We start from the raw sequence: 144,179 nt of genomic DNA on the forward strand, positions 1-144,179 counted from the left end.
CCTCATATACAGGCGTCCCAGATATAGCGGAAAGAAGATGAAACAGATTATCTACAGTGGTCGGCTGCCACTCAGAAGGGTGGGTCCCTCCAAGTGCATCTTCCCAAAACGCAGACTAGTCACTAATTCCGTGTACCCGAGGTGGTAGCCACGGATTGGAGCGGGGTGAGAAGTGTGTGACTGTCATGCCTTAACTATGGTATCCTCTTACTTCCTGGTTCCACGGAGCCTAGCCACACCCCTTTATGACACGGTCTCCTTATTTAATCCGACCGCACCAGCTGATCGACGCTGGATTATTGAACTACGTTCCGTACTCACGAACCGGCTACAACTTCGTTGTGAAAGCCTCTGTTACCGGACCGGACTGGAAGACTTCAAGTTCCCTCCACCTCTCCTCATCCACGACTAAAGCTGAACTCTCTTCTCTCATGATAACCGCCTCTGAGGAGATCTCGGGAACTAGTGTTCTATGTGCCGGAAGCTAAGTAAAACCTCTGTGATAAGCGTTACATCTCAAAGCCGTTATTTCCTGTCTCCAAAGTCCTTCGATAAAACAAACCAGTTACAGCTAACTTCAACTCATACTCTATATAAGTTAGCTGCATCTGTCTTGCTTCAGTTAAATGCTATGGAACAGCTATTGTAACTTCTTATCACCTAATTCATTAATACTACTAAGAGACTCTTTCTGATTCAGTGTCTGCTAATTACTACCGTTTACTACTTAAAGCTACAGTGCCTGTAATTGTGGACTTCAGTTATCGTTTACTACTTAAAGCTACAGTGCCTGTAATTGTGGACTTCAGTTATCGTTTACTACTTAAAGCTACAGTGCCTATAATTGTGGATTTCAGTTATCGTTTACTACTTAAAGCTACAGTGCCTGTAATTGTGGACTTCAGTTATCGTTTACTACTTAAAGCTACAGTGCCTGTAATTGTGGACTTCAGTTATCGTTTACTACTTAAAGCTACAGTGCCTGTAATTGTGGACTTTAGTTATCGTTTACTAATTAAAGCTACAGTACCTGTAATTTGGACTTAAAGTCACAATACCTTTTACTTTTTATAATAAATATTCAAACTATAAGAAATCTGCAGTTGTGTTCCTTCATAACAAATGTTTAGACGTGACAGAATAATCCAGCCCTTGTAATGGATCCAGCAGATTTCGATTCTACGATAACTACGCTGAATCAACGAGTCAATACACTAGCCCATGGGTTGCAAGACCTTCAAGTTACTAATGAAAGAATTCTCACTTATGTCAAAGACTTACAGACACATCCTCCTCATACTGTTCTGCACTCACTTAGCGATCCTGCTGTATGTAACCCTGAAAAATTCTATGGTGATCGTTCCCAATATAAGGAGTTTTTTTATTCCTGCAAATTATTGATTTCTTTAAAACCTAGATCTTATCCCACAGAAAGATCTAAGGTTTATTCAGTTATCTCATTTCTGAGAGGTGAACCTATGTCCTGGGCCCATTCCTTTTTGGACAATGATGACCCCATCTTAGATTCACTGGAGGAATTCCTTAAAGCCATGTCTCTTCTCTATGAAGATCCATACAAACAAAATACTGCTGAATTAACAATTAGAACCTTGCTACAAAACCATAGACCCGTTGAAGATTATATTGCTGAATTTAAAAGATGGGCAGTAGAAACGCAATGGAATGACATCGCATTGCGCAACCAGTTTCGAATCGGCTTATCTGAAGCTGTAAAAGATGAACTATCCAGAATAGAACTCCCTACTACTTTGAATGCTCTGATTCATCTATCGATCAGCATTGACAGAAGGCTTAGAGAAAGAAAGGCCGAAAAGGCTCTCTCAACTTCAACTGGGAAAAATTCATTTCATCCTCCAAAGCCTCCTGACAACCCATCCGAACCAATCGAACCTATGGAAATAGGGATAATAAGAAGTCCCCTCACTCCTGAAGAGAAAAATCGAAGACGTATATTAAACCTCTGCATGTATTGTGCCTCTCAAGTTCATTTAGTCTCTGATTGTCCTTTATTGAAACGGATAAAAGGCAGAAGGCAGTCTCATGCCTCTTCCATCCTAAGTGTACTTCCCTCTACAGCAAATACTCAAATGTCCCCTATCATTCTTGTATTACAGTGGGACAATAAAATAATTATAACCAAGGCTGTTATCGATTCCGGTGCAAATGGAGTATTCATCGACTCAGCCTTTGTAACAAAGAATAAAATTCCTTGTGTTCGTAAAAGAACTTCTGTGCCTGTTAAAGTGATTGACGGGTCCCTCATTTCATCGGGACCAATACTTCATGAATCCATCCCTCTAAAAGTAACCATCAATCATACTCATACTGAAAGTCTTATATTTGATGTTATCTCATCACCATTTTTTCCTATTATATTAGGGATCAACTGGTTAAGGAACCACAACCCTCAAATCTCATGGTTTCCCTTCTCTCTTGCCTTTAATTCCGATTATTGCAAGAAAACATGCTTGCAACGTATTCCAATTCTTCAGTCTACTAAAGAACCAGCTAAAACCTCATGTTGTTCTGACACCGAACTGGAGTTTCCTCCTCCTACAGTCATTGGAATCTTATCTTCTCTTATTGACGACATTAAACATCTCAGTGAAGATGCTCTTGAACTTCCTAAATCAATTAAATTATCCAAGAAAAACGGTCTCTACTATTTTAAAGACCGGATTTATGTACCTCCCTCTTTCAGAATTAAAGTACTTGAATTTATTCATGATTCTCCTCTGGCAGGTCATCCAGGTATAAAAAAGACCCTTGAATTGTCTAAGAGATACTATTGGTGGCCTCGTCAAGACCAAACTATTGAATCTTATGTCAAATCTTGTTCTATATGCCAAAGATCCAAACATGTCCATCATCAACCATTCGGTCAATTATTGAATTTACCGATTCCTGAACGGCCTTGGCAATCCATTTCTATGGACTTCTTGGTGGAACAACCTCCTCCCTCTTATGAAATCGGTGATCTTGTCTGGCTTTCCTCAAAGAACATCTCTACAAACCGTCCATCAAAGAAGTTAAGTTCCCTTTTTCTTGGTCCTTTTCCAATAATATCGGTTATCAACCGTAATGTTGTTAAATTGAAACTTCCACCTACTTTGAAACTACATCCTGTTTTTCATGTGTCCTTGCTAAAACCTCATCATCCTGACCCTTTCCATAGAAATGTCACTACTTCTCCTGATCCCATATTGGTCCAGGGTGAAGAAGAATATGAAATTCAAAGTATACTGGATTCAAGTATTCATCGTGGCTCTTTACAATACCTCATCAGATGGAAAGGATATGGAATTGATGAAGATACATGGGAAAACTCCTCTGTCGTTCATGCTGACAAATTGATTTCCAAATTTCACAAGCGTTACCCTTCTAAACCAAGTCAATAGCACCCAGAGGTTGCTCATTAAGGAGAGGGTACTGTCATGCCTTAACTATGGTATCCTCTTACTTCCTGGTTCCACGGAGCCTAGCCACACCCCTTTATGACACGGTCTCCTTATTTAATCCGACCGCACCAGCTGATCGACGCTGGATTATTGAACTACGTTCCGTACTCACGAACCGGCTACAACTTCGTTGTGAAAGCCTCTGTTACCGGACCGGACTGGAAGACTTCAAGTTCCCTCCACCTCTCCTCATCCACGACTAAAGCTGAACTCTCTTCTCTCATGATAACCGCCTCTGAGGAGATCTCGGGAACTAGTGTTCTATGTGCCGGAAGCTAAGTAAAACCTCTGTGATAAGCGTTACATCTCAAAGCCGTTATTTCCTGTCTCCAAAGTCCTTCGATAAAACAAACCAGTTACAGCTAACTTCAACTCATACTCTATATAAGTTAGCTGCATCTGTCTTGCTTCAGTTAAATGCTATGGAACAGCTATTGTAACTTCTTATCACCTAATTCATTAATACTACTAAGAGACTCTTTCTGATTCAGTGTCTGCTAATTACTACCGTTTACTACTTAAAGCTACAGTGCCTGTAATTGTGGACTTCAGTTATCGTTTACTACTTAAAGCTACAGTGCCTGTAATTGTGGACTTCAGTTATCGTTTACTACTTAAAGCTACAGTGCCTGTAATTGTGGACTTCAGTTATCGTTTACTACTTAAAGCTACAGTGCCTGTAATTGTGGACTTCAGTTATCGTTTACTACTTAAAGCTACAGTGCCTGTAATTGTGGACTTCAGTTATCGTTTACTACTTAAAGCTACAGTGCCTGTAATTGTGGACTTCAGTTATCGTTTACTACTTAAAGCTACAGTGCCTGTAATTGTGGACTTCAGTTATCGTTTACTACTTAAAGCTACAGTGCCTGTAATTGTGGACTTTAGTTATCGTTTACTAATTAAAGCTACAGTACCTGTAATTTGGACTTAAAGTCACAATACCTTTTACTTTTTATAATAAATATTCAAACTATAAGAAATCTGCAGTTGTGTTCCTTCATAACAAATGTTTAGACGTGACAGTGACCAATCACTTCTCTCACAAGAGAAATAGTAGAGGATAGTGTAAATAATACAGGAAGTATAGGAAAAGTAAAAAGTAAGGAGAAGTTTTAGAGACAGACACAGGAGTTTGAATGACTCCCAATTAAACAAACAAGACAACAATACAATTGAAATACAGTGCATGCATCACAGTTCAAATAAAATCAACAGTAATTCCTTTCCTTTACTCGTGTGACCAAAGTAAGTCACCTCCCTCAACCTCGTAGTGTCCCCGCTCGGAGAACGACTTTCGTAAGTCTCACTACCAGCGGCCACAGGAAACAGCAATCATCTCCGACCCGAATCCTGTATAACCTCCCTCGTTACAGCAGTCCACAAAGTGTGGCCACCTCTATCCTCACTCCCGTAGTGCCCCTATAAAACCCACTTATAGGTCTCACTACCACGTGGTGCGGGAGACAAGCAATGCCTGCCTGAATCCTCCTCTCCACAAATAGAAATAATCAGGAGAGCCCCCAACTCAGCGCTCAAAGCTGGAGGGTCCGCCGCTCTGCAACAGAGCTACGTGCACAATGAGGCTAGCTAGGCTATCAAAGTGACACAAGAAGGATCACAGTAAATTATGAGTCTACACAATCTCCACAGTTCCAACACACCTCTTTTTCCATACAGCCACAGCCACGAGGCTCCTAAAAGAGGTAAACAGGCAAAGAAGACCCCCAGGAAAACTTCCACAGGTCAACCCCCCTTTTTCCATACAGCCACAGCCACGTGGCTCCTAAAAGGAGTAAACAGGCAACAGGACTCCAGGCAAATCCCCCGGGTCCACCCCCCTTTATCCCAAAAGGGGCAACAGACAAACACAGGACCCCCAGGCAAACTACCACAGGTCCACCCCCCTTTTATCCCAAAAAGGGGAAACAAATAAACACTCAACCCGGGCACTTAACCAAAACAGGCCAATTCAAACACACCCAGGTAACAGATAGACTAAATGCAGGTAAACAAGTGAGTAACAAGACACCGGGCAAGATATTACCTGTCTTTGATGTCCTCCCGGGATGCAGTCACAGACACGTGGACGGGTCAATCAAAGGGGCCGGAACATACCGGTGGCTCTGCAGAAGTCTCTACCGTGTACTTGGAGGTGATCAGTCTCCCTTCCTTCCCCCCGGATTCCCCCGTCCAACAGCGTCTTCCTTAGGACGGCTCACCGGCCAGACATAGCCCGATGCCCCACGTTGGAGGGCGCCAAATTGATGTAGATTAATTTAGAAATAAACAAATATGTTTAAATGTCTATCTGTTCCTGTCCAAATCTGAGATGATTAAATTGCGTATACGACGAAGTAAGTTCACACTGACACATGGAGTTCAGGTTAAAAGCACTTCAGAAAATTTAATGGCATCTGGTTAGAAAACGAGTATGCAGATCCTTTTAAAGGCAAAATGACATCATCATTGAATATCAGATATTAACAAATAAACATCATTAATTGGATTAAATGTTAAGTGTCTGGGTTAGTGTCCACCTATCAATATTATTAATTGGCTCAGGGATTTGAGTGACTAGCTAGGTGTCCTCCCACCGGGAGGTGGTATTGTTCTGGACACGGGTGTGGACAGAAGGCTCAGGCGCCATCTTTCCCAGCATGAGGTTTACTCGGTGGAAAGGGGGGCTTGAGCGTCATTTTACACAGTCAGTGATGTCAGGTCTTGTGGTCAGGTGCAAGGTTCTCTTATGAATAGAACATTTCATTAGTACAGTGTTCTCATGGCCTTGGCTCTGGCCTTGGTTATACTTTGTTGCATGTTACAGGAGATTCAATAATTCCGCAGTCAGCTATGTCTTTATAGAAAATACAGTCTCTGTTCATTGTATTAAATGTGCTGGGAAACTCTGTCATGTAATGTAGTTTGAAATGGATCAAAATGGAGGATCTGTCAGGTAATGAGGACAAAATGGAGGGTCTGTCACAATGTGAGGTTAAAATGGAGTTAGTACAATAATTCAATACAAGTTCAATAAAGATTTTTTTAATAATTCTACATCATGGGCGTAGCTATTAATGGGAGGAGCTATATTGCTATATCAGGAATGTACTCCATGTGCTCTGGGCTCATACCTTTTGAACACAAGTTCAGTGTGAGGCCCGATCGGTATGTTAATAAAGACTTCTTACTTCCTGAAGACCTGCATCCATCTCTCTGTGTTTGGCTTCTGTTAGTTTACTCGGTAACAAATTCTCACACAGCCAAACAGGGTTATTCAATAAACTGTGAATTATCACACAAACAGAATTATTCAATTAACAGTGAATTCTCACACAACCAAACAGGGTTATTCAATAAACTGTGAATTATCATCCAAACAGGGTTATTCAATAAACTGTGAATTATCATCCAAACAGGGTTATTCAATAAACTGTGAATTATCATCCAAACAGGGTTATTCAATAAACAGTGAATTCTCACCCAAACAGAGTTATTCAATAAACCGTGAATTCTCACACAATCAAACAGGGTTATTCAATAAACTGTGAATTATCATCCAAACAGGGTTATTCAATTAACAGTGAATTCTCACCCACAAAGAGTTATTCGGTAAACAGTGAATTCTCACACAATCAAACAGGGTTATTCAAAAAACAATTAATTCTCACCCAAACAGGGTTATTCAATAAACAGTGAATTCTCACACAAACAGGGTTATTCAATAAACAGTGAATTCTCACACAAACAGGGTTATTCAATAAACAGTGAATTCTCACACAATTAAACCGGTTTATTCAATAAACTGTGAATTATCATCCAAACAGGGTTATGCAATAATACTAATTCAGATTGTTCTACTTCTACAGTATCCTGGTGTGGTGGAATCTCGGTAAAAATACATTTAGTAGGCCGAGATTGCCACGTAGTATGTGCACGTGCATATGCTGATGTGTCGGTCGGTTGGTGGCACGTGGCAACGATACAATCAGTAGTGTACGGAGCATGTGCAGGAATACAGGATATACGAGTATTCCCCTCCTCGATTGTACTGGGCAAGCCATGTGGTCAAACAGGAATTTAGTCTCTATTCTGTTGATTGGGTAAGAGTACGTGTAGGTTGAACTGATTATAGGAGGAGCTATATGTCTATATAAAGTGCCTACACTGTACAATCAGGGCTCAGATTTGAGCTGTTTTTGGTGACATTAGTCCCTCTGAGTCCCGGTCGGTGAATCGAATAAAGATCTCTTCCTTCCTGAAGAAACCTGTGTCCATCTCTCTGTGCTTGGCTTCCGTCAGTTTCTCCGGTATCATTTGGTGCATTGGCCGGGAATCTCCTCATTCAACGGTAGCTGAGAGCAGAGGCGTGAGACGGTCTATCTTTGCCCACGCTCCCTACGGCTGCACCCCTGAACCAGGGCCGGACTGGGGATACAAAGCAGCCCTGGAAAAAAAAAATCTATGCCAGCCCCATAAGTCATTGCGCCATATATTGCCGTATGTAATATGTAAGGCAATGTCTTGCCACCCCAGATGGTTGAGTATGTATATATATATATATATATATATATATATATATATACACACACACACACATTAAGCATTCTCACATGCAGTGTTTACATTGCTTCCTAGTGACACCTCTAGTGACAGTCACTCAGACAGTCACTAGAGGTGCTTCCTGTGTCAGTGCTGCACAGCGTGATTGCACAGTGTGCAGCACCTACTATTGATGTGGGATTATTTAAAAAAACCTTATTGCACTTGTATTCAATTATTGCACTAACTCCATTTTAACTTTATACTGTGACAATCCTCCATTTTGTCCTCCTAACCTGACTTCTTCAATCCTCCATTTTGTCCTCATAACCTAACTTGTTCATTTTAAAACTATCTTACATGACAGAATTTCCCAGCACATCTAATACAATAGAACAAAGACTGTATTTTCTATAAAGACATGATTAACACAGGAATTGCTGACTTTTCCTTAGATTTGCAACATAGTATAGTTTGAAGGCCATGAGAACACAGTAGTAATGAAATGTTCTATTCATAAGAGACCTTGCACCTGGCCACGAGGCCTGAGATCACCGACCGTGTAAAATGACGCTCAAGACCCCTTGTCCCCCACCCGTGTCCAGAACAATCCCACCTCTTGGTGGGTGGACACGGGACTAACCACTTAGTTGTGTGAACCAATTAATAATATTGATAGGAGGACACTAATCCCGACACTTAACAATTAATCCAATTAATGATGTTTATTTGCTGATATTCTAATAATCAATGATGACGTAAAATGTCTCTTAAAAGGACCTGCGCGTCCGCTTTTTAATCACTTGCCAATAAATTTTCTCGAAGTTATTTTAACCTGAACCTTGTGTGTCAGACTTAATTACTTCAGCGTATATACGCAATTTATTTTATTAATTTGGACAGGAACAGATAGACATTTAAACATTTTGGTTTACTGCTAAAAAGTACCATAACAACTTGGCGCCCAACGTGGGGCACCGGGCTATGTCTGGCCGGTGAGCCGTCCTAAGGAAGACGCTGTTGGACGGAGGAATCCAGGGGGAAGGAAAGGAGATTGATCACCTCCAGGTACACGGTAGAGACTTCTGCAGAGCCACCGGTATGTTCCGGCCCCTTTGATTGACCCGTCCACGTGTCTGTGACTGCTTCCCGGGAGGACATCAAAGACAGGTAATATCTTGCCCGGTGTCTCGTTACTCATTTGTTTACCTGCATTTTAGTCTATCTGTTGCCTGGGTGTGTTTGAATTGTGTTTGAATTGTTTGCCTGTTTCCCCATTTTGAGATAAAGGGGGGGTGGACCTGCAGGGGACTTGCCTGGGGTTCTGTCTTGCTTGTTTTCCCCTTTTTGGGATAAAGGGGGGTGGACCTGAGGGGATTTGCCTGGGTCTTCGGTTTGTCTGTTTATCTGTTTGTATTTTGCCCCTTTTGGGATTAAGGGGGGTGGACCTGTGGATGCGTTCCTGGGGGTCCTCTGTTACCTGTTTTACTCCTTTTAGGAACCACGGTGCTGTGGTTGTAGGGAAAAAGGGGGGTTGACCTGTGGATGCGTTCCTGGGGGTCTTCTTTGCCTGTTTACCTCTTTTAGGAGCCTCGTGGCTGTGGCTGTAGGGAAAAAGGGGATTGTTGGAACTGTGGATTTTGTGTAGACTCATAATTTCCTGTGATCCTTCTGGTGACACTCTGAGAGCTCAGCTAGCCTCATTGTGCACGTGGTAACCCACAGTTTCGAGTACTGGGGCTAGTGGAATTCCAAGTTTGGTAACCACTGTCCCGAGTACCGAGGCTGGGGGGATTCCAGTTTTGGTAAACCTCAGCTTCGGCTGGGGGGATTCCAGTTTTCTTTTGGTAACCACAGCCCTGAGCGCTGGGGCTGGTGGAATTCCAGTTTTTCTGTTTATTTGTGGTAGTGAGACTTATAAGTGGGTTTTATAGGGGCACTACGGGGTTGAGGGAGGTGACTTTGGAGTAAGCACATGAGTAAAGGAAAGGAATTACTGTTGATTTCATTTGAACTGTGATGCATACACTGTATTTCAACTGTATTGTTGTCTTGTTTGTTTAATGAGGAGTCTCATGTACTCCTGTGTCTGTCTCTAAGGATTTTTCCTTGCCTTTCATCTTTTCTACACTCTCTATATTATTATACTATCCACTCCCATTCCTCTTAAAAGAGAAGTGATTGGTCACACACTTCTCACCTCGCTCCAATCCGTGTCTACCACCCCGGGTAGGCGGATTCAGTGACTAGTCTACGTTTTGGGAAGACGCACCTGAGAAAGTCCCACGATTCTCGGGTGGCAGTCGAGCATTGTAGACGTTCCTGTTCAAATTTTCCTTCTCTCTCTCTATATCTAGGACGCTGGTATAGGGGTAAAGGGACTATGGGACAGGATTTAGATAAGCCCAGCAAGGGCTGGTTAGCATGTGATTTGGTAGAGAACAGAGAGGGTGAAGAGATGGTTAAAGGTGTTGAAAAGATTGCAAAAGTATGTAAAATTGCTGTACCGACATGTGGGAGATTGCAACCAGAAAGTTGGCGCAAGTTACTAGCAGAAATGAAAGGCAAGCTTACAGATAATGGTTTATTAAAGACTGCTGAAGCATGGTACAGAGTAGCGAAGGCTATTCAGTTAGAAGGTTGGGTTGAGGAAGAAGTAAATCACAAAGGTGTGAAATTGTTTGTGTATCATAAAAATTGTGTTGCTGGGGTTTTCCCTCAGCCAGCGCCCCAAAATGGCGCCCAGGGGATGTCCGTCCCCAAGGTTCAGTCAGCCATAGGTGATAGCCAGCTGACTATGTTCCCCACTCCCGATCCTCCCGAATCCCATCCCATCACCTCCCCTGTCTGCCCGGTCCTGAATTCTGATGGATCTTTCTTTACCCCTTCCCCTTCTCTAACGGTCCCATCATCCTCAGCCATCCCCACGCTCCCTTCCATGCCTAATCCTAACATCTCATCTGCCGCCTCCTCCCTGCAATCTCTCTCTATGGTTAATCCCCTTCCATCAGCACCCGCCCAGCTAACTACCCCTCCCTCCCATGCTACGACTCCTCTTTCTGCATCCATCCCTACTAATCCCGTCCTGTCTCCTCCGATAACCAGCTCCGCCCCAGTCCAATATCCTACCTCCTTAACCGTACCTGCACACCCTACTCTTTTGCCCTCCCCTGCCTGGCCCTACCCCTTCCCATATCCCATGGCCCTGCCCTACCCCGGTTACCCTCCCTTTCCCCAAGCCACTCCCCAGGTTCCGGTCATGCCCAGTCCGGCCCAGTCTGCCCCGGAAGTGCCCATATCAAATATGGCCGCCGCTTCTTCCCTTAATCCCACAGCAACCCCTTTCCCCGCCTCCAATATGGCGGCCCCCAGTTCGGCCCTGATGCCGGTAATTCCCGGTGATTACCTATCCCCAGGTTATGACTCACTGGCCACCCCTGCATCTGGGGCTCTTTCCCAACCACCGATCCTTTCACCTCACGCGGGACCTGCACCGCGTAGAAGAGTCAATATCATAGAATTCGATGATGACGAGGTGGACAGGGTGTCCCATGTCTCATCGGAGCTTGCTGCGGGAGCCCCAACTCATCGTTCTATCGATGATCCCTTCGGCCACAAGGGTCGGGGAGAACAGGCCCCTCCTAAATATGTAGCCTTTAACCCCACTCAAGCTAGTGCTCTGATGAAATCACTCCCTGACCCAGAAAAGCAGCCTATGCCCTTCTACCGAGGGATAGTTCAAATTCAAAAGACTTATTCAGCTGCATGGCGTGATCTATTGAGCATTTGTGCTATTAAAGCAGGGGATGCATATTGGCCAAGTATGGCCCGACACCTCAGTACAGATCTGCTCAACACTGATGTTGACTACCCCTCTGGAGTAACTTTTTGCACCCAATTAAGAGAATGGGCTAAGGACAAACTTGCAGATCAGGCTGCTGGCCTTACTGATGTTATTCAAGATAAAGGAGAATCAGTGGAAAGGTTTCATGCAAGACTGTATCAAATGTTTACAGATTTGGGGTTTGATCTTACTGACAAGATTCATTCACAAATGCTGTCAGGCGCGTTTGTCCAAGGTGTTAAAGACTCTATACGCAAGGGAATCATTGCTGCACGCCCTGAATATAAGGTTGTTCCCCTGGACACCCTACTTTTAGTTGCTAGAGGTTTGGAATCCGCTCAGACCCCAAGAAGATCCACTTCAGCTCCTCTCATGGTATCCCGCTCCACCCCAGTCCCAAAAGGTACTAGACCGGAGGAGGGGGGACATTGTTTTAATTGTGGAGCCAAGGGGCACTTTAGAAGTGACTGCCCAGAACCTAAAAAGGAGCCAAGGGAGCCCAGAAAGCCCTCCAAACCTGCCCCGGCTCCCAAAGCCACCAAACAGGTTCCGATAATTGAGGAACCAGATGATTAGGAAATTGGCAAGCCTGTGTCTGTAACCCCTGTAATGGCAGTGTCTACAGGGGATAAGGGGGGGCCACTTGCCACAGTGACTTTGCCCATTGAAGGCCACCCTACCACATTTCTAGTTGACACAGGTGCAGCCCGTAGTGTTCTGCGAGAACAAGACCTGCCAGACCCATCCTTTCTGTCAAATATTGATGTCTCTTGCGTTGGAGTAGATGGCCAACCAAGACATAGCCCTTTAACAACTCCATTACGAGTTGGCTCTAGCCTGCTTGCCCGCTTTGTGGTATCCTCCACATGTCCAATTAACCTATTAGGTGCTGATGTTCTCTCACGCCTGCAAGCATCCATCACCTTTACCCCGGATGGGCAGGTAGAAATGTCCACACCTCTATCTGAATCAGACACCTCAGCCTTGTGCTCCTTGCCTCTAATGCTGCATTTAGAAAAGCCCCGTGAGAAAGCAGCAGAATTAAGGTCCAATTTCCCAGAGGCATTAAAGATACAGGTGCCCGCCAAGTTATGGTCCTCAGGCCCAGAGGACATAGGTCACCTAAATGTTCCCCCTGTGGTGGTAAAGCTCATTCCAGGAGCTAAATTACCAAGAAAACCACAATATCCATTAAAACCAGCACAGGCCGCTGCCATTTCTACCCACATCAAGGCGCTCTTGGAGAAGGGTGCCCTGGTGAAATGTAAATCTGAATGCAACACCCCATTATTCCCTGTGAAAAAGAAAACTCCAAAAGGTGAGCCAGAGAAGTACAGGATGGTTCAGGATCTCCGTGCTGTTAATGAAGCTACAGTCCTGGACACTCCTCTTGTACCAAATCCCCATACTCTGCTCTCTGGAGTCCCACCATCTGCAAAAATTTTCACAGTCATTGACCTAGCAAATGCGTTTTTCAGTGTCCCACTGGACCCATCCTGCCAATACCTGTTTGCTTTGACCCATGAGATGCAACAGTATACCTGGACTGTCATGCCCCAAGGGGCACAAAATTCACCAAGTCAATTTGCAAAGGCCATGGCCACTATCCTTGACCCATGGCAAGCTGAGCACCCAGAAGTTGTTCTACTCCAGTATGTGGATGATTTGCTGCTCTGTGGAGATGATATACCCACTACTGAAAAGTGCTCAATTAGTCTGCTTTGTTATTTGGCAGAACAAGGATGCAAAGCTTCGCTCATCAAGCTACAGTTCTGCCAACCCTCAGTAATTTTCCTTGGACATTGCCTATCTCAAGGTACCAGACATCTTACCCGGGACCGGGTGAGAGCTGTACTGGATATTCCAACTCCAAGGACTTCGAAATCCCTCCATGCCTTCCTAGGCCTCATTTCCTACTGCAGAGCATGGATCCCAGAAGCCTCCCTGCTCATGCAGCCTCTCTATGACGCACTTAAGTCTGACCCTTTCTGTTTGCCTAATGAAGCTCTGGACAATTTCAATGCTCTCAAACGTGCCATTGCTTCTGCTCCTGCCTTGGGCCTACCTGACTACTCAAAACCTTTCAAATTATTTGTCTCTGAAAGACAAGGCCACGCAACAGGAGTTCTCACCCAAACTAATGACTTAAGAGGCCGCCAAAGGCCTATTGGATATTTCTCATGTCAACTGGACATTGTGGCCAGAGGGACTCCTTCCTGTCTCAGGGCTGTTTTTGCTGCAAGAGAGCTCATAGAAAGAACCTCAGACCTGGTCCTCGGCCACCCTCTGGTTGTTTTGGCCCCTCATGACATTTCTGCCATCATCAACCAAGTCCAGCTCAAGCACGTGTCTCCTGCTAGACACCTACGACTCCAGTGCCATCTTCTTCTACCTGACAACATTTCCATCCAAAGATGTCAAGTTCTTAACCCATCCACTCTTCTTCCACTCCCTGAGGGGGGTATCTATTATGGATTTATCACAGATGAAACCTACATTTACCTGCTTTGTGGATGTATCAAGAAAGTCATGCATCCACATTTGACATTTTATGAAGATGAGAAGCCTCTCTGTGAAGGCCCAGATTACGCCTTCTGTACCATGTGGTACAAACCAGACATTACCCCCGAACCTTGCTATGAAGATGAGCTTTACCACTGGACTGATGTGAAGCTCACTGCTCAAGATTTCTATTGTGACTCTGAAGGCAATAGCATGGTCCTGATCCAACTACCTCAACAACTTAACTACCTCTACCGTCATTGGGATACTGCTATCCCACATATTCCTGTTACCAAATTAAAGACAAGGTCATGGAATGATCTTGGGCCCATGGCAAAGCTATGGGCCACCATGGATGAAGAACAGCTACAGGAAAATGGTATTGTCAAATACCCAACAACTGACCTTCTGGAAGCATGGCCACGCCACTTCCTAGAAAAGGAATTTCAAGATCTGGTCATAGTGAATGATTATGACCCCGAAACACCTCATGACTGTTTTGAACAGATGAAAATGGAGACAGTACACCTACCAACTGTGCATGAGAATCCATTACAAGATCCAGATTTTACCCTGTTTGTGGACGGCTCAAGATATGCTGATGAAGAAGGAAGATATCATACAGGATATGCCGTAACCACAACAGACGAAGTTATCAAATCATCATCCTTACCGCCAGCAATGTCTGCGCAAGAAGCTGAATTACAGGCTCTGACTTCAGCATGCAAAATTTCCGAAGGAAAACGTGCCAACATCTATACAGATTCAAGATATGCTCTGGGTGTGGCACATGACTTCGGCCTAATTTGGAAGACAAGAGGATTTCTTACCACCGCCGGTACACCAGTCAAACATAGTACTGCAATCAAGGAGCTAATGGATGCCCTCCTACTCCCTGAAGAAGTGGCCGTTTTGAAGGTAAAGGCCCATGGGAAATTGGATACAGATGAAGCAAAGGGCAACCATTTGGCTGATCAGGCTGCTAAGCTAGCAGCCAGGGATCTGCAGGAAGTGGATGAAGAAGTGTCCGGACAAGAAGAAGAAGAAGAAGAAGTCCCTATTTTTGCTCTGCAAACTCTTCCTACTGATTTGCGAATTTTGCGAGAACAGCAAGCTGCAGTCACTCCTGAAGAAACCCAAAAATGGAAAAATAAAGGAGCTGTCCAAAAGGACGGAGTATATTACAACAACTTCAAATTTTGTCTTCCAAAAAATTTATATCCAGCAGTTGTCCAATGGGCACATGGGCCTGCACACCTGTCAAAGGAATTGATGGCCGCCCTCATACAGAAGTATTATGAAGCACCCAGAATCACAACATTGATCAGCAGCTTCTGTAAGGCCTGTGTTATTTGTGCAAAATGCAATCCAGGAAGACCAATCAAGGTGCCTGCAAAACACCTGGCAAAGCCCATGTACCCCTTCCAGCGAATTCAAATTGACCACATCCAAATGCCCAAGAGTGGGCCCCATGAATATGCACTAGTCATAGTGGACATGTTCTCAGGATGGCCAGAGGCCTACCCAGTGGCCAATATCACTGCGAAAACAACCGCAAGACGCCTACTTACAGAGATAGTATGTAGGTTTGGACTCCCAGAAGTCATTGAAAGTGATCAAGGCCCAACCTTCACAGCAACAGTGACTAAAGAAATTTGGACTGCTCTAGGGGTGACCCTAGCCTTCCACACCCCTTACCACCCACAAAGTAGTGGTAAAGTAGAGCGCATGAATGGCACTCTAAAAGCCAGAATGTTAAAAATGTCGCAAGAAACAAAGATGCCCTGGCCAGAAAGCCTGTCAATAGCTTTATTTAGTGTTAGGCACACACCTAGAGGGAAGCATTCACTGTCCCCATATGAAATTCTATTTGGGACAGCACCCAGACTAGGTTGTTATTATCCGCAGCAGTTACAGCTCCAATCAGATGTTTTAGTAGATTATGTAACTGAACTTGCAAGTGCCTTGAACAAAATACATGCCCAAGTTTTCTCTTCAATTCCAGATCCCGATTTGGACACAGGTACCCATAACCTGCTTCCCGGAGATTGGGTTCTGGTCAAGAAGTTTGTGCGGAAAAATACCCTGGAACCAAGATTTGACGGTCCATTCCAAGTTCTCCTGATTACCGCAACCTCCGTCAAACTGGCCGGCAGGCCAAATTGGATCCACGCTTCCCACTGCAAGAAATCTCCAGCCCCCGAGGAAGCAGATACCGCACAAGCATGTACCTCTGGTACACCTTCTCCCTAATCAGCCTTATAAAGGCCCAACAAGTAGCCATCACCAAAGATATTAGTGGGTATACCTTCTGGTATAATTCATCATGCACCCATGTGGCTACTTACACCTTTGACTATTGTGACATTGTAGAATGCCCGTTCCCCACATCACAAATCCAGAGTATTTACAGAGATATCCCTCATTCAAAAGACCCATATGTTTGTGTAGTTGACAAACAATGGGGGCACAATTGTAATCATTGGGGGGCGGCGGGATGGAATGCCGGGCCTGCCTGGGGTTACAAACCAAAAAGTGCCTTATCTAAAGTAGATGAACAAGGTAGATCCCTTCTCCAGAGAATGACTTTGAGAAAGCCTGGGGGAGGTACACCAATGAAATTAATCCTTAACATTGAGCATCCAAGCCCAACGGATGCAGACCAGTATGTGATGGGAATGTATTGGAAAAAGGGTTCCTACCGTAAATTAGGGCATTTTTTCCTAAAAGATATGTGCAACTCTTCCGAGTGGCAAGGGGCCACCCATATGGTCCCTAACCCATTAAAACCTCATATCCAGACCTTTCAAGACATGATGGCCATTGCTAACCCCACCTTTGAAGATACCATGGCCGCTGAAACAGGTTTTAATGATGTAAATTTATGGTTAGAATGGATGAAATATAATGCTAATAAGCATAATAAGACTGCATGCTATGTGTGTGGTGGTGCCCGGCCTCACCTGGGTACTGTACCTCTAATCCTGCCAGTAGATATAGAGGAATGTGTTTTAAGCCTTTTTGCCTATCACTATGATTTTAACAGGTCCATATGTAGTGCATGGACAAAGGAGTATCCTCTCCTAACCAAGGATGTCAAACCCCCAGACGGTATTACCGTGTATAAAGGTAATTACACTTGTTATGCTAATTATGATGGAATTGGTAGATTCTTGGGTAACTTCTCTAAGGGGTATTGTGCTACCTACAGGAGTGTCTCTATGAACTTTTTGCAGTTTCACACCAGGTCATTAGGAGATATCTACTGGTTGTGTGGGGATTTACAGCTGAGATCCAGAATGGACAAGGAGTGGTGGGGGGAGTGTACTTTGGCTAAAGCTATTATGCCTATACATATCATCTCTGACACACACCTCGTCACCCATGAGTCCAGGCACACTAAGGTTAAGCGTGACGCCCCAGTGAAAGGAAGTTTTGATCCTCATGTTTATATTGATGCTATTGGGGTGCCTAGGGGGGTGCCCAATGAATTTAAAGCAAGAGATGAAGTTGCTGCAGGATTTGAATCACTTTTTGCCATAGTTACCACAAACAAGAATTTAAATTGGATCAATTACATTTATTATAATCAACAGCGTTTTGTTAATTATACCAGAGACGCCCTCCAGGGGTTGGCCGAACAGTTGCAGGCCACATCCCAAATGGCTTTCCAGAATAGAATGGCCCTAGATATGATCTTAGCCGAAAAAGGAGGGGTTTGTAAAATTTTACCTGACACCTTGACCTGTTGTACCTACATCCCAGAAAACACAGGCCCTAATGGTAAAGTTACATTAGCCATAGAAAAATTAAATGACCTGTCTATAGAGTTAAAAAGGAATTCTGGGATACAAGATCCCTGGGAAAGATGGTTTGGTTGGATGACAGGATGGCAAAAGGCTTTAATGCATATTGGTATGGCTATACTAATTTTTCTTTTTATCTTTGCTCTTCTCTTTTGTTGTATCCTCCCATGTCTGAGAAAATCCCTCCTGAAGACTGTTGACCAAGCGGCACCCACTTTCACCCATCTCGAAGTTGATGACCAAGAGCTCCAAGACATCAACTCACCCTGTCTGCCGCTGCAAACAATCCCTTTTGTTGATAAAGTGCAGGAATTCTAGGAAGGGACTAACTTAGGGACAGCATCTGTCAGTGAATGGTAAAGGCCCCGTGTTGGAGAAGTGGTGGGTTAGCTGCCATGGGATACCCATGGGTGTGAAGTGTTTGAGAGCCATACTGACGGATGAGTTAGCCTATCAGGGTCAGAACTAGGGACAGCCTTGCACTTTGCATTAACACCTAGCTAGCGGCCACGGGGTTTCTGTGCCTTTGGGTTAACACGTCTTCCTGGTACTAACTTAATAAAGTTTTATCTCTTAGAATCTAACATTTCATAGGGGGGACTGATGTGGGATTATTTAAAAAAACCTTATTGCACTTGTATTCAATTATTGCACTAACTCCATTTTAACTTTATACTGTGACAATCCTCCATTTTGTCCTCCTAACCTGACTTCTTCAATCCTCCATTTTGTCCTCATAACCTAACTTGTTCATTTTAAAACTATCTTACATGACAGAATTTCCCAGCACATCTAATACAATAGAACAAAGACTGTATTTTCTATAAAGACATGATTAACACAGGAATTGCTGACTTTTCCTTAGATTTGCAACATAGTATAGTTTGAAGGCCATGAGAACACAGTAGTAATGAAATGTTCTATTCATAAGAGACCTTGCACCTGGCCACGAGGCCTGAGATCACCGACCGTGTAAAATGACGCTCAAGACCCCTTGCCCCCCACCCGTGTCCAGAACAATCCCACCTCTTGGTGGGTGGACACGGGACTAACCACTTAGTTGTGTGAACCAATTAATAATATTGATAGGAGGACACTAATCCCGACACTTAACAATTAATCCAATTAATGATGTTTATTTGCTGATATTCTAATAATCAATGATGACGTAAAATGTCTCTTAAAAGGACCTGCGCGTCCGCTTTTTAATCACTTGCCAATAAATTTTCTCGAAGTTATTTTAACCTGAACCTTGTGTGTCAGACTTAATTACTTCAGCGTATATACGCAATTTATTTTATTAATTTGGACAGGAACAGATAGACATTTAAACATTTTGGTTTACTGCTAAAAAGTACCATAACACTATCAGGGCCTTTGCAGCCAATCCTATGGCAGAGCATTGGATTGGCTCAGATCATCATGCTTGATGATGTCAGCCATAGAGGCAGGGCCAGTCGAGGGGAGACCAGCACGGCGCGGGGAGAAAAAAAAAAAGGTAAGTAAAAACACTTTTTAAATACACACAGATACACCATGACACAGACAATGACTTATTATTATTACTGTCTGTGTATCAGGGTTTATTATTATTACTGTCTGTGTATCAGGGTTTATTATTATTACTGTCTGTGTACCAGGATTGATTATTACTGGCTGTGTATCAGGATTGATTATTACTGTCTGTGTATCAGGATTGGTTATTACTGTCTGTGTATCAGGGTTTATTATTATTACTGTCTGTGTATCAGGATTGATTATTACTGTCTGTGTATCAGGGTTTATTATTACTGTCTGTGTATCAGGATTGATTATTACTGTCTGTGTATCAGGATTGGTTATTACTGTCTGTGTATCAGGATTGATTATTACTGTCTGTGTATCAGGGTTTATTATTATTACTGTCTGTGTATCAGGATTGATTATTACTGTTTGTGTATCAGGATTGGTTATTACTGTCTGTGTATCAGGATTGATTATTACTGTCTGTGTATCAGGGTTTATTATTATTACTGTCTGTGTATCAGGATTGATTATTATTACTGTCTGTGTATCAGGGTTTATTATTATTACTGTCTGTGTATCAGGATTGGTTATTACTGTCTGTGTATCAGGGTTGATTATTATTACTGTCTGTGTATCAGGGTTTATTATTATTACTGTCTGTGTATCAGGATTGGTTATTACTGTCTGTGTATCAGGGTTTATTATTATTACTGTCTGTGTATCAGGATTGATTATTACTGTCTGTGTATCAGGATTGATTATTATTACTGTCTGTGTATCAGGATTGATTATTACTGTCTGTGTATCAGGATTGGTTATTACTGTCTGTGTATCAGGGTTTATTATTATTACTGTCTGTGTATCAGGATTGATTATTACTGTCTGTGTATCAGGATTGATTATTATTACTGTCTGTGTATCAGGATTGATTATTACTGTCTGTGTATCGGGATTGATTATTATTACTGTCTGTGTATCAGGATTGATTATTACTGTCTGTGTATCAGGATTGATTATTACTGTCTGTGTACCAGGATTGATTATTACTGTCTGTGTATCAGGATTGATTATTACTGTCTGTGTATCAGGATTGTTTATTACTGTCTGTGTATCAGGATTGATTATTATTACTGTCTGTGTATCAGGATTGATTATTACTGTCTGTGTATCAGGATTGATTATTATTACTGTCTGTGTATCAGGATTGATTATTACTGTCTGTGTATCAGGATTGATTATTACTGTCTGTGTACCAGGATTGATTATTACTGTCTGTGTATCAGGATTGATTATTACTGTCTGTGTATCAGGATTGATTATTACTGTCTGTGTACCAGGATTGATTATTACTGTCTGTGTATCAGGATTGATTATTACTGTCTGTGTATCAGGATTGATTATTACTGCCTGTGCATTGCTTTCTGTATAGAATCCCAGGTTACATCCTATTGCCTGTGCAGCCATTCCAGGGCTGTCAATCACACAGTAACACATCACTCATGGAGGGCGGTGCCGAGGAGGGGGCGGAGTTAACGCGCCTGGCGGAGGGGCGGATCCAATGACAATGAAGGGGCGGGGCCGGGCCCGGGGGCGCGCACTCTGTGAGGGTGTCGCTGCGGCAGGTGACGCGCGCGGCTGGGGGAGGGGCCGCCATTTTGTCCGGAGTCTCCCGGCCGGGCCCTAGGGGAGGAGCCTGACAGAGAGACAGAGGATCCGGCAGGGCTGGGCGAACCGTGTGTTACCGAGCCGCCCTCCCTCCCGCCCTGTGACCGGGCCGAACCGTGTGTTACCGAGCCTGCCGCCCAGTGACCGAACCGTGTGTTACCGAACCAACCTCCCTCCCGGTGACCGAACCGCCCAGTGACCGGGCCGTACCGAACCGTGCGTTACCGAGCCTCCCGCCCAGTGACCGGGGCGCACCGTGTGTCCCGCTCATGGCGAAGAAGACGTACGACCTGCTGTTCAAACTGCTGCTGATCGGGGACTCCGGGGTGGGCAAGACCTGCGTCCTATTCCGCTTCTCGGACGATGCCTTCAACACCACCTTCATCTCCACCATCGGTAAGGGGCCCCTGGGGGCCACAGCTGTCTGACCTGGACCCCCTCACACTGTGTGACCCGCCTAGGCCACCCCCCATCCCCCCCCCCCCCCCGAGAGTATCCCCTGTCAGACCCCCTCCCCCCCGAGTATCCCCTGTCAGACCCCCTCCCCCCCGAGTATCCCCTGTCAGACCCCCTCCCCCCCGAGTATCCCCTGTCAGACCCCCTCCCCCCCGAGTATCCCCTGTCAGACCCCCTCCCCCCCGAGAGTATCCCCTGTCAGACCCCCTCCCCCCCGAGAGTATCCCCTGTCAGACCCCCTCCCCCCCGAGAGTATCCCCTGTCAGACCCCCTCCCCCCCGAGAGTATCCCCTGTCAGACCCCCTCCCCCCCGAGAGTATCCCCTGTCAGACCCCCTCCCCCCCGAGAGTATCCCCTGTCAGACCCCCTCCCCCCCGAGAGTATCCCCTGTCAGACCCCCTCCCCCCCGAGAGTATCCCCTGTCAGACCCCCTCCCCCCCCGAGAGTATCCCCTGTCAGACCCCCTCCCCCCCCGAGAGTATCCCCTGTCAGACCCCCTCCCCCCCGAGAGTATCCCCTGTCAGACCCCCTCCCCCCCGAGAGTATCCCCTGTCAGACCCCCTCCCCCCCGAGTATCCCCTGTCAGACCCCCTCCCCCCCGAGTATCCCCTGTCAGACCCCCTCCCCCCCGAGTATCCCCTGTCAGACCCCCTCCCCCCCGAGAGTATCCCCTGTCAGACCCCCTCCCCCCCGAGAGTATCCCCTGTCAGACCCCCTCCCCCCCGAGAGTATCCCCTGTCAGACCCCCTCCCCCCCGAGAGTATCCCCTGTCAGACCCCCTCCCCCCCGAGAGTATCCCCTGTCAGACCCCCTCCCCCCCGAGAGTATCCCCTGTCAGACCCCCTCCCCCCCGAGAGTATCCCCTGTCAGACCCCCTCCCCCCCGAGAGTATCCCCTGTCAGACCCCCTCCCCCCCGAGAGTATCCCCTGTCAGACCCCCTCCCCCCCGAGAGTATCCCCTGTCAGACCCCCTCCCCCCCGAGTATCCCCTGTCAGACCCCCTCCCCCCCGAGTATCCCCTGTCAGACCCCCTCCCCCCCGAGAGTATCCCCTGTCAGACCCCCTCCCCCCCGAGAGTATCCCCTGTCAGACCCCCTCCCCCCCGAGAGTATCCCCTGTCAGACCCCCTCCCCCCCGAGTATCCCCTGTCAGACCCCCTCCCCCCGAGTATCCCCTGTCAGACCCCCTCCCCCCCGAGTATCCCCTGTCAGACCCCCTCCCCCCCGAGTATCCCCTGTCAGACCCCCTCCCCCCCGAGTATCCCCTGTCAGACCCCCTCCCCCCCGAGTATCCCCTGTCAGACCCCCTCCCCCCCCGAGAGTATCCCCTGTCAGACCCCCTCCCCCCCGAGAATATCCCCTCTCAGAACCCCTCCCCCCGAGAGTATCCCCTGTCAGTCCCCCCCGAGAGTATCCCCTGTCAGACCCCCTCCCCCCTGAGAGTATCCCCTGTCAGACCCCCTCCCCCCCGAGAATATCCCCTCTCAGAACCCCTCCCCCCGAGAGTATCCCCTGTCAGTCCCCCCCGAGAGTATCCCCTGTCAGACCCCCCCGAGAGTATCCCCTGTCAGAACCCCTCCCCCCGAGAGTATCCCCTGTCAGAACCCCTCCCCCCGAGAGTATCCCCTGTCAGACCCCCTCCCCCCCGAGAGTATCCCCTGTCAGTCCCCCCCGAGAGTATCCCCTGTCAGACCCCCTCCCCCCCGAGAGTATCCCCTGTCAGACCCCCTCCCCCCCGAGAGTATCCCCTGTCAGACCCCCTCCCCCCCGAGAGTATCCCCTGTCAGACCCCCTCCCCCCCGAGAGTATCCCCTGTCAGACCCCCCCCCCCCGAGAGTATCCCCTGTCAGACCCCCTCCCCCCCGAGAGTATCACCTGTCAGACCCCCTCCCCCCGAGAGTATCCCCTGTCAGACCCCCTCCCCACCGAGAGTATCCCCTGTCAGACCCCCTCCCCACCGAGAGTATCCCCTCTCAGACCCCCTCCCCACCGAGAGTATCCCCTCTCAGACCCCCTCCCCACCGAGGGTATCCCCTCTCAGACCCCCTCCCCACCGAGAGTATCCCCTGTCAGACCCCCTCCCCCCGAGAGTATCCCCTGTCAGACCCCCTCCCCCCGAGAGTATCCCCTGTCAGACCCCCTCCCCCCGAGAGTATCCCCTGTCAGACCCCCTCCCCCCGAGAGTATCCCCTGTCAGACCCCCTCCCCCCGAGAGTATCCCCTGTCAGACCCCCTCCCCCCGAGAGTATCCCCTGTCAGACCCCCTCCTCCCCGAGTATCCCCTGTCAGACCCCCTCCCCCCCCGAGTATCCCCTGTCAGACCCCCTCCCCCCCGAGTATCCCCTGTCAGACCCCCTCCCCCCCGAGTATCCCCTGTCAGACCCCCTCCCCCCCGAGTATCCCCTGTCAGACCCCCTCCCCCCCGAGTATCCCCTGTCAGACCCCCTCCCCCCCGAGTATCCCCTGTCAGACCCCCTCCCCCCCGAGTATCCCCTGTCAGACCCCCTCCCCCCCGAGTATCCCCTGTCAGACCCCCTCCCCCCCGAGTATCCCCTGTCAGACCCCCTCCCCCCCGAGTATCCCCTGTCAGACCCCCTCCCCCCCGAGTATCCCCTGTCAGACCCCCTCCCCCCCGAGTATCCCCTGTCAGACCCCCGAGTATCCCCTGTCAGACCCCCTCCCCCCCCGAGTATCCCCTGTCAGACCCCCTCCCCCCCCCGAGTATCCCCTGTCAGACCCCCTCCCCCCCCCGAGTATCCCCTGTCAGACCCCCTCCCCCCCCCGAGTATCCCCTGTCAGACCCCCTCCCCCCCGAGTATCCCCTGTCAGACCCCCTCCCCCCCGAGTATCCCCTGTCAGACCCCCTCCCCCCCGAGTATCCCCTGTCAGACCCCCTCCCCCCCGAGTATCCCCTGTCAGACCCCCTCCCCCCGAGTATCCCCTGTCAGACCCCCACCCCCCGAGTATCCCCTGTCAGACCCCCTCCCCCCCGAGTATCCCCTGTCAGACCCCCTCCCCCCCGAGTATCCCCTGTCAGACCCCCTCCCCCCCGAGTATCCCCCTGTCAGACCCCCTCCCCCCCGAGTATCCCCCTGTCAGACCCCCTGTCAGACCCCCTCCCTCCCGAGTATCCCCCTGTCAGACCCCCTCCCCCCGAGTATCCCCCTGTCAGACCCCCTCCCCCCGAGTATCCCCCTGTCAGACCCCCTCCCCCCCGAGTATCCCCCTGTCAGACCCCCTCCCCCCCCGAGTATCCCCCTGTCAGACCCCCTCCCCCCCGAGTATCCCCCTGTCAGACCCCCTCGCCCCCCGAGTATCCCCCTGTCAGACCCCCTCGCCCCCCCGAGTATCCCCCTGTCAGACCCCCTCGCCCCCCCGAGTATCCCCCTGTCAGACCCCCTCGCCCCCCGAGTATCCCCCTGTCAGACCCCCTCGCCCCCCGAGTATCCCCCTGTCAGACCCCCTCGCCCCCCGAGTATCCCCCGTCAGACCGCCTCGCCCCCCGAGAGTATCCCCTGTCAGACCCCCTCGCCCCCCCGATTATCCCCTGTCAGACCGCCCCCCGTATCCCCAGTCAGGACCTTCACGATTATCCCCTTTCAGATCCCTCTCCCCCCCAGTATCCCCAGTCAGGACCCCCACGATTATCCCCTTTCAGACCCCCCCCCTAGTATCCCCTGTCAGACCCCCCCCTAGTATCCCCTGTCCCCGCGGGAGACGTTATGGGGGAAACCACTTCCTTGTGATCTCCCTGTATTTGCCTCTGTGAGGAGTTTGACCAGTATTCTCTTTTGTTTACTCACTTAAATTAGTGTCTGAATGTCTTTTTATTGTACTTATTGTGTTTAACACCCAATACTAAAGTGGAGTATTTAAAGATTTCTTGGCCTATAAATCTGATTATATGCCCCTTTTTTCAAGTGATGATGTACAAAGTGTTTATAGTTTGTGTTGGGATTGCTGTATTACTTCACTCACAGGCCTGGCTTTCTTGAGAGCAATGCTTAACAGTCATAGTAGTCTGTTTATGACTTTTCTGGTCTGCCACTGCCCTTAGGATCCAGTGTTAGAGAATTGATACCTACAAGGATTAATCCGCTCCCTACCACTGGGTTGAGAATATTAATGGCTGTCATTGTGATGAAGCCAAAGCATGACATATAAACATTTATATTTGCAAATGACAGACGTTTTGTTACTTTGTTTTAACCAGGACTCTGTATCAGGCTTAGTGGCACCTTTTATGATCGCTAGTACCGTACACTAGTCCTGCTGTGAGGCTATCGGGATTTCTTCAAACTGTGTGAGCTGCTCGGGGTGGTCCTTGCAATCTGGAGCTGTCCCAGCCCATTGTGTGTCATGAATGACTCAGTTTGATTGGATTTCATTGATTTCCTCCAGCATTCTAAGGCATGCCTGTTGCTTCCAACTTTCTCTTAATAGGGATAGTTTGCTTGTTTGTCTATATATTAATATAGTGCATAGACTGGGAAAACCTTGTGTTTTTTGTTCATTTTCTGATCATGTAAGGAACACTCTTAGATAAGCAGGGGATAGTGCTAAGAGGGTATGTTAATGATAAGGAAAGCTGTGTCCGACATCCATTTATTGTCTGTCGACATTTCAAATTCTGACCCCCAGATGTTTCTGAACTAATACTCCCTTGATTCTCTGGCCGCCTATTGCTTCCAAATAATTCTTTTAATTGCCCTGGGGGGGTCAGAGTTGAGATCAATTAACTAGTTCAGGTGTAGGCAACCTTCGTCACTCCAGATGTTGTGGACTACATCCCCCATAATGCTGGCAAAGCATCCTGGGAGGTGTAGTCCAAAACATCTGCAGTGCCGAAGGTTGCCTATGCCTGAACTAGAGTATCCCAGAAACACAATTTATTACTGTCTCATAGTTTTTTCTCCCTCTGTCTCCCTCTGTCTCCCTCGGATCATTCTATTTACTTATCTTATTTGAAGCTTTTCATGGGACTGTTTACAATTCCCACCACAAATCTGACTTGCAGTAAAGAGATAATTTAGGCACTATACCACAGAGTGCTGTGCTGTAGTGGTTATAGTGCCAGTAGTCTCTGGGTGCAATCTGCCAGTACACTGTCAAACAGTTTAGTAATTACATACGTAGTTACATAGCTGAAAATAGACTTGCGTTCATCAAGTGGTAATGGTTGAAATAAAATTTGAATTTTACTTGGATGGATATATGTATTAAGGCAATTTGCTTGGATTTGTGGGAGGGGCTGGTTTGCTACCTCTAGCCTACTTAAGGCACTCCCCTTACCTTGCTCATTACCATTCGAGGTCAGAGTTGAATGAGGATCCACTTCCGGGTTCTCTCAGATGCCATCTTGGTTTTCTTACCCACAAGTTTTTCTGCAGCAAGCTATGTCCAGGAATCCTCTTGCAGGCCTTTTCCGTCCGTCCAGCTTCTTACCCGGGTCTTCGTCGTAGATCGCGTCCCAGGGACTCCTAAACCGTAAGTCAGACCTACCTGTCACGCCAGGATCGGTTCCCACGGCGCACTCTACAGCACGGGTCCTCGCTTTACGGTTTCCTCTGCACAGTTGCATTTCAAAGCCTTTTTCGCGGCTTAATTTCTTACAAATTGTTCGGCTAAATTATGCGTATTTTTTTTTTTTTTTAAATTCTCTATTTAATTACAATTAAATCAGCCTACGTTACAGGCCTCATTTCTTTGTTGTTAACCATGACACATAAGGATTTAATTCCTTTTCATGCATACTCGGGTTGTATCACACGTACTGATCCAACCAATCATACGTTTCCTGCACAGTAATATACATATATATATATATATATATATATAAACTTACATGTTATGTTCCCCTTACACACCATTATTATATAACACATATGTTGTTGGTACATAGGCCACGGCCTCCCTCAGATATCTTATTAAAGCCATGCCAACATTTCTGAGTAACACATATCTATTGCATAGTATCAACATTTTATTTGCAATTATACGCAAGCAAATCTTAAAACATTGCTGCTACAGGCTATAAGTCTGTTTTCTTTCCAACAATCCACACTCATCATACTACTTTCTTTTACCCATTTCAGGCTGTCAAGCTTATATATATTTGCTCCAGGTTTTTCCTGTGAATTTGTCATACTACCAGGTACGTACACCTGCTCATATGGTATTTCTACCATACATTTCATTTCATCCCCCTAGGTTAGAGTGCTGGCAATAGGGTCACAGGCATCCCAATAGGTATTTACCCCTTCTTGGCAATCGCCATCAGTTAGTGGTCCCGCAAGGCCAACACCCCGCCTCAAACGTTTCAAACACCCATCGGGCCACACGTTAGCTAGCCGCCTCGCATGTTGCATAGAGAGGGCCTCACCTGTCACTCCCTTCCCCTGTTTTCTGTCTTAGTCACAGAGAGGCCTAAAACTCCTGCCACTACGACGAGTGGCCTCAATAACCCCTCGCGCCAACGCATAGATAGAGCCTCTCAAGCCGCTTGGCAATTAGCAGGGCCTTATCTGTCACCAAACAAGTATAATGTTTTCGCCATCCGGCCTAGCTAGCCTGCCAGTACAATTTGGTGGTTTCCTATACTAATTAATTGTTTTGTTTATAGTATGTCTCAGGAAGGGGTAGAGGATTTCTCCCTGCCTAGCACCCCGGCTAGAGCTGTCACTCCCACACAAGGAGGAGAGCTAGCCAGTCCAGCATCGATCAGATCCTGGACGATTCCACGTATAAACCACGGAATTGAGGAGACGACAAATCCGCAAAAGTGTCTGGAGCCTTCTCCCAGTACGGAACATGATCCAACTGGGGAAGGATTGATACAGTCATTTTGCAGACACTTTGCAGGTCTAAGAACACTGGCTTGTGCATGCTGCTCCTCCACAGCCCATACTACAAACACGTGTTTGTCCCAACACGGCGGATGAACATGCCTCCACGCAAGGAGCTAGTTCCTCTGGGGTTCCAGAGAAGTTGTCATGAGACAAACTGGGACGCCCAATCAAGTTTCTGGGCAAGTCCCAGATATGTAATAATTTTAATGTTGGGTCTTGTAATTACAGTGGATGTAGACTATTGCATCTCTGTTCAAAATGTTTTAGGGCACATGCAAAGACCATGTGTCCAAATAAAATGTATTCCAAGCCTTACCTAACGTCCATTAATATGCCAGTATTCACTGCATTTATGTCTCAGCACCCATCTAATAGACTTTCTTATCTCTGGTTTAACAGAAGGCTTCCATACAGGTATCCTACACTTACCAGTCGGAACTCTGGAATGCCCTAATCTACAATCCGCCCAACAAAACCCCACAGCGGTTGACACCCTCATTGCTCAAGAAGTGGCTGAAGGCTTCGTATTGGGGCCTTTCAAAACTTCCCCATTCACAGAATGGCGCACTAACCCCATTGGTATTGTCACAGGGAAATCTTCCCAAAAACAGAGACTCATCATTGACTTATCGGCACCCCACTCATCGGCCAACCCCAGTCTTAATTCCCTCATCCCCTCTGAGGAATTCTCCCTGCAATACACCACCATAGATCACGCTATTACCGCTATCATACAAGCAGGGGTTGGAGCCTGGCTCAGTAAGACCGACATTACCAACGCCTTTAAGTTACTACCAATCCACCCCACACTGTGGCACCTGCATGGCATCAAGTGGTCCGGGAACTACTATTTTTTTCTCCCGGTTAACCTTTATTATTATGCTGGTTACTATTGAACATAGCCAGATGCCCTACGGTATTACATTACCTGGACGATTTCCTACTGGTCGAGGAGAACACTCCCCCTCCTACTAGTCTCAAAGCTACCACTAAGCTATTTGAGCAACTTGGTGTACCTATCTCCCCTAAGAAAACAGAGGGGCCAGACACGGTTATCACTTTTCTGGGTATCCAATTAGACTCCGCCACAATGCAAGCGAGCCAACCACACGATAAGATAGTGAATATTCTCACTTACATAAACAGCTACCTTCAGCTCGGTACTTGCAACCGCAAAGAGCTACAGTCCCTGCTGGGATCACTAAATTTTGCTATGCGCATCATACCTCAAGGCCGCTCCTTGATATCACGACTATTGCATCTTTTTCCACTTTTCCTACATGACACGCACAGGTTGTCCTTAGATACCCAAGCTAGGGCAGATCTAAACATGTGGAAGAGATTTTTATCCACTTGGAATGGTAAAAGTATGTTCCTCCCTCAATTGACTGACTCATCTCCCACCATTTGGTCAGATGCGGCATCTACCACTGGTTTTGCAGCAATTTTTGGGAACGAATGGCTTTGGGGCAGCTGGCCTTCAGCAGTTCAGGATTTGGAAGGTTTTTCCACTACCTCAGCTCTTTTTGAGATCTATCCCATCGTGGCGGCTGCCGTAGCATGGGGTCATTTATGGGCAAACATGCCAGTTCGTTGCTACTCAGATAACCAGGCAACCTGTCACATCATCAACAAAGGTCGTTCCAAATCCCTTACGATCATGAGATTTCTGAGGAAACTCACTTGGTTGGCAGCTTGTCATAATTTTTTCCTATGTTGTTTCCATGTTCCAGGTGTATGTAACACAGCTGCTGACAATTTGTCTTGCTTTAAATTTCAGGCGTTTCATCAAGCACTCCCGTCAGCGGCGCCCACAGCCACCATCACTCCAACATTTCAACAACTCATACTGGACTAGAAACCATCATGCAGCATAGCAGGACATTGTCCCAATTGGCACTTTCAAACAATACACACAAAACATACAACAGAGCTTTCACACTATTCAAAAGATTCCTTCTGGAACATAACATCATGCAACCATTTGTTAGGACATCTTTTTTGGGGTTTGCTTCCTTTTGCCACCTTGAACTTAAAATGTCATGTAACACCATCAAACTCTATCTCACTGGCATTCAACACCACATGCTAATCTTACACCCAAATGACAACAGTTTCATGGCCTCTCACCAAATTAAGACCATACTCAGAGGTATTCAGAAATCAGAACCCACACATACAGCCCAGAGGCTACCCATAGATAACCATATCTTTAAAGCATTATCTAACCTGCTTGACTTAAAACCGTTTGACACCAATACAAACTCCATCATCAAAACAGCAATATACATAGCTTTCTATGGATTTCTAAGACCGAGAGAATTCACTACAACCTCCATGACCCAAACTACTCCTTTCCTCCTCTATTCCCACTTGACAAAACATATGGATCATTACATCCTGACTTTACCTCACTCCAAAACCAGTCAGCACATACCCGTAAACATTCTGTACTATCCCACGCACAACAGATGGTGTCCAGTCAGGGTTCTTGATGCCTACATACAGCATCATAACTTACTACCCTCACAACCATTACTACAGCTGCAAGGTTCAGTACTCACCACTACAACCTTCATGACCTACGTCAGGTCTTTGCTCACACAACTGGGCCTCAACGCAGCCAACTACTCAGGGCACTCCTTTCGTATAGGAGCCGCGTCCACAGCCTCCAGTGTAAACATCCCAACTCATGTTAGCAAAACACTGGGGCGCTGGAAGTCATCCGCTTACTCACGGTACATACCGCACCCAGTACAAGAATTTAAGGGATGCTTTCAAAAAACATGTCTGGTTGATAAAATGTATATGTATTGGTTGTCTGTAATAAATTTGTTTACTTCAATTTTGCCCCCTTCTTTCTCAGGCCTACCTCATCGTCGGTTCCGGCAAACCACAACCGACTTGCTCTTTTATTATCCTACATTTATCTATGGTATTTCACACTGTACCATCATAAGCACCTAACACAAGTATTAAGGCAATTTGCCTGGATTTGTGGGAGGGGCTGGTTTGCTACCTCTAGCCTACTTAAGGCACTCACTCCCCTTACCTTGCTCATTACCATTCGAGGTCAGCGTTGAATGACCCTCCCCCCACGACACATTTTAACATTTATTTCCTTTCTATTTCTTTTCCTGGGTAGGTCCTCTTCTTTCTCAGGCCTACCTCATCGTTGGTTCCAGCAAACCACAACTGACTTGCTCTTTTATTATCCTACATTTATTTATGGCATTTCACACTGTACTATCATAAGCACCTAACACAAATATATATACATACATGCATGCATGCACAGGGCTGGCTGCACTCACCTAAACATGCTTAAATGGGGTGCTGCTGGGGGCCAATACGTACAGTAAAAATAAAAATCCAGCACACCAGTGAGTGCGCTGGATTTTTATTTTTACTGTATATATATATATTAATTACACAATTAGTGTAGCTGGTAAAATGTTAACCCTTTTAGGACGGTTCGCACTTATGGCATTTAAATGGTTGGTTCTCCATGGTTATTTCTCTTGCAGCAGACCCTTTCATACCTGTGTATTTTCTTTATCGTTATATCGGGAGAGTTGGTAAGAGTCTCCGTTTTTGGATCAGGCCCCTGGCAAACAGAACAAAGTTCAGCATGTTGTTCTTTCAAAGCAGTCATGACGCGGCTGGGGTGGAGTACGTTTTAACATTTTCCCTGTATTTATCAGCTTGTGTATTTTGCATCAGAACCCCTTCTACACTACTGGCTTTCTTAGAGTCAGGGCCAAATGTAAACTGGATGCATTGCATGCTTGTCATGTGACATATGACGTGATTTTAGAGGCATGATGGGAAGTGTCCAAATGAAGTAAAAATAGCCAGTTCTGCTGTGTGTTCCGGCTGCCCCCGAGACCTGCCTGCCTCTGACAGCTAGTTCTCATACTATCCTGTTATGCTGTCGTATGGATTGCTTGCCCCTCATTCAGCTCTATGAATAATTTAGTTGTTAGGCAACGGTCACTGCATTCTTCCTACATGATGGCTGAGATCAGCTACAAATGTCATTCCTGGTAGTGAGCTAAGAGGTTGCAGCTGTATTGCTGCATTTGGTGGCTGAATGGGTATTATGCCCTGTCCTATTGCATTGTGGGAGTCATTTAAATTGCCGAATATGAAGCCCTGTTCACGTTACTGGCAAGTGTAGTGTGTTCTGTAATGTTTATGGCACCCAGAATGAAGGTACCTTGATAGTATGGTGGGCAGATTCCAGGTCTTATTGCTGTCCTGTTTGTAAAGTGACAATCAAAATGTAAATCTGAGGAATGGCAAATTTGGCTGATAAAATATGAAAGGGTCATGGTTACTGGAGTCTTAATATGCAGTATTTTGCACCTCTGATGGCGTCAGCCAGACCAGAACAAAGTTCCAGGAATGTAAATTCTGTGCAGCCATCCAATGGTATATCTTAACATATACTTTATACATTCATATAATTGGCAAACGTCATCGTTTTTATTATTGTTGGATTGTACGTTCAATCTGAAATATTGTTTATTATTAGTGATACAATATTTATCACTTTGATATATTGTGTGTTTTGCTTTAAGTTGGTTTTAGCTTTTACGTTTTTTTTTTTTTTAGAACTTTCATGCCACCATTAAAGCTATTACCGGTAGGTATTTTTCTGCGATGATGTAGGAGCTTGTTCTGTAAATGTCAGCATTTAAGTAGTTGTTCCTCGAAATGTTTCTCCAAAGTCTCTGTTAGGGCCTTCAGTGTCGGTATTAAAGGCTATGGAAATCAGTACTTCATGGCATGACCACTCAATAACGTAATATCAAACTGCAGTGTTCTGGAAACTGAAAGGGCCGCTCCAACCACGCCAACCACTGTATAACATTATTGTCATTAGTATTGTACTTTATTGGTTCAGATGCTAGGTTACTTTGGTTGAAGTCCTTAAAGATTTTGTAAAAGTTTTTCCAAACTTTCACAAAACCTAATCAGTTTGTGGGAACCCAAGCTGTCATGTTCTGCTGGGGACATTATAGTGCGGTCATTCACTTCCATATCCACACAAAATACTTGCATCAGTAAGCCATAGGATACAGGAGTGATCGGTCTCTTCCCAGTTGCGTGTGTTAATTCAGCTGCAGCAAATTGGGTTTCCAAATACGCCTATACCCCATTGATCACTTCCTCTTATTGCGTTGCACTGGCGTAGAAAGTGCGCTTGCGCCATATATTTTGTGCAGATTAGAATGGTCCTACATCTCCAGTAAACGTGATTATATCTCCAATAGACATATGCTTTTAATGGCCATTAGAGTTGGGAAATAATTTCCATTTATTTAAACATGCATAGGTATTTGGGCTAGTCCTGGAGGTTTGAGACAGACGGGCAGGCGAGTGGGGCAGCTGTAACCTCCCTCCCTGCTTTGCTCCTCCAGTGATGCCGGGAGCCAAAATATGTAATTCCAGCCCCGGCATCACTAAACGGCGCTCTATGGAGCAGTGCAGGGAGATGACTGAAGCCCTGCTGGACCACAGGGAAAGCTGAACCAAGGTCAGTGAGTGTGTGTGTTTAGATGAATGGTCCTCCTTCAATCACATGGGAAAGGGGTTTTTACTCACCTTTTTCTCCCACGCTGTACTGATCCCGCAACTGGCCCTGCCTTGGGAGGCTATTGCGCATGTGTGGCAAAACACCACACGTAGATACTGTGCAGCACTGACCCAGGATGCACTCCAGAGGCCGTCTGAGTGATTGTCACTAGAAGTGTTGCAAGGCAGCAATGTAAATACTGCATTTTCTCTGAAAAGGCGGGGTTTACATTGAAAAGTGTGAAGGGACAGATTATAGGCACGAGAACAACTACATTAAGCTGTAGTGGTTCTGGTGACTATAGTGTCCCTTTAAGAATTGTATTTTTGATATTGTAAAACCTGGCTTTTAACTTTGTAGCTGGCAAGCAAAATTGTCAAGCCCTGCTTTATAGCATTATATATAATGGACCCCATATCTCCTAAAATCAATTGGCATAATATAGAGCAGACCTCCTAAATACTATATAGCGTTCGTTATAACGGACCCCACACCTCCTAAACGCTATAAACGTTGCATGTAACGAACGGATCCTATACCTCCTAAACCCTATATAGCATTACATATAACGGACCCCATATCGCCTAAACTTTATATAGCGTTGCATATAATGGACCCCATACCTCCTAAACCCTATATAGCGTTACATATAACGGACCCCATACCTCCTAAACCCTATATAGCGTTACATATAACGGACCCCATACCTCCTAAACCCTATATAGCGTTACATATAACGGACCCCATATCGCCTAAACTTTATATAGCGTTACATATAACGGACCCCATACCTCCTAAACCCTATATAGCGTTACATATAATGGACCCCATACCTCCTAAACCCTATATAGTGTTGCATATAACGGACCTCATACCTCCTAAACACTATATAGCGTTACATATAACGGACCCCATACCTCCTAAACCCTATATAGCGTTGCATATAATGGACCCCATACCTCCTAAACCCTATATAGCGTTACATATAACGGACCCTATACCTCCTAAACCCTATATAGTGTTGCATATAACGGACCTCATACCTCCTAAACCCTATATAGCGTTACATATAACGGACCCCATACCTCCTAAACACTATATAGCGTTGCATATAACGGACCCCATACCTCCTAAACACTATATAGCGTTACATATAACGGACCCCATACCTCCTAAACACTATATAGCATTACATATAACGGACCCCATATCGCCTAAACTTTATATAGCGTTGCATATAATTGACCCCATACCTCCTAAACCCTATATAGCGTTACATATAACAGACCCTATACCTCCTAAACCCTATATAGTGTTGCATATAACGGACCTCATACCTCCTAAACACTATATAGCGTTAAATATAACGGACCCCATACCTCCTAAACACTATACACTGCGTGCAGAATTATTAGGCAAATTAGTATTTTGACCACATCATCCTCTTTATGCATGTTGTCTTACTCCAAGCTGTATAGGCTCGAAAGCCTACTACCAATTAAGCATATTAGGTGATGTGCATCTCTGTAATGAGAAGGGGTGTGGTCTAATGACATCAACACCCTATATCAGGTGTGCATAATTATTAGGCAACTTCCTTTCCTTTGGCAAAATGGGTCAAAAGAAGGACTTGACAGGCTCAGAAAAGTCAAAAATAGTGAGATATCTTGCAGAGGGATGCAGCACTCTTAAAATTGCAAAGCTTCTGAAGCGTGATCATCGAACAATCAAGCGTTTCATTCAAAATAGTCAACAGGGTCGCAAGAAGCGTGTGGAGAAACCAAGGCGCAAAATAACTGCCCATGAACTGAGAAAAGTCAAGCGTGCAGCTGCCAAGATGCCACTTGCCACCAGTTTGGCCATATTTCAGAGCTGCAACATCACTGGAGTGCCCAAAAGCACAAGGTGTGCAATACTCAGAGACATGGCCAAGGTAAGAAAGGCTGAAAGACGACCACCACTGAACAAGACACACAAGCTGAAACGTCAAGACTGGGCCAAGAAATATCTCAAGACTGATTTTTCTAAGGTTTTATGGACTGATGAAATGAGAGTGAGTCTTGATGGGCCAGATGGATGGATTGGTAAAGGGCAGAGAGCTCCAGTCCGACTCAGACGCCAGCAAGGTGGAGGTGGAGTACTGGTTTGGGCTGGTATCATCAAAGATGAGCTTGTGGGGCCTTTTCGGGTTGAGGATGGAGTCAAGCTCAACTCCCAGTCCTACTGCCAGTTTCTGGAAGACACCTTCTTCAAGCAGTGGTACAGGAAGAAGTCTGCATCCTTCAAGAAAAACATGATTTTCATGCAGGACAATGCTCCATCACACGCGTCCAAGTACTCCACAGCGTGGCTGGCAAGAAAGGGTATAAAAGAAGAAAATCTAATGACATGGCCTCCTTGTTCACCTGATCTGAACCCCATTGAGAACCTGTGGTCCATCATCAAATGTGAGATTTACAAGGAGGGAAAACAGTACACCTCTCTGAACAGTGTCTGGGAGGCTGTGGTTGCTGCTGCACGCAATGTTGATGGTGAACAGATCAAAACACTGACAGAATCCATGGATGGCAGGCTTTTGAGTGTCCTTGCAAAGAAAGGTGGCTATATTGGTCACTGATTTGTTTTTGTTATGTTTTTGACTGTCAGAAATGTATATTTGTGAATGTTGAGATGTTATATTGGTTTCACTGGTAAAAATAAATAATTTAAATGGGTATATATTTGTTTTTTGTTAAGTTGCCTAATAATTATGCACAGTAATAGTCACCTGCACACACAGATATCCCCCTAAAATAGCTATAACTAAAAACAAACTAAAAACTACTTCCAAAAATATTCAGCTTTGATATTAATGAGTTTTTTGGGTTCATTGAGAACATGGTTGTTGTTCAATAATAAAATGAATCCTCAAAAATACAACTTGCCTAATAATTCTGCACTCCCTGTATAGCGTTACATATAACGGACCCCCTATACCTCCTAAACCCTATATAGCGTTACATATAACGGACCCCATACCTCTTATACCCTGTGTAGCGTTGGATATAACGGACCCCATACCTCCTAAACCCTGTGTAGCGTTGGATATAATGGACCCCATACCTCCTAAACCCTGTGTAGCGTTGGATATAATGGACCCCATACCTCCTAAACCCTGTGTAGCGTTGGATATAACCCCATACCTCCTGATGGGGCTTAAATGGCATTCTGTGTGAATCCTCTACAATTCTCAGTGTACGATGTTCAGACATTGCATTATTTGCAGTGATATTAAAGTTATTCTGTACCAGGAAAGCTACAGCAAGTTCAGGTGAGCACATAGTTTGGATGTGTATTTTGTTTTTTTTAAAGGCTAAAATGGCAGAATTAGAGTAATTCTCTTCTTCTTTTGGGCTATATTCACAAATGACTTGTTGGAGCTATACTGATTATCAAATAACCCCCGACAAGTTCAAATGTTAGGTCCACAAGTTGTGGTCACCCTCTAAATACAGGGTAATAAGCAGGTTCTCTGGTTGTATTGGGCCTATGACTTCTGATCTGCTTTTTATTTTAAAGGATGCGTTTTCCAGGCTTGCTGAGCATCATGCAAGTAGTTTTTACATGATGGTGCTTGCTGATCTGTCATGTTTTATTAAAGGGACGCTCTACACCATGACCACTACAGTGAGATGTAGTAAATCATCTCTGAGCATTTCGCACAGGGCTGGCCAATGTTCTGCGAGTTGGCCAATATGGATGTTATGGATTATAAGACTCTTCCCACTGCAATAAACCTGAAGTAGTTATAGTGCCCCATTTCCCCTTAATGTACATTTAGGCTGTGATTTGGTCCTTCCGTTGGTTATATTACATAGAGGCTGAAAAGAGACTTGCGTCCATCACGTTTAGCCTTTCTCACATATCTTTTTGCTGTTGATCCAAAAGAAGGCAAAAGAAAAAAACTGAAGGACTTCCAATTTTTGCAACACACTAGGAATAAATTCCTTTGTGACCCAAAATGGCAGTCTGTGATAGTAGTGTGTATTCTTTATTTGTTGTAGAACAATCCAAACGACGGCCAGTGCTGAGTTGGTGCACACAGGATTTCAGTTTAAGCATCGACGACTTGTCTTTTTCACATAATGTGTATTTATAAGCTGAATACGTCAGTGTATATTGACACAAAATGTTAGCAATTAGACCCAAATGGCACGATTTGGGTTATATATCCATGCTGTGATGTTGAATTAGAATATCTTTTCAGGTCAGCTTTTTGAACCTCAGGTTTGCCAGTCGGATGTAGTATACTTAAATGTTTATTAACCAGGCATTTGATTAAACACTATGTAAACACATGGTTTGGGCAAACTGAAAGTTAGGCAGGTGACTGTTCCACCTTAAGGCTGGCAAAGCATCATGGGTGTTATACTAATCGTTGGCCTCTAATAGCTGAAGGTGGCATTGCAGTGATAAGGGACTGTATGAATAGTGTTTCAATCAAGTGTATCGTTTAGCTTTTACCACTAATTACACTCTTTAATGACAGTAATCCAATCTATTCTGTTCCCAGGAACACAATTCCCTGCAGATTTATACTGCGTTAACTTCACCTCTTAGTTGAAGGATTGCTACTAGAGACTATTTTTACATTTTTCAAATGACTTTAACCCCTTAAGGACCAAACTTCTGGAATAAAAGGGAATCATGTCATGTGTCCTTAAGGGGTTAAGCACCATTGTAGAGTCCTATGTAGCAACAAAAAGTTCACATCTTTTACCATCTGTACCTTCAGAACAATTTGTTACAGATGAACAAATTGCTGTGAGATTTTACTATAACTGAAGTTGGTTGATCTAATGGCTCAGCAGCCATGTTGGATTGCCCCAAATTCTTCACAAGTCTTATTCTATGAAACCCTTTGTCAGAAAAATGGCAATTAAAGGACCACTATAGTGCCCTGAGGGTGCCCCCACCCTCATGGCCCCCCTCCCGCCGGGCTGAAAGGGGAGGAAGGGGGTTAAAAACTCACCTTTCTCCAGTACCGGGGACTCTCCTCCTCCTTTGGCCGTCATCGGCTGAATGTGCATGCGCGGCAAGAGCCGCGCGCGCGCATTCAGCCAGTCCATAGGAAAGCATTCTCAATGCTTTTCTATGGATGCTGGCGTCTTCTCACTGTGGAAATCACAGTGAGAAGTGTGGAAGTGCCTCTAGCGGCTGTCAATGAGACAGCCACTAGAGGCTGAATTAACCCTAATGTAAACATAGCAGTTTCTCTGCTATGTCTACAGCAGGCAGGTTTAATCCTAGATGGATCTGGCACCCAGACCACTTCATTAAGCTGAAGTGGTCTGGGTGCCTATATTGGTCCTTTAAGGACATGTGCAACAGCTAGGCTCAAAGCAAGTTAATTAAAACAAACAGAGACTGACGTTTACGGTGTCCTCTAATTCCATAAACAAACATTAATTCCTGTATTGAACTATGTTAGGACTTGCTAAACACATAACTCACTGCAATAAATGCATATACAAGGGTACACGTTTACAAATGTCCGACATTTTTTTATTGAATGTTTTTCTTTCAAATTGAAGAGGATTACTGTGAGCTGCAGAGTATCAGATATAGGTCCATATGTCACATGGAGACGGGGCAATTTTGTGTAAAGATATTATGGCCTATATTCAGATTTGTTCAGAAGAAGTCAGTAAGGTGATTTAAAATATTCAAAAACATTCCTGTGTATTTTTCAAATAACTTTAATATCAAAATTGTTAAATGAAAACTCTTCAAAGTCAGTATGCTGAATAGCTATGTTTGTGTGTTTTTATTTTTTAATATTACATGCAAATATTTGCAATTTACTTATGTTCGTGCAATCTCTAAGCATGTGCTACATCCGTGCTCTTATGCTTGGACACCTCATCAATTGAAATTTTCATAAATCATCAAAAACTCAAAATGTAATTTAAAGCCTTTTAAAATTGGTGCTGTGATAAATGTTTGTGGTGTATTGCCTTCTTAAATTCAATGGACATTTGTCACAACGTCTTGTATCCATATTGGATTACATGAGTTTTTAACAAATTTCCTTAAGGGCAAACATTTTTTACATATTAGTGGGATCTGCCTACTTTTACCTAAGCAAATCTCTCATGGATTCCAAGTGTTTAGACCAGTGGTAGTCAACCTTTTTCTACCTACCGCCCACTAATGCATCTTTTTGGTTGAAAAAATTTCCTTACCGCCCACCAGTTTTCGCGCAAATGCAGAATATTTTTAAGAAAGGGGGGTGTTTTTAAAAAAAATAAATGTACGTACATTTATCTTTTTATTTCTACTTAATGCAGGTTTATAAGGTAAATTGAAATTACCTTTACTAGTGATTAATGAGATCCTTGAGGTTGATGCTGCGAGACTAAATATTTGATATCTGGTTCGATTTTCGTAAGGAACAAACAAAGGTCTCTTTCAGTGATATTCAGACGACTTCTCTGTTTGCGCATAATATGATTTCTCATTTGTGCGTCAGCTCATCTCCTCTCCCTCCTCAATTCCCCTCCCCACCTTTTATTCCCCTTTTTTTCTATTTTTTAACCGTCCTTATAGCAATGCCCAGTAGGAAGGCTGAGCTAGGTAGCCCACTTACTATAGTCCACTGTAACATACAGACACACACACAGGACACACACACAAAGACACAGACAGGCACACATACAAAGACACAGACAGGCACACATACAAAGACACAGACAGGCACACATACAAAGACACAGACAGGCACACATACACACACACACACACACACACGTATGTGTGCCTGTCTATGTCTTTGTATGTGTGTCCTGTGTGTGTGTGTCCTGTGTGTGTGTGTCCTGTGTGTGTGTGTCCTGTGTGTGTGTGTCCTGTGTGTGTGTGTCCTGTGTGTGTGTGTCCTGTGTGTGTGTGTCCTGTGTGTGTGTGTGTCTTGTGTGTGTGTGTCTTGTGTGTGTGTCTTGTGTGTGTGTCTTGTGTGTGTGTGTCTTGTGTGTGTGTCGTGTGTGTGTGTCTTGTGTGTGTGTGTGTCCTGTGTGTGTGTCCTGTGTGTGTGTGTGTGTCCTGTGTGTGTGTGTCCTGTGTGTGTGTGTCTGTATGTTATAGTGGACTATAGTAAGTGGGCTACCTAGCTCAGCCTTCCTACTGGGCATTGCTATAAGGATGGTTAAAAAATAGAAAAAAGGGGGAAAAAAGGTGGGGAGGGGAATTGAGGAGGGAGAGGAGATGAGCTGACGCACAAATGAGAAATCATATTATGCGCAAACAGAGAAGTCGTCTGAATATCACTGAAAGAGACCTTCGTTTGTTCCTTACGAAAATCGAACCAGATATCAAATATTTAGTCTCGCAGCATATACATACAAACTAACAGGCACACATACAAACAGACATGCACACACACATAAGACATACATAGACACACACACATGCAGACACACAAACAATGACACATACATACAAAGACAAGACACACATACATACAGACAGACACATACACACACAAGACACATACAGACACACATACGACACACACAAGACATACATACAGACACAGACAGGCACATATACAGACACACAAGACACACATACATACACACACAAAGACACAGACAGGCACACATACACACAAGACACATACATACAAACAGACACACAGACATGCACACACACATGCAGACATACATAGACACACACACATGCAGACACAAGACACACATACAATGACACATACATACAAAGACAAGACACACATACAGACACACACACACAAATATATACACAGACAGACACATACACACACACAAGACATACATACAAAGACACACACACACACACACACATATACACAGACAGACACACACACAAGACATACATACAAAGACAAGACACACATACATACAGAGACACACGCACACACACATATATACACAGACAGACACATACACACACACAAGACATACATACAAAGACACACACACATATACACAGACAGACACATACACACACAAGACATACATACAAAGACACACACACATATACACAGACAGACACATACACACACAAGACATACATACAAAGACACATACAGACAGACACACACAAGACATACCTACAAAGACACACACACACATTATATTTAAGTCACCCTCCTGTTTCCTACCTTTAAGGTGCAGGAGGGTGACTTTCCCTGGGGTCCAGTGGTGGCTCAGGTGGATGGGAGTCAGAGTTCCCACTCTGACTCCCTCTTCCTCCCGCGCGGCTCTCAGTTTTAGCTGGGAGGAGTGACCGGGGAATCACTTCCTCCCAGCTCTGATGTCATCACAGGGGGCCCGGTCGCGCTGTTAAAGCGCCCAGCGCTGACCGGGCCCCCTTACAATCCGCATCCATCGGGTGGCCCTGACAGCATGGGCCACCCGATGGACACTTTGGAAGGCGGCCCCGGCGGTTTACTGGGCGGGCCGGAGCCGCAAATGGTCACTGCGGTACCCAGTCGCACGGGTACCGCCGGCTCGCACCCGCCCGATCAACCTGGAAATCCCTACCGCCCACCTGGAATCCTGAAACGCCCACTAGTGGGCGGTAGGGACCAGGTTGACGAACCATGGTTTAGACCCACAGTAGATGTAATCTGCAGCGCGTGTTTATACTCCAAACACATAAAGCATTTCACCTTGGTGTCTGAACCTTGTTACACCCCCCTGGCTGTCAGTCAGATAACTGATCCTGTTACTTCCTGGTTTGGTTAGCTCAGTGGAGATAAACTCGAGGCAGCAATTACCCAGAGCACCTGCCTTGCACAGACTTCCCATTGAGCTGCATTGACACAGACACATTGACACAGAAAGTCTGGGTGGGGTTAGAAGAGGAGGGGCGTTGCAGTACCTGCAGATATTAGATGGATATTGCAGGCCAGGATTTCATGTAGCCCCCAAAAACCTGCAAAACAAATTACACGCATATTTTCTTTGAAGTATATCCACTAGCAGAATAAAAACAAATGAATGCAAATAACTGGAGTGTTCCTTTAAATGTTGTGTGTGAACATGGTAAATGTTTGGTTGCTGAAATATTTGGAACCAGTGCAGAGAGTGGAGAAACTGAAACCAACGTGACATCAGACAAAAGGTAATCTGATCGTGGTGAAGTCCTAGCTCCCTGGGTTCTCAAAGTACTTTCTCACATGTGAGCATTCATTTCTAACTTTAACTTATGTCTTAACACAGCTGATTTGTTCCAGAAGGCCGGACAGACATTTAGTAATCAGACTTGTCACAGATACCTCTTATATCCCCCTACGAACAAGGTAGAATCTAAATGAAACACTCAGATTGACTGTTGGAATTTCACTGATATACTGAGACAGAGTAGGAAATATGGTCCCTGAGAAAAGGGGAGTGTTCACTTGTCAAGCTTGTCATGTCCCTCACCAGTGACGAGGTAGATATATTAACATACCTACCTTGGCCTTTGTGATGCTGTCCTTTCTTGGTTCTCATCCTGTATTACGCTACACTCCTCCGTGATCTCCTTTTCTGATAACACATCCTCCCTTGGACCTGGATCGTCTCAAGGCTCCATCCATGGCTCCCTCCTGTTTTCTCCCTATACTGCATCCATTGGCAAACATATGACGTACTTTGGATTCCTCTACAACCTATATGCTGATGACACACAGATATATCTCTACCCTCCTGAAACGTGTCACTAGCTACCTCTATTGTCTCCAACTAGATGTAATCCTTATTTCTGTTTCCTTCACCAGTTACAAAAACACAAAGCTCACATAAAGGGACGATCACTTAAAGCGACAGTCTATGCACCAAAGCTACTTGGTTTTAGTGGAGTGATTTTGGGCTTATTGCTGTAATTTAAAACGCCTATCAATGCTGTCAGACAGGTATCCACTATGGAGTCTGCACGCACTGACATAGATTCAGTAATGCAGTCTATAGGAGAACCATTGGATTGCACCATAACCACTGTAGCTTATTGCACTGGCTGTGTTGCAAGTGGACTTTGGGAGCAGACCCTCAGATTTTTGGGAAACCTTTGAAATGTGGACAGCTATGATGGACTACAAGTTCTCTTGGAGTGGGTTTGATTCCTGTCTCTGCATGTTGCACTAACTATTTTCTAACCATATAAAACCTGATCATATTTCTTTACTTATGTCCATTATCTCCCTAAGTGTAAATTAATGGGTCCCTGGTACATGCCAACAGCTTTAAGATCTGATCCTATCAAGCATAGCACTGGTCTGGTTTATACATCGTATTTTTAGCAATCCTTCCTGTGATAATGGCTAACGTGGTGCAAGGCTAAATATATTTCGAAGGCAGCAATGCTTACAAGAACCTATAGAAAAGCATGTTTTTAAAACCATATTGAAAGTTTCTCTTTTTCTTTTTGCATTGTGAAGTCTTTGTTCTCTTACAATTTGAGTAATTTTAGCAGAATTCTGAACACGGGTTCGTAAAAGCAAATCTTGGAGCATTAAGTTACCTTAGATCCACCATACTGAAATTCCTAACCAATTGTTTGTCTCGCCCATATTACATACTGTGGAGTGTCTGACTTACCTGTACCAGGTCTTTAAAAATCCTGCTTGTGGTTTTGTTTTTATTACTTGCCCTGACAGGCATGGGGGACATAACGTGTAACTTTAACCCCTGCTTTGTCGTAGACACTGCACTAATGAAGGAATACTTGAGTTGCACCCAGGTGACCAGGTGACCATATGGTATTGCTGTGTGGATGTATGAACCCTCTTGAAATGTCATGGAGTCAGTCTCCCACAAGACATGAATGCATATACCTCCCCTGGTTTGTTCACACTGGTGAATGCAGTAATGTTCTATTTAAAGGACCAGTTTGAGCACAATAACTTTGTAATGAAACTGAAGTTATGGTGCCAGGAGATACCTGGTGCACCTATAGGGGAAAAACTGATCATGAACGGTTTAACTCCAGAGTCTGTGTGCCGTCGCCAGATCTCTCTGTCCCCTGTCATTCCGTTTGGTGAAATTATTCAAAATTAAAGATTATGGCTGATGCTGTCAGCCAATCGTTACTCCTTCACAAAAACGGCCTGAGAGAAATCTGCACGTAGCGTTCTATTTAAAGGACCACTATAGGCACCCAGACCACTTCAGCTCAATGAAGTGGTCTGGGTGCCAGGTCCTCCAGGTTTTAACACTGCAGCTGTAAACATAGCAGTTTCAGAGCAGGGTTAATCCAGCCTCTAGTGGCTGCCTTCCTGACAGCCGCTAGAGGCGGTTCCGCGACTCTCAATGCTTTCTTATGGGCAGTTTGTATGCGCGCGTATCTCTGGCCGCACATTCGGCGTAGGTGGAGGAGAGGTCACCAACGCCTAGGGAGCCCGGGCGCTGGATTAAGGTAAGTGGTTTTAACCCCTTCAGCGCCAAGGTAGGGGGGCCATGAGGGTGGGCACGGACGGACCTAATAACCATTTAGTGCCAGGAAACAAGTTTGTTTTCCTGGCACTATAGAGGTCCTTTAATCTCTAGCATATCATGAAAGGTTATAACAAAAGCATGATAACTGCAGAACTGGCATTAATTCTAAATGGTACTTCACACAGTATCCACTGGGTTCACTCTCCAACTGCTTACCTTCAATTATTTACCAGCAAAAAGTATCAAGTATCTCTGTTGCTATTCTTCTTTGCTTCGCTAGAAAAACACAACAGCTCGTTTTATATTAATAGATGGTTGGTTCACAGACAAAAAGCCCATTGACTGTCCTAGGATCAGATCCCTTAGTCAGTTTGAGGATGATAGGAGTTATGCCGTTGGAGATCTTTCCTTGCATTATAATCTGTTTAGTGTGCCACATGTTTGGTGATTTGGCTGCAAAGAGAATGCTAAGGCAGAGTTACTGTTCTGGACAGCCTATACAATCATGGAAGGTTCTGTAAGCAAGAGGTCTCCGTATACATAATATACGTTGGACTATAGTCTTATAACCAAGATTCGCACCCAAATTATTGAACCCCTTAAGGAATAAGGCAAATGTCTAACTTCATAACCAAAACAAAAGGAACCGCTTTGATACGTGCTGCTTCAACTGTAACGTTCCTCTTAAATTTAGTGCACTCACACATTATGTATTAAAATCTAAAATGGAAAAATGGAAAACGTAACTTTCCTTATAACTAGTGCAGCTCAAGAAAAGGGCATACAAATAAATTATCTTGCCCTATTTATGGACATATCTCGCCTGCTTAAATGTATCATTTTATATGAATGGTCCTATATTACGCTAGCATTTTAAATGTACTTTAAAATCTTACTATCACAGGATTTACCATGTACGAGTGGGGATAGGGGAGTATTTTTAAGGTGTGTAACCCCACATGTGTTGTGGATGTTTTAACACTGAACAGCGGGATGACACCATGTGACTTCAGGCACAATAACCACCTAAGTGAGATGTATTCTGTGAAGATTGGCTTGTTAAACCTGTTACTCCGGCGAGGTGGGAATGTGTTCAGATTTCCAGAAATCTTTCTATTCGTATTGTAAAAGGCAACCATAGCCTCACCATTTACTTTCCCACACCTTCAAAAACCCTGAACTAATAAAATAACACCTATAACTATCTAGGATTCTACACAGGATCAAAGTGTGTGCTCCTGGGCCAGCCACAGTTTGATTTAAAAGATGACACTTGTCCTGTATCTCCTGCAAGTGAGCATTCAGGGAGAATGGGTTGTTGCTGTTAGATCTAAAGTGTTTCCATTTCTCTGGAAGTGACGTTTTAATTATATGCTTTTTTTTTTTTTATTACATGTTGTATATGGAGATCCATGCGAGTGGTATATTAACTGTGCTGTTTGGTAGGTGTGAAATAGTGTGATTAAAACTGCAACACAAATAGATCCACACACAGTACTCTGCGCAAACGTTGTCTCCAGTAGAAAGCCTATTGTACAGCGCTATAGAATTTGTTGGCGCTTTATAAATAATAAAAAACCACAATGGAATAATCCTTTCCATATTTGCATTCCACTTCCAAGGCGATAGTTGCGAAAACAGCAAATCCTGGGTGCTCGCTGCAGTGAGGAGTTACAGTCCATCTTAATACACAGTGTTCCTAATTCTTTCATATACACCCAGAATGTTTCTTCTACAATCCATAGAATCTTGGCTGAAAGCACTTGAAAGGAGCCCAGTATCAACATGTTGGGTAATTCTAGAGTGATTCATCTGTTTATATCTCTAGGCAGCAATGCCCAGTAATGTTGGCAAAGACCCTTGAGACTTTTAAATACAAGCAATGTCCTCCATATATAGCCGAATAAAGTCTTCCTTCTCATTGATTGGAGTCCGTCGTTGCCCTTTACATCAGAGATTGACAAATTTGTTTGGCATCTAGGAGTTAGTTTAGAAAATTAGGAGCCAGTTTTTTTTAAGCTAACAAAATTTCATTTTCAGCGAGAAAAATGTAGAAGGGTGAATATAGACAGTCCCTGCAGACAGAGAAAAGGCAGTGTTTACTTTGCTTACTATGGGAAAGCATTGGCTTGGCCGAGATCATAAAGTCGAGGATCTCAATCATGGATGGAGGACCAGCTACAGCAAAATCGGCACAGCATGGGACAAAGGTGAATAAAAACACCTGTCTCATGCGATTGGAGGGGGCAGATACTTAAAGAGAGACGCGCACACACACTCTCATTTTCCCATACACACACAAATTGGCATTTTAATTTATGTCCACCCAGCCTCTCTACTTTGGGAAAGCGGAGTAGATCTTTCCCTGGGGTCTAGTCGGGGCTGCTCTGATCATCTACCTGCAGTTCCTCTCTGGTCCTCTACACTCTCTAAAGTGATGCCAGGGCCAGAGTGATGTCATATTCTGGCTCCCGGAATCACTAAGCAGTGCGAGAGGGAGCAGAGCAGAACTGCAGTAACATTACTGCTTCCTCGCATGCCATCTCCTTGCTGCCTTGGTCGACCACCTCTGTGCTCCCTGTGGTGGCAAACTCCAATGCTATCCAGGATGGCCACCTTCGCTAAAGGGATGACAAATGCCAGGCGCCATGGCGAAATGGCGCCTGAGATTTGTCAAGCCTTGCTCTGCATAGTACTGTTAATGTGTCTGTGGCTTGTGAAACAGAGGGGATACCCTAAATTTGGCATGCAATGTTTAATTTAGAAGTGAAGAAATGCTGCAGACTAAACTAAAAACACTATAACCATTACAGCCAGCTGCAGTCGTTATTTTACTAGTACAGGAATGCCCTGGCACTCTCCCCTAATAATTTGTCAAGTTGTTTTAGAACTGTTTGACAACTTAAGCAGTTAAGAGTTAAGCAGGTCTGATACTGGACAATGCTTATTGGGTGAGAGCTGTCGGTTAACGTTCTAAGCCATTTAGAGCACCCCTTTGTAACTCAGAGGAGCTAATCGGATTCTCCATGGTGCATGGGGGAGAGTATAGTTTACGGGTAGGCCTTGGTTCCCGGGAGGGTATATTGTACGGGTAGGCCTTGGTTCCCGGGAGGGTATAGTGTACGGGTAGGCCTTGGTTCCCGGGAGGGTATAGTGTACGGGTAGGCCTTGGTTCCCGGGAGGGTATAGTGTACGGGTAGGCCTTGGTTCCCGGGAGGGTATAGTGTAATGGGTAGGCCTTGGTTCCCGGGAGGGTATAGTGTAATGGGTAGGCCTTGGTTCCCGGGAGGGTATAGTGTAATGGGTAGGCCTTGGTTCCCGGGAGGGTATAGTGTAATGGGTAGGCCTTGGTTCCCGGGAGGGTATAGTGTAATGGGTAGGCCTTGGTTCCCGGGAGGGTATAGTGTAATGGGATGGCCTTGGTTCCCGGGAGGGTATAGTGTAATGGGATGGCCTTGGTTCCCGGGAGGGTATAGTGTACGGGTAGGCCTTGGTTCCCGGGAGGGTATAGTGTAATGGGTAGGCCTTGGTTCCCGGGAGGGTATAGTGTAATGGGTAGGCCTTGGTTCCCGGGAGGGTATAGTGTAATGGGTAGGCCTTGGTTCCCGGGAGGGTATAGTGTAATGGGTAGGCCTTGGTTCCCGGGAGGGTATAGTGTAATGGGTAGGCCTTGGTTCCCGGGAGGGTATAGTGTAATGGGTAGGCCTTGGTTCCCGGGAGGGTATAGTGTAAGGGTAGGCCTTGGTTCCCGGGAGGGTATAGTGTAATGGGTAGGCCTTGGTTCCCGGGAGGGTATAGTGTACGGGTAGGCATTGGTTCCTGGGAGGGTATAGTGTACGGGTAGGCCTTGGTTCCCGGGAGGGTATAGTGTATGGGTAGGCCTTGGTTCCCGGGAGGGTATAGTGTACGGGTAGGCCTTGGTTCCCGGGAGGGTAGAGTGTACGGATAGGCCTTGGTTCCCGGGAGGGTAGAGTGTACGGGTAGGCCTTGGTTCCCGGGAGGGTAGAGTGTACGGATAGGCCTTGGTTCCCGGGAGGGTAGAGTGTACGGATAGGCCTTGGTTCCCGGGAGGGTAGAGTGTACGGATAGGCCTTGGTTCCCGGGAGGGTAGAGTGTACGGATAGGCCTTGGTTCCCGGGAGGGTAGAGTGTACGGATAGGCCTTGGTTCCCGGGAGGGTAGAGTGTACGGATAGGCCTTGGTTCCCGGGAGGGTAGAGTGTACGGATAGGCCTTGGTTCCCGGGAGGGTAGAGTGTACGGATAGGCCTTGGTTCCCGGGAGGGTAGAGTGTACGGATAGGCCTTGGTTCCCGGGAGGGTAGAGTGTACGGATAGGCCTTGGTTCCCGGGAGGGTAGAGTGTACGGATAGGCCTTGGTTCCCGGGAGGGTAGAGTGTACGGATAGGCCTTGGTTCCCGGGAGGGTAGAGTGTACGGATAGGCCTTGGTTCCCGGGAGGGTAGAGTGTACGGATAGGCCTTGGTTCCCGGGAGGGTAGAGTGTACGGGTAGGCCTTGGTTCCCGGGAGGGTAGAGTGTACGGGTAGGCCTTGGTTCCCGGGAGGGTAGAGTGTACGGGTAGGCCTTGGTTCCCGGGAGGGTAGAGTGTACGGGTAGGCCTTGGTTCCCGGGAGGGTAGAGTGTACGGGTAGGCCTTGGTTCCCGGGAGGGTAGAGTGTACGGGTAGGCCTTGGTTCCCGGGAGGGTAGAGTGTACGGGTAGGCCTTGGTTCCCGGGAGGGTAGAGTGTACGGGTAGGCCTTGGTTCCCGGGAGGGTAGAGTGTACGGGTAGGCCTTGGTTCCCGGGAGGGTAGAGTGAACGGGTTTGTCTTGGTTCCCGGGAGGGTATAGTGAACGGGTTTGTCTTGGTTCCCGGGAGGGTATAGTGTACGGGTTTGTCTTGGTTCCCGGGAGAGTGGAGGGTAGAGTGTACGGGTAGGCCTTGGTTCCTGGGAGGGTATAGTGTAATGGGGTCGGCCTTGGTTCCCGGGAGGGTATAGTATACGGGTAGGCCTTGGTTCCCGGGAGGGTTACATTTACATTACATTTTGCTAGGAATTTGCCATAGCCGTTTGAATTTGCTCTGTTGAATGCTGCCGCTAGTGATTCTTAGCTCACTCTCAATGGGGAATTTTGAGTTGCAAACTACTTTTTTTTTGTTCTTTGTTTTCAGTGTGCATTTTTTCTGCTGTATTCATCCTTTCATAGAAGTTGAAACCCTTCTTTGTACAGTCTCATTTTTTTTTTTTTTTTACCTTGTATACCATTTCCTTTCCTCTGCTGCTGTATCAATCCCAGCTTTCTCCTTTTGTCTCCAATCCCTGGGAACCTAAACCAGTGTGTCCCCGTTCTTCCACGTTACAGCCTGTGTAGGTGTTTGGCTTAGGAAGCAGAAGATGACGATTGGAGTTTTTGAGCTGCCAGCAGTGATCTTTTTGTCTTCTGGAGCTGCTAGATAAGGTGCAACATCGGGGAACCTCGGGTGTGGGGAGATGTACATGAAGTACATACCTCTCCTGTAGGCATTGTGGACCTCTGTGGGGAGGAGTTTGACAGTCATTATGGCTTCTTGAATTTTTCCTGAGTTCCTGTCATATATTTGTATGTGTGTAATAATATGTATTAATGTGACTTGCCAGGGAGAGAGGCATACTTTTCTAATGTGTGTATTAGGGATCGACCGATTATCGGCCGACATTTAGCATTTTCGGCAATATTGGTATCGGCTCGGGATCGACCGATATTGATTTATTTAGAGCAGATATCGATAATCTGTAAACTTTCAGGCCGATAGCCGATACATTACCGATATTCTGTACATTTACCCTTTAAAAAAAAAAAAAACTATTTCTAAAGGTAAATGAACAAAATATAAATGACACGTGTAGTAGATGGAGTGTGTTTGTGTAGTGTGTATGCAGTGTTTTTTTTTTTTGTCCACCCTCCCTGCTTGTTACCTGGCCACTGAGGGGTGTATGGCATTCCCTGGTGGTCCTGGCATGGACTGCGCAGTGGGGGCCCGCAGCAAGCTCTTACTTACCTTCTCTTCAGCTCCCCTGTCTAAAGCTTGCAGCCAGCGTGCCGCGCGGAATGGTGCCATGGTAACCCGTGGCAACACTCTGAAGGCCGCGGGACTCGCGAGATTTACTCAGAGGAGCTGAAGGAAGCTGCTGGGAAGGTAAGCAAGAGCTTGCTCCGGGCCCTCCAGGACCGCCGGGCTTGTCATGGGCCCGGCGGTCCTGGTATGTATTATTGGCAATATCGGTATCTCCATAGGCAGATACTGATATTGCCGAAAATACTGAATATTGTCCGATAATATCAGCCAGACTGATAATCGGTCGATCCCTAGTATCGACCTATACAGATACAGATACTGATAATGCAGACCAGGACCGCCGTGCCCATGACAAGCCCGGCGGTCCTGGAGCGCCCAGCAGCTTCCCTCAGGTCTCCTGTCTAAATCTTGCAAGTTCCATGGCCGTCAGAGTTCCGCGCGGCACGCTGGCTGCAAGATTTAGACAGGGGAGCTGCTGGGAAGGTAAGAGCTTGCTGCGGGCCCCCACTGCACAGTCCATGCCACCGGACCACCAGGGAATGCCATAGCCCCCCTCCCTGGCCAAGTAAGAAGCAGGGAGGGGGGCTAAAATATATATTTTTAAATAATTTAAAATAAAAATGCCCCCCCCCCATTTTACACACATTACATACCTACACAAACATACACTCTGCATTCATTATATACATACACTGCACTTACTATATACACTACACAAACACACACAGTGCATTCATTATATACACACTGCATTCACTATACACATACTACACAAACACACACTGCATTCATTATATACACACTACACAAACACACATTGCATTCATTATATACACACTACACACACACACTGCATTCATTATATACACACACTGCATTCACTACACACACATCCACTGTGTCCACTAATCAAATACTCTCACTGCATCCACCACACACACACACACACATTCTTGAAAACATAAATAATTCTGACTGGCATGTATATTTTGTGCATTTACCTTAATAAATAAAAACAATTGCAAAAAAATAAATACATAGGTTCAGTTAACAGTAGATTTGTGTAGAAATGTTTTTGTTTTTTTTTTTAATGGTAAATGTACAGAATATCGGTAAGCTATCGGCCTGAAAGTTCACAGATTATCGGTATGGGCTCTAAAAAAAATCTATATCGGTCGATCCCTAGTGTTTATATGGACCTGTTTAAAAAAAAATAAAAAAATTACCAGGGATTTGGGGGACTAAGGATGCAGTGAATTTGCGAGGAGTGCGCAAATCATTGTTAATCACTATGTGAATTGATGGGAAATTAACATTTTCAAATCGGATACTTGGACTGTTTCAAGTTGGGAAAGGGAAACTAATGTGTGTACACGTCACACGCAATGAGGTTAGGCAGACGCCAAGGTCAGCACGGATTTAAATATAGCCTGTAGCCAACATCTTGCCCCCTCCTACCCAACTTTAAAAGGGAACAAGAACTGAAGTACAAGTAGCTGTGACATGACAGAGCTCCGTACAACATGCACAGTTACGGTATATATGGAACGGAGTGCAAAGTAATTGAGGTGATGTGTTAGATTTAAACATAAGTGGTATATTGTAAACACAATATAAAGAGTGTACCAGTTACAATTTGGGAATATTGTGCATTGCTTGTATTGAAAGGCCACTCTAGTGTAGACTTAGAGCTAGTTTTATATTTATTGTATTACAATAAATAAAACCTTTATCTGTGCAAGTTATCCAACGAGGCAAAAATATTGGCAATAATCCCTCTCCTATCTGCACATTGTCATCTGTGGAGGAATAACAGCGCTTATGCATGCGTGGTGTCGTCCGAATTCGAGCCTGTCTCATTCACTTTATAAAACATGGTATTCGGTCTGTAAAGTGAACAGGTGACTCCACGCACCAAGTAAAAACGATGGCTGGGAGTTTATAGTAAATTTAAATGTGCATGTCCTGTGATGTCTAATTCTTCTTGTAATTATGGGGGTGAAGTAAAAAACATGTCATGTCACGTGAAACATCACATACAGTGCATGATTTCACTGTTACAAATCTTACCACCATCTTGACTTGGTCCGAATATTCCTAACGCACATGTATCTTTGTTAAGAATGAATTGATAAGAATCCGCATGAACCATTCACATACATGTTTACACGTGTGTTCCCATCAGTGAGCTTGTTTTACCCCTGTGTTTCCAGTAGCTGTAATATTTATAGACCATGTGGCTAGCCTTTAATGTGGACATGATTTGTGGCAGGGGATGATACTGTCTGACAGATTTTCATAGTGATGGTAATTAACTTTGAAAAATGTGACTAATATTTATCAAGAAAACAGTCTGTGTCATGACAGATCATATAAGCAATGTTGCAGACAGTGAGCAAAACGGGACAATGCAGGAGCAACCGAATATAACAATAGTGTGCAACGAGAGCTCTCTTACGTCTTTTGTCAACATAATCTGAGAGTGCAAAGCTGTGCAACCTTTAGTACTCACTGACGGTGTACACGGCTCTATTAAACCTTCCTATCTCCATATTACACGGATACAGCTATTAGTACTTACTGACAGTGTACACGGCCTTATTAAACCTTCCTATCTCCATATTATACAGATACAGCTATTAGTACTCACTGACAGTGTACACGGCCTTATTAAACCTTCCTATCTCCATATTACACGGATACAGCTATTAGTACTTACTGACCGTGTACACGGCCTTATTAAACCTTCCTATCTCCATATTATACAGATACAGCTATTAGTACTCACTGACAGTGTACACGGCCTTATTAAACCTTCCTATCTCCATATTACACGGATACAGCTATTAGTACTTACTGACCGTGTACACGGCCTTATTAAACCTTCCTATCTCCATATTATACAGATACAGCTATTAGTACTCACTGACAGTGTACACAGCATTACTAAACCTTCCTATCTCCATATTATATGGATACAGCTATTAGTACTCACTGACAGTGTACACGGCCTTTTTATAACACACTGAATACATATAACAGCAGCGTTACAAATCATTCATCACACCTCTGCTTCCGCTTGGTTTCACTAACGTACTTTATTTTTTCATTTAATAGTTATTTAATTTTCTTAGTTGGTTACAGGTGTAAACTGTCAAATTCTATAAAACAGGAAGTATCTCACAACTGAAGCTTACAGTCTGCTGCATGTACTGTGCAGTGTAAACACTGTATTAGCACTGGCCCTGTGTGGGAGCCATCCACCTGTCTGGAAGTTGCATTTAGCTAGATCTCTGTAGCGGTTTGAGAGCGCTCTGAACAAGTTATCTTGTAGTTAGATCTCTGTAGGGGTTTGAGAGCGCTCTGAACAAGTTGTCATGTAGTTAGATCTCTGTAGGGGTTTGAGAGCGCTCTGAACAAGTTGTCTTGTAGTTGGATCTCTGTAGGGGGTTGAGAGCGCTCTGAACAAGTTGTCATGTAGTTAGATCTCTGTAGGGGTTTGAGAGCGCTCTGAACAAGTTGTCTTGTAGTTAGATCTCTGTAGGGGGTTGAGAGCGCTCTGAACAAGTTGTCATGTAGTTAGATCTTGGTAGGGGTTTGAGAGCGCTCTGAAGAAGTTGTCATGTAGTTAGATTTCGGTAGGGATTTGAGAGCGCTCTGAAGAAGTTGTCTTGTAGTTAGATCTCTGTAGGGGTTTGAGAGCGCTCTGAACAAGTTACATGTAGTTAGATCTCTGTAGGGGTTTGAGAGCGCTCTGAACAAGTTGTCTTGTAGTTAGATCTCTGTAGGGGGTTGAGAGCGCTCTGAACAAGTTGTCATGTAGTTAGATCTTGGTAGGGGTTTGAGAGCGCTCTGAAGAAGTTGTCATGTAGTTAGATTTCGGTAGGGATTTGAGAGCGCTCTGAAGAAGTTGTCTTGTAGTTAGATCTCTGTAGGGGTTTGAGAGCGCTCTGAACAAGTTGTAGATGCGTACTTAAAGCGGTTCTGTGAAGGATGTATTACTTTTTATTGCTCTCTGAAGATGGTGCCCCAGTGCTTTGTGACCCCTGTTATCTGATCTTCGGTATATATTTAAAGGGGATGTATGAGATTTAATGTAGTTAAATAATTTTTATTGTAGAGGAAGCAGTAGAGAGAAATGAAACCCTTGGTAAATGTGCATGTGATTACAATGACTGCTGTGAGAATGTCACCTCTCATTTATGTACACAGAGATGTCTCCAAGATGTTCCTTAAAATGTCTGCCATTCTTGCCGGTTGGCAGAGGTGTCAGACGCGGTACTTTAGCTCGTGCTATGTTGATTGCATGCCATGCTGTTAGTACCAAGAGTTTTTCTGATTTCTGCCGACACAGAGTTAAATTAGGAATCTTTCCAGGAAAATAGTTACCTAAATTAGTCCCAAATGCAGTGGTGTCTTGCACACAGTGTTACCTGTGACTATACAAGTGAGAAGCCCCCACAACAGTGGTTTATTAATAGCGGTTACAGGAATCTGATACAATATGTACTAAGTCTGGCTGGGTGTGTACCACGGGCAGATCTAAACGACTCGGGTGTGTCCGCATGGAGCAATCCTGCCAGGTTTGTTTGAAGCGGAGACCATGTATTTACCTGTAGACAGGTAGTGGCTTGTAACTTTCTCCAGATTACTAAAGAGGGAAGAGGCCTAGTTTGAGATACTCAGAGCTGAATTAAACTTCCTGTCCCACCGGCTGAATCTATTTTTAACATCGCATGCCGAGGTTCTCTGAATTCTATGCCATCAGTCGATGCATTCTGTATATGTTATTAACAAAGAGCCAATTCAGATTACATCACTGTCATTGAAATGCTCAGTTTGCGTCATCTCTCTGCATGTGTGGTGAGCAGAGCATGTACAGGGTGGCCGTACCTGCTGCTGTCCATCGAGGATTCCTCTAAGTCCTTTATGGCTTTATTTCACTAGTTCCAGGTTCCTGAATTATCTGTAAAGCACCAACATGTTCTGTAGCGCTGTATGTTGCAATGCACCGTGTTAACTGCTTGCTGTGAATTTGTTGTCCTTTTTCTGGTTAATTATAGTTTCTGTAAGACACCTGTCATGGCACTCCTCAGATCCTTTCTGTATGTACCTCATGGTCGTAGGCAGCTCTGTGTAGTGAATAGCTTTGCACCAACACTGCACAGATAACGGACAGCTTGCAGTGTGGCACTCTGTGTCAAAGAACTTGGTCGGGAGCAATCTATAATATGCTGGGTTTATCTAGCCGGGGGCAATCTGTAATGCTGGGTTTATCTAGCCGGGGGCAATCTGTAATGCTGGGTTTATCTAGCCGGGGGCAATCTGTAATGCCGGGTTTATCTAGCCGGGCGCAATCTGTAATGCTGGGTTTATCTAGCCAGGGGCAATCTGTAATGCTGGGTTTATCTAGCCGGGGGCAATCTGTAATGCTGGGTTTATCTAGCCGGGGGCAATCTGTAATGCTGGGTTTATCTAGCCGGGGGCAATCTGTAATGCTGGGTTTATCTAGCCGGGGGCAATCTGTAATGCTGGGTTTATCTAGCCGGGGGCAATCTGTAATGCCGGGTTTATCTAGCCGGGGGCAATCTGTAATGCCGGGTTTATCTAGCCGGGGGCAATCTGTAATGCCGGGTTTATCTAGCCGGGGGCAATCTGTAATGCCGGGTTTATCTAGCTGGGGGCAATCTGTAATGCCGGGTTTATCTAGCTGGGGGCAATCTGTAATGCTGGGTTTATCTAGCCGGGGGCAGTCTGTAATGCTGGGTTTATCTAGCCGGGGGCAATCTGTAATGCCAGGTTTATCTAGCCGGGGGCAATCTGTAATGCCGGGTTTATCTAGCCGGGGGCAATCTGTAATGCCGGGTTTATCTAGCCGGGGGCAATCTGTAATGCTGGGTTTATCTAGCCGGGGGCAATCTGTAATGCTGGGTTTATCTAGCCGGGGGCAATCTGTAATGCTGGGTTTATCTAGCCGGGGGCAATCTGTAATGCTGGGTTTATCTAGCCGGGGGCAATCTGTAATGCTGGGTTTATCTAGCCGGGGGCAATCTGTAATGCCGGGTTTATCTAGCCGGGGGCAATCTGTAATGCCGTGTTTATCTAGCCGGGGGCAATCTGTAATGCCGGGTTTATCTAGCCGGGGGCAATCTGTAATGCCGGGTTTATCTAGCTGGGGGCAATCTGTAATGCCGGGTTTATCTAGCTGGGGGCAATCTGTAATGCCGGGTTTATCTAGCTGGGGGCAATCTGTAATGCTGGGTTTATCTAGCCGGGGGCAGTCTGTAATGCCGGGTTTATCTAGCCGGGGGCAATCTGTAATGCCGGGTTTATCTAGCCGGGGGCAATCTGTAATGCCGGGTTTATCAAGCCGGGGGCAATCTGTAATGCCGGGTTTATCTAGCCGGGGGCAATCTGTAATGCCGGGTTTATCTAGCCGGGGGCAATCTGTAATGCCGGGTTTATCTAGCCGGGGGCAATCTGTAATGCCGGGTTTATCTAGCCGGGGGCAATCTGTAATGCCGGGTTTATCTAGCCGGGGGCAGTCTGTAATGCCGGGTTTATCTAGCCGGGGGCAGTCTGTAATGCCGGGTTTATCTAGGCGGGGGCACTCTGTAATGCCGGGTTTATCTAGGCGGGGGCAATCTGTAATGCCGGGTTTATCTAGGCGGGGGCACTCTGTAATGCCGGGTTTATCTAGCCGGGGGCACTCTGTAATGCCGGGTTTATCTAGGCGGGGGCAATCTGTAATGCCGGGTTTATCTAGGCGGGGGCAATCTGTAATGCCGGGTTTATCTAGGCGGGGGCAATCTGTAATGCCGGGTTTATCTAGCCGAGGGCAATCTGTAATGCCGGGTTTATCTAGCCTTAGCTAGTAGCATCTGATTGGCGGAGCACATTGATTGCAGTACATGCGCGATGGACCCACATTGCCATCTGACCGCTGTAATGGACAGATCTTATAACAATGATTGACAGTGAGCCAAGATAAAGGAATACAGCATTGTGATCTTTACTTATAATTTCATCTTTCAAATTCCAAACCTATTTTTTATTTTATTTTTTTAAATATGCAGGATAAGTAAACATGATAAATTCTAGGAAGAATCAAGCTGATCGTGGTTATGTATATAAAATATATTTTCTTTTATGAAAAGCGATCTAAAGTACTAAAAGTTGGGCTTTCATCGTGGAAATCAGTAGAACGAGCAGGCACATTGCATTGGTGACTCTCCATTTTCACTTTTCAGAGCAGAAACTTTTTATGCATGGCTCCCAAGGTATAAGCTCCTAATTATGGTTTTTTCTACAATTAATGATAAATTCTGTACTTTGTTCCTATCTGCTGTGCAAGATAACACGTAGCAAGTGCCATAGCAGGTATGACCTGGAGAAGGAGAAAGTAATCCGGCACATATGAAGTCCCTTTTACGGATTTATTGGGATACAGCAGGTTTAAAGTTACTGTGTATCCTAATAAATCAGCCGGATCCTGCTGCCCTTCTCCTGTGTGTGTGTGTGTGTGTGTGGGATTGTGACCCCGCCAGATTGTCCTTACTATGACTTACGACATATCGGGTACAGCATGATGTCAGCAGTAACATTGCTCCACGTTATCACATCTCACTGTTAGAAGCCAAGCCCATGTTACATGGCTTCTTAACATGATATCAAAGCCATTGTGTGGGATATTATTCACTATTGTACAGGGCTGCATATAATTGTGTGTGAGGTTAATCACTATTGGACAGGGCTACATATAATTGTGTGTGAGGTTATTCACTATTGGACAGGGCTGCTATAATTGTGTGTGAGGTTATTCACTATTGGACAGGGCTGCTATAATTGTGTGTGAGGTTATTCACTATTGTTCAGGGCTGCATATAATTGTGTGTGAGGTTATTCACTATTGGACAGGGCTGCATATAATTGTGTGTGAGGTTATTCACTATTGTACAGGGCTGCTATAATTGTGTGGGATATTATTCACTATTGTATAGGGCTGCTATAATTGTGTGTGAGGTTAATCACCATTGTACAGGGCTGCTATAATTGTGTGTGAGGTTATTCACTATTGTACAGGGCTGCTATAATTGTGTGTGAGGTTAATCACCATTGTACAGGGCTGCTATAATTGTGTGTGAGATTATTATTTTCGTCTCTGAATGAATGTCAGCCTCGTGTATGCAGCATACAACCGCCAGGAAATGTTCCACCTAACCCACTCTTTCTATATGAAAACCCAGATGAATGTACGGACGGCCTGTATGGAAATGAGCTCTCCATCAGTCTGTCAGTACGAAGACCCCGCCAGAAGCCTGGGGAGCACTTACGAAAGAAGAAACTTTTCCTTCCATTGACTAGCATTCAGAAAATCTTAGATATGCATGCCAAAGTGCTCTGCGTATTGTGTCATAGTAGCTTGGAATGTCTCTTGAAGTATTGTGAGTGTACAGGCTCTGCAGGGCCCCATCATGGTGGCCCCTGGTCCTTGTCACTGAGAGTGTATTGTATCACCCAGTACACATTCCAGCCAGGCCTGCTTCCCATATGTGGCAGTCTTCCGCATACCATCACACAGCATGGGCCGTACACCTATCTCGGCTACAGTGGGTTTATCTGTAATGTTTTCAGCATGGGGGATTACATCACTTTCTAACCCTCTGACTTCATTTACTGATTAAGAAAAGATCACAGCGAGTATGTGATGTCAGCAGCCAATCAGCATGCGTCTTGCCGAGTAACTCCCAGCATGCCATTGTGCAGAGAAGAAAAGGTTCTTTGAATGTGAATGGAATGTCCTTTGTGTCCAGGGATGGCAAAGGTTAGCTCCACGTCTTTTATTCCAAACAGATGTAAATATGATCCATGTAAGATGTGGGCAGTAATGCAGAGATGGTGTTTGTGCCAGAAGACAAGGTTAAGTCCTGGGAGGGATTATGTCACCCCAGTCATGATTTACCTCTTGTGTGATGGCATCCTGACCTCTGGAGTGAAACACGTTTAGCTTGGAAAGAGTGAATGGAGAAGAGAGATTCTGGATATTATAAAGCAGTCTGTCTGAATCTTCCATTGGTGGTCATTCATGGAGTCCTAGGTAGTTTTATGGACCTTTTTATATTCTATTGCCTTTAAGGAGTTTCTGAAGCCATCCATAGCGTGTGCATACATTCACGCAGTGCTTCTCTTCCTGTACAAAGGTGTACTACATTCCCCATCAATCCTTGCTGTGCAGGGATAAATATAAATCTTTCATTAAACTATAGTAGAAACATAAAATTACAGGAAAAGCTCTACTGAAAAATGGCTAATAAGTGTGTGGTTTATAAGGTACAGGGCGCTCTTAAAGGAAGAGAATCAGTTCCCATTCCAGATATATACATGTAATAAAAAATAAGAAATGATCCCACGGCACACCACAGTTTTGCACATAAAGAGTATTTATTCATGCAACCCCGAAACTTTGGGGTTTAATTTCCCCTGCTCTGGTCAGTATACCTTTTTTAATGGGTTGTGCATTTAGCACTTGTCTTACATTGTGGTTTAGCACTATACTATGCACTTTCTCTCTGCTATAATGATGCTTTGTTGTATTTTCTATGCGTGAATAAATACTTTTTATGTGCAAAACCGTGCTATGCCCTGGGATCATTTCTTATTTTTTTATTAAACTATAGTAGAGCAGGATTACCTGAGATCTTTTATTTGCCAATGCTGCTGCAATGGACTAGGTCCAGCATCTAGAGGCATGCAAAAGTCACATTCTTTAAAAATAATAAAATGGAAAAAAAAATACTTAGAGAATGTTTTTGCTTGTTTAGAAATAGTCACTTTTATCCTAAAATATTCCCCTAATGTTTCAGAAATGGGAAATGCCGCACAATTGTTAAAAATGATATGGTTTAGGACGACTGTTGCAACATGGGCGTTTCAGTATATTTACATATCTATATTTAAGTGTCTCTGAAATAAAAATAAATAAATGTACAAATGTGCAGTGCTGTCGTTATTTCTGTTCTGGAAGTGCACACAGGCCCCCGTATTGTCTTTCGGTCAGTCATTGTTATAAACTCCTCCCTTTGCACCTGTCAATATAGAGAGAAGCAGAAACCACGTGAAGAGTGTTGTCAAAGATCTGACCGTTATCTTATTCTTGGTCTCTAATCTCGTCATATTTATTAAATTGTTTTAAAAAGTGTTGGCTGTTCTCTATATAAATTCCACAAACACAAGTTTTAGCAAAGCGAGCCAAATTTAGATTTGGAAAAAGAGAAATGAAACAGAACATTTTTCTGGTTGAAAAAGTGACAGAGATTGAAAAATCCAGTGTGTGGCGAAAATATGGTGTGCTATCAAAAAAGGATGGTCATGGTATTAAAGAATCAACAGGCGAAAAATCCGATTTTAATAAATTGTGGGGAATATTACTTGTAATTCTGATTAATGTCCCTCAGTGTTTTGTGACCACGGCTAGGAATCCACCGGTCGGAGCATCGCATGGACAATAAGGGTAGCACACGTTTACAATGTAATTCCCCTTTGAACGCTTTCTATTGCTGAGGCCTTTCGTGTCGGCCCTTACCATGGTGATTTTGCACCTGGATAGCGGAGGGAAATAAAGTTTATTTGAGGCACAATCCAGTCCGTTTTGGATGTTTATTAAATGATGCTCACCTATATAAATATGCAGATTCCGTCCAATACATGTCTAGTTAATTTCAGCGGACATTAATGAAGAGCAAATAAAAGAAACAAATTACTCGGACTCTTAGTGCTGACACGTCTTATCGCTTTTAGCCTAAATAGTGCACTTTTTTTTTTTTTTTTTTAAAAAGCTTGATTTTTATATAGTTGAAGTTTTGCTGCATCCTACGTTTGAGTGTGCCAGTTCTGTCCCATCTCCCTGTACTCATTGGTGGTTACAGGACTGAAGTAGGTGTTGTTGCCAATATACAGTTGTAGATGGAAGCACAACAAAGGCTTTAGGAATGTGTAGTTTAAGCTAACAGCTTTCATATCATAACTATTCACTGGAATCCCTATACTGAGCAGAACTGAGGCAGTGCACAGAGTATTGAAATCTGCTTGTCAGACACACGGGCAGTTACAGGTGGGAGGACCAGGGATACAAATTATCTCCGTTTGGGACTCACATTTTCTGCCGTGCTACACTTTATCCCTTGCAATGCTAAGGATAAGTGGTTTCTGCATGGCCAAGCTACTTTCTGGTTTGGGGGAAGATCGAGGTTGATGCAATATTTAGTGAGTTTCACTTGGAGTAGAAAGCTTAAAACGTATGTCTGTCTCAAATTCTAAACTACTTAATTTTGTTGTAGGATCTGGCATTCTTTATCCCAGGAACCATTACTACTTCAAACAATTTAAGTGGTTATGGTGCCTACAGTGTCCCTTTAATGGTCATTTCTTTCCATTTTATATATGTTTCTTAACGATGTCGTTTAACGTGGATCAGTGGAGCAGTAAATTAAAACCTTCTGTTGTGTATCAGTGTTCCCGAACAGTGGGCTGTCTCTTGTATTGCTGCTTAACTGCATTGATCCCCTTATTCCAGCACAAGCTTGGAAGCTGGTCCAAGAACACGTGTAAATATAGGGTGGGGTAGACCATCCCATTAGGGATTGCTAGAGAATTAATTAAATAGGCTTTAGTTGCCTATTATGTGGGTTTCTCTTCTGATCGTATAAGGCCCAGCACTAATGTGTCTACATTCCCCGCATCTTTGGGTTAATTTATCGTCCTTGTTTACCTTTAGCACTTCAAGTCCTCTAATCCCAACTTGTTTTGTCTCTTACAGGAATAGATTTCAAGATCAAAACAGTGGAATTACAAGGAAAAAAGATCAAATTACAGATATGGTAAGTGAGCCTTTCAAAACTTTCAGAACCTTTGTTGTGAAAATACAACACAATGACACAGGATATGATATAAATTAACATCTATACATCATCCAGCCTATAACACCCGCATGTGCATAGTCTTAAATTCGTTATAGGGTGTACTTCTATGCCATATTAATGAATGGGGATAATGCCCCAAAAAATGGAATTGGGGAAGAAAAACAAACAAAAAACAGGCAACATGTGGACATGAAAAAACACAAGGGCTCCAGTATATAGTGTGTTGGTGGGTTAACGGTAAAAGGCAGCAAAAACTAGGTCTGAGCCTGCTGGCGCAGTGGGTGGAGTTAAACTAGCTGCCAGAATTGCTTATATTCTCTTTAGTCCTCTGCAATGGGATCAATGACAGTGGAGCGAGATCTTGCCGTGGAATGGACTCCCATATTGTCCATTGTTCTCTGGCACCCTTGGGGGTGCATCTTGTTCTAATATACCCCCAAATGCACACAATGTTGGTGCAGCTACTTTATCATTCTTGCTTAGGTTATTAAGATTGAGAATCTCCAGTGACACAGACTTTGCTGCATGTTTGACGCTCTTGACTTAATAATCATGTTGCTTCTGCCAGAGTTTCTTCATAAACTATCGTGTTAGGCGCCACTGGGAACGATACCATGTAAGCCTTGCGTATTGTATATAATAAAGGAAGACCTTGTATATAGAGCCCATATGTTTTACTGCACACATTCTATCTGAAGTCTGTTGGATGTGGCTATATGTTTTTCTTAGGAGAACCCTATGGCTGACTGAGATTTGTTTCAAATCAAAGGATAACTAAATGTGTTTTTTTACAAAAGGTGAAAAGTTAGCGCACTTGTTTTATTAGATTTAATTTTCAGGTTTATTTCTGCAAATATAAAATATGCATATATTTGGCATTGGGAATAGTTTATTTAAAGGAACACTATAGTCACCTAAATTACTTTAGCTAAATAAAGCAGTTTTAGTGTATAGATCATTCCTCTGCAATTTCACTGCTCAATTCACTGTCATTTAGGCACTGGCTTTCTATAACGGATGATTTGTGCTGATACTCGGTGTAGTTGTAATATCTGGCTTTCTATAACGGATGATTTGTGCTGATACTCGGTGTAGTTGCAGTATCTGGCTTTCTATAACGGATGGTTTGTGCTGATACTCGGTGTAGTTGTAATATCTGGCTTTCTATAACGGATGATTTGTGCTGATACTCGGTGTAGTTGCAGTATCTGGCTTTCTATAACGGATGATTTGTGCTGATACTCGGTGTAGTTGTAGTAGCTGGCTTTCTATAACGGATGATTTGTGCTGATACTCGGTGTAGTTGCAGTAGCTGGCTTTCTATAACGGATGATTTGTGCTGATACTCGGTGTAGTTGCAGTAGCTGGCTTTCTATAACGGATGATTTGTGCTGATACTCGGTGTAGTTGTAGTAGCTGGCTTTCTATAACGGATGATCTGTGCGGATACTCGGTGTAGTTGTAGTATCTGGCTTTCTATAACGGATGATCTGTGCTGATATTCGGTGTAGTTGCAGTATCTGGCTTTCTATAACGGATGATTTGTGCGGATACTCGGTGTAGTTGTAGTATCTGGCTTTCTATAACGGATGATTTGTGCTGATACTCGGTGTAGTTGCAGTATCTGGCTTTCTATAACGGATGATCTGTGCGGATACTCGGTGTAGTTGTAATATCTGGCTTTCTATAACGGATGATTTGTGCTGATACTCGGTGTAGTTGCAGTATCTGGCTTTCTATAACGGATGATTTGTGCGGATACTCGGTGTAGTTGTAATATCTGGCTTTCTATAACGGATGATTTGTGCTGATACTCGGTGTAGTTGCAGTATCTGGCTTTCTATAACGGATGATTTGTGCTGATACTCGGTGTAGTTGCAGTAGCTGGCTTTCTATAACGGATGATTTGTGCTGATACTCGGTGTAGTTGTAGTATCTGGCTTTCTATAACGGATGATTTGTGCGGATACTCGGTGTAGTTGTAGTATCTGGCTTTCTGTAACGGATGATCTGTGCGGATACTCGGTGTAGTTGTAGTAGCTGGCTTTCTATAACGGATGATCTGTGCGGATACTCGGTGTAGTTGCAGTATCTGGCTTTCTATAACGGATGATTTGTGCTGATACTCAGTGTAGTTGCAGTAGCTGGCTTTCTATAACGGATGATTTGTGCTGATACTCGGTGTAGTTGTAGTAGCTGGCTTTCTATAACGGATGATTTGTGCTGATACTCGGTGTAGTTGTAGTATCTGGCTTTCTATAACGGATGATCTGTGCGGATACTCGGTGTAGTTGTAGTAGCTGGCTTTCTATAACGGATGATCTGTGCGGATACTCGGTGTAGTTGCAGTATCTGGCTTTCTATAAAGGATGATCTGTGCTGATACTCGGTGTAGTTGCAGTATCTGGCTTTCTATAACGGATGATTTGTGCGGATACTCGGTGTAGTTGCAGTATCTGGCTTTCTATAACGGATGATTTGTGCTGATACTCGGTGTAGTTGTAGTATCTGGCTTTCTATAAAGGATGATCTGTGCTGATACTCAGTGTAGTTGCAGTATCTGGCTTTCTATAACGGATGATTTGTGCTGATACTCGGTGTAGTTGCAGTATCTGGCTTTCTATAACGGATGATTTGTGCGGATACTCGGTGTAGTTGTAGTAGCTGGCTTTCTATAACGGATGATTTGTGCTGATACTCGGTGTAGTTGTAGTATCTGGCTTTCTATAACGGATGATTTGTGCGGATACTCGGTGTAGTTGTAGTATCTGGCTTTCTATAACGGATGATTTGTGTTGATACTCGGTGTAGTTGCAGTATCTGGCTTTCTATAACGGATGATTTGTGCTGATCCTCGGTGTAGTTGTAGTATCTGGCTTTCTATAACGGATGATTTGTGCGGATACTCGGTGTAGTTGTAGTATCTGGCTTTCTATAACGGATGATTTGTGCTGATACTCGGTGTAGTTGTAGTATCTGGCTTTCTGTAACGGTTGATCTGTACGGATACTCGGTGTAGTTGCAGTATCTGGCTTTCTATAACGGATGATTTGTGCTGATACTCTGTAGTTGCAGTATCTGGCTTTCTATAACGGATGGTTTGTGCTGATACTCGGTGTAGTTGCAGTATCTGGCTTTCTATAACGGATGATTTGTGCTGATACTCGGTGTAGTTGTAGTAGCTGGCTTTCTATAACGGATGATCTGTACGGATACTCGGTGTAGTTGCAGTATCTGGCTTTCTATAACGGATGATTTGTGCTGATACTCTGTAGTTGCAGTATCAGGCTTTCTATAACGGATGGTTTGTGCTGATACTCGGTGTAGTTGCAGTATCTGGCTTTCTATAACGGATGATTTGTGCTGATACTCGGTGTAGTTGTAGTAGCTGGCTTTCTATAACGGATGATCTGTGCTGATACTCAGTGTAGTTGCAGTATCTGGCTTTCTATAACGGATGATTTGTGCGGATACTCAGTGTAGTTGCAGTATCTGGCTTTCTATAACGGATGATTTGTGCTGATACTCGGTGTAGTTGCAGTATCTGGCTTTCTATAACGGATGATTTGTGCTGATACTCGGTGTAGTTGTAGTATCTGGCTTTCTATAACGGATGATCTGTGCTGATACTCGGTGTAGTTGCAGTATCTGGCTTTCTATAACGGATGATCTGTGCGGATACTCGGTGTAGTTGTAGTATCTGGCTTTCTATAACGGATGATTTGTGCTGATACTCGGTGTAGTTGTAGTATCTGGCTTTCTATAACGGATGATTTGTGCGGATACTCTGTGTAGTTGTAGTAGCTGGCTTTCTATAACGGATGATTTGTGCGGATACTCGGTGTAGTTGTAGTATCTGGCTTTCTATAACGGATGATTTGTGCTGATACTCGGTGTAGTTGCAGTATCTGGCTTTCTATAACGGATGATTTGTGTTGATACTCGGTGTAGTTGCAGTATCTGGCTTTCTATAACGGATGATTTGTGCTGATCCTCGGTGTAGTTGTAGTATCTGGCTTTCTATAACGGATGATTTGTGCGGATACTCGGTGTAGTTGTAGTATCTGGCTTTCTATAACGGATGATTTGTGCTGATACTCGGTGTAGTTGTAGTATCTGGCTTTCTATAACGGATGATCTGTGCTGATACTCAGTGTAGTTGCAGTATCTGGCTTTCTATAACGGATGATTTGTGCGGATACTCAGTGTAGTTGCAGTATCTGGCTTTCTATAACGGATGATTTGTGCTGATACTCGGTGTAGTTGTAGTATCTGGCTTTCTATAACGGATGATCTGTGCTGATACTCAGTGTAGTTGCAGTATCTGGCTTTCTATAACGGATGATCTGTGCTGATACTCAGTGTAGTTGCAGTATCTGGGTTTCTATAACGGATGATTTGTGCGGATACTCAGTGTAGTTGCAGTATCTGGCTTTCTATAACGGATGATTTGTGCTGATACTCGGTGTAGTTGCAGTATCTGGCTTTCTATAACGGATGATTTGTGCGGATACTCGGTGTAGTTGTAGTAGCTGGCTTTCTATAACGGATGATTTGTGCGGATACTCGGTGTAGTTGCAGTATCTGGCTTTCTATAACGGATGATTTGTGCGGATACTCGGTGTAGTTGTAGTAGCTGGCTTTCTATAACGGATGATTTGTGTGGATACTCGGTGTAGTTGCAGTATCTGGCTTTCTATAACGGATGATTTGTGCGGATACTCGGTGTAGTTGTAGTAGCTGGCTTTCTATAAAGGATGATCTGTGCGGATACTCGGTGTAGTTGCAGTATCTGGCTTTCTATAACGGATGATTTGTGCGGATACTCGGTGTAGTTGCAGTATCTGGCTTTCTATAACGGATGATTTGTGCTGATACTCGGTGTAGTTGTAGTATCTGGCTTTCTATAACGGATGATTTGTGCGGATACTCGGTGTAGTTGTAGTAGCTGGCTTTCTATAACGGATGATTTGTGCGGATACTCGGTGTAGTTGTAGTAGCTGGCTTTCTATAACGGATGATTTGTGCGGATACTCGGTGTAGTTGTAGTATCTGGCTTTCTATAACGGATGATTTGTGCGGATACTCGGTGTAGTTGCAGTATCTGGCTTTCTATAACGGATGATCTGTGCTGATACTCGGTGTAGTTGCAGTATCTGGCTTTCTATAACGGATGGTTTGTGCTGATACTCTGTAGTTGTAATATCTGGCTTTCTATAACGGATGGTTTGTGCTGATACTCGGTGTAGTTGCAGTAGCTGGCTTTCTATAACGGATGATTTGTGCGGATACTCGGTGTAGTTGCAGTATCTGGCTTTCTATAACGGATGATTTGTGCGGATACTCGGTGTAGTTGCAGTATCTGGCTTTCTATAACGCATGATTTGTGCTGATACTCGGTGTAGTTGCAGTATCTGGCTTTCTATAAAGGATGATTTGTGCGGATACTCGGTGTAGTTGTAATATCTGGCTTTCTATAACGGATGATTTGTGCGGATACTCGGTGTAGTTGTAGTATCTGGCTTTCTATAACGGATGATTTGTGCGGGTACTCGGTGTAGTTGTAGTATCTGGCTTTCTATAACGGATGATTTGTGCGGATACTCGGTGTAGTTGCAGTATCTGGCTTTCTATAACGGATGATTTGTGCGGATACTCTGTAGTTGCAGTATCTGGCTTTCTATAACGGATGATTTGTGTTGATACTCGGTGTAGTTGCAGTATCTGGCTTTCTATAACTGATGATTGGTGCTGATACTCGGTGTAGTTGCAGTATCTGGCTTTCTATAACGGATGATTTGTGCGGATACTCGGTGTAGTTGCAGTATCTGGCTTTCTATAACGGATGATTTGTGCGGATACTCTGTAGTTGCAGTATCTGGCTTTCTATAACGGATGGTTTGTGCTGATACTCGGTGTAGTTGCAGTAGCTGGCTTTCTATAACGGATGATTTGTGTTGATACTCGGTGTAGTTGCAGTATCTGGCTTTCTATAACGGATGATTTGTGCTGATACTCGGTGTAGTTGCAGTATCTGGCTTTCTATAACGCATGATTTGTGCTGATCCTCGGTGTAGTTGTAGTATCTGGCTTTCTATAACGGATGATTTGTGCGGATACTCGGTGTAGTTGCAGTATCTGGCTTTCTATAACGGATGATCTGTGCTGATACTCGGTGTAGTTGTAGTATCTTGCTTTCTATAACGGATGATTTGTGCGGATACTCAGTGTAGTTGCAGTATCTGGCTTTCTATAACGGATGATTTGTGCTGATACTCGGTGTAGTTGCAGTATCTGGCTTTCTATAACGGATGATTTGTGCTGATACTCGGTGTAGTTGCAGTATCTGGCTTTCTATAACGGATGATTTGTGCGGATACTCGGTGTAGTTGCAGTATCTGGCTTTCTATAACGGATGTTTTGTGCGGATACTTGGTGTAGTTGCAGTATCTGGCTTTCTATAACGGATGATTTGTGCTGATACTCGGTGTAGTTACAGTATCTTGCTTTCTATAACGGATGATTTGTGCTGATACTCTGTAGTTGTAGTAGCTGGCTTTCTATAACGGATGGTTTGTGCTGATACTCGGTGTAGTTGCAGTATCTGGCTTTCTATAACGGATGATCTGTGCTGATATTCGGTGTAGTTGTAGTAGCTGGCTTTCTATAACGGATGATTTGTGAGGATACTTGGTGTAGTTGCAGTATCTGGCTTTCTATAACGGATGATTTGTGCGGATACTCGGTGTAGTTGTAGTATCTGGCTTTCTATAACGGATGATCTGTGCTGATATTCGGTGTAGTTGTAGTATCTGGCTTTCTATAACGGATGATTTGTGCGGATACTCGGTGTAGTTGTAGTAGCTGGCTTTCTATAACAAATGATTTGTGCGGATACTCGGTGTAGTTGTAGTAGCTGGCTTTCTATAACGGATGATTTGTGCTGATACTCGGTGTAGTTGCAGTATCTGGCTTTCTATAACGGATGATTTGTGCGGATACTCTGTAGTTGTAATATCTGGCTTTCTATAACGGATGATTTGTGCGGATACTCGGTGTAGTTGCAGTATCTGGCTTTCTATAACGGATGATTTGTGCTGATACTCGGTGTAGTTGCAGTATCTGGCTTTCTATAACGTATGATTTGTGCGGATACTCTGTAGTTGTAATATCTGGCTTTCTATAACGGATGATTTGTGCGGATACTCTGTAGTTGCAGTATCTGGCTTTCTATAACAGATGATCTGTGCCAGAGTTTTTGTTGGGATGTATTAAACACAGCTTGGCTTTGCAGGTTACTGTAGCTGTTTCCTCTGCTTTTGCCATTTGCCCTTTGCCATTCTGTATGAAATCCCTGCACATGTCTGATAGGTCACAGGCTCCTTACTTTCCTGGTTTAACTTCCTACTTATTATACTGGTGCTGGCTGCTTCTGCTAAAGCATGCTATTTATTTCTGTGTAAAAATCCCCTCCTTTAGTCAGTTCCTCTGCCCCCTGACTTGTTGTATTGCAGGTAGAGCTGTAAAAAATGCTCGGTGAAGGTTATGTATACAATTGTTGCGTTTGATTTCACATTTGCATCATTTTTTTGTGATTACACCATTTTCTTCACCTTCTATGCTCTATGCCCTCCTATAGAAAGCTCTGTCACTGCGCTCTCTGCATTTTATGCCCTCCTATAGAAAGCTCTGTCACTGTGCTCTCTGCATTCTATGCCCTCCTATAGAAAGCTCTGTCACTGCGCTCTCTGCATTTTATGCCCTCCTATAGAAAGCTCTGTCACTGCGCTCTCTGCTTTCTATGCCCTCCTATGGAAAGCTCTGTCACTGCGCTCTCTGCATTCTATGCCCCCTATAGAAAGCTCTGTCACTGCTCTCTCTGCATTCTATGCCCTCCTATAGAAAGCGTTGTCTCTGCGCTCTCTGCATTCTATGCCCTCCTATAGAAAGCTCTGTCTCTGCATTCTATGCCCTACTATAGAAAGCTCTGTTACTGCACTCTCTGCATTCTATGCCCTCCTATAGAAAGCTCTGTCACTGCGCTCTCTGCATTCTATGCCCTCCTATAGAAAGCTCTGTCACTGCGCTCTCTGCATTCTATGCCCTACTATAGAAAGCTCTGTCACTGCGCTCTCTGCATTCTATGCCCTACTATAGAAAGCTCTGTCACTGCGCTCTCTGCATTCTATGCCCTCCTATAGAAAGCGTTGTCACTGCGCTCTCTGCATTCTAAGCCCTCCTATAGAAAGCTCTGTTACTGCACTCTCTGCATTCTATGCCCTCCTATAGAAAGCTGTCACTGCGCTCTCTGCATTCTATGCCCTCCTATAGAAAGCGTTGTCTCTGCGCTCTCTGCATTCTATGCCCTCCTATAGAAAGCGCTGTCTCTGCACTCTCTGCATTCTATGCCCTCCTATAGAAAGCTCTGTTACTGCATTCTATGCCCTCCTATAGAAAGCTGTCACTGCGCTCTCTGCATTCTATGCCCTCCTATAGAAAGCTCTGTTACTGCATTCTATGCCCTCCTATAGAAAGCTGTCACTGCACTCTCTGCATTCTATGCCCTCCTATAGAAAGCTGTCACTGCGCTCTCTGCATTCTATGCCCTCCTATAGAAAGCTGTCACTGCGCTCTCTGCATTCTATGCCCTCCTATAGAAAGCTCTGTCACTGCGTTCTTTGCATTCTATGCCCTCCTATAGAAAGCTCTGTTACTGCGCTGTCTGCATTCTATGCCCTCCTATAGAAAGCTCTGTTACTGCATTTTATGCCCTCCTATAGAAAGCTGTTACTGCACTCTCTGCATTCTATGCCCTCCTATAGAAAGCTCTGTTACTGCGCTCTCTGCATTCTATGCCCTCCTATAGAAAGCTGTCACTGCGCTCTCTGCATTCTATGCCCTCCTATAGAAAGCTTTCTCTGCGCTCTCTGCATTCTATGCCCTCCTATAGAAAGCTCTGTTACTGCACTCTCTGCATTCTATGCCCTCCTATAGAAAGCTCTGTTACTGCATTCTATGCCCTCCTATAGAAAGCTGTCACTGCGCTCTCTGCATTCTATGCCCTCCTATAGAAAGCTCTGTCACTGCGCTCTCTGCATTCTATGCCCTACTATAGAAAGGTTTGTCTCTGCACTCTCTGCATTCTATGCCCTCCTATAGAAAGCTCTGTCTCTGCATTCTATGCCCTCCTATAGAAAGCGTTGTCTCTGCGCTCTCTGCATTCTATGCCCTCCTATAGAAAGATCTGTTACTGCGCTGTCTTCATTCTATGCCCTCCTATAGAAAGCTCTCTCTGCATTCTATGCCCTCCTATAGAAATCTTTCATTGTTCTCTTTACATTCTATGCCCTCCTATAGAAAGCTCTGTTACTGCATTTTATGCCCTCCTATAGAAAGCTGTTACTGCACTCTCTGCATTCTATGCCCTCCTATAGAAAGCTGTCACTGCGCTCTCTGCATTCTATGCCCTCCTATAGAAAGCTCTGTCACTGCACTCTCTGCATTCCATGCCCTCCTATAGAAAGCTCTGTCTCTGCGCTCTCTGCATTCTATGCCCTCCTATAGAAAGCGTTGTCTCTGCGCTCTCTGCATTCTATGCCCTCCTATAGAACGCTCTGTTACTGCGCTCTCTGCATTCTATGCCCTCCTATAGAAAGCTGTCACTGCGCTCTCTGCATTCTATGCCCTCCTATAGAAAGCTGTCACTGCGCTCTCTGCATTCTATGCCCTCCTATAGAAAGCTCTGTTACTGCACTCTCTGCATTCTATGCCCTCCTATAGAAAGCTTTTACTGCATTCTATACCCTCCTATAGAAAGCTGTCACTGCGCTCTCTGCATTCTATGCCCTCCTATAGAAAGCTCTGTTACTGCACTCTCTGCATTCTATGCCCTCCTATAGAAAGCTCTGTCTCTGCATTCTATGCCCTCCTATAGAAAGCTCTGTCACTGCATTCTATGCCCTCCTATAGAAAGCTCTGTCACTGCATTCTATGCCCTCCTATAGAAAGCTCTATCACTGCATTCTATGCCCTCCTATAGAAAGCTCTGTCACTGCATTCTATGCCCTCCTATAGAAAGCTGTCACTGCGCTCTCTGCATTGTATGCCCTCCTATAGAAAGCTGTCACTGCGCTCTCTGCATTCTATGCCCTCCTATAGAAAGCTCTGTTACTGCACTCTCTGCATTCTATGCCCTCCTACAGAAAGCTCTGTCTCTGCATTCTATGCCCTCCTATAGAAAGCTCTGTTACTGCATTCTATGCCCTCCTATAGAAAGCTCACTGCGCTCTCTGCATTCTATGCCCTACTATAGAAAGCTCTGTTACTGCATTCTATGCCCTCCTATAGAAAGCTGTCACTGCACTCTCTGCATTCTATGCCCTCCTATAGAAAGCTCTGTCTCTGCATTCTATGCCCTCCTATCGAAAGCTCTGTTACTGCATTCTATGCCCTCCTATAGAAAGCTGTCACTGCGCTCTCTGCATTCTATGCCCTCCTATAGAAAGCTGTCACTTCGCTCTCTGCATTCTATGCCCTACTATAGAAAGCTGTTACTGCACTCTCTGCATTCTATGCCCTCCTATAGAAAGCTCTGTCACTGCGCTCTCTGCATTCTATGCCCTCCTATAGAAAGCTCTGTCACTGCGCTCTCTGCATTCTATGCCCTACTATAGAAAGCGTTTGTCTCTGCGCTCTCTGCATTCTATGCTCTCCTATAGAAAGCTCTGTCACTGCGCTCTCTGCATTCTATGCCCTCCTCTAGAAATCTCTGTCTCTGCATTCTATGCCCTCCTATAGAAAGCTCTGTCACTGCGCTCTCTGCATTCTATGCCCTCCTATAGAAAGCTGTCACTGCGCTCTCTGCATTCTATGCCCTACTATAGAAAGCGTTTGTCTCTGCGCTCTCTGCATTCTATGCTCTCCTATAGAAAGCTCTGTCACTGCGCTCTCTGCATTCTATGCCCTCCTATAGAAAGCTCTGTCACTGTGCTCTCTGCATTCTATGCTCTCCTATAGAAAGCTCTGTCACTGCGCTCTCTGCATTCTATGCCCTCCTCTAGAAAGCTCTGTCTCTGCATTCTATGCCCTCCTATAGAAAGCTCTGTCACTGCGCTCTCTGCATTCTATGCCCTACTATAGAAAGCGTTTGTCTCTGCGCTCTCTGCATTCTATGCCCTCCTCTAGAAAGCTCTGTCTCTGCATTCTATGCCCTCCTATAGAAAGCTCTGTCACTGCGCTCTCTGCATTCTATGCCCTCCTATAGAAAGCTGTCACTGCGCTCTCTGCATTCTATGCCCTACTATAGAAAGCGTTTGTCTCTGCGCTCTCTGCATTCTATGCTCTCCTATAGAAAGCTCTGTCACTGCGCTCTCTGCATTCTATGCCCTCCTCTAGAAAGCTCTGTCTCTGCATTCTATGCCCTCCTATAGAAAGCTCTGTCACTGCGCTCTCTGCATTCTATGCCCTCCTATAGAAAGCTCTGTCACTGTGCTCTCGGCATTCTATGCGCTCCTATAGAAAGCTCTGTTACAGTGTTCTCCATCTAACTCTCTTGGTTCCTGTTTGGTTGCACATATTAAACCTTATTAAATTGTTCCTGAAAAGCCCAGCTGCAGATCAATGAATAGCTCCAGTCAGCTCTTACTTCCATCTGCTGCTCGTTGGCAGTGTGTGTTGTGACCCTGGTAGTGTACTGGCACACTAGGTGCGGGAATTGTTTCATTTTCATTCCTTCACTGTAGCTGTTGATACATTTGGTTTCCACTTTTCCCTCCTGTGCAATGGGTGTTTGGATGTCTGTTGTGTCCTTTGAGTAGGGCAAGAATGCCGTAACATTTTTGTAATCCTGCGCATTGCAGCTGCTGGTTTGTCTGCTTTAGTCCAGATTTGTAGCCACATTTGTGTTTCCCATATGTCTAAATTCCCAGAAACTTGTGTGTCTGATACGGTAGGTCTCACATCTCAGTACAAAGATCAGGCCATGGTGGGGACAGCATTTGCTAATAGTGTGTAGGGAGACCCAAGATCCTGAAATCATTAGAAAGGTGATAAACCACCCTTCAGGGCCTGTATCCTTCCACCAAGCTAGGTGATGGATCTCCTGCACTGTAGAACAGTCTGGTAACGAGATACCAGGGCTTGTAGGCTTTGCCAGCTAGTTACTGGTGGAACCTGCAGTGGACATTGCAACCATTGTGTAACTGTTGCAACAGGCATTCAGTTATTTGTCCCAAAATTGAGCTTTTGTAGCTTAGTATGCTCTCATTGTCATTCTTGTTATATGTGTGAGGAGTTCATTGAGATACATAGTGAATTGGATGTCACAAATGACCTACCAATTGTAGAACTAACTGAACATAGAATGAAAATACAATTAACATATTTAAAAAAAGAATCCCCTCAGATTCATTGAAAATGAAGCTGCACAGACAGCCAATATGTTAGTAACTTGTATCGCGCATGTCGAAGATATCGAGGGCGAGGGAGTCACTCAGTTTGAGCGTAGATATGGGTATAAAATAAATACAATGTGCTGAAAGACCATTGGACTCTCTTGGTGTAGCAGAATGAAAAATCCTGATCTCAAACGGTCTGCTCTAATCCACAGGTTAGAAGGCGAGTAGTTGTGTCATATGTCTTGGCCTTTTCACAAACTTTGAGAAATCTCCACCCCAAAAGCCAAGTGGGTGACTGTCCATATAGTCTGTAAGCCCTCCATTCTGCTGTCCAAATGTTTCCAGATTCCCAGCGCCTGAGACATGCAGAGCGGTGTGAGGAGCGGCTGCAGCCAACCACTGCTCACAATGCTCAGGTCTGATGGCTGCCGCGAGAGTCTGCGTGGGACAGGCTGATACTGGTAGTCTGTGCTGTGTGTGTCAGAGAATGTGTAGTTTGTATGGGTCCGTGTGCCCAACCACAGTGTATCCCAACCACATGCAGCCAGTGCAGACTCACACCGCTCGAACATCACACACAGTACAAACTATGAAAAAGAGGGAGACTATGGGAGGGCAGAGAGTAAAACACTCGGAGTAATACTGAGGCAATCTAGTAGCTAGAGAATTTTTAGACTTTACTAGATTGTCATGATGGACACGTAGATTCAGCTATCACTTTAGTTCTTTGGACAAGTAGATATAAAAAAAATAATCCCACTCCCCTGTATATAGACCGCTGACCTGGCATTCGAATAGAAGGCAGTCAGTCACATAAAGGCACACTTTCTCAGAGCGTTTACAAGAAGCGTTTGCTTTAGATGCTGCAGTGATGTTTAGCTTCGTTGTGACTCCATAGATTCCACTAGAAAATGGAACCATCTCGACTGATATTAGCTGTAATATGGGACTTCTGCTATATGGGACTTGGTGCAGGGTATATTGAGATGATGAAAACAGTGAAAAGTCTCACCACCAGTAATCAGACTTACTAAAGCTTCACACTGTAAATGGCCATGTAGCAGGCTTCTTGGCAGGCTTGTGCCTCGCTGTGATCCCATGGATCTGTCAGGCTTGTGCCTCGCTGTGATCCCATGGATCTGTCAGGCCTGTGCCTCGCTGTGATCCCGTGGGTCTGGGTCAGGCCTGTGCCTCGCTGTGAACCCGTGGCTCTGGGTCAGGCCTGTGCCTCGCTGTGATCCCGTGGCTCTGGGTCAGGCCTGTGCCTCGCTGTGAACCCGTGGCTCTGGGTCAGGCCTGTGCCTCGCTGTGATCCCGTGGATCTGGGTCAGGCCTGTGCCTCGCTGTGATCCCGTGGCTCTGGGTCAGGCCTGTGCCTCGCTGTGAACCCGTGGCTCTGGGTCAGGCCTGTGCCTCGCTGTGAAACCCGTGGCTCTGGGTCAGGCCTGTGCCTCGCTGTGAAACCCGTGGCTCTGGGTCAGGCCTGTGCCTCGCTGTGAACCCGTGGCTCTGGGTCAGGCCTGTGCCTTGCTCTGAGCCCTTGGAACAGTGTAAGCAGGCAGCCTTTGCCTTGTAGTTCCCTGTAGCATGTACTACTTGGGGTTAGGTGGTTTCTATTCCCCCTCCTTGGTCAGTCCCTGGTGGTTTCTATTCCCCCTCCTTGGTCAGTCCCTGGTGGTTTCTATTCCCCCTCCTTGGTCAGTCCCCGGTGGTTTCTATTCCCCCTCCTCATTGGCCATGTTCCCTGGATTGGGATGCATGTTGCTAAATATACATTTAAGAGAAAACTCAAACATCACTTAGAATGATTTTACTTAATGGAGTTTTTTTTACAGAGAAGCAACTGCCTCCTTTTGCATTTTTGACCTGGTAAAGTGTCCCAAAATGTTAGAAAAAATAACAAGCGTGCAGGACATAAAGTGTACAGGGGTTCTTGGTGTATGTGGAAAATACAGAGGAGCACATTTTATACTTACTGGAGCATACGTCCGGTGGTTTACAAAGATGTAATGTGCATGCTCAATGTGTCCTTCCATCAGAAACATCTGGACAAGCCATCAGGGTTGATTTCACTGTGCAAGGACTGGACGGCTATTTTATTTATTTAAAGAAACGCATGTAATATAAATGTTTTAACTTTCTGTATTTCTTTAAGCTAAAACGTCTTGCCTTTATTATTTGCTGTTATTTTTGTTTATTCTAACTATTCCTATCCCCACACTATGCTTACCCCTATGAGAGCTGTAGGGGCACATTACTCCCCCCCCCTCTCCTTTAAAGCACCATGTTGTGTTTCATGGACTTGTTATCTGGTTCAGTGTCAGATTTCCCCTCCCCCACCCTCTAGTATTCAGGCCCAGGCACTAGTGTATATTAACTGTTTGTTTCTCTCTATCCAGGGACACCGCCGGACAGGAGCGATTCCACACCATCACCACCTCTTATTACCGAGGGGCCATGGGAATCATGTTGGTGTATGATATCACAAACGCCAAAAGCTTTGAGAACATCAGCAAATGGCTCCGAAATATAGACGAGGTAAGCCCAGTCATGACCGGGCACGTTGATGCGTTAATTCAGCATGTTCTGATTGATAGCGGCACGCACTAAATATTACACATTACCGCAGCCTCGGGTATATTCTGCCTTTATTGGACACTGCAGCAATAGGCAGCTCAGCTAAGGAGCCCTGCGCTTTGTTTTGGGGAGAAGGTGTTTAGGTAGTACAGCATTGCCAAACTCCCACTTATTTAAAATGTCCTTTTGCTGTCATTAATTACATGGATCTTTGTGAATGTTTCTTGCTGCCTTCAGATTTTGCTTGATTAAGATAAATTGGTAATGGGCAATTCTCAATCTTTTAGCCACGGGTGGCTAAAAAAGTTTCCTTTTCCATGTGTCATACAGCGTCCGATGGACCATGTGGCAGAGCATTTGTTGGTCCTATACTCAGATGACCATGTGTTTGCTTCCAGTGTGACACAGCACAGTTAATCCAGTATAAACCTGTTTTGGGTAGTTGAGGTTTGGAGGATACGTAAGGGTGACTAGTGGTTTGGATGGTCCGGTATGATAATACAAATCAGATATCTTGTTTTCTTGTAATATGTATGTAAGTCTCGGACACGTGATGTCTTTCTAATGAAACCTAATTTGTGTGTCTGAACAATTAGATTGTAATGTGTGTCTGTTGGGTTTTGTTAAATTTCCGCAATCCCTGTGTACTGAAGGTGGTAACACCGTGCTAGCAATAGGGTGAACAAACGTTTATTGATGCCCAAGTAGTTCCTTAATTTTGCAATGTGTTTTTAGCCCCATGTTACGAGCTGGTTAAATGTATTCGAAATAAAAAGTGAAAAAACTTGAGTCATTTGTTTCTTTGAAAGTGGCCCTTTAAGTCATTTCCTATCTGGGTTGCATAAGGGCTTTGGGACAGACAGGAATGTGGCTGTGTGCGTTCTCTGATTGTGACTAATGCAGGGAGTGTCACTGATAGTGTATTACTGTGCAATTTAAGTGGAATTATTCTTCCAGTTTGAAATTCCTGTTCAAATAGTTTCTGTTTAGTGGGGCATTACAGCAGATTTTACCCATTTTAGTTTATTGTTTTTTGGCAAAACTGTTGTACAATGCTGCTTGTCTCCTTCTGTGCTGAAAGGCTGCTGCGTTACTCGCTCTTCTTTTGTGATGATTTCTCGTTAAAGCTGCTGTAGAACACCTGTCATGTGGCAGAGGAACATTTTGCGCTTGGATTCTGCCCTTTCCATTCTCATCTTCAGGAGGGATCGACCGATATAGATTTTTTTTTTAGAGCCATTACCGATAATCTGTGAACTTTCAGGCCAATAGCCGATAACTTACCGATATTCTGTACATTTACCATTTAAAAAAAAAAAAAACAATTTCTACACAAATCTACTGTTAACTGAACATGTTTATTTGATTTATTTTGCAAATCTTTATTTTTATTAAGGTAAATGCACAGAATATACATGCCAGTCAGAATTTGTTTTCAAGAATATGTGTGTGTGTAGTGGATGCAGTTAGAGTATTTGATTAGTGAATGCAGTGTGTTTGTGTGTGAATGCAGTGTGTTTGTGTAGTGTGTGTGTATAATGCATGCAGTGTGTGTGTCATGTTTTTGTAGGTATGTTAAGTGTGTAAAAAAAGAAGCCTTCTTATTTTTTTTTTAAACTTTATTTTATTCTTTTTAATATTACCCTTATGACTTTTCTATACTCAGAGGAGATTAGCCACTTCTCTTGTTGGAACCTCTTCCACATCTCAAAGGGGAGGATTTAACCTAGATTTTAGCCAAATGCAGTGTAAACTGCTGTGTATCTTTTAGGGATGCACCGAAATTTTGGCAGCTGAAATCTTTGGACTAAAATAGGTCAAATTTGCAGATTAAATAAAATAAAAAAATAATAACTAAATTTTTGTAGTGCATAGTTTAACAGACATGCTTGCGTTGACTGCATTTGGGATGGGGGGGAAACACTAAGGGACAGGAGAGAGGGGAAAGAACACCATGGGACACGGGAGGGGGGGGGAAGGAAGAAAACACTACCGTACAGGGGAGGGGGGGAGGAAAAAACCCTATGGGACGGGGGGGGGGGAGGAAAGAACACTATGGGACGGGGGGGGGGGGGGGAGAGGAAAGAACACTATGGGACGGGGGGGGGGAGAGGAAAGAACACTATGGGACGGGGGGGGGAGAGGAAAGAACACTATGGGACGGGGGGGGAGAGGAAAGAACACTATGGGACGGGGGGGGAGAGGAAAGAACACTATGGGACAGGGGGGGGAGAGGAAAGAACACTATGGGACGGGGGGGGGGAGGAAAGAACACTATGGGACGGGGGGGGGAGGAAAGAACACTATGGGACAGGGGGGGGGAGGAAAGAACACTATGGGACGGGGGGGGAGAGGAAAGAACACTATGGGACAGGGGGGGGGGGAGGAAAGAACACTATGGGACAGGGGGGGGGGAGGAAAGAACACTATGGGACGGGGGGGAGGAAAGAACACTATGGGACGGGGGAGGGGGAGGAAAGAACACTATGGGACGGGGGAGGGGGAGGAAAGAACACTATGGGACAGGGGGGGGAGGAAAGAACACTATGGGACAGGGGGGGGGGGAGGAAAGAACACTATGGGACAGGGGGGGGGGGAGGAAAGAACACTATGGGACAGGGGGGGGGAGGAAAGAACACTATGGGACAGGGGGGGGGAGGAAAGAACACTATGGGACAGGGGGGGGGAGAGGAAAGAACACTATGGGACAGGGGGGGGGAGGAAAGAACACTATGGGACGGGGGAGGGGGAGGAAAGAACACTATGGGACAGGGGGGGGAGGAAAGAACACTATGGGACAGGGGGGGGAGGAAAGAACACTATGGGACAGGGGGGGAGGAAAGAACACTATGGGACAGGGGGGGAGGAAAGAACACTATGGGACAGGGGGGGAGGAAAGAACACTATGGGACAGGGGGGGGAGGAAAGAACACTAAGGGACAGGGGAGGGGGGGAGGAAAGAACACTATGGGACAGGGGGGGAGGAAAGAACACTATGGGACGGGGGGGAAAGAACACTATGGGACAGGGGAGGGGGGGAGGAAAGAACACTATGGGACAGGGGGGGAGGAAAGAACACTATGGGACAGGGGAGGGGGGGAGGAAAGAACACTATGGGACAGGGGAGGGGGAGAGGAAAAACACTATGGGACAGGGGAGGGGGGGAGGAAAAACACTATGGGACAGGGGATAGGGGGAGGAAAGACACTATGGGACAGGGGATAGGGGGAGGAAAGACACTATGGGACAGGGGATAGGGGGAGGAAAAACACTATGGGACAGGGGATAGGGGAAAGAACACCATGGGACACGGGAGGGGGGGAAGGAAAAAAACACTACCGTACAGGGGAGGGGGGGGGGGGGAGGAAAAAACCCTATGGGACAGGGGGGGGGGAGGAAAGAACACTATGGGACAGGGGAGGGGGGAGGAAAGAACACTATGGGACAGGGGAGGGGGAGAGGAAGAACACTATGGGACAGGGGAGGGGGAGAGGAAGAACACTATGGGACAGGGGAGGGGGGGAGGAAAGAACACTATGGGACAGGGGATAGGGGGAGGAAAGACACTATGGGACAGGGGATAGGGGGAGGAAAAACACTATGGGACAGGGGATAGGGGAAAGAACACCATGGGACACGGGAGGGGGGGGAAGGAAAAAAACACTACCGTACAGGGGAGGGGGGGGGGAGGAAAAAACCCTATGGGACAGGGGGGGGGGGAGGAAAGAACACTATGGGACAGGGGGGTGGGAGGAAAGAACACTATGGGACAGGGGGGGGGGGGAGGAAAGAACACTATGGGACAGGGGAGGGGGGGAGGAAAGAACACTATGGGACAGGGGAGGGGGGGAGGAAAGAACACTATGGGACAGGGGAGGGGGGAGGAAAGAACACTATGGGACGGGGGAGGGGGAGGAAAGAACACTATGGGACGGGGGGGAGGAAAGAACACTATGGGACGGGGGGGAGGAAAGAACACTATGGGACAGGGGAGGGGGGAGGAAAGAACACTATGGGACGGGGGAGGGGGAGGAAAGAACACTATGGGACGGGGGGGAGGAAAGAACACTATGGGACAGGGGGGGGAGGAAAGAACACTATGGGACAGGGGGGGGAGGAAAGAACACTATGGGACGGGGGGGGAAAGAACACTATGGGACAGGGGAGGGGGGGAGGAAAGAACACTAAGGGACAGGGGAGGGGGGGAGGAAAGAACACTATGGGACAGGGGAGGGGGGGAGGAAAGAACACCATGGGACAGGGGAGGGGGGAGGAAAGAACACTATGGGACAGGGGAGGGGGGGAGGAAAGAACACTATGGGACAGGGGAGGGGGGGAGGAAAGAACACTATGGGACAGGGGAGGGGGGGAGGAAAGAACACTATGGGACAGGGGAGGGGGAGAGGAAAAACACTATGGGACAGGGGAGGGGGGGGAGGAAAAACACTATGGGACAGGGGATAGGGGGAGGAAAGACACTATGGGACAGGGGATAGGGGGAGGAAAAACACTATGGGACAGGGGATAGGGGAAAGAACACCATGGGACACGGGAGGGGGGGGGAAGGAAAAAACACTACCGTACAGGGGAGGGGGGGGGAGGAAAAAACCCTATGGGACAGGGGGGGGGGAGGAAAGAACACTATGGGACGGGGGGGGGAGGAAAGAACACTATGGGACGGGGGGGGGAGGAAAGAACACTATGGGACGGGGGGGAGGAGGAAAGAACACTATGGGACGGGGGGGAGGAGGAAAGAACACTATGGGACGGGGGGGAGGAGGAAAGAACACTATGGGACAGGGGGGGGAGGAAAGAACACTATGGGACAGGGGGGGGAGGAAAGAACACTATGGGACAGGGGGGGGAGGAAATAACACTATGGGACAGGGGGGGGAGGAAAGAACACTATGGGACGGGGGAGGAAAGAACACTATGGGACAGGGGAGGGGGGGGAGGAAAGAACACTAAAAGAGAAGGGAAGTTTTTCATATTAAATTCATTACAGTCTAATATTAATAAAATGATAGGAAAAAAAACCACTCTTTTGCTAGCATTTGGGGAAAAAAGTCATTTTCGGTTTCGGTTTTCGGCCAAGGGCATCCTGAATTTCCGGTGCGTCCCTAGTATCTTTCCAAATTCTGTGACATGGCCATGTGATGATTTCTCACTGAGGAGAGGACTCTTCTGGTAGTGAAAGTTAATTGTGCTGAGCAGCTGGGAGGTGTAAATTGCATGTGTTTTATATAGCAAGTCTTATTCAGAAGCATTCCTCCTTTACTGTGCGGACGTCCTTGTCTCTGATGCGTCAGTCGTCGTCATGCTGACGTTACGTACAACATGGAAATGCAGGCTACAGCGGGGAATGTCTTGATTTTTATTGATAATTATAAATTAATTAGGCTTGTAGCCCCTTATTGGATAGATATTCCCTAACACAGCTGACACCCCTCAGGTTTGGGTAAGTGATACTTGTCTTTATTGATTGATATATATATATTTTTTTATGACTTGGAAACCTATAAATTGTAAACAATGTGTTTATTTGATAGCTTGACAAAAGCCATGTAGGTCGAAACGTTGTGATTTGGCATTGGGTTTAAATAAATTGCCTTTTGTTGAAATCTTGGAGTGCCTGGACCTTTCTACATTAGAGGACCACTCTAGGCACCCAGACCACTTCAGCTTAATGAGGTGGTCTGGGTGCCAGGTCCCTCTAGGATTTATTCTTTTTTTTTTTATAAACATAGCAGTTTCAGAGAAACTGCTATGTTTATACTGAGGGTTAATCCAGCCTCCAAAATCTCTAGTGGCTGTCTCATTGACAGCCGCTAGAGGCGCTTGCGTGCTTCTCACTGTGAAAACGCAAGCGTCCATAGGAAAGCATTGTAAATGCTTTCCTATGCGACCGGCTGAATGCGAGCGCGGCTCCTGCCGCGCATGCGCATTCAGCCGATGTCGTCGCAAGGAAGAAGGAGAGGAGGAGGAGAGCTCCCCGCCCGGCGCTGGAGAAAGAGGTAAGTTTAACCCCTTCCTCCCCCCAGAGCCCGGCGGGAGTGGGTCCCTGAGGGTGGTGGCACCCTCAGGGCACTCTAGTGCCAGGAAAACGAGTATGTTTTCCTGGCACTAGAGTGGTGCTTTAAGCATTTGGTTTCCTGGTACTGAGACCTGGTTTGGTTGCACCCAGATTCATATTGATAAAAGGGATTGAGTGCAGTTCCACATTGTTGTTTTTGATGAGAAGTGTTGTCATCTCAAGCCTAAACGTGTAAAAATTGTATTTCCTGAAAACAATAGATTACATTTTATGCAAAATTCACAGGTCTGTGTTTTTTTTTTTTTTAAACATTTTTTATTATGCAATCATTTTTATTTGAGTTTATGAAAGCGTTTACATACAAGGTATGATCGTGTAGAACAATGGCATAGAAAACAGTTTCATAGATTACCTTTGTAGGTATCTTAACTTTGCCTTATTGTTTCAAAGACACATGCATACATTTCCAGTTGTGTTACAAGGTTATAAGCATACAAATAGTGGTGGGATGTAGCTTTGGATAGCTTATACATTTTGATAGCATATGCATATTTTACACCATTTCTGACTTTGCATTCAAAAATAAAAGTCAACTACCTTGATCGTATTGGTGTATTATCTACTATCTATCAGGCGCTGTGGTGTGTGCGTATCGGAATTTGATTATGGGTTCCTTCCACTCTTTGGATCCATTCTCTGATGGATGGAGGGGTCACTTGTTTCCATTTGACTGGGATTAGTTGGTGTGCTGCTATGAGTAGGTGAGAGGTCAAAGATGTTCCCTGTCTCTCTTGTAGGGGTGGGGGTAAGAGAAACCGCAGTACTCTGGTGAGAAGGGTTTTCGTGATTGTATAAGTGTGTGTATGCGTTTCCAGAATGTATGTATCGACTGACATCACCACCAAATGTGTGTAGGGTGTGCATCTGGTTGTTGACATCTCCAACAGGCGTCCTGAGCACTGTTGTGTAGTTTATGGATTTTAGCTGCAGTGTAATGCCAGTGCGGAAGCCAATCGTAATTGCTTTCTTGTGTGGTGATGCTCCTGGATGCCTTGTGTGCCATAAGAAATATATTTTTCCACTGGACTGGTGAGATATTGGCTTGTAATTCATCCACCCACTTTACAGTGAACCTAGGGAGTTCAGATGAACTTGTCTTTTTTTTTTGTGAATTAAATTTTATTCAGATTTTCAAGAATAAATTTGCAAATAACAATAAAGGTAAACGTCTCAAGTGTGGTTCAGTGAAACACGCAGGTTTCCAACAACTGGCAGATACAGGTAATAAGGCACATTGTTAGCGATTCTGAGGTGTCGGTAAGGTAATGCAGAGAAACGCGCAGGTTTCCAGGTCGGAGCATGTGTAGTTGAGCATTTAATGGCATACCTGTGGTCTGCTGTATCCTGGTCCGGCTGCGCGGCCCGCAAGTCCACCCGGGAAGGGGGGGGGGGGAGGGGGGAGAGGGGGGGGGGGGGGAGAAAAAATGGGGGGGATCCCTCAGCGTTTGAGAAAGCGTCCTCCCTTCCCTTTAGGTTTATGTGGTCCTTCGTCTCTGTCAGGGTCAGAATTGTCGAGTTAACGTCTGTCAGTGGTAGCTTTATGTATGACGTGCGCTGTCTTGTCGGTCCTTCCTTGTCACCCCTACCCATCGTCTCGGGTCATGTCCCTTCTGATGTCTACTCAGTCTGTGATAAGCGTCTGGAAGTCAGGTTTCGTCGTGGTCAGTATCCAGTGTGTCCAGGTCGTCATATACGACTGTTCCCTCCCCTCTGCGTGTGAGGTGAGTTCCTCTAGTGCCCTTAGCTCTTCCATGCGCTTAAACCAGGTCGACACAGGTGGTGGGGTCTTTTGTTTCCAGTATAAGGGAATGAGACTCTTGGCTGTATTTAAGATCCTGGTCGTTAGGGATTTTTTGTAAGCTGAGCTACGGGTGGAGGTGTGGTGCAGGAGAAAGGCTGCTGGGTCTAAGTGGGGGGGAGTATCAGAAAATTTGGTGATGATCGTGTGGATCGCTGCCCAGTAGGGTCGTATCAGGGGGCACGTCCACCAGATATGGAAGAGAGTGCCTAGGGCTTTCTCACATCTCCAACAGTTGTTGGTGGCGGTTGGGTCGTAGGAATGGGTGGCCAGTGGCGTGCGGTACCAGCGAGACAGTACCTTATAGGCCGTTTCTTGTATGCCGCTGGATGTTGAACAGTGAAGGGACAGGGTACAGATCTTTTCCCATTGGGCTGGCGAGAGTGTAATTCCCAGGTCGGTTTCCCATTTACTCATGAAGCTCGGTGGGGGAAGTCTCTTTGCGTCCATGAGAAGGCTGTAGAGTGTGGACAGTCCCCTGGCCAGTGGGTTTGGGTCATGGCAGAGCCTTTCAAAGTCTGTGAGCGGCCTGTGGGCATGGATGTCTTTGGTGACTATTAGTAGGTAAGCGGATAGTTGTTTGTATCTAAACTGCAGCATGAACGTTGGTCTCCCCACGGGCAGCAGGGACTCAAGAGTCCGTATCGTGCCATTGGTGGTAGCGTGGCAGAGTCTGGGTAGTGAGTTTCCTAACAGTTGTTGGAACGGGCCTGCGTCTAGTCCAGGTGGGAAGGCGTCATTATGCGTCAGGGGTAAGAGTGGTGAGATGGGCGTGGTGAAGGAGGAGGGTGTCCCCACTTTGTGCCAGACCATTAAGGTTGCTCTAATTAGCGGGTGTGGGTTAGCCAGCTGTCTGCCCTGGTGGTGATCTAGCCACGGTAGGAGCCCTATTGGTCTGGATATTTGGTCTGACTCTATTTCCTTCCATAGCTTGTGGACCTCCGATTTGGACCATTCCATCACCCTCTGGAGATGGGTTGCCTTGTAATAAACCTGGAAGTCTGGGAGGGCCAGGCCGCCCTTCCGTTTTGGTAATGTGAGAGTGTCGTGTTTGACCCGTGCCTGTAGGTTGTGCCATGTGAATCTGAGTGCCATGGAGCGCAGTGTTGAGAAGTACGCCTCAGGTATGTGAATTGGCAGTGTCTGGAACAAGTAGAGCAGCCTGGGCAGGATGTTCATTTTCAACACTCCAATGCGTCCAAACCAGGAAAGGCGAACTTTAGTCCATTCCTCCAGGTCTCTACGTATTGTGGTTAGGAGGGGTTGGAAATTAGCGGTGTATATTTGTGACAGGTCTCTTGGTATGGAGGTGCCTAAGTATCTTATAGTAGTGTCAGACCATTGGAATGGGAGCGTGTGCTTCAGGGCTGCAACTCTATTGGGTGGGATCGAGACATTCAGAACCGAAGATTTGGCGAGGTTAACTTTGAAATTCGATAATTGGCCGTAGAGCTGGAACTCTGCCATAATTGCTGGCATTGATGTTTCAGGCTGAGTGACATAAAACAGCAGATCATCTGCAAAGGCAGCCACTACGTGTCTCGTCTGCCCTATCTGTATCCCTTTTATGGCTTGGTTGTCCCGGACAGAGTTAAGAAAGGGCTCCAGTGCCAGTACAAACAGCAATGGGGACAAGGGGCATCCCTGTCTTGTGCCGTTCCGGATGGGGAACGGGTTCGTGAACAGTCCGTTCACGCATACCCTTGCTGTGGGTTTGGAGTATAGTGCTCGTATCCAGCTCATCATGTGCGGGCCCAGACCTATCTCTTCCAATACCGCCAGCATGTAGCCCCAATCTATGCGGTCGAAGGCCTTCTCCGCGTCTGTGGAGAGCAGGAGGAGGCCCTCCCGACTGTCTTGTGCCTTGTGGATGAGATCTAGTGTCCTGATGGTGTTGTCTCTTGCTTCTCTCTGGGGCGTGAACCCTGCCTGGTCTCTATGTATGAGATCAGGGAGGTAGGTTTGTAGTCTGCGGGCTAGTATTTTTGTGAAGAGTTTAAGGTCACAATTTAGTAGGGAGATAGGTCTGTAGCTCGCACAGAGTTCCGGGTTCTTACCTTCCTTTGGGATTAGGGAGATGTTGGCCTCTAGAGTCTGTGTGGGTAGGCTGGCTCCGTCACGTAAGGTGTTAAGGGCAGTCAAGAGATGTGGGGATAACACGTCAGCAAATTTTTTATAGTATCTAGTGGGGAGACCGTCAGGGCCTGGGCATTTGCCCAATTTCGACTCTTTTATGGCCCAGGCTAACTCGCGAGGCGTGATCGGTTCGTCAAGGGCTTTCGTAGCTTCCCTGGGAAGTCGGTTATGTATGCGTGTGCGTAGGTATTGTCTAGTTTCTGGTAAGGCGTCACCTTGGCGTGGTGGCTCCCTGTCGGGGTGTATGGCATAAAGCTCCGCATAATATTCCCGTATTGCCGCCGCCATGTCTCCCGGGAGATGTTTCAGTCGCCCTTCTTTATCACGAATTTTAGGTATGTAGGATTCTGCTCTCTTTTTAGCGATCATACGGGCCAGCAAGGTCCCGCATTTGTTGGCGTGTGTGTGAAAGAAGGCTTTGGTGCGCAGGTGCGCCCTTTGGTGGTAGGCATTCATGATGGATGCCAGTTCCCTGCGTAGTGTCAGTAGCTTGGCACCATCGCTCTGGAGCCGTGTAAGTTTGTGCCTGGCTTCCACCACCTGTATCTCCGTGATTATGGTCGCCAGTCTGGCAGCCTTTGCTTTTTTCAGGGCTGCGCTTTTGGCTATGAAGTAGCCTCGTATCACGCATTTGTGGGCCTCCCACACACAGAGGGGTGTCACATCTGGGGTAACATTGTCAGTGAAGTATTGAGTAAGTGCGGTTCGGGATTCCGTGGCTACTGTTAGGTCGTTAAGTAGGGCTTCGTTCAGTCGCCAGTTGCGGCACGTCGGCTTATAGAGGGGAGACGTTAGCGTCATGGTGAGTGGTGCGTGGTCGGACCATGTCGCTGTCCCAATCGTCACAGACTTAACATCAGTCAGGTAGTAGTGTTGTAGGAAAAAGTAGTCAAGTCTGGAGTACGTCTTGTTTGGATTGGAATAGAAGGTGAAGTCTCTGTCATCAGGGTGTGTCGCTCTCCAACAGTCGGTCAGGCGTTGGTCTCTAAGGGTTTTGTTGATAGTGGTCAACACATGTCTGGGTATCGTCGAGGTGCCCGTAGAGGTGTCTAGGCTCGGTTGTAGGGCCACATTTAGGTCTCCTCCCATGATCAGACAACCCTCCGTGAAGGCCATGATGGCTTTCAGTGATTTAGTCAGAAAACGGTGTTGCGCAGTGTTAGGAGCATACAGGTTGGCTAGCGTGTACGTACGGTCAGCTATCGTTCCCTTAACACATATATACCTTCCCCAGTCATCTTTCATGGTTGCTGTGGGTGTGAAATGTAGGGATTTATGAAGGAGGATGGCCGTGCCTTTAGATTTTCCTAAGGGGTTGTTGCTGAGATAGCATTGGGCGAACCGTTTGTCAGTCATTCTAGGTGTCAGACCTTCCTTGAAATGTGTCTCCTGTATGAATACTATGTGGGCTCTTTGGCTGTGAAAGTGGCGGAGCGCCTGTGATCGTTTCTCAGGTTGGTTAAGGCCCTTGGCATTAATAGAGACAATGTTGATGTCTGCTCTGGTTACCGGTTTCGGGTTCTGCATGACGGAGTACCTATGGGCTATTCTGGGAGGGGTAGTGCGGGCAGATAAATGGTGGGCCTACGGTTTGCAGTACCACTCAGGTGGTGGGTGGGTTCAGGGGAGGAGCGTGTCAGAGGTACAGGGAAAGGGTGTTACCTGGACGGGTGGTCCTTGATGAGGCCCCTTCCCGAGTCCCCACGCGGACACCGCAGCCGGACTTTGAGCGCCTAGGATTAGATACAGAGACGACACAAAAAAGAAAAGAAAAATAAAATGAACACTATGTAAACAATAAGTAAACAATGAACAATAAAACAACACTATACAAAATAATGGCTCGGGTGTAGGCCGAGGTGGAGTCGTCCCGTCCGTACTAGCGGTTCGGTCGAGTCCCCTTGCCTTTCTACCTGACACCCCGACCAGGTGGGAACGTGGCCTACTGGTTACTGAATGCCTCTCGGATATACCCGGTCTCTCTCCGGGGTCCCGGTTCAGAGAGGGGAGAGGAAAGGATAAAAAAGGAGAAAAAAAAACGAGGTGTTTCCCCGTGGGGTCACCTACAGCGGTGACAACAAAAAGAAAGAAAAACTCCCACGTGGAAGGCCCCTCTGGCTACCCCCTACCCGCCCCGCCCAAAAAATACTCTAGCCCCTAGGTTATCTGTGGTCTTGTGAGTGGGGTATCGTAAAGATTATGCATGTCGTGTGGACCAGGCTTCTAGCCTTGTGAGTCGTGTGTGCGAGCATCATGGCGTGTCTAGTTGGATGGCGTGTCGTGTTGTGGCCCTGAGCTCTGGCGTCAGGCGTGTGTGTGGTGGTTGTGTTTCCCTCCTGCCTATCCTTCCCCACGGTATATACCCCTCCACTTCAATAGAGGGGGAGGATGGGCCCTCCGACAAAGACCCTATATCACCATTATTAGTAGTCACAAAATGTGCCGGTGGCACCGAGTCTCCCCGTCTCTGCGGCTCGTGGTTGGTGGTGTGGCAATGTCAGTCCCTCTATGGCAACGCAGCCGGTTAAGAGAATGTTCCCCTTCTGAGTGGCGGTCGAGGCATAGCGTGAGCCGCAGAGTCATCAAATCCCCCGTTTCAGCCCCCCACCCAAAAGTGTAACAAGAGAGGGAGACCGGCAGTTCAGTGTGGTTTGTGAGTTACCTTATGGGAAGCTCCCCAGCGGGTTATTGTTCATAGGCAGGTACCTCAAACTGTGGGTCTCAAAGTCTCTTAGGAGCCGTAGAACTCAGCGGGTGTTGCCGACTGGTCGCGCCGCCTCCAGTCTAGATCTAGTTCTTCTTTGTGGCAGTGGGTCGTCTCGTGCCGGCCTCGGTGGGCCTACGTAGAAGTCTAATGGGTCCGGCCAAGGCATGTTGAAAGGTGGTAGCTGGAGCTCAATGGTGAGATCTTGCAGGTCCTGTTGGTTGCGTACCGGCATGGGACCATTAGGGGTGTGAGCAATTAGGCCGGTCGGGAAAGTCCATCGGTATCTCACCTTCTGAGCCGTCAGGGCTCGAGTGAGGGGTTTCAGGGCCCTGCGGTAGCCCAATGTGGCCGGGCAGAGATCAGGAAATATCTGGATCGGGTGGTCCTCATGGGTAATGGATCCCGCATTACGAGCCGCCTGTAGTATGTCTTCTTTGAGGGAGAAGATAGTTAAGCAGCATATAACATCTCTTGGCGGCGCTCCTTCAGGGCCTCTGGGTCTTAATGCCCTGTGTGCACGGACAAAGTCAATCAGCGTGTCCGTAGGACGGCCTAGAAGGTCGTTGAATAAGGAGGTAAGTGTGTCTGTGAGCCGGGTTGAGGGTTCTTCGCCTTCAGGTAGGCCTCGGATCCGCAGGTTGTTTCTGCGGCCCCTGTTGTCGAGGTCTTCTACATGGCGCGCCATGGCTTGTAAGTGGGCAGTGTGGCTGAGAAGCGTGGACTCCGTGGTTGTGTGGGCCACAGTGAGGTTGTCTTGTTCCTCTTCCAGCCGCGCCATGCGGTCCGCCATACCCTGCATGTCCGCTCTCATCAGTTGGAGGTCGGCCCGGATCGAGGCATGGAGGGCCGATGTGGCTTGGGTCAGATCAGCTCTGGTAGGCAGTGCTCTCAGCAGGGCCATCCAGTCTGCCGGCGGGTGTTCAGTGGGTTCTCCGCTCGCGTCGCCGACCTGGGAGTTCGGGCTCATGGATGAGGCCTCCGAGTACAGGAAGGCCTCAGCGGAGGCCTGGGAAGATGGGTCCGGCTGTGTGGTCATGTATTGCCTGACCGATGCCTGGATTGCAGGTGGGCGGGTGGCCGCTGGTTTGGGGGTACCCCCAGCCTTAGTGTGTTTCCCCATATTTGCGTTTGGGGCAGCTTTCTAGCGATTTGCAGGGCGAGTACGGAGGAGCTCAGAGATTAGGCAGCCATTCCGCTCCGCTGCTAGGCCACGCCCCCATGTTTGTCTTTTGTATTAGTGTATACATAGTGGATAGTAGCTTGTGTTTCAGCGGATGTGAGGTGCACAACTGCTCAAAGTGCGTAAGTTCTCGCTTGCCCGTTGGTCAGAGCTTAAAGCTCCTTATGAAATGGACCAGCTGTGTGTATTTTAGTTGTTGCATGCCTGTAGGAGCTTGTGAAGAAATGAGATTGCAAAATGGTATTTTATTTCCCTTCACAATATCTTGGAGGTGAGGTTTTTCGTGATAGTCTAAACACCCTACCCGGTACCCCTGCTTGGAATAGAGGGTTGTGTGTTAGTGGATATAGCGGGGAGGGGTATGGGTAAAAGGCCCTATTGCGGCAATGCTTATCCACACCCTTAGTGTGGCTGTAATTGTCGGGTGTTTGTGTTTTAGGAAGGGTAGGCCTGATTTGTGCCATGGGATTGTCATGATGGGAGATTCAAAGAATGAGGCTTCTATTAACACCCATTGTTGCGTCGTATACTCCCTTGTGCACGCGTCAATGTCTGGGAGTTCCACTCCCCCCTCCTCGCATGGTTTAATAAGGAGAGAGTATGCTAGTCGAGAGTAGGCATAGCACCACAGAAAGGTCATGAAAATTGTCCTGAGCGTATCAAAAACAATCTCTTTGGAAGAGCTATGGGAATCGTTCGAAGTGCATATAAGATGCAAGGGAGCACATTCATTTTTAAGATATTGATTCTACAAAACCATCCGAAACATGGCCTGTGCCATCTTTTCAAATCCTTTGATATGGCGGCTACAATCCGGGGAAAGTTCAATTCATATTAGTTATCAATCTTGTGAGGCAAGTGGATCCCTAGATATTTACAGAAACCATGAACAGGAGGTCATCTGTGAATGCAGATATTTTGTATTCCACCTTGTTGATATTAAAGCCGCGTGATATGCCAAAGCATTAGTTGGCATTTGATATATGTTATGAGTTGTATTTGTAAATGCTGGGATAACATTTATTGTAGGCTTTGATCCAGCACCAGGCCTAAGCCATAAAATGTGGTTTAAAAAGAGCTGGACATAGGGCATAGTAAAAAAAGATATTGATACGTATGCTCTGACTTTGGGTTCTTCAAAGGACAACATAATTTAAGAAAATATGGAGTGGGCAATAAACTGCCAGGCCAAACCTCTCTGACCCACCCAGAGGTCTGCCCACTGAGAAACAACTAGTTTTAAGATTATATTGAGGATCTTGGACTATCCAGTGAGAGATTTTCTTTTTAACAACTACTTGGAGAATCTCCCACAAGAATTATATATAAGCGGTAAATATATCTAAGGACCTCTTGTGTTTTCTCCTATTTTATTTTATGGACTGTTTTGCAATTTATCTGTGTTTCATTTATTTCTGTATTTTTGTACACAGCTCTGTGAATCTTCTTGTCAGATTAAATGTTTACTTAATCAGCTTGTGTTTTTGTTCTCTATGAGCTTCACTCTTCTGAGGAAGGCTCAGATAAACACATTACCAAAGGGTTAATTATATATGTCTGATCAGTGAAGTAAGGTTGTGATACTATAATTCTACTGTGTGTGGGGTAACCTAAGACGCCCGGATATAAAGTCTTGGTGGTGGCAGTAAAGTGTGTACTAGCCCACGTTTGTGACCCCACGCATCTGCTGATTGTCCCCTGTAGGAATGGCTCTAGAACCAATATAAATATAAGGAGGGAGAGAGGGCATCCCTTTGTGCCGTTGATGATCGGTACTGGATTGGATAGTTGGCCATTAACACGCAGTCTGGCAGTTGGTGACGAGTAGACCATTAGGTCTGTGTTTTACATTTTTTTTTTTTAGTAATGTTTGGTTTCAAAAGAGCAGGCAGCGGGGTCCATATACTCTATACGCAGAGCAGGCAGGGTGGCATATACTGGATGTGGAGGTGAATCTAGATACAATTAGCCCAGGGTGGCTGGAGGTCTAGATACTAGATGTCCAGTAGGAGTGAGGCTCTAGATACAGTTATTCCAGTAGAGGCCTGGATACAGTAGTCCAGTGGGGATGGTGGGCGGAGGTGTAGATACAGTTTGTCCAGTGGGGATGGTGGGCAGATGTGAAGATACAGTTAGTCCAGTGGAGATTGTGGCCAGGGGTCTAGATACAGTTAGTCCAGTGGAGATTGTGGCCAGGGGTCTAGATACAGTTAGTTTAGTGGGGATGGTGGGCGGAGGTGTAGATACAGTTGGTCCAGTGGAAGTGTTTTGGCGAAGGTCTAGATAAAGTTAGTCCATTGGAGATGGTTGGCAGTGGTCTAGATACTGAACGTCCAGTAGGTATGAGGGTCTAGATACAGTTATTCCAGTGGAGATTGTGGGCAGGGGTCTAGATACAGTTGGTTCATTGGAGATGGTTGGCAGTGGTTTAGATACTGAATGTCCACTATGTATGAGTGTTTATATAGTCCAGTGGAGATGGTGGGCGGAAGTCTAGATATAGTTAGTCAATTGGAGATAGTGGGCAGGGTTCTAGATACTGAATGTCCAGTAGGTATGAGGGTCTATATACAATTAGTCAAGTGGAGGTCTAGATACTGGATGTCGAGTGGGGCGGTATCTAAATGCTGTCTTCTACGTTTTGTTTTTTTCTTGGCCATTTTATACGATTTTACATACCCTGTATCGTTGTTTTTTTTTTTTTTTGTGACAGAATTGAAGTTATAATTCTACATGAAAGATTCTGGTCTCTAAGTAAAATGGGGCAAAGTGTTGATGGCTAGATATGCCAGTGTTTGTCCAGTTTTATTACGTGGTTTAAGCCTTGAATTCCAGGCATTAATGGTCATTGTTGGTGTCTTGCAGCATGCCAATGAGGATGTGGAGCGGATGCTGCTAGGAAACAAGTGTGACATGGAGGACAAGCGGGTGGTTCCCAAGGCAAAGGGAGAGCAGGTAAGCACAGGTTCCTCTCGATGAAATGCCATCTCCTGCAGTAACATGAATGTATTCTGCTCAGAGTGGATTGCTGGTGTCGATCACTGGATATAGAGGGGTTAATTTTCTTTTTGGTACAGTGGTACAGTATACATGGTACAGTATACCTTACACATTGAATACAATACTGAAATCGCATTCAGCTTGTGGTACCTTTTTAACGTGATGCTTTTTTATGTTTATGTTAAAGATTTAGCAGTTGACATCACAGTCCAGTTCAGGCACAGCCAGGCACACAATGTATGCTCTCTATGCTGACTGCCAGGTGCAAAGGACAGCAGTAACTCACAGGGAGCTAAGATGGAGGCACCCAGTTGTAGAGGTGTGAATTTCTATATTTCATTTTATTTTCCTGTTGTATGGTAGCATTACATTATTAGTGGGTGTGTGGCCTCCATTGTAGACAAGTAATTTCTTTCAGAACCTAAAGAAATGTAAAGGGTATGTCCCTCCCTTGATCCCACTTGTAGAGTAGAATAGACAGATTTCCACTGCGATCCATAGTTGCTTTCCCTAAGCAGGGCCAGTAGTGGGTATAACTACATTATAACCCAGGTGGACATCTCTGCATCCACCGTTTCAGTGAGTGGTAGCTGCTAAGTAACAATAAAACCCTCACAAAACAAACGAATCTATGCAATATCACTATGATAATATATTTAGAGCAAAGTGTGCTTGGTGATTTCATTGTTTGTCTCGGAATTCAGAGTTTTTCACAGCAGGACAGATCTGCTGGGATGTCCTTCCCATTTTCACTCTTTAGTAAGGCTGCCAGAGTGACCAAGACCTTGTATTCATTAGTATTTCGTGCTGGTGGGGAACACAATAAAAGAGACTCTCACTTTTGAGCTTGTTTATGCCAAGCTTTTTGAGTTAGCAATTCTACGAGAGATGTGGACCTTTACACTACTAGTGATAATGGTGACTTGTACGATAGTAGTGATGATGACAGAGCTATGGTGGCCCCGAGGAGGAACAGGGTAAGTATAGCTCCTTCATGGGTTACTCCAACATCTATGACCATTTCTGTTTTTAAAAGTGGTCAAGGTGATATGAACCTGTAAATGCAGTTTGTCTGCTTGAGATATTTTGCACTTACACCCTCAGCACACTTAAACAGCCTGGCAAAAATGACATCTGTCGCCTGCGGGCTCACGACACGTAATGAGTTGTACCCCATTGCAGGCCGTGGTGGGAGCACTCTGTTCAAGTAAGAAGCGTTCGATTGACCACTGAGGGAAAGGAGTGATGAGGCATGACGATGGGGTGAGGAGAGCTTCCTAAAGTGCTGTAGGGATTAACCGCGTCGCCTCATTCTTACTTAATAAAAAGTGATAGTGGTTTCAAGAGAAATTACTTTTTCAGCATGAATTAAATGCTTCCCTATAAGAAGCACTGCTGCTACATTGCGAGGATTGTCATGTAAGCTCACTCTTGACCTGTTCTTCTCTATGAAAAGCACGGGATAAGCCTAGAGACAATCACTTGTGTTGACCAGCGGGGGTAAGAGAGCTGCAGCGAGGGACTCTGACGGCACTGGATGCGGGGACTTTTATTAAAGGAAATATCTGTATTGGGCTGATCCTTTAATAGAGCTAGATTATTTGATTTATCTTTGGCTAATTGATATTCCGCATGGCTACATCTCTCGTTTAGTGCCACACACCATGTAACACAGATATGGGGTGGACTGCTCTCTCTTTAGTACTTCCTACATTTCACTCCCTAAAGTACCAGATTAGGTGAATTCAGTGCTCTGCACAGCTTGTGGGATGTGGTACTGCTAAGACGCCTAAATGGAGTTTCGGACCCATGAACAAGGTTTATTTCACAAAGCAAACAGAATATGTTAGAGACGTTTCATAAACAGCTCCTGCTGCGCATGTTCTCTGCATTATAAACATAAAATATGTCTCCCAGTCATGTTACAGGCGTCTGGCCCATGTTTTGTATATTTATAAACGCTGGCAGCAAGCAGACTCCAAGGAGCTCTGTGTTTGTTAAACAAGCAGTATTAGCAGTAATAGAACCAGACACCTTTTGGTTTTAGAGAGGCAGTGTATGCACTATAACCACTTAACCTTGATTTGTGCCAAGCCATTTTTGTAAAAGGAAAAACAACAAACATAACAGGGGGTCTTCCATTTTCCCAAGCTTGGCCATGCCGCTGTGTGTCTTCTAGCAGGTACTGCTTATTTCAGTCTGCCTGATACCAGCACCTTTATAGCTGACTGTTTTGTTCGGGGGTACTTTTAAAATATTGAATAAAACTGTAAAAATAACCTGTAACTTGCTAACCTTTTAGTGAGATGCTCTGTTTCTGTAATCGTAATGCAGTTCAGACAAAGCACAGCCAGGGGAAATATTACAAATAAGGAGGAGAAATCGAAATCTTGTTTAATTTCTCCTCTCCTCTGTGTGCGGGCTGCCAGTTGTAATGGACAGAGCCTATATCTGGCAATGAATTAATCCTCTAATAACTGGGACACACAGTGCACTTTACTTGGTACAGATAGATGGACAGTGAATACATGTTATACTTATTATGATCTATTCTGTACAAGATAGAAATGCACTCCTTCCAATGGATAACTAGAACTCAATATGAAATGAAATGATTGTCCAGCTCTCGAGAGGAATTCCAAGTGGACAAGCTTAAAAGCACAGACATAATGAATAGAGCCTTAAATTAAAATTAAATGACATGCAATCACCGACCCCCACAAAAAAAACGATGAATCCCAATCATATAAACTCCAATGATCAGTTTCCCCTGTCTGGAACAAACAGAATGACTCTCTAGGAATCTGATGGCTGGCATCCACTATCATCTTTCCATAGTTCTGTTGGGGCATCTTTCTTAGGGCTGACCATTTTGCAATGGGAGGTCTGTTATTTTACCCTTCAACCTATAATAATGATTGGCAGGGAGTTTAGATGGAGGCATCCAGTTACAGGTTAAAGAGATATGGATTTCTACATTAAACTTTATTTTTCATAAATACATTAGTTAATTATAGGGATAGGTAAATAGACTGTATGGCTGTAAGAAAAGTGTGGGCTATTCTTAGTCATATTCATGTGTTGGACCTCTACAACATGAAGGGGAGGAGCTGCTTACTGTATGGACCTCTACAACATGAAGGGGAGGAGCTGCTTATTGTATGGACCTCTACAACATGAAGGGGAGGAGCTGCTTACTGTATGGACCTACACACCATGCAGGGGAGGAGCTGCTTACTGTATGGACCTACACACCATGCAGGGGAGGAGCTGCTTACTATATGGACCTACACACCATGCAGGGGAGGAGCTGCTTACTATATGGACCTACACACCATGCAGGGGAGGAGCTGCTTACTGTATGGATCTACACACCATGCAGGGGAGGAGCTGCTTAGTGTATGGATCTACACACCATGCAGGGGAGGAGCTGCTTACTATATGGACCTACACACCATGCAGGGGAGGAGCTGCTTACTGTATGGATCTACACACCATGCAGTGGAGGAGCTGCTTACTATATGGACCTACACACCATGCAGGGGAGGAGCTGCTTACTATATGGACCTACACACCATGCAGGGGAGGAGCTGCTTACTGTATGGACCTACACACCATGCAGGGGAGGAGCTGCTTACTGTATGGATCTACACACCATGCAAGGGAGGAGATGCTTACTGTGTGAACCTACACACCATGCAGGGGAGGAGCTGCTTACTGTATGGACCTACACACAATGCAGGGGAGGAGCTTGTAACGGATCGCCTGGCACCCCGACTGGGTACCTTCGTTAAAGGATGCTCCTAGCATTTCCTGTGGACTCCAAGCACTCTGGCAGACACCACAATCACCGAACCGAAGAAGCATTTAAATCCTCTCAAGCATATGAATGCTGTAGACCGTTGAATAGGAAACCATACGTATAGGTTTACACTCCTAGCAGTCAAACTGGAAAAGCATACAATAAATCCTCCCCCAAGAATGAGACGACACTTCACTTTGAGGGTTAAACAGGAACTGCAGATTTATTCACACAACCTCCTTTTAAGACATTCTCCCATGCAAGGGAGGGATCCACAACAATTAGTACCACAGCCAATAATGTACCAGTTACCTCCCACACATCTCCTCCTCTTAGTGTGACACATAATCCCATTATTCCAGACACAAATTCCCTGGGTTTCTGGATGTACACCTAAACATAGGGGTACCCCTTTAAATGTTACATCCCCTGGTAGCCCTGATCTGGGTAAGAAAAATGTCCAAAAATCACCCAGATCGGACCAGGGGTTCGGGAATTATGGAGGGTTAAAGTTTTGACCGACCGCATGGGTAAAGTATCCGAAAATAGTTCCATGTATTTTGACCCTGCGGTCGGTCACAGAAAAGGGAATAAAACACACGAATTGCCTGGGTTATGGAGCCTGGGAAGGATTCGAATGAATCCCCTTGTTCGTGGGGGTTCTTTCTACCGAACGGCAGGCCGTTTGGTAGTTTCTACACGAATTGCTGGAAGTCTGGAGGTCTCAGCGGTGTTTGCCTAGTCAAGTGTCCGATTTTAGTTCTAGACACTCGACGGCAAAACACCGCTGTTCGGGAGTTTAAGATGGCCGCTGCCACGTGTTTGTTTCCCGAATGGCGGCCACCCAGAGGACAAAACACATTACATAGATTCCCAATTACCTGTTTGCAACATTGTTGCAAACGGTAATTGGAGGTACACTTATTTCTGGGTGGTCTGGTTGTTCGGTAGTTTCACTCAATATAATGAATGGAGTGATTCTACCGAACAATCAGATGAATGCTGCATACACATATACAATTTAACCGAACACATAATAACATACATAATATTTAAGACAGCCTGAATGCAATCTGCTACACAGTCTTAAAGGGGCATTGTTCCTAAAAGTCATAGTATGTCCACGGATGGCTCTTAAAGGGCCAGTAGCAGCAATAGAAAATACCACATGCCCAAATATTGCATTCAAACGTACATTGCCATAGTCAGCAGGTAGGAGGCGGGCAGCCAGGCCTCTGCAATGCCCAGTGGCGAGGCGGGTTCCGCCACAGAGCTGCTTTCTGAATGGACCTACACACCATGAAGGGGAGGAGCCGCTTACTGTATGGATCTACACACCATAGGAAAGCATTGTATTGGCTAATATTGACAAGGAGGTTGGGCAGGGAATGGGATTAGACCCACTCTGGCCAGTTAGTAACTCCTCATAGAGATGGATTGAATCAATGCATCTCTATGAAGAATGTTGAGTGCTTGCATGCAGAGGGTGAAGACACTGAATATCAGTCACACTGTGCAGCACTGCCCCAGGAAGCACCTCTAGCAGCCATCTGAGTGGACAGTGGAGTTATCGCTAGGCTACAATGTAAAACTGTATTTTCTCTGAAAAAGACATGTTTACTGCCAAAAGCCTGCGGTGACAATAAGCTGTAGTTGTTCTGGTGACTATAGTGTCCTTGTAAACTGCTTTGGGATGAGTGAACTTCAAATCATTCCCCACCCTCATGTGCATGTGCTATGCAGAGTTATCAATCAGGAAAAAGGGAATACAACTTAAAAGGACACTACAGTGTAATGTACGGTATGCTACGTCTATAGCATGTCCCTGCAAGTAAATGCTGCCTTTTCATGCGTGCTGTGACTCAGATGGCCACAAAAAATAATCCCTTTTTCAGTGCTGCACCTACGTTCGTCTCCGCGCTCTGAATGGATGCGCTGAACGCTCCCGGTAGAGATACATTGGTTCAGTGCCTCTCTATGGGGAGATGCTAAGTGACACAGTGTGGCATTTCCTATATGGGAAAACATTGGATTGGCAGAGAGTCCAGATTGATCCCAGAGGCTGGGAATCTAAATAGGTAATACTTTAAATAGGAAAAATTCAACAGGAAATCTTCAATAAACCATGGAGAAGGCAGATTATTGTTTAGATTGGGCTTACACGACTGGCACTATATATACATATGCACACGCACACACACACACACACACACACACGGCGTGTTATTGAACTGGTACAATACGATGAGAATTAAAAATAATTCCTTTCCATTTGATTCTCACATTTCTAATTTTCCTTCAAATCCATTCCCTACTTCATTTCCGGTATCTTCCAACTTATCCCATATCTCATCCTCATTCCACATCTTGCTCTCCATTTCTTATTCTATCTCCCTTTTTCGTACACCACTCCACGTGACCCCTTTATCTCCTCATCCCAGATTCCTTTACCCCCTGATTTCATCTCCTGCTCCCCTCTTTCTCTTGTTCGGTTGTCCATCTCTTCCTGAAGAAACTCGCTATTTTCCGACTCTTCCCTTTTCTCATTTTCTTTGTGCACGCTAGCTTCCAGCTGGGACTACCTTACCTTAGATGGATTCTGTCCACCGTTTCTGCACTTGGTATCACTGTTCCCTGGCTGTTTGTGTAACGTGTGTGCTTTCTTTCCACAGATTGCCCGGGAGCATGGAATTAGATTTTTTGAGACTAGCGCAAAAGCAAACGTAAACATTGAGAAGGCATTCCTCACGTTAGCGGAAGATATACTTCGAAAGGTATGAAAAATGCTGTTAAATAGCAGCTTGGAAGTCTGAATGGTTTGTTCCACTCTGATACAGATCCTAAGAACGCTTTGAATGGGAAGTAGTCACCATGGAAACTCAGAATTACTATTTCACAGACATGCTTTGTATAGTTATTACCAAGTGATCCGCTACATTTTATGTGACATATTCTGTGCCCTGCACAAAGTAGAATTACCTGATGCCCACCCTTTATCCCAAATGCAAATTGGGTGTTAATTCCAGCTGTACGGGTAATCTGCATATTAATTGCTCTGTTTAGTGTAATATGCTGACAGTGTACTAATTATAGGTAGTGTATAGTGAGGCTATAGAGAGCTGCAGGAGGAGCTGACTCTAGGTAATATTCTAGCATAGGTAGTGTATAGTGAGGCTGTGAGGAGCTGACACTAGGTAATATCCCCAGAGGTAGTGTATAGTGAGGCTGTGAGGAGCTGACTGGGTAATATACTAGCATAGGTGGTGTATAGTGAGGCTGTGAGGAGCTGACACTAGGCAATATCCCCAGAGGTAGTGTATAGTGAGGCTGTGAGGAGCTGACACTAGGTAATATACCCAGAGGTAGTGTATAGTGAGGCTATGAGGAGCTGACACTAAGTAATATACCCAGAGGTAGTGTATAGTGAGGCTATGAGGAGCTGACACTAGGTAAGATACCCAGAACTAGTGTATAGTGAGGCTGTGAGGAGCTGACACTAGGTAACATACCCATAGGTAGTGTATAGTGAGGCTGTGAGGAGCTGACACTAGGTAATATACCCAGAGGTAGTGTATAGTGAGGCTGTGAGGAGCTGACACTAGGTAACATACCCATAGGTAGTGTATAGTGAGGCTGTGAGGAGCTGACACTAGGTAATATACCCAGAGGTAGTGTATAGTGAGGCTGTGAGGAGCTGACACTAGGTAATATCCCCAGAGGTAGTGTATAGTGAGGCTGTGAAGAGCTGACACTAGGTAAGATACCCAGAGGTAGTGTATAGTGAGGCTATGAAGTGCTGACACTAGGTAATATACCCAGAGGTAGTGTATAGTGAGGCTGTGAGGAGCTGACACTAGGTAACATACCCAGAGGTAGTGTATAGTGAGGCTGTGAGGAGCTGACACTATGTAATATACCAAGAGGTAGTGTATAGTGAGGCTGTGAGGAGCTGACACTATGTAATATACCAAGAGGTAGTGTATAGAGGCTATGGAGAGCTGCTAGGCTCAGTGTAGAATAGATGGCAGGTTCGGGTTACTCCAGATAATGGTGGGAAATGGCCCTATACAGTTGGATGCTGCAAAAGAACACAAACTGCTGTTTAAACCAGGTGAGGGATGTAGTTTTGAGGCCAAGTGATCAGTTTGGACTGTGGAAACGAGCATTGTTTCTTTGGAAGTCTTGAAATTTCTGATAGTATTGAGTTTTTGATTAGGTATAAGCCCTCTCTAACCGGCATTTCCATGTTCTGTTGTGTTTTGCAGACTCCAGTTAAAGAACCCAACAGTGAAAATGTAGATATCAGCAGCGGCAGTGGCGTCACGGGCTGGAAGAGCAAATGTTGTTGAACGTCTTTGTTTGCGACCTTCACCCTCCACCACTTCCCCCTCCCAGCACCCACCACCATCCCAACACCTTTACACGCAACATAAACCACTTTACCCTCTTCCCACCCCTCCATTTTAACCTCTAAAGTGAATGTTCCCCTTTCCATCAGGTAACACATCTACCAACCTCTCCATTTAATGAATGCTTGCTGATTTATTTCTTTTCTTAAAAATGTATAGAAAGTGGAAGAAGCCCCATCATTGCGCACAGACCGTGTCAAGGAAACATGTTTGTGACATATATCATTTTAAACTGACCCAGTCACTACATTTTGCTTGTATTCTCGTATAGCCCTCTTCTGTTCTCACGACTAATGTGGAAAAAGAGCCACCAACAGCAATTATTTACAACTTCTGGAAATAAATTAAAAAAACAAAAAAACTTGTACAACAATAAAGGTTAGAATTAATCCTTTCTTTTGTATCCATAACAAACCAGAGGAGTTGGTTAATTTATTTACGTTTTGTTCTGTTCGAATTTCTCTTTTTTCCATTCTAAGCACAGTCTGTCTGCTGAATGCAGAGATAATACTGTGAATAGGTGTAATGAGGTGGTTGGCATGGATTTTAAATGACTCTTGTAGGTAGATCTAGTAAACTCAGGGGCAGGTAAATGGTTGTCCACAAGCAATTGTAGAACTGCGTCTTGCATGGTTTGCACGGTTCAGGATCAGCGTAGCATCGTCTAGTTCTACAAGAGCTCAGGGGATTTATTTTATTTTTCCCATCTTGTTACTGCGTCATATCTCCAGGGTGAGAACTGGCTGGTTAATGGGTCTGTAGGGTCACCGTACAAAAGGCCGGCTTCTTAAATCCAGCCATAATGACTTAATGAACAGATTCTGTGAATATATTGGGGACTGTGCACTGAGCTGGCAGGCAGATTTATACAAAATAGCCAAGTTTTACAAAGTCTGTTTCTCATTTTTATCCAAATGTTATCTTTAACGAAATAGCCAACTCTGCGCAACTCATTGTTTGGGTAATTACTGTTTTTCAACATCCTGCTGTAGTGGTTATGGTGCCTGGAGTGCCCTTGCATCCTGCCAGCATATTCTGTAAGGTGCGTTTTAGTAGACTTTGATACTTTACTGGGTCCTACCAGCTGGATATCTGTCTGTCTGTTAAATAAAATAACTATTTTACTCATTCACTCTCTGAAAATGCTCTCAGCCAGTGAATGATCACCAACGCTGACATACAGCTTCTCCAGCTTGGGGAGACGGGATGCCAAGCTGGACTATACTGGGACCGTGCCAGAGCACCCTTCAGGCTGTAGTGGTTCTGCTTCCTGGAGTGTTCCTTTAAGTGCGAGAGGAAAGTGTGGGACCTGTTCAGTCGCTGTCCTCTTTTCTCTGTGATTAAATTAAAATCCATACCTTAGTCCAAGGTTGGAGGAATTTAAGAGTACATGCTATATTTCCCAGAATGCAGTGTTTCTTGTATATTCTAATTGTTCTGTGGGTTCCAATGTCCTTTTGTTTCTATTGACACTTATCTGCAGGGTTATTCAGTAAAGTGTGAATTGTGAGAATTGAAAGTTCTAGGCTGCAGTAGCCAAATTGTCAGAATCCTCCAAAATATTCCAGTTTGGCTAATTTGACCTAAAATGTTAAATTCCCAACAAATCCGACTTTACCTAAATAACACTGTAGACGCTTTATATTGCCAAGTGTAGTGGGGATGTGTTGGCACTATAAAATGATATAATCCGGGGTTAGTTGTCTTACAAAGACTTGCGCATCCTGTGCCTTTAAAAGTAGACCATTCCATGCGTATATTCTCACTTTGTAGCAGATAACGTGGTCCGTGCTTTCCGTTAACCTAGACCGTGATTGGGTGCCCATCTATTAAACCTTCAGGTTACCCATTACCCTGCAGAATTAATCCAGCCTGTGCCAGTGATTGCTACATTGAGCACACTACTCATTTCTCTGCTGCTATATACCATCAAGGCATTATGTAAGACCACAAAAAAGGTGGAGGCGTGCAAGCCCTTTGTGAACTGCTATGGTGAGCAGTGTATTGGTGCGTTGACTGCCCTTTGCCATGTATGAGCGCCAGTTATTAGGCATGGTACCATGTATCCGGTGAATGAGATTCATTGGACTGCAGTAAAGTCTCTATACCACAGTATTCCCCATTCTCCACACAGTGGGACGTTACCATCCACAGACTGCCAGTAAATCAGTTGCTTTTAATATGTTTAGGTTAGTTGGGTGTGTGGCTTCCAATGTGTAAATGTTTATAATGACCTCTATATATCAAGGGATTATAAAAAAAGAAAAGAAAATATCCCCTGCTGTAGGCACCCAGAGCCCATTGGATTGTACTGATTCAAGGCAGAGGTGGGGTTTTCACCCACATAGATCTATAATTGCATTCAATTGTGTCTGTGCCTATAACTCGACCCCCTGGCCCCTGAAACCATACTGCTTGCCTTTCTGCATAGGCCTGATATGGCTGGCTTCCAGCTGGAACTGCTTCATAACCGCCGGCTCCCTGTTAGATTTGGCCCATGAAGTGCCTTCTCACGTAAGGGAGCCATTAACCCTTTCAGATCCAGGGTAGTGCCCATCGCATTGCTTTGCATGCACCTCCGGTACTCAGTTTTACACTGACATTAAACACACTAAGGGCATTGCTCGAGATGTTTGACTCTGTTGGATTAAACGTGCCAGTATCTACACCTTATGAAAACAACTTTTTTTTTTTTCTTCTTCATATGCCTTTCATATTTTTTTTTTAATGTAGCTTCCTTCGGGTAGTTTTTATGAGTATCAGTTTGGCTTGTGTGACTTTCTTATAGACCCTCCAAACTGTAACAAAAACCCCCTTCCTGGTACTTTCTTGCTTTTCGTCTGGCACTCACTTGATCATTACCACATTTGCTCAGCATTTATTTAAGGAAGTATCTGTTTTAAAGGGACAATGTAGGCACCCAGACCACTTCAGCTAATTGAAGTGGCCTGGGTGCAGTGTCCCTTTTGAATTTTGTGCTGCAATGTAAAACATTGCAGTTCCAGAGAAACATTGTGTTTACATTGCAGCTCTAAATCTGCCCGCAGTGGCTGCCTACTAGACAGCCACTGGAGGCTCTTTCTGTATTGAAACCGACATTTGGTCCGGTATCTGACGCTGGATGTCCTCACGCTTTGCATGGAAGTCTAATGTGCACGCGGCATTAGCAGCGCATGCGCACTAGTCCACACTTGTCAGGAATATGGGGGGAAGGCGGGGGGCTTTGCAAGGGAGGGAGAGGCAGGGGAAGCGGTAGTGCCAGGAATACAGCTTTGTATTCCTGGCACTACATTGTTCCTTTGTAATCCAACAAAATATTCTTGTATTCCTTTCATATAAATGATGACTGCTTTTTAGTGCATTTCTTGCTCACGTTTGCACTATGTATGCTGCCATTTTTAAGATCTTTTTGATTAGATGCATTGTATCGAAGATGTGTAACCATCTCTAAGTGCATGTTTCAGATGACCGGGGCTTGTCTGTGATGTCAGACCTTGTGGACACATTCTATCTTTGATAGATACGTGGTGCATGTAACCACGTCTTAAAGTAATACTGATCAAGACTACTTTGGAATTTCATTGAAACTTTAAGACCTGAGGTTGACAAAATGCGGTGCTACACTCTCAACTGTTGTCCAGTCCCAACAGCCAACATAAATCACGGCTGTGAAATTTAGACTGTCTATGGAGCATTCCAGTCTCAATTGTACCTTCATAGACTACGGGTTTGTATTCTCATTGCTCCTGGTAAGAGCGACGGCAGCCAAGAGAGACAAACCTCCTCTCCCTTGGTCATGCTATTGCTCTGTGGGTACATGTTCTGCAGATCTGCAGTGTGCATGCTGTTATACGTATGGCTGGCAAGAAGCAGACTATTCTGTAGGTGAAACATCACTGAGCACTCCGTACCCAGTTTATGGATTCTGTAAATTGTATCTGTGATTACTAGATTTGTTTTTGCACCTACTGTACCTGCCTTCTCGTGTACTGTCAGTAGGGGGCACTGGACATGCAGTACATAAACACCATCAGTTGTGGATCTCCTGTCTTATACAGATTTGGTATTCATTTCTCTGAAAGTTCTTAGATAACAGTCCAATATGGACTTAGAATTTCTGACAATTCACACTTTAACACCCAGCTAGTTTATTATTGAGGATTAAGACCTCACAAGTGCTGTCTGCAGGTCCCTTACCCTTATTGTGTTTAGAATCCCTCCGTCTCGTATAAAAGGATGGCTCTGCGGGAGGTATATTTATAATCTAATGGTCGAGGAAGCTGGATGTCCACACTTGTCCTACAATCAGGAACGCTACACATTCTGGAACACAAAGGGCTGATAACCTAATGAAGCTATGCATTTTATCGGATGACCTTATGTGCTATTACAAAGGGAATGGGGCCGCTGGGTGATGTTAACTATGCTTCATTTCTGGGTAACTCTCATAGACTGAGATTGTTAACAAGCCATGTTTACCAACAGTATGGAGAATGTTTCATTTTATTTCTTATAACAAGTTAAATAAACGGAAGTATTTCTTTTTGTTAGCACTGGTTTGTTCATTATAAACTCATAATTACCCATTCTGTTGTCTTGCTGATTCATTGATTTATTTGCTTGCAGGATGTTAGTGTGATGAGCTCCTTCCTTATTGTATATGCAAGCTTGTTCGTGTCTGTATGAACAGGGGGCTCCTATAGTAATGAGGATTTGTTTGTAGTAATGCAGAGATCTCTCTAAATTGCCCCTTGTGCACATTTCACAGTCTCTATCTGGATTTGGGGTGTCTTGCCAACGGGTGCAGGTTGAAGCACCACCCAAAAAAATCTACCTTGGACAGAATTGAAGTTAGAATTCGGTAAAGGCATTGTGTGTTCCAAAATGTATTGGAACAAAACACTGAGCGGAACTCATGGAAATGTTAAATCTGGAATCTAGACAAAATATTTGGTGTGGGGGGAGGAGGGCTGGCTGAGAGGGAAGATTTGATGAAATCACAAACTAAAGGGAGCAATAATATAAAAATAGTCAGTTTGGATATTTAAGCCTGCCTTTTTGAATTCATTACTTATAGATGCAGAATAGGTAGGAGTCACCATCCATGGTCATAAACACTTGCAAGCATCTCTGAAAGAATGACAAGAGGATCATTGCCCGTCTCTTTGGATGTGGGTGGAATAGCTTTGATATTAAATGTTCCTACTAATCTTTCTCATGGTTATGTCATAGTTTAAAGTACTGGGCTGACCCCCCCTCCCTCTGAAACCTGAGACACAATGCTGCCACTGGATCCTTTGTCTTAGTGATGCACTCGGCGTCTCCAGGCAAACACGACCTGCTTATGTCATCTTATTGTATAGGGGAACTTACTGGGGAAACTGCAAAGAGAGTTCACGTCTTAAACTCATCATGGGCCACCCCATGCTTCCTGTGGTTTTATTGGTGTTTATTCACTAAACCCCAAACAGTAGTGAATTGAAATCAGAGTTTTAAAATGTAGGTTAAAAAAGCTAAGCTGTGACTAATGGATTTGCAGAATTTTCTAAAATCAGCAATTCGTGTCTAAAAATGTGGTCACTAAAAGGGACTCTGAGCTGAAGTGGTCTGGGTGCCAGGTCCCCCAGGTTTTAACCCTTCAGATGTAAACATAGCAGTTTCAGAGAAACTGCTATGTTTACATAAGGTTAATCCAGCCTCTAGTGGCTGTCTTCCTGACAGTTGCTAGAGGCGCATCTGCGACACATCCAGCGTGCAGAACATCCTTAGGAAAGCATTGAGAAATGCTTTCCTATGGACTGTTTGAATGCGCTCCACTCGGGAGCTGACATCGGCGGGGGAGGAGAGGTCACCGGCGCTGCATTAAGGAAAGTGGCTGAAGGGGTTTTAACCCCTTCAGCGCCAAGGGAGGGGAACCCTGAGGGTGGGGGCACCCTTAGGGCACTATAATGTCAGGAAAACCGCTTTGTTTTCCTGACACTATAGTGATCCTTTAACTTTAATTTCACTGCATAGAGAATGAAACCTAATCGAGTAAGTTGCTTGTTAAATAGAGTAATTATCAGTGGCAGATATTATGGAGTTGTTTGTAACTGTTGGTGCGGTTGATGAGATATTACCATAAGGCAATATTCCCTCTCAGCATTTTTTTTTTTTTTTTTTTCAAACAAAGAGCTGACGTTGAATCTGAAAAAATGCCCAGAAAGGCCATAGTAAAGCTGTAATGGGATTTTCTGGCCTGCTCACAAGGTGTTTGCATGAAGATAATGTGTGGATATGTGAAATAAGGGTATTGAGCTAATTCTCACTAACGTAACACGAATGATCTCATCTTGGAGGAGCTCAGCGATCCCAGTTTAATCAGAACCAGAAAATTGGTTGAGAAAAGTAAATCCAGTAAGCTTTGCCTATGCAAGTGTGCTCTGTGTCCTGAAAAAAACATTTACTACAAAACAGTTTTTGTTTGATTTTATATTTGGGAGCTTTACCATCAGTTAGGACAGCTTTCCTTTTTTCTTCTCGTGTGTCACTACGGGGGTAGTCATTAGACCTCCTCCCTAAAAGCAGGACCAGTAGTTCAGGCAGAAAGAAGCCACCAGGGGCAGGTGCTTATAGGGTGGATGTGGCTAAACTCCCCTCTGCTTTTGAGATTCTCATGAGTCATTGTCAAAATGGCTAACTCAACTCCCATCACTTTAATGCACCCAGGGGTCAAATAGTAATGTTTTCAATTGTCATCACAATTCTGTGATCTGTTACAAAACAAATTAGAACCAGAGTAATCCTGTATTGTTTTCTGAATTTCAGCAATTAGAAGCACATTTTGGAAATAAATATATATATATATATATATATATATACACACACACCACCACACCCTCAAAGGGTTAAAGGGTCTGTCACTTTGATCAGACTAGGCGTCCGGGACCCAGCTGCTTTAAGAGCACGAATGGTTTTGGGGGCATTGAGGTTTATTCTGAATTGATTTCTGGAGGCTCCGGTTTGGAGCTAACCGTGTTGGGTTCAGAGATCGGTTTGCAACTTTTGGAAAGTTGTAAATTAAGTGAACGTCCTCTTACATGACAGATCTGAACTGTATGAAAAATAAAGAAAGTGGGTCACATAAATCCAAACAAATGACCTGGAGCAAAGCTAATAATAGCGATCTCCAAAAGGCCCTGACGAGCCTCTAAACCAGGCGAAACACGCGTCGGGTTTGACACTCTCCTGACACTTCTCCGATACTTACGTTTGCATCCCTCTCTTCTCTACTCGCGGTGGTCTAACCTTTACAGCCCGCGATAACCCAGTGATTATTTTGGGTACCTCTAGAATTTGGCTGATTGATAGCCACTCTAGCTAGCGGGAAGCAACATATTGATCAGTTCCCATATTTCTGTCTGCATCCCTCTCTCCTTCACGGTATCTGTGCTGTGATCTAGACCTTATAGCCTATGATAACCCATGTATTATTCTGGGTAACCTTAGAATTTGGCTGATTGATCGCCACTTCTAGCTATTGGGAAGTAACATACCGATCAGGGTACTGTGTAAGCTTAGCTAATTGTCATTATACTTTATCATCAGTAACTTTTGAGCCTTTTGCTCTGTCAAATCTTGTTCTTTCTTTACTTATTACTTTACTGTTACTAGTGTCCATGAAGGCACTGTTCCTATTTATCTTATTTCTTCGTATCTATCAGGTACTCTCTATTTAGTTATTCAGTCATCCCACAGACTTACTATTTAGTAGATTTTGTTAGAGGCTCGGTGACTGCACGGATCGCGTTATATTTGGGTCGTGCAGTGCTACATGTTCTATTTAACCCCTTAAGGACACATGACATGTGTGACATGTCCTGATTCCCTTTTATTCCAGAAGTTTGGTCCTTAAGAGGTTAATTGCATTATTCCCACACTATTTAGTCAGCTCTGTCTTTGCAGAACTAGACGTTATCGGATATTTCAGGTCTTCAATTTATAGTCTACACTGGCTCTACATTGCCTCCTGTTAGGCTTCTGACTGTGAACCAAATGTTACTAATTATCACATTATACATTGGAATTGTTTAGTGATACATTCTTGCAACATATCTAGCAAGCCGTTTACATATCGAATAGATCCTCTCTCATGCAACAGTACTTGATTCTATCATATAGTTTCAATTAGCTTCGTTTGTTATTTTGTTTTATCAAATCATGATTTTGGAGATCGCTATTATTATCTCTGCTCCAGGTCATTTGTTTGGCTTTATGTGATCCACTTTTTCTTGTGTTTTTCCTCACTCCCCTTATCCCCTATTTGTACGCCCCTTGCATTAAATACCGTTTATTATTTTTTCTGTCGGAGTTAGACAGTTATATTTAGGGGTAGTGTATTTATAGTAACCTTTTTTGGTATTAATAAAGTATCTCGAGATTTTTAGTAATTCTCTATTATAGGGACAGATTCCTCTTTTATTTCTTTGTTTCATTATCCTAGGGTTACCCCCTTGTCTGTTCCCTTTATTTTTGGATAACCCTTCTGGCTAACTTTTCTTTGTGTATGAAAAAGAACCATTGTTAATCACATTGTGCCAGGCCTAAGACGGTTAAAGCTCCCAACCTACTTCAGAAAATTCACCCTATTGACATTGGCATAAACCTTTCTGGTCCCTCTTCACTGCGACACCTTTGTGAACGTAAAAGGACCGAATTGGTACCGGAAACAAAGTGGCGGAAAGGCGCAGTAAGGAAATGAGAATAAATACGTTCAAAAACTGTGAAAAGAGCGCTACGGAATTGTACAGCGCTACGGAATTTGCTGGTGCTATATAAATAATTAATAAAGTAATATTACCGTATTTATCGGCGTATAACACGCACCTTTTATCCCTGAAAATAGGGGGCAAATGATGTGTGCGTGTTATACACCAATATACAGGGCTCGAGTCCTGCTTCCTGCACTTTTTCCACAGCAGGAACGCCGTTCCCATTAGTAGTCCTGCAGGACCTGTCCTTTGATTACTTACAATGCTGCATTTATCTGCTATCTGCCTGCCGCCGGTGCACAGCATTCAGACTGCATCAGAAGAGCAGCGCGAGGGAGCAGAGTCTGTGCGTCCCAGCCCCTGCCCTGTGAGTGGGGAAGTCATATGGGAAAGGGGAGGGGCCAAAGAACAGGACAGGAAGTGGGGCAGCAGTGAGTATAGAGGACCTGGCAAGCTGTTCATCAAGCACTCCGGACAGGACATAGAGATCCCCATGATGTAAGTACTGCTGCATGTGACTAGATAGAGGGAATAATTACTATGACTCACTTGCTGGCTGACTTTTTACATCAAAGGGATTTAGACTTTTGCAATTGTGGTTTGTGGCAAAGACAGAGTGTAAAGGGTTTAGTGTACTGTTTATATCACGTTAAGCAGTATTCAGTTAGGAGGAAATATGAAAGAATTAATATATTCAGAGATATTATATAAATGATATTGCCGTTTATGAAATATTTGGTTGAATTTATAAAGTTAAATATATAATGTAATATAGTGTTTTGCTGTGGGAAATCACCATGCCCCCCCTTACTGGTTCTGTGATAGCTAAAAACAGGACTACAATTATTTTGATGCTGTGCTAGTCAAGGATGGTTAAGCATCATGGGAGTTGTAGTTCAGAAACTAAAGAATCAATTTTGGGGGCATTTTCTGCTTTTGCATTGTTTAGACACTCAAACTGCTATATAGAGATGTTATGTTTTTGTTACATACTCATTAGTAGAGCATAAGCATTGCAGCATCTGAGTCTTGGACCCAAGCCCTGTGACCCAGTATCATGTCTTGGGCCAGCCCTGGTCGTATGGTACAGTCGGGCTCCTCTCAAGCCTATCACTGTATGTAATGTAGATGATCAGACCGCAAGTAGAGAGGTGGATCTTGGGTGAGTTCCCACACTTTTTCCCCAGGACTTGACCCCTGCCGATATACATATTTTTCGCTCCATAATACACACTTTTTTTCCCCTCAAAAGTGAGGGGAAATGTCTGTGCGTCTTATGGAGCGAATGTGAAGGTTTAATTACCTGTCTTCAAGCGTGGGCCGGTGTTCAGCGCGCACCGCGGTACTGGAACTTCAATTTCAGGTTCCGGTTTCCGGCTGGACTGAAAGGAAGTGCGCACTCATTGTGCACACTTCCTTTCAGTCCTGCCGGAAACCGGAACCTGAAATTGAAGTTCCTGTACCGCGGTGCGCGCTGTGAAGCCGGCCCACGCTTCAAGACAGGTAAGTAATTATGGGACAAGGTGAGGGAAAGTGCACTATGGGACAAAGGGGAGGGGGGGGGGGAGACACTATGGGAGGGGGTGGAAAATACTATGGAAAGGGGGGAACACTATGGGAGGGGGGGAAATTTCCTTCTTAAAATGAGGTGCGTGTTATACGCCGGGGCGTGTTATACGCCGATAAATACGGTAATTTGAATGGGATCGGTTGCTTTCTGCTGTCGTTTCCTGTTCATTAACCCATGCCATACTATTGGCTCCAGTTCGGGTTGTTTAAATGTGTATGTGCTTGCGTCTACTGGGGTTAATACTGATATAGGCCCCAGGGTATTCCTTCGCATTGACAGACAAAATGTCTTAAAATTGCTAGTTTGTACAGGGACGGGTGAGTAATGTAACAAGCATGTGCACTCCCAAGATCGTTCAGTAAATCTGGCATTTACAAACCTTGTAATTTTTTCTTCAGGTAGGTGTGTTTAAAGAAGCACTCTAAGCACCAAAACTATTACAGCCCACTGCAGAGGCCAGACTGCGAGGACCCCGATAAGTGTCTGTAACGGATCGACGGGCAACCCGACTGGGTACCTCCGTTAAAGGATGCTCCTAGACACCACAATCACCGCACCGGAGAAGCATATACATTCTCTCAAGCATATGAATGCTATAAACAGCTGAATAGGCAAAGCCATACGAATAGGTTTATACTCCCAGTAGTCAAACTTGAACAGCATACAATAAATCCTTCCCCAATAATGAGATGACACTTCACTTTGAGGGTTAAGCAGGATCTTCAGATTTATTCACACCACCTCCTTTTAAGACATTCTCCCATGCAAGGGAGGGATTTACAATAATTATTACAATAGCCAATCCCATAGATGTTACCTCCCACACATCTCCTCCCCTTAGATTAACACTTAACATAATTATACAGTACACACTTTTCTCCAATTCTTGGATGTACACCAAATATGGGGGGTACACCTTTAAATATGGTAGCCCTGATCTGGGTGAGGAACATATCCAAAATTCACCCAGATCAGACCAGGGGTTCGGGAGTTATGGGCATGTAAAGATTCGACCGACCGCATGGGTAAAGTATCCGAAAATAGTTCCATGTATTTTGGCCCTGCGGTCGGTCACAGAAAATGGAATGAAAACACACGAATTGACTGGGTTATGGAGCTTGGGGAGGATTCGTATGAATCCCCTTGTTCGTGGGATCCTTTCTACCGAACGGCGGGCCGTTCGGTAGTTTCTGCACGAATTGCTGGAAGTCTGGAGGTCTTAGCGGTGTTTGCCTAGTCAAGTGTCCGATTTTAGTTCCAGACACTCGACGGCAAAACACAGCTGTTCGGGAGTTTAAGATGGCCGCCGCCACGTGTTTGTTTCCCGAATGGCGGCCACCCAGAGGACAAAGAACACATACATAGATTGCCAATGACCCGTTTGCAACATTGTTGCAACCGGTAATTGGAGGCACACTTATTCCTGGGGGGTCTGGTTGTTCGGTAGTTTCACTCAATATAATATATGGAGTGATTCTACCGAACAATTAGTTGAATGCTGAATACACATATACAATTTAACCGAACACATAATAACATACATAATATTTAAGACAGCCTGAATGCAATCTGCTACACAGTCTTAAAGGGGCATTGTTCCTAAAAGTCATATGTCCATGGATGGCCCTTAAAGGGCCAGTAGCAGCAATAGAAAATACCACATGCCCAAATATTGCATTCAAATGTACAAATTTACCAGGGGCCATAGTCAGCAGGTAGGAGGCGTGTGACAGTGTCACACAGTGCAAGTGGTTTTGGTGCCTAGATGCTGCCCCTGCTGTTTAACAGCCACTCGATGCACACTGACTGACAAATGTAACATTGCAATTTCTCACATTCAGACAGCCACTGGAGGGTCTCCTAAAGAAAACAAAATGTAGAGTCTTCACGTTTGGCTTGAAGACGTGATATAAAGCTTCTCTGAGAATCTTATGATGCACTGTGCCAATTGCCAAGCTTGTACAGTAGGGCTCTCAATGCTTCATCCATCCTGATAATCTCAGCCACAGTGAGACCAGGATATTGCTTGATGAAATGTGAGGTGGTCAGAATCTGAAAAAAAGCACCAGGAGCACTTGTTATAAAGGGATTTATGTACTTCTGTTTTCTTTAATGCCGATCTGTCATTTTCAGGGAGTTTTGCAAAGACCCCCAAAAGTACCCTCTCTCACTCTCTGGTGATGGTCTGGGAGCTGGAGGGTGAATGGGAAGGTATTATGGATTTATAATAAAGCGCATTTCATCGTCCTGTTTTATTAGCTGTGTTGTGAATAAAGGAGACATTTGTGGATAGTTGTACTTACCTGAAGATGTCCCTCATTGCTGCCACCATTTTTGCCCTGTGCATCCTCTTCAGCTCCAGCCGGCATGTTAATGCTGTATTACGTTGGAGGATCCCGCATAGATTAAGGTCTGGATCCCAAGTGACGGCTGCTGGCCTTGGACAAAAGTTGAAGACCTAGCTCCAACTTTCGTCAACCTCAGATTAACCATGAGACAAACTAGTCACTACTTTGTCTAATGTCATGTTTGGATTGAAGTCAGGATAAAAATGGTATCAGTGAAATTCTGAGAGTTATTATAATTGGCCACCCAGTAAAGAGGGCTTTGTTAGGGTTAGAAATGTTAGCAGTGCCAAAGGGGGGTGCTGGGCAGCATGGCGACTGTCATTTCTGCCAATAGGTCTATAGGGAGCAAGTAAGCGGCATGTCTCCTCAAATACCATATAGGTTCCCTGATAATGTGGAAAAAGGATACACAATGCCTATGAATGTCAATATTAACTTCCTATATGGCAAGAATATAGCTAATTCCACCAGAAATTGCTGTTAAAATAACCAAATGAAAAGACTTGAATTGCCACATTGTCTCTTACAAATGTTATGTCATAATGGGGTAACTAGTTTGCGGGCACTATTTGTCTGTAATTTAATTCTTTACAAATATAGGGTTTTTGCCGTTGTGGACTGCACACTTTGTGAAATTGCTAGCTGAAATTTGTCAAAAACATCAATTAAATATAACAATCAGATTTGGCAGAGGTTGGTAATAAAATGGTTAATTGCAAAGTTCTCCTAGTTAAATAACCTTAGGGAGAGGGGTCTACTTTCTACAAACATGTGCAGCGGATCTGTATTAAGTGACTGCTATTAATGTTCTAATCCCAGCAGACAAAATGTGGCAAATAGTTACCTTTTAAAACCATTACATCACTCTGTACAGTACTTTGCCTATAATTAAAAAAAAAAAAAAAAAAAAAAACTTGCCAAATTAAGCATTTTTCAGCAATCTGGACAATAATGGGATCTGAAATTTGGGACTAAATGTGTAAATAGAATTATTGTGGGAAATAAAATCGTAATTTAAAAAGAAAAAGATTGATTTTGTAACTATGTGCTATGCATACACATAAGCTATCAGTAGGAAGACCCAGCCTAGTCTTTAAACCAGTGTTTCCCAACCCAGTCCTCAAGGCACACCTACCAGTCCAGGATTTAAGGATTACCCAGTTTTGTCTAAGGTGTTTTTTCTTTTTTTTTTTTTTCTAAAAACACCTTAGATAAAACTGGGTAATCCTTAAATCCTGGACTGGTAGGTGTGCCTTGAGGACTGGGTTGGGAAACACTGCTTTAAACCACACCCGCGGTCTAGGTTTGGTCATTGGATCCTAGACTGTTAGTTTGCCTTGATGACTGATGATGATGTGAACCACTGCTTTAAAAAAAAAAAAATCTATATAGATAACAGGTGACGCATCATAACTTTCCATTTCTTTTCTAGACTATCAGCTTTTACAGCGTCTAGATAAATGCCATTAAAGTGAGACATTATAAGTGTGTTTTAAACTCCCTTAGTAAGCTTGCAGACCTGGTTGGCATCTTGGCAGATAGCTCCCAGTGTGCTCAGCCAACCAATATCTTTCAAACCACACTCCGTCTTTACCAATCTGAGACTTTCAAACAGGGAGTGTGAGTGTGTGTCTTGGCTGCTTATAAATAGCTCAAATCATTTCAGCACAATATTCTTTTATTTTGACTAGTTGCCATAGAGATGAGAACATTATTTTTTTCTACTGATTGAAGGAATGTCACGTGATTTAACCATTTCGGGTTAAAATCTACAGAAATGTTGGTACACGGACTGCCAGCCTTTTTACTGAAAACAATATACTTTACTAATAATATAAGTGTAATTATAATATAAAGAATGTCTGATGCAAGAATATATTGGAAAAATACTGTAACTGGACAATTGGCAATAATTCACAGAATGTGCTAAAGGCTATGATAGGAAAGACATGCTTTAAAGGATATTCACTGCTTCTTAGAAGTGGTTATGGTGCAGCCTTTCAAGTTTCAATTTTGAAATGTTGCTTATACATAGTAACAAAACAAACGTGGCTTAGGCAGCCCAGAGCTCCATTTCAAACTGCATAATGTTGGTCCTGTGCGCCAACGGCGAACAATATATGGTGCAAGTAAAATCCCCCACACAAGGGACGGGAGATAAAGAGAGGCAATATAACACGATTACATTGGTGATAATAGTGTAGGTATAAAATATTGGCTACAATTTGGGGTCATTTAGTGACCGAATAATCTACATTTTCTTAAAGACAGAAGGCGAATATTTGCTTATCTTTCTTTACTGAAACTCCCAGCAGCAAAGAAATAGTTAACTGTGTAAAAAAGTTTAGCCAACCAGCATGCATCACAGTAATATAAACTGCTATCAGGCTCCTCCCAACTCCTCTTTCTTGATGTAGCGGAACAGCCGTAAAGTCAAACAGGTAAACGAAGAACAGAGCGATGAGTAACGATGTAAGATCAAGTAGGAGAAAACCAGTAGCTCAACAGGTGGAGGAAACTTTAAACAAGGATGATGAAAGATAATGAAGAAGATAATGTTCAAATCGAATGCAAGAAATACGAAGTTACCAATCAAATGACAAGTATAGGTTAAATAAGGACAAGCCAAAAGAATGCTAGCCACCAAATTAGAAATGGAGGCACTACGAGATACTTACCTAGAAGGGTGTGTAAAGGTATCTCAGGCTGGGAAAATATTCGCCTCCTGTCTTTAATAAAATTTAGATTATTCTGTCACTAAATGTTAGAATAATTTCGAATTTTACGGCAAGACAGGAGGCTTTACATTTGCTGTTTTAACATGGATAGAGAAACATATTAAGACTGCCTAAAATAATCAGACCAATCAGCGGAGGATAAAATCTCCGCCAGGGAGCCTCCAGCCACAACTGCAGAGGAAGCGGCAGCGCCCCTAACAGAGCGAGCCTCAAAAGATGCATCAATGCCAGCTAGAGCTAGAAGCCATTTAATCCACCAAACAATATTAGGGCAGGACACTGGCTTGTGTGGTCGCACATAAGACAATGAGGGGCCCAGTAGGTGCCCTAAGAGGGGTAGTGCAAGAGATGTAGTCAGGTTACACAGAGGAGTAGTGATGTACCGAACTGTTCGCTGGCGAATAGTTTCCGGCGAACATAGCGTGTTCGCGTTCACACCCGCGGGCGAACACATGGGCGCTTCGATCCGCCCCCTATTCGTCATCATTGAGCAAACTTTGACCCTGTGCCTCACGGTCAGCAGACACATTCCAGCAAATTAGCAGCAGACCCTCCCTTCCACACCCTCCCACCTCCCTCCCAGCATCAATTTTAGATTCATTCTGAAGCTGCATGCTTAGTGAGAGGAGGGAAAGTTTAGCTGCTGCTGATTAGATAGGGAAATTGATAGCTAGGCTAGGGTATTCAGTGTCCACTACAATCCTGAAGGACTCATCTGATCTCTGATGTAAGAACAGCACCCCAAAAAGCCCTTTTTAGGGCTAGAACATCAGTCTGCTTTTTTTTTTTTTCTGTGTAATGTAATTGCAGTTGCCTGCCTGCCAGCTTCTGTGTCAGGCTCACAGTGCATACTGTGCCCATTTGCCCAGTGCCACCACTCACTCACTGGTGTCACAATAGCTTAAGCTTGACATTTAAAAAGATAATTTTTTTTTTCACTGTAATAGATTGAATAGCAGTTAGTTTTCTGCCAGCTTCTGTGTCAGGCTCACAGTGGATACTGTGCCCATTTGCCCAGTCAGTGCCACCACTCATATCTGGTGTCTCTGTAGTGTGCTTTTACAAAGAAAAAAAGTTTTCCAGTGTAAGCTAATAGCAGTCAGTGTCCTTAAAGCGGGTGTTTCAGGCCTTCAGCGTGTGCCCTGCAGACCCCTGCCAGTGTACTTTGACAGTTGCCATTCATATCTGGTGTCTCTGTAGCGTGCTTTTACAAAGAAAAAAAGTTTTCCAGTGTAAGCTAATAGCAGTCAGTGTCCTTAAAGCGGGTGTTTCAGGCCTTCAGCGTGTGCCCTGCAGACCCCTGCCAGTGTACTTTGACAGTTGCCACTCATATCTGGTGTCTCTATAGCGTGCTTTTACAAAGAAAAAAAGTTTTCCAGTGTGAGCTAATAGCAGTCAGTGTCTATAAAGCGGGTGTTTCAGGCCTTCAGCGTGTGCCCTGCAGACCCCTGCCAGTGTACTTTGACAGTTGCCACTCATATCTGGTGTCTCTGTAGCGTGCTTTTACAAAGAAAAAAAGTTTGCCAGTGTAAGCTAATAGCAGTCAGTGTCCTTAAAGCGGGTGTTTTAGGCCTTCAACGTGTGCCCTGCAGACCCCTGCCAGTGTACTTTGACAGTTGCCACTCATATCTGTTGTCTCTATAGCGAGATGGGGGTAACCCTAAGTATAGAGGCTAGAGGGATTAACCCTCTAGCCTCTAGAGGGGGTTACCCTCAGTATAGAGGCTAGAGGGGGTTAACCCTCAGTATAGAGGCTTTAGGGGAGTCATCCTCAGTATAGAGGCTAGAGGGGGTCATCCTCAGTAAAGAGGCTAGAGGGGGGGGTCATCCTCAGTATAGAGGGTAGAGATGGGATCAGCCTCAGTATAGTGGGGTCACCCTCAGTATAGAGGGTAGAGGGGGGCGGGGGTCACCCTCCGTATAGAGGGTGGAGGTGGTCACCCTCTGAATAATGCAAGGATTTTGGTACAGTATTTGTTTTATTTTGGGAATCTGCAAAAGAAACAAACGGATTTGCATGAGACAGGAGTAAACTCCTATATTATATTTATAGAGAGAGATTATACTATCAGATAACGATACTAATGATAGAATTCACTTACCTAATAGCTCCGTTGCACATAACATGCCAGGAATGCACGACAAGATGGCGTGGGTTTGAAAACGCGGGAAAGTGTGTAATAAAAAATGGCCGCGAACAGAAAATAGCAGGAGACGTGATAATGAAAACAAACAGTGTGCAGGGAAAACTGAGCGACTGAACGGACCGGCAAGATTGCAGGGGGCCGCAGTAAAGAACTGGTAGTGCTAGTAAAGGCACTGAGTATATTTAGGGAATACAGAGTATATAAAATAGCTGTGGGACAACTAGAAGGTGGGCCACCTACAAGGATAAAATGTAGAGATAAATAAGTAAGACCAAATTTAACATACAGAGGTAAAGTGGACCAAATCCTGAAAAATGATCACAGAAAATCATCAGAGAATCCCTGTATTATTAGGATATGATTATTTAACTAATGAACAATAATAAAGAGTATAATTGGAATAGACTCACCTGGGAGGCGCCTGACGGCAGTTTATATTACTGTGAGACATGTTGATCGGTTAAACTTTTTTACACTGATTGTTAACTATTTCTTTGCTGCTGGGAGTTTCAGTAAAGAATAGACATGTGCAATTCGTTTCGGTCCGAATATGAATTCGGACGAATTTCGGACATTCGGGTACTTCCGAATGTCCGAATTGCCGAATTTCTGAAGAGCCCAGGTCCCGAAGTTCCGAATTTCCAAAGTGTCGAAGTTCCGAAGCACAGTATTGCCTAAGTACTAATATACTTACCCAGTGAAAGAAGGTTACATTGTATACAATTTTAAATAAAAAGTATACAAACATAGCCAGGATTCAGCTGTAAGCATTTGCAACACTTACAACAATCAAGTAACATACATTCATATAAAATGTAAGTTACTTGGCCAGTCAGTGTAACGACAGGAATGAATAAGTAGATAACTCCCTAATTCCCACGGTATTAGGGAGCTATCTACCAAAAGGCTGAAAGACCTAAATTGGTCTTTCAGCCAAATTTACTAATTTACAAATTTACTAAATTTACTAGTAAATTCTGCCAGTAGGGGCATGCAGCCTGTGGCTGCTCACTGTTAAAAAAAAAAAAAAAAAAAAAAAGGTCCCACCCGCGACGCGCGAGTGGGGGCTTTTTCAACTAAAGTGTTCCTTTCAAGTGCCCACAAAATAATAGAGAGGCTAGTGCGAACATTTTGGGTATTGTATGTATATATACGTATGAACTGTTTATAAGGTTGTTTATGTAATATTTGTCTTGTCGTTGTTATATAATAAAACAATAAATATATTAATTTAAAAAAAAACTAAAGGGGGGGACCTATTGCCCCCCCAGGCCCCCACCCCTGAGCAGCGGGTGGGGGCCCTAATGTAAAATAATGGGGGGGGGGACCTATTGTCCTCCCCCCTGGCCCCCACCCCTGAGCGGTGGGTGGGGGCCCCTAAATAATAATAAGGGGGGCCCTAATGTCCTCCCCCTGGCCCCCACCACTGAGCGGTGGGTGGGAGCCCTAAATTATAATAAGGGGGGGCCTAATGTCCTCCCCCTGGCCCCCCCCACCTGGCCCCCACCTCCCCCCTGGCCCCTCCCCCCTGGCCCCCACAGCTCAGGGGTGGGGGGAGGACAATAGGTAAATCAGATTTTTAATTTATTTAATATCAATTGCTTTTCCAGGAATAAAAATCTATCAAAAGACTTTCTATTTGAAATAGATGATGATAGAGGCATTCGTTTTTCGTTCGTAACGTGAGGCTGTATATTAATACAATGTTTCTATTTCATGGTAAACGGGTTCCATTCGTTCAGTCCCAATGTTCTCTCTCCCAGAGAGTTCTGTAAGATTACTTGGACAATTTCTAGAAGATTTTATCAGATACCTGGATTTGCAGTTCAATTCTCCTAAAATAAGCATAAAAAAACAAACCTTAAAGCCATTACACAAATCTCAATCTAAAATGAATTATCTATCTGGTTGTAAATGTTAGGATTATAACGACCAACAAGAACAAGTCTTTACAGAGTGTTGGAAATCATGATGTAAACGGAACCCTAAAAAAAACCAGATTCACTGAGAGGTAATGGCGGTAGTTAATGTAAAACTCTATCCATGGCAGATAACGTAATGCTGTTACTGTATTTATAACGTCCGATGTCCTATCTTAGAATAGATACAGATTGCAAGCTGGGTTCAGTGAGACCTTCGTCCGCTCCTGTTAATATTTTCTCTGTCAATTACTTGTTAATTATAGCCGGTCTATAATTGTAAAAACCTGCAGAATATGCAGGTGATATAAAATCTATAATTGCTGATATTAAGAAATAAGGAAAACTGGAGCGTTCTCAGTCAAATCCAAGTTCTTAACTCCGCACCGATATCTCACAGCATAACTCCCAATATTTCATACAGACCGGGGGGGGGGGGGGGGGGGGGGTGCATGCGGGTGTGACTAGGGGTGGGGCTGTTCTGATAAATTATAGGTGACTTACTAATAACAATTCATAGAACTAAAATATAACTTAGAAGAACAATGTATCTTATTTACACAGACTGATTTCTAAACACATTTTTTGTAGTTTAAATACACATTACTGGGAGTATTATTGCTGTGGAGCTCCGTTATACACTCAGACACATTACTGGGAGTATTATTTCTGTGGAGCTCTGTTATACACTCAGACACATTACTGGGAGTATTATTGCTGTGGAGCTCTGTTATACACTAAGACACATTACTGGGAGTATTATTACTGTGGAGCTCTGTTATACACTCAGTCACATTACTGGGAGTATTATTGCTGTGGAGCTCTGTCATACACTCAGACACATTACTGGGAGTATTATTGCTATTGAGTTCTGTTATACACTTAGTCGCATTACTGGGAGTATTATTGCTGTGGAGCTCTGTTATACACTCAGATACATTACTGTGAGTATTATTGCTGTGGAGCTCTGTTATCCACTCAGACACATTACTGGGAGTATTACTGCTGTGGAGCTCTGTTATACACTCAGACACATTACTGGGAGTATTATTGCTGTGGAGCTCAGTTATCCACTCAGACACATTACTGGGAGTATTATTGCTGTGGAGCTCTGTTATACACTCAGACACATTACTGGGAGTATTATTGCTATTGAGTTCTGTTATACACTCAGTCACATTACTGGGAGTATTATTATTGTGGAGCTCTGTTATACACTCAGTCACATTACTGGGAGTATTATTGCTGTGGAGCTCTGTTATACACTCAGATACATTACTGGGAGAATTATTGCTGTGGAGCTCTGTTATACACATTACTGAGAGTATTATTGCTGTGGAGCTCTGTTATACACCCAGACACATTACTGGGAGTATTATTGCCGTGGAGCTCTGTTATACACTCAGACACATAACTGGGAGTGTTATTGCTGTGGAGCTCTGTGATACACTCAGATACATTACTGGGAGTGTTATTGCTGTGGAGCTCTGTGATACACTCAGATACATTACTGGGAGTATTATTGCTGTGGAGCTCTGTGATACACTCAGACACATTACTGGGAGTATTATTGCTGTGGAGCTCTGTTATACACTCAGACACATTACTGGGAGTATTATTGCTGTGGAGCTCTGTTATACACTCAGACCCATTACTGGGAGTATTATTGCTGTGGGGCTCTGTTATACACTCAGACACATTACTGGGAGTATTATTGCTGTGGAGCTCTGTTATACACCCAGACACATTACTGGGAGTATTATTGCTGTGGGGCTCTGTTATACACTCAGACACATTACTGGGAGTATTATTGCTGTGGAGCTCTGTTATACACCCAGACACATTACTGGGAGTATTATTGCTGTGGAGCTCTGTTATACACTCAGACACATTACTGGGAGTATTATTGCTGTGGAGCTCTTTTATAGACACAGACACATTAGTGAGAGTATTATTACTGTGGATTAATTTGTCAGTATACCTAGCAGTGTTCCCTCTGGTTACTGTGCATTTTTACGGCTTGTGTAATGACACCCGGCTTCAGGCCCTCTCTGAATCCACTGGGACGTCTCTTATCAGACTGGATCCTAATGGTTTGTATTACAGGGGCCTAGAACCTGCCTGTGATTCCTTCATTCACTGTAAACATGCACTGTCTGCTACAGGATAGAAGAATGCTACCATCTAGCGGGAGTCAGGGGAATTTACATTTACAGATTTATTTTCAAAGTCTATATTTAAAAAAAAAAAAAAAAATGTAAAAGAAAAATGAAAGATTTACAGGTACTATGAACGGCCATATAGGCACGCTGGCATTCAGTATCATTGCCAGGCAGATTCCTGGTCAGATTATCTGCTGGCCCGACATAATCTCAGCTGCTCCCAGTATTATCAGTTACCGTCAGGGACACTAGAGCGTGTTTTATCAGTAACCGTCAGGGACCCTAGAGCGTGTTTTATCAGTTACCGTCAGGGACACTAGAGGGTGTTTTATCAGTTACCGTCAGGGACACTAGAGGGTGTTTTATCAGTTACCGTCAGGGACACTAGAGCGTGTTTTATCAGTAACCGTCAGGGACACTAGAGCGTGTTTTATCAGTAACCGTCAGGGACCCTAGAGTGTGTTTTATCAGTAACCGTCAGGGAGGGTAGAACTTGTAATCTCTGTAACTGATAGGAAGGGTACAACGTGTTTTATCGGTAACCGGCAGGGAGGGTAGAACGTGTTTTATCGGTAACCAGCAGGGAGGGTAGAATGCGTTTTATCAGTAACCAGCAGGGAGGGTACAACGTGTTTTATCGGTAACCGGCAGGGAGGGTACAACGTGTTTTATCGGTAACCAGCAGGGATGGTAGAACGTGTTTTATCGGTAACCGGCAGGGAGGGTAGAACGTGTTTTATCGGTAAGCGGCAGGGAGGGTAGAACGTGTTTTATCGGTAACCGTCAGGGAGGGTCGAACTTGTAATATCGGTAACTGACAGGAAGGGTACAACGTGTTTTATCGGTAACCGGCAGGGTGTGTAGAACGTGTTTTAGCAGTAACTGGCAGGAAGTGTAGAACGTGTTTTAGCGGTAACCTGCGGGTAGGATGTAATGTGTTTTATCAGTAACAGTCAGGGACCCTAGAGCGTGTTTTATCAGTTACCGTCAGGGACACTAGAGCGTGTTTTATCAGTTACCGTCAGGGACACTAGAGCGTGTTTTATCAGTTACCGTCAGGGACACTAGAGCATGTTTTATCAGTAACCGTCAGGGACACTAGAGCGTGTTTTATCAGTAACCGTCAGGGACCCTAGAGCGTCTTTTATCAGTAACCGTCAAGGATCCTAGAGTGTGTTTTATCAGTAGCCGTCAGGAAGGGTAGAACTTGTAATCTCTGTAACTGATAGGAAGGGTACAACGTGTTATATCGGTAACTGGCAGGGAGGGTACAACGTGTTTTATCGGTAACCGGCAGGGAGGGTAGAACGCGTTTTATCAGTAACCGGCAGGGAGGGTACAACGTGTTTTATCGGTAACCGGCAGGGAGGGTACAACGTGTTTTATCGGTAACCGGCAGGGAGAGTAGAACGTGTTTTATCGGTAACCGGCAGGGAGGGTAGAACGTGTTTTATCGGTAACCGGCAGGGAGGGTAGAACGCGTTTTATCAGTAACCGGCAGGGAGGGTACAACGTGTTTTATCGGTAACCGGCAGGGAGGGTACAACGTGTTTTATCGGTAACTGGCAGGGAGGGTAGAACGCGTTTTATCAGTAACCGGCAGGGAGGGTAGAACTTGTAATATCGGTAACTGACAGGAAGGGTACAACGTGTTTTATCGGTAACTGGCAGGGATGGTAGAATTGTTTTATCGGTAACCTGCAGGGAGGGTAGAACGTGTTTTATCAGTAACCGGCAGAGAGGGTAGAACGTGTTTTATCGGTAACCGGCAGGGAGGGTACAACGTGTTTTATCGGTAACCGGCAGGGAGGGTAGAACGCGTTTTATCAGTAACCGGCAGGGAGGGTACAACGTGTTTTATCGGTAACCGGCAGGGAGGGTACAACGTGTTTTATCGGTAACTGGCAGGGAGGGTAGAACGCGTTTTATCGGTAACCGGCAGGCACGGTAGAACTTGTAATATCGGTAACTGACAGGAAGGGTAAAACGTGTTTTATCGGTAACCGGCAGGGAGGGTAGAATTGTTTTATCGGTAACCTGCAGGGAGGGTAGAACGTGTTTTATCAGTAACCGGCAGGGAGGGTAGAACGTGTTTTATCGGTAACCGGCAGGGAGGGTACAACGTGTTTTATCGGTAACCGGCAGGGAGGGTACAACGTGTTTTATCGGTAACCGGCAGGGAGGGTAGAACGCGTTTTATCGGTAACCGGCAGGGAGGGTACAACGTGTTTTATCGGTAACCGGCAGGGAGGGTAGAACGTGTTTTATCGGTAACCGGCAGGCACGGTAGAACTTGTAATATCGGTAACTGACAGGAAGGGTACAACGTGTTTTATCGGTAACCGGCAGGGAGGGTAGAATTGTTTTATCGGTAACCTGCAGGGAGGGTAGAACGTGTTTTATCGGTAACCGGCAGGGAGTGTAGAACGTGTTTTAGCGGTAACTGGCAGGGAGTGTAGAACATGTTTTAGCGGTAACCTGCGGGTAGGGTGTAATGTGTTTTATCAGTAACCGACAGGGACCCTAGAGTGTGTTTTATCAGTAACTGTCAGGGACCCTAGAGTGTGTTTTATCAGTAACCGTCAGGGAGGGTAGAACTTGTAATCTCTGTAACTGATAGGAAGGGTACAACGTGTTATATCGGTAACTGGCAGGGAGGGTACAACGTGTTTTATTGGTAACCGGCAGGGAGGGTAGAACGCGTTTTATCAGTAACCGGCAGGGAGGGTACAACGTGTTTTATCGGTAACCGGCAGGGAGGGTAGAACGCGTTTTATCAGTAACCGGCAGGGAGGGTACAACGTGTTTTATCGGTAACCGGCAGGGAGGGTACAACGTGTTTTATCGGTAACCGGCAGGGAGAGTAGAACGTGTTTTATCGGTAACCGGCAGGGAGGGTAGAACGTGTTTTATCGGTAACCGGCAGGGAGGGTAGAACGCGTTTTATCAGTAACCGGCAGGGAGGGTACAACGTGTTTTATCGGTAACCGGCAGGGAGGGTACAACGTGTTTTATCGGTAACTGGCAGGGAGGGTAGAACGCATTTTATCAGTAACCAGCAGGGAGGGTAGAACTTGTAATATCGGTAACTGACAGGAAGGGTACAACGTGTTTTATCGGTAACTGGCAGGGATGGTAGAATTGTTTTATCGGTAACCTGCAGGGAGGGTAGAACGTGTTTTATCAGTAACCGGCAGGGAGGGTAGAACGTGTTTTATCGGTAACCGGCAGGGAGGGTACAACGTGTTTTATCGGTAACCGGCAGGGAGGGTAGAACGCGTTTTATCAGTAACCGGCAGGGAGGGTACAACGTGTTTTATCGGTAACCGGCAGGGAGGGTACAAAGTGTTTTATCGGTAACCGGCAGGGAGAGTAGAACGTGTTTTATCGGTAACCGGCAGGGAGGGTAGAACGTGTTTTATCGGTAACCGGCAGGGAGGGTAGAACGCGTTTTATCAGTAACCGGCAGGGAGGGTACAACGTGTTTTATCGGTAACCGGCAGGGAGGGTAGAACGTGTTTTATCGGTAAGCGGCAGGGAGGGTAGAACGTGTTTTATCGGTAACCGGCAGGCACGGTAGAACTTGTAATATCGGTAACTGACAGGAAGGGTACAACGTGTTTTATCGGTAACCGGCAGGGAGGGTAGAATTGTTTTATCGGTAACCTGCAGGGAGGGTAGAACGTGTTTTATCAGTAACCGGCAGGGAGGGTAGAACGTGTTTTATCGGTAACCGGCAGGGAGTGTAGAACGTGTTTTAGCGGTAACTGGCAGGGAGTGTAGAACATGTTTTAGCGGTAACCTGCGGGTAGGGTGTAATGTGTTTTATCAGTAACCGACAGGGACCCTAGAGTGTGTTTTATCAGTAACTGTCAGGGACCCTAGAGTGTGTTTTATCAGTAACCGTCAGGGAGGGTAGAACTTGTAATCTCTGTAACTAATAGGAAGGGTAGAACGTGTTTTATCGGTAACCGGCAGGGAGGGTAGAACGTGTTTTATCGGTAACCGGCAGGGAGTGTAGAACGTGTTTTAGCGGTAACTGGCAGGGAGTGTAGAACGTGTTTTAGCGGTAACCTGCGGGTAGGGTGCAATGTGTTTTATCAGTAACCGGCAGGGACCCTAGAGCGTGTTTTATCAGCTACCGTCAGGGACACTAGAGCGTGTTTTATCAGTAACCGTCACTGGGACACTAGAGCGTGTTTTATCAGTAACCGTCAGGGACCCTTGAGTGTGTTTTATCAATAACCGTCAGGGAGGGTAGAACTTGTAATCTCTGTAACTGATAGGAAGGGTACAACGTGTTTTATCGGTAACCAGCAGGGAGGGTAGAACGTGTTTTATCAGTAACCGGCAGGGAGGGTAGAACGCGTTTTATCGGTAACCGGCAGGGAGGGTACAACGTGTTTTATCGGTAACCGGCAGGGAGGGTACAACGTGTTTTATCGGTAACCGGCAGGGAGGGTAGAACGTATTTTATCGGTAAGCGGCAGGGAGGGTAGAACTTGTAATATCGGTAACTGACAGGAAGGGTAGAACGCGTTTTATCGGTAACCGGCAGGGAGGGTACAACGTGTTTTATCGGTAACCGGCAGGGAGGGTAGAACGCGTTTTATCGGTAACCGGCAGGGAGGGTACAACGTGTTTTATCGGTAACCGGCAGGGAGGGTAGAACGTGTTTTATCGGTAAGCGGCAGGGAGGGTAGAACGTGTTTTATCGGTAACCGGCAGGCACGGTAGAACTTGTAATATCGGTAACTGACAGGAAGGGTACAACGTGTTTTATCGGTAACCGGCAGGGAGGGTAGAATTGTTTTATCGGTAACCTGCAGGGAGGGTAGAACGTGTTTTATCAGTAACCGGCAGGGAGGGTAGAACGTGTTTTATCGGTAACCGGCAGGGAGTGTAGAACGTGTTTTAGCGGTAACTGGCAGGGAGTGTAGAACATGTTTTAGCGGTAACCTGCGGGTAGGGTGTAATGTGTTTTATCAGTAACCGACAGGGACCCTAGAGTGTGTTTTATCAGTAACTGTCAGGGACCCTAGAGTGTGTTTTATCAGTAACCGTCAGGGAGGGTAGAACTTGTAATCTCTGTAACTGATAGGAAGGGTACAACGTGTTTTATCGGTAACCGGCAGGGAGGGTAGAACGTGTTTTATCGGTAACCGGCAGGGAGTGTAGAACGTGTTTTAGCGGTAACTGGCAGGGAGTGTAGAACGTGTTTTAGCGGTAACCTGCGGGTAGGGTGCAATGTGTTTTATCAGTAACCGGCAGGGACCCTAGAGCGTGTTTTATCAGCTACCGTCAGGGACACTAGAGCGTGTTTTATCAGTAACCGTCACTGGGACACTAGAGCGTGTTTTATCAGTAACCGTCAGGGACCCTTGAGTGTGTTTTATCAATAACCGTCAGGGAGGGTAGAACTTGTAATCTCTGTAACTGATAGGAAGGGTACAACGTGTTTTATCGGTAACCGGCAGGGAGGGTAGAACGTGTTTTATCAGTAACCGGCAGGGAGGGTAGAACGCGTTTTATCGGTAACCGGCAGGGAGGGTACAACGTGTTTTATCGGTAACCGGCAGGGAGGGTACAACGTGTTTTATCGGTAACCGGCAGGGAGGGTAGAACGTATTTTATCGGTAAGCGGCAGGGAGGGTAGAACTTGTAATATCGGTAACTGACAGGAAGGGTACAACGTGTTTTATCGTTAACCGGCAGGGAGGGTAGAATGTGTTTTATCAGTAAGCGGCAGGGAGGGTAGAACGTGTTTTATCGGTAACCGTCTTGGAGGGTAGAACTTGTAATATCGGTAACTGACAGGAAGGGTACAACGTGTTTTATCGGTAACCGGCAGGGAGTGTAGAACGTGTTTTAGCGGTAACCTGCGGGTAGGGTGTAATGTGTTTTATCAGTAACCGGCAGGGAGGGTAGAACTTGTAATATCGGTAACTGACAGGAAGGGTACAAAGTGTTTTAGCGGTAACCGGCAGGGAAGGTAGAACTTGTTTAATCAGTAACCGGCAGGGAGGGTTGAACGTGTTTAATCAGTAACCGACAGGGAGGGTAGAACTTGTTTAATCAGTAACCGGCAGGGAGGGTTGAACGTCTTTTAGCGGTGACCGGCAGGGAGGGTAGAACTCGTTTTATCAGTAACCGGCAGGGAGGGTAGAACTCGTTTTATCAGTAACCGGCAGGGAGGGTAGAACTTGTTTAATCAGTAACTGGCAGGGAGAGTAGAACTTGTTTTATCAGTAACCGGCAGGGAGGGTAGAACTTGTTTTATCAGTAACTGGCAGGGAGGGTTGAACGTGTTTTATCGGTAACCGGCAGGGAGGGTAGAACGTGTTTTAGCGGTAACCGGCAGGGAGGGTAGAACTTGTTTAATCAGTAACCGGCAGGGAGGGTAGAACTTGTTTTATCGGTAACCGGCGGGGAGGGTAGAACGTGTTTTATCAGTAACCGGCAGGGAGGGTAGAACTTGTATTATCAGTAACCGTCAGGGAGAGTAGAACTTGTTTTATCAGTAACCGGTAGGGAGGGTAGAACTTGTTTTATCAGTAACCGGCAGGAAGGGTAGAACTTGTTTTATCAGTAACCGGTAGGGAGGGTAGAACTTGTTTTATCTGTAACCGGCAGGAAGGGTAGAACTTGTTTTATCAGTAACCGTCAGGGAGGGTAGAACTTGTTTAATCAGTAACCGTCAGGGAGGGTAGAACTTGTTTTATCAGTAACCTGCAGGGAGGGTAGAACTTGTTTTATCAGTAACCGGCAGGGAGGGTTGAACGTGTTTTAGCGGTAACCGGCAGGGAGGGTAGATCTTGTTTTATCAGTAACCTGCAGGGAGGGTAGAACTTGTTTAATCAGTAACCGGCAGGGAGGGTAGAACTTGTTTCATCAGTAACCGGCAGGGAGGGTAGAACTTGTTTTATCAGTAACCGGCAGGGAGGGTAGAACTTGTTTAATCAGTAACCGGCAGGGAGGGTAGAACTTGTTTTATCAGTAACCGGCAGGGAGGGTAGAACTTGTTTTATCAGTAACCAGCAGGGAGGGTTGAACGTGTTTTATCGGTAACCGGCAGGCAGGGTAGAACTTGTTTAATCAGTAACCGGCAGGGAGGGTAGAACTTGTTTAATCAGTAACCGGCAGGGAGGGTAGAACTTGTTTAATCAGTAACCGGCAGGGAGGGTAGAACTTGTTTTATCAGTAACCAGCAGGGAGGGTTGAACGTGTTTTATCGGTAACCGGCAGGCAGGGTAGAACTTGTTTAATCAGTAACCGGCAGGGAGGGTAGAACTTGTTTAATCAGTAACCGGCAGGGAGGGTAGAACTTGTGTAATCAGTAACCGGCAGGGAGATTAGAACTTGTTTTATCAGTAACCGGCAGGGAGGGTAGAACTTGTTTAATCAGTAACCGGCAGGGAGATTAGAACTTGTTTTATCAGTAACCGGCAGGGAGGGTAGAACTTGTTTTATCAGTAACCGGCAGGGAGGGTTGAACTTGTTTTATCTGTAACCGTCAGGGAGGGTAGAACGTGTTTTATCGGTAAGCGGCAGGGAGGGTAGAACGTGTTTTATCGGTAACCGTCAGGGAGGGTAGAACTTGTAATATCGGTAACTGACAGGAAGGGTACAACGTGTTTTATCGGTAACCGGCAGGGAGGGTAGAACGTGTTTTATCGGTAACCAGCAGGGAGTGTAGAACGTGTTTTAGCGGTAACCTGCGGGTAGGGTGTAATGTGTTATATCATTAACCGGCAGGGAGGGTAGAACTTGTAATATCGGTAACTGACAGGAAGGGTACAACGTGTTTTATCAGTAACCGGCAGGGAGGGTAGAACGTGTTTTATCAGTAACCGGCAGGGAGGGTAGAACGTGTTTTATCGGTAACCAGCAGGGAGTGTAGAACGTGTTTTAGCGGTAACCTGCGGGTAGGGTGTAATGTGTTATATCATTAACCGGCAGGGAGGGTAGAACTTGTAATATCGGTAACTGACAGGAAGGGTACAACGTGTTTTATCGATAACCGGCAGGGAAGGTAGAACTTGTTTAATCAGTAACCAGCAGGGAGGGTTGAACGTGTTTTATCGGTAACCGGCAGGGAGGGTAGAACGTGTTTTAGCGGTAACCGGCAGGGAGGGTAGAACTTGTTTAATCAGTAACCGGCAGGGAGGGTAGAACTTGTTTTATCAGTAACCGGCAGGGAGGGTTGAACGTGTTTTATCGGTAACCGGCAGGGAGGGTAGAACTTGTTTAATCAGTAACCGGCAGGGACGGTTGAACGTGTTTTAGCGGTGACCGGCAGGGAGGGTAGAACTTGTTTTATCAGTAACCGGCAGGGAGGGTAGAACTTGTTTAATCAGTAACCGGCAGGGAGGGTAGAACTTGTTTCATCAGTAACCGGCAGGGAGGGTAGAACTTGTTTTATCAGTAACCGGCAGGGAGGGTAGAACTTGTTTAATCAGTAACCGGCAGGGAGGGTAGAACTTGTTTTATCAGTAACCGGCAGGGAGGGTAGAACTTGTTTTATCAGTAACCAGCAGGGAGGGTTGAACGTGTTTTATCGGTAACCGGCAGGCAGGGTAGAACTTGTTTAATCAGTAACCGGCAGGGAGGGTAGAACTTGTTTAATCAGTAACCGGCAGGGAGGGTAGAACTTGTTTAATCAGTAACCGGCAGGGAGGGTAGAACTTGTTTTATCAGTAACCGGCAGGGAGGGTAGAACTTGTTTTATCAGTAACCAGCAGGGAGGGTTGAACGTGTTTTATCGGTAACCGGCAGGCAGGGTAGAACTTGTTTAATCAGTAACCGGCAGGGAGGGTAGAACTTGTTTAATCAGTAACCGGCAGGGAGGGTAGAACTTGTGTAATCAGTAACCGGCAGGGAGATTAGAACTTGTTTTATCAGTAACCGGCAGGGAGGGTAGAACTTGTTTAATCAGTAACCGGCAGGGAGATTAGAACTTGTTTTATCAGTAACCGGCAGGGAGGGTAGAACTTGTTTTATCAGTAACCGGCAGGGAGGGTTGAACTTGTTTTATCTGTAACCGTCAGGGAGGGTAGAACGTGTTTTATCGGTAAGCGGCAGGGAGGGTAGAACGTGTTTTATCGGTAACCGTCAGGGAGGGTAGAACTTGTAATATCGGTAACTGACAGGAAGGGTACAACGTGTTTTATCGGTAACCGGCAGGGAGGGTAGAACGTGTTTTATCGGTAACCAGCAGGGAGTGTAGAACGTGTTTTAGCGGTAACCTGCGGGTAGGGTGTAATGTGTTATATCATTAACCGGCAGGGAGGGTAGAACTTGTAATATCGGTAACTGACAGGAAGGGTACAACGTGTTTTATCGATAACCGGCAGGGAAGGTAGAACTTGTTTAATCAGTAACCAGCAGGGAGGGTTGAACGTGTTTTATCGGTAACCGGCAGGGAGGGTAGAACGTGTTTTAGCGGTAACCGGCAGGGAGGGTAGAACTTGTTTAATCAGTAACCGGCAGGGAGGGTAGAACTTGTTTTATCAGTAACCGGCAGGGAGGGTTGAACGTGTTTTATCGGTAACCGGCAGGGAGGGTAGAACTTGTTTAATCAGTAACCGGCAGGGACGGTTGAACGTGTTTTAGCGGTGACCGGCAGGGAGGGTAGAACTTGTTTTATCAGTAACCGGCAGGGAGGGTAGAACTTGTTTAATCAGTAACCGGCAGGGAGGGTAGAACTTGTGTAATCAGTAACCGGCAGGGAGATTAGAACTTGTTTTATCAGTAACCGGCAGGGAGGGTAGAACTTGTTTAATCAGTAACCGGCAGGGAGATTAGAACTTGTTTTATCAGTAACCGGCAGGGAGGGTAGAACTTGTTTTATCAGTAACCGGCAGGGAGGGTTGAACTTGTTTTATCTGTAACCGTCAGGGAGGGTAGAACGTGTTTTATCGGTAAGCGGCAGGGAGGGTAGAACGTGTTTTATCGGTAACCGTCAGGGAGGGTAGAACTTGTAATATCGGTAACTGACAGGAAGGGTACAACGTGTTTTATCAGTAACCGGCAGGGAGGGTAGAAAGTGTTTTATCAGTAACCGGCAGGGAGGGTAGAAAGTGTTTTATCGGTAACCAGCAGGGAGTGTAGAACGTGTTTTAGCGGTAACCTGCGGGTAGGGTGTAATGTGTTATATCGGTAACTGACAGGAAGGGTACAACGTGTTTTATCGATAACCGGCAGGGAAGGTAGAACTTGTTTAATCAGTAACCGGCAGGGAGGGTTGAACGTGTTTTATCGGTAACCGGCAGGGAGGGTAGAACGTGTTTTAGCGGTAACCGGCAGGGAGGGTAGAACTTGTTTAATCAGTAACCGGCAGGGAGGGTAGAACTTGTTTTATCAGTAACCGGCAGGGAGGGTTGAACGTGTTTTATCGGTAACCGGCAGGGAGGGTAGAACTTGTTTAATCAGTAACCGGCAGGGACGGTTGATCGTGTTTTAGCGGTGACCGGCAGGGAGGGTAGAACTTGTTTTATCAGTAACCGGCAGGGAGGGTAGAACTTGTTTAATCAGTAACTGGCAGGGAGAGTAGAACTTGTTTTATCAGTAACCGGCAGGGAGGGTTGAACGTGTTTTATCGGTAACCGGCAGGGAGGGTAGAACGTGTTTTAGCGGTAACCGGCAGGGAGGGTAGAACTTGTTTAATCAGTAACCGGCAGGGAGGGTAGAACTTGTTTTATCGGTAACCGGCGGGGAGGGTAGAACGTGTTTTATCAGTAACCGGCAGGGAGGGTAGAACTTGTTTTATCAGTAACCGGCAGGGAGGGTAGAACGTGTTTTATCAGTAACCGGCAGGGAGGGTAGAACTTGTATTATCAGTAACCGGCAGGGAGAGTAGAACTTGTTTTATCAGTAACCGGTAGGGAGGGTAGAACTTGTTTTAGCGGTAACCGGTAGGGAGGGTAGAACTTGTTTTATCAGTAACCGGCAGGGAGGGTTGAACGTGTTTTAGCGGTAACCGGTAGGGAGGGTAGAACTTGTTTTATCAGTAACCGGCAGGAAGGGTAGAACTTGGTTAATCAGTAACCGTCAGAGAGGGTTGAACGTGTTTTAGCGGTAACCGTCAGGGAGGGTAGAACTTGTTTTATCAGTAACCTGCAAGGAGGGTAGAACTTGTTTTATCAGTAACCGGCAGGGAGGGTAGAACTTGTTTAATCAGTAACCGGCAGGGAGGGTAGAACTTGTTTTATCAGTAACCGGCAGGGAGAGTTGAACGTGTTTTAGCGGTAACCGGCAGGGAGGGTGTAATGTGTTTTATAGGGATGTGCATGGGGAAAAAATTTGGTTTGGTTCGGCATTCCTAAATTCGGGTTTGGTTTGGTTTGGTTCGGAATTTCGGGACTTCAGATGTTCTTGTGCAGCCGCTTAGTAGATAACTCTCTAATTCCCACGGTATGAAGGCTCCCTGTGGAGCTTCCACACTACATCAAGAGACTGCTGGCAGACATACTAACCTGTCAGCAGGCCAAACAGACAGTGATGGATGGCGTATTCCGCATTCCTAAAGCGGCAAGAGCACCAGCTGGCTCACCAAGAGATGTAATCCTACAGTTACAAACAAGATCGGCACAGATCACCTCATGACAGCAGTAAGTAAACTGCCTTCCTACATATTCAAATCTGCCCAGATCAACGCTGAGATGGAGGAGCCTCCTCAAACCCCTGATCACCACTCTCCGTGAATATGCTAAACCATACAGATGGGCCTACCCACGAAGCCTGTTGATTCCACACGACGGGAAAACAATACGAGTTACAGACAACATGGACTCTACACTGCTGACTCTGGGCCTGCCACTGAGAGCTGAACCTGAGCCTCCTCCACTGACAGTACCATCCAAGCCCCCTGCTGAAAGCCCAGGTCCCCCCTCAACCCCATCGACCTCCTCTAGACCGCGGAGCATATGTGGTCTCCCAAACGGCATAAAAAAAAAATTATTACTTAGTATTAGTAAATTATGCCACTACTCGCTATACCGCAAGTAGGGCATGTTAAAAAACAAACCAAAAAAACGGGTCCCCCTACCGAGCCCCCACCTGTACTCTGAGCGGCGGGTGGGGGCCCTAAAGTAAAATAAGGGGGGACCTATTGTCTTCCTCCCCCGGCCCCCCCTTGAGTGGTGGGTGGGGGCCCTAAATTACGTGAAAGGAGGGGACCTATTGTCCTCCCCCCTGGCCCCACCCCTGAGTGGCGAATGGGGCCCCTAAAGTAAAATAAGGGGGGGGACCTATCGTCCTCCCCTCTGGCCCCCACCTCTGAGTGGCAGGTGGAGGCCCTAAATAAAAATACCCCCCCCCCTCAGCTGACTAGGGGTCCCCAATCCCCTAGTCACCCCCTCCCAAAAAAATTATTAAAATCCCTACCTACCCCCCTCACCCTAAAAATAGTGAGGGGGGAACAATAATTAAGTACCTGTAAAAAAATAAAATAAATAACACTTACCATTTGATGTCTTCTTTTTTCTAAAAATCTTCTTTTTTCAGCCCCAGAAGAGGCCAAATAAAAACCATAAAACTGTTGCACCAAAAAAAAAAAACCTGAGCGCAAAAAAATGAATCCATCTTCACCCATGGAGGTAAGCCTCTACATTTACCTGTCACAGCACTCTGATTGGTTGGTTTGAAATCCACCAATCAGAGTGCTCTGTGTCATTTTACACAGCGTGGGTAAGTTCTTTGGAATTTTCCCACGCTGTGTAATTTGACTGTGCGTAATAATTTGGAACAGTGCATTATAAGTTTTTTTATGTTTTAAAAAAAATACTGTTATCATTAGGAGGTTTGTTCAATAAAATTTTAATTGTACTCTTAAGCGTTGATAACATGAGAATTATGCTGACTGTTATTTACATCAATTATATAGGTAAATGTGAAAAATATAATTTGCATAATAATTTGGAACAGGGTGTATATATATATATATATATATATATATATATAATTTCACACAATCACGAACAGTTACAGGCACACAGTCACACACACAGTTACAGGCACACAGTCACACATACAGTCACAGACAAACAGTAACACATACTCCTTTACAAGCAGACAGTCATATACACTCGGTTATTTTTATTTACTTATAATATATATATATATATACGTGTGTAATTTAATACTAATATATGTATATATAAATATAAAAATACACTTAAATTGACATTACATTTATATAAGATATATATACATATACATATAAATATAGATATAATTGTGACTGCTTTATTATAACTTTTTTTAAACTCTTGTCAGTTCAGGCAGTCCCCCTGCAGGCAGATACACAGACACCTATTGCAGCCATGTGACCGCTCTGTTAGAGCGATCACATGGCTGCGGGGGCCTAATTCGCCGAGGGGGGACTGCTGGAGAAGAACCGTCATCGGTTGGTTGTGAAGGGGTTAAAGAGAGTGTGAGGGTAACTGTGTTAATGTGGCTGTTTGGGATTATGTGCATGTGACTATACACTGATCAGCCACAACATTAAAACCACCTGCCTAATGTCATGTAAGGTCCCCCTTCTGCTGCCAAAACAGCTCTAGTGTGCTGAGGTATGGACCCCATAAGACCTCTAAACGTGTCCTGTAGCATCTGGCACCTTTAAGTCCTGCAAGTTGCGAGGTGGAGCCTCCATGGACCAAGTTTGTTGTTCCAGCACGTCCCACAGATGCTCAATCGAATTGAAATATGGAGAATTTGGAGATCAAGAAACCCTTTGTCTTGTTCATCAAACCATTATCGAACAATGTTTGCAGTGTGGCAGTATGTATCTTGCTGAAAGAGGCCACTGTCATCAGGGAACCCCAATATAATGAATGGATGTATGTGTCTGCAACAATCTCTTGGATCTCTAGGAAGGTGGTATTTGTCAAAGTAACATCCGCATGAATGTCAGGGCCATCTTTAACACAGGGTAAATGTGGCAGCTGCATGGGCAAAGTTACACCTGGGGGCCCAAACATCTGCCCCATTTGCCCTCTGCCCGCAATAATTTCTTTGAGGATCGCCAATCCTAAAATAAATTATTGCGGTCAGCGGGCCCGCATGCTAAAGGTGCAAGTCAGGTGGCACTGTGTCCTTGGGGGACCAGTTAGGGCTGTGATCCTTTAATAGGGTGACTGGGCCCCTCTAATGATGTCACCACTTGGTGGAAGTGACAGCTGATAACTTCCTCCCAGCTAGCACAGAGCGCTGCACGAGAGGAGGGTAGTGCAGAGCGAGAGCCTCTGACTCCCAACAGCATCACCCAGCCATTGGACCCCAGGAGGGTGGAAAAATATACTTTTTGCATGTTTGTGTGTCTGTATGTGAATCTGTGTTTGTATGTGTATCTGTGTGTCTGCATGCGTGTCTCTATGTGTATATGTGTGCCTGTATGTGAATATATGTGTGTCTGTGTGTTTGCATGCCACGGAGGGTTGACCAGGGGGTCCTAGCAAAATGCTTGCCCAGGGTCCAATCGATGTTAAAGACTGCTCTGTTTACAGGAGAACATTGCACAGAGCAAAACACAGTCTCTGCTGGCCTGCCTTCTTCCCATAGTGCATCTTGCTGCCATCTTCCTCAGGTAAATGGTGTACACGCACTTGGCTATCCATCTGATCTAAAAGAAAATGTGATTCATTAAATAAGGCAACCTTTTGCCATTGCTCCAACATCCAGATCTGATGCTCACATTACCATTGAAGACCCATTTAGAGGTGGGTGCCATTGACCCAGATGCTGGTTCACCAGTTGTCCTTCCTTGCACTACTTTTGATAAGTACTAGAAACTGCACACTGGAATTACCCCACAAGACTAGCCATTTTGGAGACAAGAGCTAACAGATACACAAGAAGTAATGTGGCTTAAGATACACACAAGGTTGAAAGAAAGTTCAAGGGTTATGCGCAATGGGAGAAGTTGGTGCGAAGTGACATGAGATGTTTGATGGGATGGTCCATACATAATGGGGGAGGAAGATGTTTAATGAGGACGGTCCATAAATTATGGGGGAGGGAGATGTGTAATGAGGACAGTCCATAAATAATGGGGGAGGGAGATGTTTGATGGTTTATAACGGTTTATGGTGGCTGCTCTCGTGTTCTCTGCTCCTGTTTGGTTTTCTGAAAAGCAAACATAAATCATTTTTAGACATGTGCAAATAGTTTCAGTCTGGATTTAAATTCGGACGGATTTCGGCAATTCGGACATTCGGATGCCGAATTTCCGAAGTGCTGAATTTCGCAAGTGCCGAACCGAATTGCTGAAGTGCCAAATTTCGGAAGTGCCGAAGTGCTTTGGATTTCTGAAAAGTGGCAAAGCAGGAGAGGGAGGGAAAATTAAGGGAATGATGACAGGAATCTAACCCTAATCCTACCCCTAAGCCTATTCCTAACCCTAGCCCTAAACCCACCTAGGGGTAGGGTTATGGTTAGGCTTAGGGGTAGAGGGAGGTTGGGGTTAGGTGTAGGCTTAGTGTTAGGGATGGGGTTAGGTTTGGGGTAGGGTTAGGGGTTATGGTTGGGGTATGCTTAGGGGTAGGGTTAGGGTTAGGGAACTGCCAAAGTCCTGAAGTGCTTAAGTCCCGATTCCTGAACTCCCGAATTTCGGAAGTGCCATTTTTATGCAGTCAAAATAACTGAAAATTTGGGGCAGGTTCCGACCGGGCATGGCTGACTTCCTCTTCCTCAAATATCCTCAGAGATATGATGCTGTAACTCTGCGTTATAATTGGCGCATGAATCAAGCAGCACTCTCTACCTTCACCAGTAAGCATCTGATGTCATTGCAAGGTCGCAAGTTGATATCACTTTTTCCTTTTTAACTTTTTTTCCCCCAAGTTCCGTCATCCTTCCATACCTTTAGTGTAATCTAGGCTAAGCTTTCGGCTACTTCTGGTTATAAATTCGGCTTTTCAAAGACCGCTACTGAGACCAGGGGTCTAGGCTACAGCTACCCCAGCAGGGCTGCCCTTCAGCGGGGCTTACACTCTCAGGCACCTGATCATGCAAATTAACTAGCCTTGCCATTCAGGTAGTACACATAACTTTTTCAACCAACAGGTGGCGATGCAAAGGCTCTCTACGTCTATCACAACCAACAGGTGGCACTGCACCGACTCCACAGCCAAATCCAACTATTACAGACCATCAGCAGGACAGGAGAGCACATAAGACAGGCACTTATTTCACTTTAAAACAGGACTATTTAACCTGTAACTGCTAAAAATGATTAGAATTGATCTATTTTGGGGTATTCTTTTTTTTTAATATTATTGGTGCGGACATTAATATAAGAAATCTTCCCAATCTCCTTTTTATACATAATTCATAATATGGCAATATGGTTCAGTGCACACAGAACAAGTGTAAAGGAATACTACAGAGTTAAGAGTACAAAAACATATTCTTCACGCTGTAACTTCCAGTTACCTGTCTAGTTGCCCCCTCACCCATATGAAGGTTTTAAAGGTGAGTGTTACTTTCCTTTCAGCACTTGCCGCGCCGGTCTCCATGATGTTGTTCCGCCTCCTTGGCTGAGATTCTCAAGATGATCATCGTCAGCCAATCCAACGCTCTCTCAGAGGGAAACATTTGTAAGTTAGTGAGCTGCACTGTGCCTCTAGGAGCGCCGTTTGATCTATAGCTGAATTTAGCTTGGTTATAGCAGAGGAATTATGTCTTGTGACTTTCTCACTGAGAGACGGTTTATTCCTGTAATGTAAACATTGACGTTCTTACAGTACTCTAAAGTTTTACATTGCAGGCTTAAAAACGACAGAAACGCAGCACCCAGACCACTTCAATGAGATGAAGTGGTCCGTTGACTTTAGAGGCCGTTTTAGCATTTTTATTTTTAACAATCTTTGTTCTGTTTTAAGCAAACCTTTGTCGTGTATTGTATGTACTGAGTACTGTGGGCGTCAAGCAGGGAACTTTCTCTTTATCTCATAACATAACTTTTAATTTCTATATTTCACAAAAAGACTATCACAAACCAATATTTATTATCATATCAACATAGTCATTACTTGCCGTCACTGCTGTTAATGTGCATTCTCTGTAAGATTTCATACACTATGTGTATTTAGTTATACAGTGTGGCCATATTGTGTTTAGGCCAGACACTTTTTACTCAATCTTCCAATCTGCCCATTTCCTGCACAAACACTCGCAATCAGTCAACGCAGTCATTAAACATCCCGATCACTGAGAAGAAAGACGCACACGCGAGGGACGACACGCTTCTTCCTCCTTTCCATTTTCCAACACCCGGCAGGTTATGACGCTATGTGGTTTCTTCAATGAGAGGTTTAATGTATCAGGATGTTAGATGGTAACAGGTATAAATAGACTGGATACACTGTCTCTCCATTAAGACATCTATTCTAAGATGAATGGGAAGGGACTGCAGCGCAATATATCTGCGTCCTCAGAGCTAAATATGTCCGTCCGCCACTATTTATAGTCTTATAACAAAGTAACCTTGAGCAAGGTCCAGCTGTGACAATCCTGTGTGTGCTGTACACATGTCTGTATATAAATAACAAATATCTATTTAGATTTTAAATGATCACATTTTATGACTAACATGGGTTTACATTTTTTTAAAATATTGCAATAGGAAAAAAAAAATAGGAAATTAATGGTAAAAAAATATCTTTATGTAATGGAAACATTTAGCAAACAGTAATCCTGTTTTTTTTTTTTTTTTAATTTCCATAAAATATTAGTGTTTGTTTCAGACCTGCTGTATGGAGCGTAATAGCAGCTCGTTTTCTGGCACTTTATCCTAATTCAGTTTATATGCGGGTTTAACACGGCTGGGTTCCTCACCTGCTGAGTCCATGCTGTGTCCATCACAGAAAGTGATTCTCTGGAGTTGAACATTTCAGTGGGGACTTGTATCCGCTATACTCATGGACATGGAAGCTACTCAGTAACCAGTAAGTGTTAGCCAAACCTGGCCAGGAGCAAGGCTTGGCAATATGAATAGCATCAAGGGTTTTGGACTGAGACTAATGATTCATTTCCACAAGAAAGGAAGCATCTGTGTTGACTTTGGACCCATCTATCTCAAATCTACCAACATTTACGTTTACTGGAACACAATGGGCATCAAAACAACTTTATCTTAATGAAGTCTTTGAGTTTGGGTATAAAGATCATGCCCCTGCAGTCTCGCTGCTCAATTCTCTGCCAAATGGGAGTTAAATCACTTTTTTATGCAGTCCCAGTCACACCTCCCTGCATGTGACTTGCACAGCCTTCCTGAACACTTCCTGTAAAGTGAGATTTAATGTTTACACTTCCTTTATGGCAAATTCTGTTTAATTTAGAATTCGCTATATCCTGCTCTGTTAATAACTTGCTAGACCTTGCAGGAGCCTGTGTGTGATTAAAGTTCAATTTAAATGGACACTATAGTCACCAGAACAACTACAGCTTAAAAACTTCTAACACAAGTTAACGTCTGATTGAAAATGAAACCATTTTGTCATGCATGCTGTGTTAGTCACAGACAGGGAAGGCGTGGCTAGGGCTGCATTAACAGAAACAAAAGTAATTATACTCCTAAATGGCAGAGAATTGAGCAGTGAGACTGCAGAGGTATGATCTATACACAAAAACTGCTTAATTAAGCTAAAGTTATTTTGGTGACTATAGTGTCCCTTTAAGTATATATTATGGGGGCACTAGCAATAACAGATACATAGCCACCATTGTAAGACACACAGATTTGAACATACACATCTTTACTTGGCTGCGATTTTGGCAGCTTATTTATAAATAGCAATTCTGTGATTTAAAT

At 45.0% G+C, this 144,179-nt stretch overlaps 1 protein-coding gene and 1 long non-coding RNA gene across 4 annotated transcripts; both read left to right on the forward strand.

Annotated features, from left to right (window-relative positions):
• Positions 1 to 21,287: 21,287 nt before the first annotated feature.
• RAB10 (RAB10, member RAS oncogene family) lies at positions 21,288 to 104,125 on the forward strand. 3 transcript variants are annotated; one of them, XM_063441938.1, is made up of 7 exons: positions 21,288 to 21,430; positions 21,575 to 21,740; positions 63,531 to 63,591; positions 78,428 to 78,566; positions 95,386 to 95,475; positions 101,995 to 102,096; positions 103,588 to 104,125. In XM_063441938.1, exons 2-7 carry the CDS (start codon positions 21,614 to 21,616, stop codon positions 103,669 to 103,671), a joined length of 603 nt encoding a protein of 200 aa, XP_063298008.1. In that variant the 5' UTR covers positions 21,288 to 21,430; positions 21,575 to 21,613; the 3' UTR covers positions 103,672 to 104,125. The 3 variants fall into 3 exon arrangements, with proteins under 3 accessions (XP_063298008.1, XP_063298009.1, XP_063298007.1); XM_063441939.1 differs by having other exon boundaries at positions 21,307 to 21,474; positions 21,534 to 21,740; XM_063441937.1 differs by lacking the exon at positions 21,288 to 21,430 and having other exon boundaries at positions 21,530 to 21,740.
• Positions 104,126 to 114,212: 10,087 nt separating this feature from the next.
• LOC134585365 (uncharacterized) lies at positions 114,213 to 116,297 on the forward strand. Its single transcript, XR_010086516.1, has 2 exons — positions 114,213 to 114,532; positions 115,801 to 116,297. It is a non-coding gene; the product is annotated as an uncharacterized LOC134585365 (long non-coding RNA).
• The last annotated feature ends 27,882 nt before the right edge of the window (positions 116,298 to 144,179 follow it).

The sequence above is a fragment of the Pelobates fuscus genome, chromosome 2 (genome assembly GCF_036172605.1).
Source record: "Pelobates fuscus isolate aPelFus1 chromosome 2, aPelFus1.pri, whole genome shotgun sequence".
In the NCBI taxonomy this organism is placed as follows: domain Eukaryota; kingdom Metazoa; phylum Chordata; class Amphibia; order Anura; family Pelobatidae; genus Pelobates; species Pelobates fuscus.

Coding starts and splice junctions, on each gene's coding strand:
- RAB10 (XM_063441938.1), top strand. CDS start 21,614: ATGGCGAAGAAGACGTACGACCTGCTGTTCAAACTGCTGCTGATCGGG. Junction 21,741..63,530: donor CACCTTCATCTCCACCATCG/GTAAGGGGCCCC, acceptor TGTCTCTTACAG/GAATAGATTTCAAGATCAAA. Junction 95,476..101,994: donor CCAAGGCAAAGGGAGAGCAG/GTAAGCACAGGT, acceptor TTCTTTCCACAG/ATTGCCCGGGAGCATGGAAT.